The sequence below is a fragment of the Salmo salar genome, chromosome 07, assembly GCF_965601325.2.
Source record: "Salmo salar chromosome 07, fSalSal1, whole genome shotgun sequence".
NCBI lineage: Eukaryota > Metazoa > Chordata > Actinopteri > Salmoniformes > Salmonidae > Salmo > Salmo salar.
The window spans coordinates 26,234,660-26,362,350 of record NC_138297.1 but is presented as its reverse complement, the minus strand read 5'-3'; the positions used below and the strand labels follow the sequence as shown (position 1 = coordinate 26,362,350).

The following is a 127,691-nucleotide window of genomic DNA, read 5'->3' as shown; positions in this document are numbered from 1 at the left end:
GTCTGTAGTAACGGATATTGCCGTAGTAGCACAAGCAATTTGCAGTCTTCACATTGCATTGGTGGGCAAAACAATTAGCATTTCGTTTGATGATATAATCCTTATAGTTGCTGTCATATAGCCAGACGTTTTCCTCCTGTTTAGCCAATGTTTGCAATGATGATAAAAATAAAAAACATTAAATCGCTATTGACCAGGGGCATCATGCACCCCAAAAATCTGAGGGGGTACAAAGTATAGGAATGCCTGGGTGTGGTCCAGAGGGGAGGTAGGCCACCGGTCCAGAAGTTGGAGAATGTTGCATTTTTCTAACACCTGAAACAGCTTTTTCCTGCTGTATGAAGCCATAATCATTATTCTTAATTCAATGTAAACAATTATATATATACAGTACCAGTCAAAAGTTTGGACACACCTACTCATTCAAGGGTTTTTCTTTATTTGTACTATTTTCTACATTGTAGAATAATAGTGAAGACATCAAAACTATGAAATAACACATCATGTAGTAACCAAAAAAGTGTTAATCAAAATATATTTTATATTTGAGATTCTTCAAAGTAGCCATGCTTTGCCTTGATGACAGCTTTGCACACTCTTGGCATTCTCTCAACCAGCTTCACCTGGAATGCTTTTTCAACAGTCTTGAAGCAGTTCCCACATATGCTGAGGACTTGACGACTGCTTTTCCTTCACTCTGCGGTCCAACTCATCCCAAACCATCTCAATTGGCAAATGATAGTCCCACTAAGCGTAAACCAGATGGGATGGCGTATCGATGCTGTGGTACCCATGCTGGTTAAGCGTGCCTTGAATTAAAAATACATCACTGACACTGTTAGCAGCAAAGTACCCCAACACCATCACACCTCCATGCTTAACGGTGGGACCACACATGCAGAGATCATCCATTCACCTACTCTGCATACACAAAGACACAGCGGTTGGAACCAAAAATCTCAAATTTGGACTCATCAGACCAAAGGACAGATTTCCACTGGTCTATTGTCCATTGCTCTTGTTTCTTCGCCCAATCAAGTCTCTTCTTATTATTGGTGTTCTTTGTAGTGGTTTCTTTGAAGCAATTCGACCATGAAGGCCTGATTCACACAGTCTCCTCTGAACAGTTGATGTTGAGATGTGTCTGTTACTTGAACTCCATGAAGCATTTACTTGGGCTACAATCTGAGGTGCAGTTAACTCTAATGAACTTATCCTCTGCAGCAGAAGTAACTCTGGGTCTTCCTTTCCTGTGCCGGTCCTCATGAGACCCAGTTTCATCATAGCGCTTGATGGTTTTTGTGACTGCACTTGAAGAAACCTTAAAAGTTGTTGAATTTTTCCAGATTGACTAACATTTATGTCTTAAAGTAATGATGGACTGTCGTTTCTCTTTGCTTATTTGAACTGTTCTTGCCATAATATGGACTTGGTCTTTTACCAAAGAGGGCCATATTTTGTTACCACCCCTCCCTTGTCATAACACAACTGATTGGCTCAAACGCATTATGAAGAAAATTAATTTCACAAAGTAGCTTTTAACAAGCCACGCCTGTTCATTTAAATGCATTCCAGGTGGCTACCTCATGAAGCTGGTTGAGATAATGCCAAGAGTGAAGACTTTTTTGGTTACTACATGATTCCATATGTGTTATTTCATAGTTTTGATGTCTTCACTATTATTCTACAATGTAGAAAATAGTAAAAATAAAGAAAACCCTTGAATGAGTAGGTGATTCCAAACTTTTGACTGGTACTGTATATATACAGTTGAAGTTGGAAGTTTACGTACACTTTTTTTTCAACCACTCCACAAATTTCTTGTTAACAAATTTTAGCTTTTGGCAAGTCGGTTAGGACATCTACTGTGTGCATGACACAAGTAATTTTTCCAAAAATTGTTTACAGACAGATTATTTCACTTATAATTCACTGTTTCACAATTCCAGTGGGTCAGAAGTTTACATAAACTAAGTTGACTATGCCTTTATCTGCTTGGAAAATTCCAGAAAATGATGTCATGGCTTTAGAAGCTCCTGTTAGGCTAATTGACATCGAGTCAATTGGAGGTGTGCCTGTGGATGTATTTCAAGGCCTACCTTCAAACTCAGTGCCTCTTTGCTTTACATCATGAGAAAATCTAAAGAAATCAGCCAAGACCCCAGAAAAACAATTGTAGACCTCCACAAGTCTGGATCATCCTTGGGAGCAATTTCCAAATGCCTGAAGGTACCACATTCATCTGTACAAACAATAGGACACAAGTATAAACACCATGGGACCACGCAGTCGTCATACCGCTCAGGAAGGAGACGCGTTCTGTCTCCTAGAGATGAATGTACTTTGGTGCGAAAAGTGCAAATCAATCCCAGAACAACAGCAAAGGACCTTGTGAAGATGCTGGAGGAAACAGGTACAAAAGTATCTATATCCACAGTAAAACGAGTCCTATATCGACATTACCTGAAAGGCCGCTCAGCAAAGAAGAAGCCACTGCTCCAAAACCGCCATATAAAAGCCAGACTACGGTTTGCAACTGCACATGGGGACAAAAATCGTACTTTTTGGAGAAATGTCCTCTGGTCTGATGAAACAAAAATAGAACGGTTTGGCCATAATGACCATTGTTATGTTTGGAGGAAAAAGGGGGAGGCTTGCAAGCCGAAAAACACCATCCCAACCGTGAAGCACGGGGGTGGCAGCATCATGTTGTGGGGGTGCTTTTCTACAGGAGGGACGGGTGCACTTCACAAAATATACTGCTCAAAAAAATAAAGGGAACACTTAAACAACACAATGTAACTCCAAGTCAATCACACTTCTGTGAAATCAAACTGTCCACTTAGGAAGCAACACTGATTGACAATAAATTTCACATGCTGTTGTGCAAATGGAATAGACAACAGGTGGAAATTATAGGCAATTAGCAAGACACTCCCAATAAAGGAGTGGTTCTGCAGGTGGTGACCACAGACCACTTTTCAGTTCCTATGCTTCCTGGCTGATGTTTTGGTCACTTTTGAATGCTGGCGGTGCTTTCACTCTAGTGGTAGCATGAGACGGAGTCTACAACCCACACAAGTGGCTCAGGTAGTGCAGCTCATCCAGGATGGCACATCAATGCGAGCTGTGGCAAGAAGGTTTGCTGTGTCTGTCAGCGTAGTGTCCAGAGCATGGAGGCGCTACCAGGAGACAGGCCAGTACATCAGGAGACATGAAGGAGGCCGTAGGAGGGCAACAGCCCAGCAGCAGGACCGCTACCTCCGCCTTTGTGCAAGGAGGAGCAGGAGGAGCACTGCCAGAGCCTTGCAAAATGACCTCCAGCAGGCCACAAATGTGCATGTGTCTGCTCAAACGGTCAGAAACAGACTCCATGAGGGTGGTATGAGGGCCCGACGTCCACAGGTGGGGGTTGTGCTTACAGGCCAACACCGTGCAGGACATTTGGCGTTTGCCAGAGAACACCAAGATTGGCAAATTCGCCACTGGCGCCCTGTGCTCTTCACAGATGAAAGCAGGTTCACACTGAGCACATGTGACAGACGTGACAGAGTCTGGAGACGCCGTGGAGAACGTTCTGCTGCCTGCAACATCCTCCAGCATGACCGGTTTGGCGGTGGGTCAGTCATGGTGTGGGGTGGCATTTCTTTGGGGGGCCGCACAGCCCTCCATGTGCTCGCCAGAGGTAGCCTGACTGCCATTAGGTACCGAGATGAGATCCTCAGACCCCTTGTGAGACCATATGCTGGTGCGGTTGGCCCTGGGTTCCTCCTAATGCAAGACAATGCTAGACCTCATGTGGCTGGAGTGTGTCAGCAGTTCCTGCAAGAGGAAGGCATTGATGCTATGGACTGGCCCGCCCGTTCCCCAGATCTGAATCCAATTGAGCACATCTGGGACATCATGTCTCGCTCCATCCACCAACGCCACGTTGCACCACAGACTGTCCAGGAGTTGGCGGATGCTTTAGTCCAGGTCTGGGAGGAGATCCCTCAGGAGACCATCCGCCACCTCATCAGGAGCATGCCCAGGTGTTGTAGGGAGGTCGTACAGGTACGTGGAGGCCACACACACTACTGAGCCTCATTTTGACTTGTTTTAAGAACATTACATCAAAGTTGGATCAGCCTGTAGTGTGGTTTTCCACTTTAATTTTGAGTGTGACTCCAAATCCAGACCTCCATGGGTTGATAAATTGGATTTCCATTGATTATTTTTGTGTGATTTTGTTGTCAGCACATTCAACTATGTAAAGAAAAAAGTATTTAATAAGATTATTTCATTCATTCAGATCTAGGATGTGTTATTTTAGTGGTCCCTTTATTTTTTTGAGCAGTGTAGATGGCATCATGAGGTGGAAAAGTATGTGGATATATTGAAGCAACATCTCAAGACATCTGTGAGGAAGTTAAAGCTTGGTTGCAAATGGGTCTTCCAAATGGACAATAACCCCAAGCATACTTCCAAAGTTGTGGCAAAATGGCTTAAGGACAACAAAGTCAAGGTATTGGAGTGGTCATCACAAAGCCCTGACCTCAGTCCTATAGAAAATTTGTGGGCAGAACTGGAAAAGCATGTGCGAGCAAGGAGGCCTACAAACCTGACTCAGTTACACCAGCTCTGTCAGGAGGAATGGGCCAAAATTCACCCAATTTATTGTGGGAAGCTTGTGGAAGGCTACCCGAAACGTTTGACCTAAGTTAAACAATTTGAAAGCAATGCCACCAAATACTAATTGAGTGTATGTAAAAGTCTGACCCACTGGGAATGTGATGAAAGAAATAAAAGCTGAAATAAATAATTCTCTCTACTATTATTCTAACATTTCACATTCTTAAAATAAAGTGATCCTAACTGACCTAAAACAGGGAATTTTTACTTGGATTAAATGTCAGGAATTGTGAAAAACTGAGTTTAAATGTATTTGGCTTACGTGTATGTAAACTTCTGACTTCAACTGTATGCGTTGGTGCAGCTGTTATGCTGCATGTTTTATATATTGTGTATTACGGGTATCATCCTGTGTCATTCAACGAGGTTTACTCTCGCTCTTTTGTTTGGGTACAGCCCAGTGTTTTTTGTATACGTGTTTTTTTGGGGTGTATTAAAAAACCCTATTGTGTATTCCTGCGTCTGTCTCCAAATCCTTTATTCCAGCGTGACAGTGGGTGGTAGATACAAATAAACGTCGGATCTATCCCCAATTGGCCAGCCACCTGTGGAACCACATCTCCTGTGAAATGGGTGTCATTGTCTGCAGAAAAAACTTCCGAAATAACAAATCTAGGGATAATTTCCCTTACCAGAATTTTCGCTACTGTTTTGGCATCACAGTGCACGGTTGGAATTGCTTCGACCCACCTGGTAAAGCGGTCAGTTATTACCAGGCACTATCTCTTTCTGTCTTTTTGTTCAGCCATGTCTATGAAATCCATAGCTAAATGGGTGAACGGGCCGGCCGGTGCTGGAAATTTCCCTGGTTTCAGGGGGGTACCCTTACCAGTGTTGTATTGCATGCATGTAGTGTCACGCCCTGGCCATAGAGTGGGTTTTATTCTCTATTTTGGTTAGGCCAGGGTGTGACTAGGGTGGGCATTATATGTCCTTTTTTCTATGTTTGGTATTTCTTTGTTTTGGCCTGGTATGGCTCTCAATCAGGGACAGCTGTACATCGTTGTCGCTGATTGGGAGCCATACTTAGGTAGCCTGTTTTCCTTTGGGTTTTGTGGGTGGTTATTTTCTGTTTAGTTCATGTTAACATGACAGAACTGCTGGCTGTCGTTTTCTTTATAGTGTGTCAGTATAATAAATACAAATATGAGCACTCAACACGCTGCGCCTTGGTCTACTCCCTTCAACAGCCATTACATGTAGTACATTTAACATGTGTGTTTTGCAAATTTCAATCAGATTTGGACAAAACCAGGTGTCAGATATTAGTCTTACCATCTCCCCCCTTGGTGCGTGACCCACCCCGTGGGCCAGGCGACACACAGAGGAGACAAGAGATAGAGGCAGAACTGGTTTGCCAGAGAGGGATTGTCTCCACAGGTCATCAGGGCCCCTAGAGCAACTTCTAGACTCCCACAAGGGATGATTAAGTGCATCCGCAGCCTGGTGTTGGTCCAGATCAGTGATTTCAGACGTACATGGGGAGGCAAGCAGAACAGCATGAGTATGGCAGCGGGAAGCAGCATTCTTAACAGCAGCAGCTGCATTACCCAAACTAACGCTGTCAGTGTTACCTGTGTGGGCATGGACCCTAAGAATAGCCAACTCAGCTGGAAGCAACATGGCCTCCAGCAGGGCTTCAATCTGTAAACGGTGTTTAATAGGGGTACCAGATGCGTTAACAAAGTCCCTACCCTTCCAAACGCCAACCCAGGAGTGGCAAACACCAATGGCGTATGCAGACTCAGAATAAATGTTCATCTTCAAACCACTACCTAATATATTTGCTTCAGTAAGGGCCAGGAGCTCAGCTTGTTGTGCTGAGCAATGTTCACGCAAGGGCTGTTCAATCAACAATGTCCTATATAGTGAAACTATACCAAACCCTGCATGTTTCCTACCAGTCTCCCTATCAATAAAGGTAGAGCCATCAACAAAGAGAGTAACATCAGGGAGCTCAAGAGGTTCATCGTAAAGGTCAGTCACGTTGGTCCAGATCAGGACAGTTGTGTGGTTCTCCATCTTCCAGAGACACTTGCAGTTGTGCTGGGTTAACAACAGAGCATTGTTGAATCGTAAGGTGAGGCTGTAAGGATTGGTTCTTTGGTACCATCCGGAAATATGTACTAGTGACACTGGAGAAGGGGTTCATGGCATCCCTATTGTTGATTATTCTGCGGTGGGAACCACACCTGGTTTGTCGCAGGAGGCTGTTGGGGCCATCCATATTGTCGACCATTCATTGGTTGAGTCTGGGAAATGGCAGGCTGAGGCTGTCCAGTGTAGGCTGATCTTCCACCTCTACCACCTTGGAAGTTTCCCCTGCCAGTATTTCCTCTCCATTGACCTCTCCCTCTCTGCTGCCAGGGTGGCTGCTGCTGCTGTGGTTGGTGAGGACACATGTTTCTCATATGGCCTGCCACGCCGCAGTACCAGCACACCAGCGGTTGTCTCAGTGTGGGTAGGTATGGTTGTGGGTTCCCAGATGGTTGAGGAGGGAACTGAGTAGCAGGTGCTTGGGTAAACTGTGTAGCAGGCGGTGGAGCAGGCTGCTGCTACAGGGCAGCCACCATTAGATTGTTGGTTTTTCCTTTGTCCAGTTGGGCTTTCTTGAGTTGTGTGTCAAGGCCAGTCTTCTTTGCTTTTTCTTCAGTATTCATCTTTTTCCAGGCTCTGCAGTGATGTCTAATGTGGTCCTCTTTAGTAGGGCCTTCAAATCTGTCCCATTCCACAACATTCATCAGTTTATCTCTGACCCACTCAGGGACATTCCTGCAGAGTCTGTCATAGAAGAGGTTTTCAGTGGTATCAGAGGAGTCAAACCTCTGTGGTTTCTCCTTTACCACTCTGTCTTAAGGTTATCCATCCAGTCGAGGATATCATCATATCAGTGAAAGGAAGTTAACCCAGTCTGGCAACGTCCTTGGTGGTGGGAAACATTTCCCTCAACTGCCGGTAGAGAGCTTGTCTGAAATGGGTAAACGGCAGTTCGACATGGCCTTGAGTAAGTTGTAGTTGATTCCAAACGGTGTCACACTGTCCAGGGGTCAGAACCTTAGCCATGAGAGCTCGAGGTCACCCAGGCACAGCTGATGGTGTGAGGCTATAACAGTCTCAAAGGTGTGAATCCACCTGTCTGCTCCTTTAGATAGGCTTGGCAATTGTTTCGCTGCTGTGTTCAAGTCCCCAAAACTTCATGGTTTGTAATCATAGTACGGTTGTTCTGTACCAGAGGTTTTTATCACCAGAGGGTAAGTTACCCCAGGACGGTCATCTTCACCTGGCTGTGTCTTCATCCATTCAGTTTTAAATTCACCCTGTAACAGTGCTACCTCACTTTGCACCATGTTTGATAGGCGCCTCAATGTCTCCCTCGATTGATCCAGTTGCTGTTTTATGTTCTGTTGGCTGCCGGCATGCGCTCGGGAGTCCTTGTGACTCTCGCAAGACCCATCTTCTTCTTCATCTTCAGTTCCACTTTCGTGTTCTTTTAATTGTTCACGTTCTCTCTCCTCTCTCTTCTTTTCTTCCCACTGTCTTATGTATTGTTCACTTCTTGCGCTTTCTTCACTTTCCGCTCTCTCTCTCGTCTTAGCTCCTCTTCTCTTCTTTGCCTTTGTTAAGTTACTTCCACTTCCTTTTGTCGCTGTCTTCGTCATCGCAATGTCGTGTGATTTTGTCAACAGCTTTATCCATTTCTCTCTGCACCTTATTTTCTTGAGCTGCCATGAGGTTCTTTGCCGTGGTAACTCTAGGGTAGAGAGGCGTTGAGTGTGCCCTGGCATCATTCCATATATCTCCTAGTTCTTGATACATTCTACCCGGTGGCGGTGGTGGAGAAGAATTATCGCCTGGAGCTACTAGTTCGTTTGGGAGTAGTGGATACATTCCTTTAAACCTATCTCCGCAGTAGGGAGGGGGTGGTGGAGCATATGGTGGAGCGCTGCATTCTAGAGGAAACGTCTCTGTCTTGACGGAGGCAGGGTCTTTGATCTTTGTTAACTGTTTCTTTAAACAGGTAGCCTTCTGTTGAGTCCAAAATAGGTTAGCTTCAGTTTTCAACATTGCTAAAGCAGTCACAGAAAACAGGGTGGATTTTTTTTTTTTCTTGGTCTTATTTTCCTGTCTTCTTTTCACGATATTCTGTACATGTTGATACTTGGTTTTATTAAATGACCCATCTGTGGGCAATCTATATTCAGAGGTGTCTTTTGTCCAATCATGCCATTTCTTGAAACCCAGGTCATCTTTTTCCATAGTGGGGTATTTCCCAATTACAAACTGTAGAGGGGTGGCGGGTTTCATTGCGACCGGCCCCTCAGACAACTCTGACCTCCCGTCTGCCATATCTCAAAAATGTTATTTTATTATTATTGTTATTTTTTAATTAGGCTCTGCGTGTAATGTCAAGATAAATTAACTGCAAAATATCCCTATATGTGCGTATAATCTATCCCTTACGTCGTGTAAGTGTATTGAGAACAGGGTGATAAGTAAATGATAATTGAATACCATGTAATATATGGGTGGTGTAAAATAAACGTCCTCCATGGAGCAACCACGGAACAGTAAAAGGTTCAAGATGATTTATAACTAGTATAAGTTCCGGTATAACCCCCACTACGATTCTGGTATCCCTGTGATCATGTTCTCCTTCCAAAGGAGAAACTACTACTTCAAAACTAGTTCATTCATACACCAATTTTCTAATACAGTGGTGTATGCATTAAGGTGTATACCCCCACAGGCAACTCTTTGAGCATCTGATCCGAATGTCCACTCAGTTAATTCAAATACACGGGCATTATATTGTTTAGAACTAACTCCTGATTTAATGTTCCACCATCCAGTCATAACACACAGAAAACATCATAAACAGAACAATTACAAATTCAGTTATCAGAAAATATTTCAACAAATCAATTCTATCAACAATCTGCGATTTATACTTGGAATTTGTGCTCTAAGTTCTATCACCAAGTCTCATAATCATAAACATTTAACCCAGGAATTTAGAACCTATTTCCACCTAGGTGGTCTGTGTTTCCTCCCACGGGTTGTGCAACAATTTCACACTTTCAATTATTACACTATTACAGAGAAATGTAGGTTCGTATAAATTTAACAGCGAGGCGCCACTTACTTGCCAGAATGACTCATTAACCACAACGTGCTGTAGCAAATTACAGACTTTAGATATAACAGGCGTCTGCTTACCTTATAATTTCAAACATATATATTGGTGGTAGAAAGGGAACACAGACTCTTTGTTTAAGTATTAAAATTCTCCTTTAGTAATACAATTTGTAGGCAGAAGTTGGTACAGAGTACAGTATATGATGGTACAGTATATCCCCAGTCCTCCTTGTGTGACTTTCCCTGGCAACAACATTTTAATAAATCTAACTTCCCCCTGACAGCAGCAACCGTCTTGTCAGCAATTAAAAGCTCAGAAGTGGGTTTGACCGAAACTTGACCTTTCATTACAAGTATAGGGTCATAACAAGGTGAACGAGTCCAAGCATCTTCTGACAGGTGGCCGTTTTCATCAGGCCTGCGGCAGCCTTGTGTTCTCAGAAAACCAGTCGTATTCTCAGAACCTCAGATAGCCACAGTGGGGCCCAGACAGGAGGAGTCTGAGCGTAGGCGGTTTCCACCTTCTGATAGTGTATTTTTATTTATTTCACCTTTATTTAACCAGGTAGGCTACTTGAGAACAAGTTCTCATTTACAACTGCGACCTGGCCAAGATAAAGCAAAGCAGCTCGACACATACAACAACACAGAGTTAGACATGGAATAAACAAACATAAAGTCAATAATACAGTAGAAAAAGTCTATATACAGTGTGTGCAAATGAGGTAAGATAAGGGAGGTAAGGCAATAAATAGGCCATGGTGGCGAAGTAATTACAATATAGCAATTAAACACTGGAATGGTAGATGTGCAGAAGATGAATGGGGTGCAAAGGATCAAGATAAATAAATAAATACAGTATGGGGATGAGGTAGTTGGTTGGGCTATTTATAGATGGGCTATGTACAGGTGCAGTGATCTGTGAGCTGCTCTGACAGCTGGTGCTTTAAGCTAGTGAGGGAGATATGAGTCTCCAGCTTCAGTGATTTTTGCAGTTCGTTCCAGTCATTGGCAGCAGAGAACTGGAAGGAAAGGAGGCCAAAGTAAGAATTGGCTTTGGGGGTGACCAGTGAGATATACCTGCTGGAGCGCGTGCTACGGGTGGGTGCTGCTATGGTGACCAGTGAGTTGAGATAAGGTGGGGCTTTGCCTAGCAGAGACTTGAAGATAAGGCGGGGCTTTACCTAGCAGAGACTTGAAGGGCTGAAGGGCAAAACACTCAAAACAGGTGTTAACACACACAAAAGTCTCCTAAAGAGGAGACCTTAAAGTTTATCATAACACAATTTATTAACCCTTTTTAAGGTATGAGGCCTTGGTTTAACCCCTTCAGTTCCTGTGATCGTCCTCGAGGCACGTGTCATTGCGCTGCTGGTGCAGCGCGTCGGGGGGGGGGGGGGTACTGTCACAGATCCCTCTGGAACTTTCATCACGCACACCTGTCCCCTATTCCCAATGATTAGTATTTGTATATATGTGCCCTTTGGTTTCCATGGTCTTGTTGATTATTGCTACTATGTCCGTTGGTGCGTGTGAGTACAGGTGCTGTGTGTTGTGTGCTTTCGTGCCCTTGTGGATTGCGCAGATGATTACAGGTCTCGTCCTGTGTGTTAATCATTGTGCGCGTGTGTTATTTATTCAAGGTACTCCACGCTCTTTTGTTTGGGTTTCAACCCTGTGTTTTTGTTACGTGTTTGATTGGTCTTCGTCCCCGTGCACACCGTCATTTGGGTGAAATAAAAAAAACTATTACACATTCCTGCGTCTGTCTCCCGAATCATTCATACCAACGTGACATTTGGTCTTTAATCTGTTACTATAACCTAACAGCTTCATAATTTACTCGGATTGTTCCTATTTTCAACTATTTTGTCATTAAAATATTATTTATTGGCCTTCTGTATCAACCTGTTGACCTCATTTCTTAATTTCTTATCGTCTATAAATATATCATCTGCCCTGGATTTCCTAAACTCCAGAAAGCGTTAATTTCTACGCTTAATTGCCTTTAAAATGTTATAATTTATCCATGGTTCAGTTCTTTGCTTAATTCTAATCTTTTTTTTACTGGAGCCTGCTTATCTACAGTATGTAAAAACAATGATTTAAAATGGCCCCAGGCATTCTCCACCTCATTGCATTTCAATACCGCAGACCAGTCCAATTTGCTCAAACAATTAACCAAAATATCTCACCATAATTCTTCATAGCCCTAATTTTTATTAAGTTATGACAATTAAAAACTGTTTTCTGAACCTTCCTACTACAGAAAATGATGGAAGGACCACTGAGCCCATAGTTTACAATCCTACTGTTTGATATCCTTGATCTATCCGACACCAACACAAGGTTAATGATGGTTTGGGTAGAAGAACAGACCCTGGTGGGCTCATTAATAATCAGCTGGTATAAAGCAAATAGATTACAAAAATTCTTAAGAGCTTTAAAAGTAGCATGGCCCTTTTAGAGCATATCTGTATTAAAATCACCAGTAACAATAACCTCTGATTTACCAAAGTCTGTACAGTTGGAACAAGTCTCCTCCAACAATTCATAAAACTTGTACTGGTCTGGTGCTCTATAACAGGTTGACCTGGGCTAAACAGGGCAAATCTGAGGGGGTACGTGCACCTGTGCCCCATATGAGCATGACGCCCCTGCTATTGACTGCCTGTCTGTGTCTTGCTTTTTATATGCTGTGATTGCTACATATAGCTCGCCTAAATGGCTGCATGTAACTCCCCTCCTGAAAAAATAACATGAAATTGCTAGACAACCTTTTTGTGTCGTTCCTGCTTATGTTTGCAATAGCCTATTGTTACAACAGACAAATAACTAAGTTTGTTTTAACTGTCTTGTGTACAGGTGGCAGTAGAGTCACATAGTGGCTGAGCACTGAGCAGCAGCTGAATGGAGGTAGGCTAGTGGATCCTGCATGCGCAGAAATCTCAGTATTTTTGCAAAAGTAAGCCTGGTTCTAGAAAATCCGGAACCGCAGCCACTATGTTTGAAGAAATGGTCTGTGTAAGTTGGTGTTCCCGTGAGCATGCTTTCCCTCGTGAGACCAATGGCTCTGGTTTACTTATTGTCCCCTCCCCACTCAATTCAATTTCAATTTAAGGGCTTTATTGGAATGGGAAACATATGTTAACCTTGACAAAGCAAGTGAACTAGATAATAAACAAAAGTGAAATAAACAATACAAATTAACAGTAAACATTACACTCACAAAAGTTCCAAAAGAATAAAGACATTACAAATGTAATGATCTCCCCACCCGCCCAAACCAGAAATATTTTTTGCAAGTGATGTCTCCCTTCTGGGGCACCCGCTCTACGGGGCGGGGTAATAGATAGACCAGAGTGACCCTGCCCAATCCGAAAAAAATAGGGAGTGGGGTGTCTCGCTTTCTCTACTGTCTCTGTCATGAAGATACTATTCATGTACACGCATCCTGGCGCAAAGCAAAGCATAGCAACTTCTTGCTTTGCCATCTGCTTGCATGCAAACTACTCAGTTGGTTACCACATCTCTCTTTGCCTGGCCAACATGGCACAGACTCAACTCTGGGGTTGCGTACATTACCCCCAGAGTCTCCAGAATAAAATGCTAAAGGTGGAGCTGTAAACTTCGGTTTCTCCATCCTCAAAATCATTGCGCGTTTACCGCAAGAGGGTTGTATTCAATGATGTGTATAAACCCTGGATGTCTGACAGGAGGCGCTGTATTGAATCCATCGTGCAGTCATCTTGGTAATCCTCCATTTAACAAAATAAATATAAATGCACCTATTTATGTCTACATTCGTTTATGACACGTTTATTCTATTACAGACACCTGAGTGCATACTTTTAAATTGTATTATGTTAGCTAAACATACAAATAAAACAATGAAAAGTATATTTAAAGTATTTTTTTAGAGAGTACTAATGTTACTGTCCCCACTACAACGACAAAAATACTTAAATACATGTACTTTTTTTCTTGAAACATTTCACTGAAATATTGTGGAATTCCATTCATTCCTACGGAGGACTGCTCCGAATGGGAAGTGACAATATGGCCGACTGTTTGCTCCAAAGCCTCTCAATGGCCATTTGCAATCAAGGGTTTGTGTACATTATTGATCGTATCCAATTACGTAGTCCTTCTCAGTATGGAGAGAGAAAAGAAAAACCTCGTTGGCCACGAATTCCCTCTGCTGAAATAAGGGAATGCTCGATATCTTTATTTTTTGGAGATTTAAGGGTAGGTACGCTAGCTAACGAAACAATAAGTGAGTGTAATTTGAAGCCTGACTGAAGTTTGCTCGCTGCGAATGGATTTCATGCCCCCTTTTGTTTTGCCAGCTACTGTAGCTAGCAGCTAACGTTACTGTAGCAACCTAGCTAGCCTCCATCGATTTTACATACGTGGATAATGTTGGTCAAATTGTTAGCTAGCAAAATCTTGGATATGCATTATTTTTCGGTATATTTTCATTTGATCAGCGAGAGTGTAAGATACTTTGTAACTTTAAGGGGCTACTTAACGTCAGTTAAGAAATTATGATGTCATCAGTCATGTCTTTGCCATGGTCCATGATTTTTACTGGGTGATCCCAATGTCTGGCACTGATACAACCTCTGAGTAGATGCCTTTATGTCGTAAATTAAGTTTACTCAACTCCACGATATCATAGTACAGGTATCAAAATTAGAGCTAGAATGTGTGATCACAATATTGGATATGGTAAGAATACCACTGAAGTTACGAGTTGTTTATAGATAAAAGTGGTAGACATTGACACCAAATATTGTTTACAAAGTTACAGAGCATCAATAACTAATCATCATATTCCCCTGACTAGGATCCTTCTTCAGTGGTTATCAGGAGTGTGATCTAAAGATGGCATCACGATCCAGCCCAGTTGACTTTTCTAATCTTCTTGACAGTTACTGTCAACAACACTGAGCCAAGAAGGAGCAGTTCAATCATGCCCTCAACACAGAAGAACCCATTGGGCTTTGGCGAGCGACGAAAGCTGGACATCTCTCAACCTTTGCAGCCTTGAAGGAGGCTGGTGGTGTTGCCCTCGAACACAACTTGGATTGTGTGTTTGGACTCTGCAGCAGTCACCAGTTCACCTCTTGGATATAGATGGAGGACCATGTCTGCTTGTGAGTCTGTTTGACCCGACATCCTGACAGGAGCACTGTCTGAGGAAAAGCAAACATGTCCCTTTCAGTGAGTAGAAATCGTGTATGTGTGACGTTTGTGTGTGTGTGTGTGTGTGTGTGTGTGCACGCTTTTGTATGAAAGATGGTGGATAAAGCGGGCACAGATGGAAAGGCACCCAACTGGTGATATGGCACTATACTGCTGTTTCAATCCAGGGTACTGTTTGAATACTCAAAAAAACCGCATGATCCTTTCTTCTTTGGGAGAATCATCATGACGTAACTGGAGCGGGTGTGTTTAAGGACATTTGGCTGAAGTGAACCCTTCGTTTTTCCCATCATATACTGTCAAATCAGTGATTACATCATTCAGGGAAGGGAGGGAATGAATGGATGCGTTTTTAAGTAGTTGAACATTGTCCTGGCTTCCCTCCACTGGTGTTTGAGTAGAGCTCTCATCATTGGTCGGTGTGCAAACCCTTGCAATGTGTTTTGCAACCTAAAACAAAAATCTAATTGGACAATCAGACACTGTTTCACTTTGTTTGAAAACGTTTCCTTGAGACTGAACATGGCCCGGGGCTCAGGTTGTCTCTCTATAGCCAATCCCCAGGGGGTTAGGGCTTTGAAAAGGAGAAGATGATAGGAGGGCCAAGGGAAGGCAATTAAACCCCAAACTAGAGACAGATGTTGCCTGCCTCCCTCCCTTCCTTTTCTCATTAACATTTACTCCTCTTGTCTTTTAAATAATTGACCTCCCTCCTCTCACTGTCTCTATTCTATTCCCCCTATAAGTAAGTAATGTGTGCGGTGACTGAATATGCAGTGATTCCGCACTTATATCAGTATGTATTTATTCATTATGTGACTGTGCTCTGAATGAGTCTCTCTCTCTCTCACACCACACTGTTTTGTTTTGCTCCCCCCACCCCATCTTTCTCTTCTATTCACTAAGACTGTTATACAAATAGCTATTCTCAATCTCTTTCTTTGGCATCAAGTCAATGAATTTGTCTATGTCCAGTCAGTATGTAGATGTGTGCTACCCAGTGGGAAGTCAGGCCATCTCTCTGTCTCTGCATGCATTTCTATCTTCAGTGTGTATGTACCTCTATGAGTAGGGCCCAGAGTTTTTCCAGACCACGTGTTAACTAGGATAGTGATGATTGTTTGTGAATCTCTCTTTATTTCTGAGTAATTATTGTGTAATAAGTGATTATTTTTTGTTGTTGGTTATACCTTTTTCGCTCTCCTCAGACGGTGCTGGCGAAGGCCCTGTTTGACAATGCAGCAGAGAGCCCTGAGGAGCTGGCCTTCCGGAAGGGAGACATCCTGATGGTTCTAGAACAGGAGCAGGGAGGGGGTCCTGGCTGGTGGCTCTGCTCCCTCCACGGGCGCCAGGGTATCGCCCCCGCCAACCGCCTCCGCCTCCTCCACACCGCCCCGGGGGCCGACTCCCGACCCCCCAGCCGCGTCCCCAGCGAGGACTCTGTGTACCTCTCCCCAGGCCCCCTAGCCCGCACGGCAGTCGCCACGGAGGATGTGGATGGGGTCTACCGCACCCCACCTAGCCTGGGGGAGGCCCTGTACCAGAGCCCAGGGGCGGTGCCTGTCGCCTCGAGACCAGGGGTCCTCCGGCAGGCCGAGCTAGGGGGTCGCCCCCGCTCCCGCTCCAGCTCCGGCACACGCCCCTGTCCCGATTGGGACGTTGGGGTGACGGGCCGCCCCCGCTCGCCCTCCCTCCGGTCCAGAGGTACAGACTCCGCTGGGAGCCTCTACCAGACCCCCTCCACCCCCACAGCTCTCGGGCCCCAGCACCACAGGGGTCTGGCTGGAGACCCTGGACCAGAGAATGTCTACCTGGCCCCCGGTGGGATTCCTCGGGCGGTGGGTCTAGCTCCAGAGGGGCCAGAGGACAACACTTACCTGGTCCCCAGGGAGACTGTAGCGGCGGTAGGCCACTCTGACGGCTGTTACCTGGTCCCCAGAGGGACGGTCCTGCCCAGCGAGGAGGTCTACCAGACCCCCACAGGAGGGTTAGTCGGGGGGGCTGTGTCGACCCAGGTTACCCCCATCACTACTAGGGTCCTGGAGGCTCAGAGCCTCACTCCTTCACAGATAAACGGGGGCGGGGGAGCCCCCCTTAAGCCCCTCACCCCTCAATCCAAACTGGCACAGGACACCCCTCGGATGATGTACCAGACCCCCACCCCTGTGGGAGCAGGGATTCTCAGGACTCCACCCGTCCTCGCACGGGGATCCCCCAAACCTCAGCTGAAAGGGGCGACCCCCAAAACCCCAGGGACCCCCGGTGGTCATGGTGGAGTGCCCTCCACCCCTCCCATCACCAGGGGGAAGCTAGCTCCTGCTGCCCCCCTCAGGGGTTCCCCCTTGCTGGCCAGAGCAGGACAGGGACAAGGCCGGGTGCCTGGATCCCCAAACTTTGCTCGTAAGCCCCCTCCTCCAGCCCCTCCAGTGAGGGGGGTAACCAGAAAAGACTTGCCCCAATCTGTAACCCCTGTATCCACCTCTCAGCCTGCCCTCTCCACCCCCCAGTCGACTCCTGTACTCCAGCACCAAGAGAGCAAAGATGGAAGGATGGCGTCGGATGAAAAGAAGCAGAATGGGCAGAATAAGAAACGCGAGGACGGAAAGTGTGCAGATCCTGATGACGACAGCCTCGATGAACAGGTAAGAGAGAAAGGGAAGACCTTTCCAAGTTCAATATCCCTGCTCTCTTTCCTGCCCCTCTTCTTCCATCTCTTTCTCTCCACAATCTGTCATGATTAGGCCCAGAGTTTCTCCCTGTCATGTAGTCAGGGAAACGGCAATGCTAGTTCACCACTAACCACGTTTCCATCCACAGTTTTAGTGCGAGGAAAGTCATACCGTTTTAAGAAGAAACAAAATCAAAACAGCTGTGATGGAAACAGGACGTTTCGGTATTAACTTGATAAATGCAGACAGATAATTTGTTCGTTCGACAGGGTGGAATCTTTTTGTGTCGGTAAAATTAATTATATGAGAAATGGCGGTGGAAACTCCTTTTTTTTTTAATGCGCAAATATTGATATAAAAACCATCATATCGAAGTGAACTTGGAGTCACACGATGATATGGTGTGCGGATTTTTTGAATATTCGCATGAAAATGTGTCGCCAATTGGATGGAAACCTAGCTTATGTGAACTATATATCTGACATTGTGACCTTGTGCTTATAACAAGCGTATAACAGTCTTATAACATGCTGTCTTGTGGTCTGCCTGGTCTACTAGGTGTATGATACTCCTCCCAGCAGTAGGTGGCAGCGGCCAGCCCCAGCAGCGCTGTCTGACGATGACAGCATCTACAACACCCCCCGCTCCCTTCCCCCACACACTGACCTAGAGTCAGAGGTAAGTCACGATCCATCCTCTACAGTACAGAGACCATCGGTCTCCTCTCTCTCTCTCTCTCTCTCTCTCTCTCTCTCACTCTGTATTTCTCTCTCCCCCTCTATTTATTTGTCCCCCCCAGCTCTCAACTTTCCCTCACCTGTTCTTCCCTGCCTCGGCCTCTCCCTTTCCGCCTCACCCCCCCCACCCCTCCCTCCCGAACCCCCTCTTTCTCTCTCAGCTCTCAACTTTCCTCCACCTGTTCCTTCCTCCCACGGCCCCGCTCTCTGTGTCACACCTGTTTCGCTGACTGCTGCAATCCAGTCTGTCTGGTCTGAATACTGCTGCTGCTATTTTCTCCCTGTCACACCCAGCTGTTTATACTGCAGTGGGAATGTGTAAGCCAGGCTATACAATCTCCTCCTCTTTTCTCCCCCCTAGAATATACATCTATAACAAACAGTACTAATGACCTTAGAATGACTGATTTCGAATGACTTCAAGAACAATGACAGTAATGGTAGAGCTTTTTCTCTCTCTCCTTCCGTCTCTCAGGTCTATGATGTTCCCACCATCATACTTAGCACATCGTCAGAGCCCCAGCAGCAGACTGTCAACGTCCCAACGTCTGTTGTTACTGATGAATCGGAGGAGGACGTTTACAGCCTCCCAACCCTTCCTGGCCTACCCCTGGGCCTGGGGGACATGTCCACCATCGCCCCCCTGGAGGGGACGGAGCACGGCCAGGTCTACTCTGTCCCCGGCTCAGGGAAGAGGGCTCTGCTTGGGCTAGGCGAGGGCAGTGACCCGGGGTCCACCACCGAGCCGGACTGTGGCGTCTATGACATGCCGGCTCTCACCCTTGACGTCTTGCCCTCTTCGACGATGTCAACGTCTTCGTCCACGCGTCGGTTATCTGTATCCAGTAATGGGTCTGGTGACGTCCAATGGAGGAACTCGCTTTCGGGCCTTGTCCAATCGGTGCTTAGCTCTGCCTCGGGTGCCCCTGCGTCCTCGAGGGACCTGGCAACCTCACTGGCTGAGATCCTGTCCGTCTGGAAGTCGAGTCAACCCGACGAGGTCCCTCCCCCTCTCCAACAGGCTTGGGCCCGCCTCTCAGACCTACTTCCTGCTTTGTCCGCCGGTGGCCACGGCCCTCCGTCGGATACTCTTCTCTCTATGGTCCAACGAGCGCTGGAGGACTCCACCATCCTATTTCAGACCCAGGGGCGGCCCCGCCTCCCTTCCCAGGACTCCCTCTCCCGAAGACCCCTACCCGCCCTGCCCGTAGCCGAGGTGAAACCAGTAGGGAGCAGTATGGGACCACGCAAGGGTAGCTGGATCCAGGAGAGACCCTTACCCCCCACCCCCCAGCCGGCGTTCCCCCTGCCCCCCGCACAACCCTCCACTGTGACCATGTCCATCACTGTGGGGCAGAGCGACGGAGAGGAGGGGGTGGGGAATGAGTACGCAGGAATAGGTCTGACACCCGCCCCGGCACCACTTCCTCTTGGAGACAGTGTGGGATACGTGAAACTGCAGGTCAGTCTTGCTGGCACTTGTCTGCATTTTCCATTGCGTTTTACTCATTAAGCAGACACCTTTATTTAATAAGTGCGCTTGCTGGATTGTTTTATCCAGTTGTTTTAATAGACCGTATCTGATGTCGGGGCCCATAGCTGTGTGTGTAAAAGTGATGTATCTATCTCTTTTCCTCCCCAGGGAAAGCCAGAGCCTCCCTCAGATGCCCGGACAGAGAATAGGTCAAACCAGACCCTTCACACCACAGAGCCTAGGGTAAAACACACAATCGTTCTCACACCACACGTACTGTCCAATTGTCACACAAACGCTCACACAATCTCATTCTCTCACACACACTCCGTTTTAACACCAATCACCACACAACATTCTAATTTTCACACCACGTTCGCTCACTACGCTCTCAGATGAATCATTGATTCTGTTTGTGTGTTTACTGATGAGCTCCTACCAATGTTCCCTTATTTTTTGGGGCACTGAGATCAATTCTAGGTCTTGTGAGCGGAAACTTGAACGTTGTAAGAATTGCATTGTGTTGTATGATGCAAGAAACCACTTTATAAAATCAATTATTATTACCAAACAGAGAATTTGGCTTATTTGCATATTCAAGCCTGGCTTGAATATGCAAAAACACTGCCCCTTTTTTTAACATGCGCTTTTTACCTGACTGGCTTTTTGAAATGTAGCCTATACGTTTTGTGCTCTTGTAGGAAGCAGTAACTCCACAAAGCTGACCTATACTTCTCTGTAACTAGGCTAATAACTTGCTAACTAGCAAAGAATGTCAACAAATGTGTATACTACGCTCTGATCTGAAAAGCGCATTCACTCGCGGGTGATTCAAAGCTCTTCAAATCAAATTTTATTGGTCCCATGCACATGGTTAGCAGATGTTAATGCGAGTCTAGCGAAATGCTTGTGCTTCTAGTTCCGACCATGCAGTAATAGCTAACAAGTAATATAACCTAACAATTCCACAACAACTACCTTATATACACACAAGTGTAAAGTAATGAATAAGAATGTGTACATATAAATATATGGATGAGTGATGGCCGTGCTGCATAGGCAAGATGCAGTAGATGGTATAGAGTACTGTGTATATACATATGAGATGAGTCATGTAGGGTATGTAAACATTATATAAAGTGCCATTGATTAAAGTGACTAGTGATACATTTATTACATCCACTTTTTTTATTATTAAAGTGGCTACAGATTTGAGTCAGTATGTTGGCTGCAGCCACTCAGTGTTAGTGATGGCTGTTTAACAGTCTGATGGCATTGAGATAGAAGCTGTTTTTCAGTCTCTCGGTCCCAGCTTTGATGCACCTGTACTGACCTCGCTTTCTGGATGATAGCGGGGTGAACAGGCAGTGGCTCGGGTGGTTGTTGTCCTTGATGATCTTTTTGGCCTTCCTGTGACATCGGGTGGTGTAGGTGTCCTGGACGGCAGGTAGTTTGCCCCCGGTGATGCATTGTGCAGACCTCACTACCCTCTGGAGAGCCTTATGGTTGAGGGCGGTGCAGTTGCCATACCAGGCGGTGACACAGCCCGACAGGATGCTCTCGATTGTGCATCTGTAAAAGTTTGTGAGTGTTTTCGGTGACAAGCCAAATTTCTTCAGCCTCCTGAGGTTGAAGAGGTGCTGTTGCGCCTTCAACACCGCACTGTCTGTGTGGGTCGTCCATTTCAGTTTGTCCGTGATGTGTACGCCGAGGAACTTACAACTTTCCACCTTCTCCACTACTGTCCCGTCGATGTGGATAGGGGGTGCTGCCTAAGCTGTTTCCTGAAGTCCACGATCATCTCCTTTGTTTTGTTGACGTTGAATGTGAGGTTATTTACCTGACACCACACTCCGAGGCCCCTCTCCTCCTCCCTGTAGGCCACAGTCACCTTGCCATGATTAAAAGCAGTGGTTCGCGCTTTCAGTTTTGCGCGAATGCTGCCCTCAATCCACGGTTTCTGTTTTGGGGAAGGTTTTAATAGTCACAGTGGGTACAACATCACTGATGCATTTGCTAATAAACTCGCTCACCGAATCCGCGTATACATCAATGTTGTTGTCTGAGGCTATCCGGAACAAACCCCAGTCTACGTGATCGAAGTAATCTTGAAGCGTTGAATCAGATTGGTCAGACCAAAGTTGAACAGACCTGAGCACTGTCTATGGGCTGGGAGCAACAAAATGGAGTGGTGGTCAGATTTGCCGAAGGGAGGGAGAGGGAGGGCTTTGTATTACATTTACATTACATTTAAGTCATTTAGCAGACGCTCTTATCCAGAGCGACTTACAAAATGGTGCATTCACCTTATGATATCCAGTGGAACAACCACTTTACAATAGTGCATCTAAATCTTTTAAGGGGGGGGGGGTTAGAAGGATTACTTTATCCTATCCTAGGTATTCCTTAACCTGTTAGGGCTAGGGGGCAGTATTGACACGGCTGGATAAAAAACATACCCGATTTAATCTGGTTACCACTCCTACCCAGTAACTAGAATATGCATATACTTATTACATATGGATAGAAAACACCCTAAATTTTCTAAAACTGTTTGAATGGTGTCTGTGAGTATAACAGAACTCAAATGGCAGGTCAAAACCTGAGAGATTCCTTTACAGGAAGTGGCCTGTCTGACCATTTGTTGAACTTCTTTTCCATCTCTATCATTTACTAAGGATCTCTGCTCTAACGTGACACTTCCCACGTCGTCCATAGGCGCTCAGAGCCCGGGAAAAAACAGAATGTCGTCATTCCAGCCCCAGGCTGAAACACATTATCGCCTTTCTCAAGTGGCCGATCAAGGGACACTGGCTTATGCGCGTGACCCCGACCGCCCCCGCCTTTGGGATTTTTTCCTCTGTTTGCCGAAAAGGAGATTCCCTGTCGGAATATTATCGCTTTTCTACGAGAAAAATGTAGTAAAAATTGATTTTAAACAGCGGTTGACATGCTTCGAAGTACGGTAATGGAATACTTAGAATTTTGTCACGAATTGGGCCATGCGCGTGACACTTCTTTACTATTTCGGATAGTGTCTGGAACGCACGAACAAAACACCGCTATTCGGATATAACGATGGATTATTTTGGACCAAACCAACATTTGTTATTGAAGTAGCAGTCCTGGGTGTGTATTCTGACGAAGACAACAAAAGGTAATGAAACTTTTATAATAGTAAATATGATTATGGTGAGTGCTAAACTTGCCGGGTGTCTAAATAGCGAGCCCGTGATGCCTGGGCTATGTACTTAGAATATTGCAAAATGTGCTTTCACCAAAAAGCTATTTTATAATCGGACATATCGAGTGCATAGAGGAGGTCTGTATCTATAATTCTTAAAATAATTGTTATGCTTTTTGTGAACGTTTATCGTGAGTAATTTAGTAAAATGTTAGCGAATTCCCCGGAAGTTTGCGGGGGGTATGCTAGTTCTGAACGTCACATGCTAATGTAAAAAGCTGGTTTTTGATATAAATATGAACTTGATTGAACAAAACATGCATGTATTGTATAACATAATGTCCTAGGGTTGTCATCTGATGAAGATCATCAAAGGTGAGTGCTGCATTTAGCTGTCTTCTGGGTTTTGGTGACATTATATGCTGGCTTGAAAAATGGGTGTCTGATTATTTCTGGCTTGGTACTCTGCTGACATAATCTAATGTTTTGCTTTCGTTGTAAAGCCTTTTTGAAATCGGACAGTGTGGTTAGATTAACGAGAGTCTTGTCTTTAAATGGCTGTAAAATAGTCATATGTTTGAGAAATTGAAGTAATAGGATTTTTAACGTTTTGAAAATCGCGCCACAGGATAGCAGTGGCTGTTACGTAGGTGGGACGAATTCGTCCCGCCTAGCCTAGAGAGGTTAAAGAGGTGGGGTTTCAGGTGTCTCCGGAAGGTGGTGATTGACTCCGCTGTCCTGGCGTCGTGAGGGAGCTTGTTCCACCATTGGGGTGCCAGAGCAGCGAACAGTTTTGACTGGGCTGAGCGGGAACTGTGCTTCCTCAGAGGTAGGGGGGCCAGCAGGCCAGTGGTGGATGAACGCAGTGCCCTTGTTTGGGTGTAGGGCCTGATCAGAGCCTGAAGGTATGGAGGTGCCGTTCCCTTCACAGCTCCGTAGGCAATCACCATGGTCTTGTAGCGGATGCGAGCTTCAACTGGAAGCCAGTGGAGAGAGCGGAGGAGCGGGGTGACGTGAGAAAACTTGGGAAGGTTGAACACCAGACGGGCTGCGGCGTTCTGGATGAGTTGTAGGGGTTTAATGGCACAGGCAGGGAGCCCAGCCAACAGCGAGTTGCAGTAATCCAGACGGGAGATGACAAGTGCCTGGATTAGGACCTGCGCCGCTTCCTGTGTGAGGCAGGGTCGTACTCTGCGAATGTTGTAGAGCATGAACCTACAGGATCGGGTCACCGCCTTGATGTTAGTGGAGAACGACAGGGTGTTGTCCAGGATCACGCCAAGGTTCTTAGCACTCTGGGAGGAGGACACAAGGGAGTTGTCAACCGTGATGGCGAGATCATGGAACGGGCAGTCCTTCCCCGGGAGGAAGAGCAGCTCCGTCTTGCCGAGGTTCAGCTTGAGCTGGTGATCCGTCATCCACACTGATATGTCTGACAGACATGCAGAGATGCGATTCGCCGCCTGGTTATCAGAAGGGGGAAAGGAGAAGATTAATTGTGTGTCGTCTGCATAGCAATGATAGGAGAGACCATGTGAGGATATGACAGAGCCAAGTGACTTGGTGTATAGCGAGAATAGGAGAGGGCCTAGAACAGAGCCCTGGGGGACACCAGTGGTGAGAGCGCATGGTGCGGAGACAGATTCTCGCCACGCCACCTGGTAGGAGCGACCTGTCAGGTAGGACGCAATCCAAGCGTGGGCCGCGCCGGAGATGCCCAACTCGGAGAGGGTGGAGAGGAGGATCTGATGGTTCACAGTATCAAAGGCAGCAGATAGGTCTAGAAGGATGAGAGCAGAGGAGAGAGAGTTAGCTTTAGCAGTGCGGAGAGCCTCCGTGACACAGAGAAGAGCAGTCTCAGTTGAATGCCCAGTCTTGAAACCTGACTGATTAGGATCAAGAAGGTCATTCTGAGAGAGATAGCAGGAGAGCTGGCCAAGGACGGCACGTTCAAGAGTTTTGGAGAGAAAAGAAAGAAGGGATACTGGTCTGTAGTTGTTGACATCGGAGGGATCGAGTTTAGGTTTTTTCAGAAGGGGTGCAACTCTCGCTCTCTTGAAGACGGAAGGGACGTAGCCAGCGGTCAAGGATGAGTTGATGAGCGAGGTGAGGAAGGGGAGAAGGTCTCCGGAAATGGTCTGGAGAAGAGAGGAGGGGATAGGGTCAAGTGGGCAGGTTGTTGGGCGGCCGGCCGTCACAAGACGCGAGATTTCATCTGGAGAGAGAGGGGAGAAAGAGGTCAAAGCACAGGGTAGGGCAGTGTGAGCAGGACCAGCGGTGTCGTTTGACTTAGCAAACGAGGATCGGATATCGTCAACCTTCTTTTCAAAATGGTTGACGAAGTCATCCGCAGAGAGGGAGGAGGGGGGGGGGGGAGGGGGAGGAGGATTCAGGAGGGAGGAGAAGGTAGCAAAGAGCTTCCTAGGGTTAGAGGCAGATGCTTGGAATTTAGAGTGGTAGAAAGTGGCTTTAGCAGCAGAGACAGAAGAGGAGAATGTAGAGAGGAGTGAGTGAAAGGATGCCAGGTCCGCAGGGAGGCGAGTTTTCCTCCATTTCCGCTCGGCTGCCCGGAGCCTTGTTCTGTGAGCTCGTAGTGAGTCGTCGAGCCACGGAGCAGGAGGGGAGGACCGAGCCGGCCTGGAGGATAGGGGACAGAGAAAATCAAAGGATGCAGAAAGGGAGGAGAGGAGGGTTGAGGAGGCAGAATCAGGAGATAGGTTGGAGAAGGTTTGAGCAGAGGGAAGAGATGATAGGATGGAAGAGGAGAGAGTAGCGGGAGAGAGAGAGCGAAGGTTGGGACGGCGCAATACCATCCGAGTAGGGGCAGAGTGAGAAGTGTTGGATGAGAGCAAGAGGGAAAAGGATACAAGGTACTGGTCGGAGATTTGGAGGGGAGTTGCAATGAGATTAGTGGAAGAACAGCATCTAGTAAAGATGAGGTCAAGCGTATTGCCTGCCTTGTGAGTAGGGGGGGAAGGTGAGAGGGTGAGGTCAAAAGAGGAGAGGAGTGGAAAGAAGGAGGCAGAGAGGAATGAGTCAAAGGTAGACGTGGGGAGGTTAAAGTCACCCAGAACTGTGAGAGGTGAGCCATCCTCAGGAAAGGAACTTATCAAAGCGTCAAGCTCATTGATGAACTCTCCAAGGGAACCTGGAGGGCGATAAATGATAAGGATGTTAAGCTTGAAAGGGCTGGTAACTGTGACAGCATGGAATTCAAATGAGGAGATAGACAGATGGGTCAGGGGAGAAAGAGAGAATGTCCACTTGGGAGAGATGAGGATTCCAGTGCCACCACCCCGCTGGCTCGATGCTCTAGGGGTATGCGAGAACACGTGGGCAGACGAAGAGAGAGCAGTAGGAGTAGCAGTGTTATCTGTGGTAATCCATGTTTCCGTCAGCGCCAGGAAGTCTAGGGACTGGAGGGTAGCATAGGCTGAGATGAACTCAGCCTTGTTGGCCGCAGACCGGCAGTTCCAGAGGCTGCCGGTGACCTGGAACTCCACGTGGGTCGTGCACGCTGGGACCACCAGGTTAGAGTGGCAGCGGCCACGCGGTGTGAAGCGTTTGTATGGCCTGTGCAGAGAGGAGAGAACAGGGATAGACAGACACATAGTTGACAAGCTACAGAAGTGTTGTTTCTTGTATTATTGTCTCCTGTGTCTTTAGAGAACTGTTTCACTTTGATATCCTTTTTCTTCTGTCCTGATTTTCTCTTTCTTTTCTTCTGTTAACTAGATATTCTTTGTTGTTCTTCGTTAGCTAGCTAGCTTCTTCCAAAAGAGTCCCTAGCAACTGCTTAGCAACTGGTAAACAATTCAGCTTGCTAAGATAACTACAATTTTATGAAAAATAGTTATTTTTCAAAAGCCTATCTTCTTTGTTTGTTGCTTGTTTTTTCTCCTATTCAGTCTTGCAGTTTTCTTTTGCTTTTTTCCGATGTACTTCACTCTAAAAACCATGTAAATTTCAATATTTGTAGGAGCTCATTTTTCAGCTGCTGCTGCTCAAATTGGAGTTCCGGAACATACTGTATGCGTCGCGGAAGTTAGAGTAGCAATGATCCAGAATGCTGCCAGCCCGGGTCGCGCATTCGATATGCTAATAAAATGTAGGGATCCTTGTTTTCAGATTAGCTTTGTTAAAATCCCCGTCTACAATAAATGCAGCCTCAGGATATGTGGTTTCCAGTTTACGTAGAGTCGAATGAAGTTCTTTCAGGGCCGTCAAAGTGTTTGCTTGGGGGGGATATATACGGCTGTGACGATAATCGAAGAGAATTCTCTTGGTAGTTATTGTGGTCGGCATTTGATTGTAAGGAATTCTAGGTCAGGTGAACAAAAGGACTTGAGTTCCTGTATGTTGTTATGATCACACCACGACTCGTTAATCATAAAGCATACAACCCCGCCCTTCTTCTTATCAGAGAGATGTTTGTTTCTGTCGGCGCGATGCGTGACGAAACCGGGTGTCTGTACCGACTCTGATAACGTATGCCGAGTGAGCCATGTTTCCTCTTGGGCTACCCCCGCCAATAGAATTCTACCCTGTTGAGCTCTGGCTCTGCCTTCAACAAAATCAGACTACATTTTGCAAAGTTAGATTTGTTTTGGTTTGTTGCATTGAAAAGTGTCTGTAATAATGTTGATTCGATCACAGAAAAAACATTGATCTATATAATGTCAACTAATGGGGCGGATTCAGTGAAGTTCAATCTCTGCTCAGCCTCGCATTTCTTCTGCGCGGCAGTCCTGGAGGAGGTGCGCGCGACCACACATGCGCTCGGCTTAGAGGGAGCGTTGGCTTGGACTGTCCTTCAGTCCAGTGAGTCAACATTGATCTACCTAACTGTAGGTTACATTGACAGTAAACCTGCTCTCTCTCTGCCCCTTTATCCAGTTTCAACCTGCCTGGATCAACTCAACTTGTTTACCTTAACAGTATCTCTCCCTAAATCTCACCGTTTCTCTCCTCCTACTGTTTTTATTCTCACTAAATCTCTAGGCTTAGGTTGCATCCACTTGTGTCACAGGCACGCAACAAGAGGTCATCTGTGATTCTAAGAATTTGACATAATCGACAATTGGGGCCCATGACACAATAAATGGCAGTTCCATGAGTGACAATGTTCATTCTTTACCCTTACAATGATGGCTCTATCTCACTCTCTCTTGTCTGTCTTTCTCTTTCTCTCCATCCAGTTGAGCCCCTCCCCTCCTCTGCCCGTCTCCCTCTCTCTGGAGGACTCAGAGTTGCTCTCCTTCTATTCTTCCCAGTCTCTGTCCCACCTCTCCTGTCTGGCCGATTCCATTGACGTGCTCTTCCGCACCGTGCAGGGGAACCAACCTCCCCGCGTCTTCGTTTCCCGAGGGAAGAGTTTGATCGTGACGGCACACAAGCTGGTGTTCATCGGGGACACGCTCTCCCGCCTCCTGACCTCTCCTGACCTCAGGGCAAAGGTCAGCACACATTTTATGACAGGGTTGTTTTCATTAGGGCACACTGTAGCAAAATGTTTTGAAACTGGAAAATGAAAACGAGTTAAGGTAGTCCCTCCCAGTTTCATTCAGTTTTTCTTCTGTTTGGTGCCTAATGAGCACGACGTTGCATTTAATTCCAAATGTAGGGTTTGATATGACATACAAAGATAAAGAACAGCTTGCAACATAATTCATATGAGATTTAGGTCAAGGTTTAAGGCATTAGGGACAAGATCATGGACTTTTAGTTAAGATGAAAATGCATATTGTCCTATGATGAATCCATAATCAATCTCTTTTTGTCTTTCTCTCTCCGTAGGTCACAACCTCAGGTGGGCATCTGTGTCAGGCCCTGAAGGCTGTCGTTGTGGCAACGAAGGGAGCAGCCCAGAACTACCCATCAGTCGCTGCCACCCAGGAAATGGTGGACTGCGTGGCCGAGCTGTCCCAGCATGCCGCAGGCTTCTCCGGCCTGCTGCAGCGCCTCGCGGAAATATCTTGACAATATTTCTTCAACGTCTCTTCTTATAACGTGTTTACAATACATTTTCTCTCTACTTTGAAATGCCTTAGTTGTTGTTACAATGTGTTATCTTTCGAATTGAACAGTTTGATGTTTGAAGTGAGGTTGAAACATTGAATTTCAGTCCAGAAGAACTGATCTGTGGCTCAAATTGTCACCCAGTTAGATTTTATGTGTGTTCTTGTATGTGTGTTGGTTGGCTTTTGGTTCTTTTAATACCTAGTCACTTCTGTGCTTTTGGTGCCAGGCACACTTTTCATCTTGTGTGTCCTGATGATTGATGAACGCTGTTCTTGTTTGAACCCTGTTCGTGACATTCAGTGTCCGTTGTGGGCCACTTTATTATTGGAGTCGGACTATTTCTGTTCGGTTGCCATTATTTTCTCTTACATTGAAATAACCGTTTCTTTTATTTTATCTTTGCATCCTTATTTATTGTAGGTAACCCTCCATCCCCCTCTCCAAAAATATAAATTGAGCCTCACATCCTGCTGTTGTTTGTTTAGTGCTATGGAGAAGAGCAGGGATAACTTGATGAAGGTGCAGATGGTGGGTCTGTATGTAAACGCCGTGGCAGCTTTACTGTGTGTTTCCGCCTGGGCTTGGTGTTGCATTTGAGAATCAAATGTAATAAAACAACACTTATTTTTTTTTTTTACTATAGGATGTAAACTATGGGAGTTTAAAAGATGTCTAAATCAGATCTGGGACCAGACCACTCTTTTACCCCCTGCAGTTTCCTACCTTGCAGTCTGGAAGACCGGGAGTGAAAAGAGGAAAATATGAGTGTTTAAACAGGATTGAGATATGATAGATGGCACGATTGAAAGAGAACCTGAGGGGTGTACTACTCTTGTGAAAGGGATAATGGTGGAGCAGTAGAGCGCTTAGTTGGTCATGTTCGTTCCTACGGTTAGGCCACCAAGTGGAAAACCAGTCTGCAAACTTTTACTTGTCTCCACCTGTCTCGCTTTTCATTCACTCGCTTGTCCCCCCCTCTCTTCTTTTCTCTTGATTTCCCACACGCATTTCACCTTTCGTCACACACGCTGGCTTTCCCACACAGCTCTAGGTACTAGTTTGGCCATATTCGTTCTTGGGCTACTCCTATCCAATCCTCTCAGATCCTAATAAGTGCATAAGGGTGTAAGGGATAATGGTTCATTTGGGATTGGGGAGCAGGCTTCTAGGCTTTCGTGTTGTTGAAAGGCACTACTTGCCCCTTCAAACTCAATGCTACCACCCACACCCTCACTAGTATTACTGTCTCAAAGTCTATGCAGCAGTGGTATGTTGGTGATAGGAGGATAAAATGAACAAAGATGCACCAGTGCCAAAAAAAGTATGAAGAACTTTCGCCAAGCTCTAGTGTTTTGCCTTTGAGCTCTTCCTAGTGGAAGGTAGCAGTATTTCTACAGAATACCTGCCTGCACAGCGCACACCACATCCATGGCCTGACAATAGAAAATAATCATCATAATAATAATTGTATTTATTGATAATTTTGTATTTGCTTTATGATCTGCTTGGCTTTAAGTTGCTTTATTTGTTATATGCACGTATTTAACAGGGATGTTTTCACTTCACACAGTGAATTACATTTTACTACAATAATGGTTCAAAAGAACAAGTGCTATAATCGTTTTTTTAGCCTTTTTTTTTTACCAGAATATATTTTTGAAAGTTTTTACCCTAAAGTGAATTTGTTGGTATTGACTCCATGGCTAAAAAAGCCATATGGATCTATCCAGTCTACACTTCATGAAAGTTGAACACTACAATGATGCCTGACTATGTTCCCCTCAAAAATGCACAAATACATTTGTACAATTACATTGATTGTTGTGTCTTGCTGTGGATTATTTCTGGTGAAAATATGTCTATATGTATTTTTAAAAAGGTGTTTAAGTTCACTTTGTTGTTATGTTTTTTTTTGTCCATTTTTTTCTGTCACATGATATTGTGCACTGTCTGGTTCTGGAAAGGGCGTCACATGGATAAGTTACGTTTAAATAATGGGAAGTCATTTAAAATAGTGTTAACAAGGCTAGTGCAGTATTGGCTGATAACTACAGTAAGAAAGCGATCTCTCTCTCCACCCCCTCCGGAGATTGCCGAACCGTGACGTTGGCGGGGATTAGGAGGACGTAGCGACGCCTGTTGGAGCTCGAACGAGTCGACAGAGCGAGTGACAGGAAAGCAAAATGGCGGATGAAGATGTTACGCTGAATGGTAAACCTCTACAATCGCTCCGTGTGGCAGACTTGAAAGCCGCTTTGGAGCAACGATGCCTCCCTAAAAGCGGGGCGAAAAATACACTCATTAAGCGACTGAAAGGGGTAAGCTTGGCTCAGGTTTTTGCTTCTATCAACAAGCTGGTCAAGTTCAGCAGGAGGCTATAGAGTGGGGTTATAGGCCGAGTGTCGGTAGTTCGGCGAATGCATAATATTTGGCACTCATACGCGTGCGGAGGATTTCAAGTCTAGCGAATTATGCATCAGTGTGTTTAAAGATGTCGAAGCAAATTTAAAACTATGTCTAGTGTGGTACAACACTCTTCAAAGTTGAGATGTGTTGCACGGCCCGAACTGAAGGCCCAACTGGAGTGTGTGTTTATGCTAGCGAGCTAACTAGCGGTACTAGTCCGTCTACTGTATTTTTGAGCTGCTGTCCTCGGGCCCGCGCTCTGTGAGAGGAGGGGGCAGGGTGTTTGGGTACGCGCCTGCCCATATGCGCCGTTTATAGTAGCTCACTAGTTACATAGTTCGCTTAGGAAGACAAGCATGTTTAGGAGATAATTCACGTGAAATTGCTTTTCTTTTCCTCTTCAATTAACTATTTGTCCAAATAAAATTTTCCTAAACACTACCACAGCTGAAAAACAAATCGCTTTCCTACAAACTAGTGTTGCATATTAATGTACCCACCATCAGAATGAGACAATCCCCAATTGCATTATAATTGCCCCATAAGCAATGGCGTAATAACTTAATTGCACACAATGCTCAGCAATCACACAAATATAACGACAGGTTTTTTTAATCTGCCATGCAGTTTCCTTTGCTTGTGTTATTACAATTTCCTGTGTGTGAAAATGGGCTATTCTTCGAACTAAAGGTTCGCTGGCACTATAAATTCAATGACCCGAGTCGAATTGGATTTACGCATCGCGGTGCAGCTTTGCCCCTCCAATGTAACTGACATCGACCGATCCCTTTCGCTTCTACGTTGCCTATTTATATGGAATAAAAACGGGTTTGTTCATTAGAAGATAATATCCTTGCAGAGGACAGGACAGGACAGAGAGAACGAGTGTTTTGAGACCCTGCTTCCGACCACGATGATGACGTGTTGGGCATCACTTGCAGCTGCAGCAGCACAGAAACAACTCCAGCTGGAGTTGGCATAGGAACAACAGGTTGTTGTCCTGTCTGTGGTGCTACATTTATCTCCCTTATTTGTTGACTGATTTCATGTATGTGCTTGTAAGAATTTGGTTAGTTTTGCTACAATGTAAATGTTAAATGTTTAGTACTGTATTGCTACTCGCCGATGATGATCCCGCCATGCTAATACTGATGCACCAGACTGACGGTGTGTCTCTCTGGGTGCAAGTGAGTTAGCCTCACTTTCTCATACTGACTGGATCAGTGTGTGCTGAGGAGAATGAACAAATAGCTCTTACTCGCCTACATTTTTGTGGAAATACAACAGCATTGTGATGTGTGTTTCAACCAGTATTTTGCTCTTTGTTTTAGGCTCTAATGTTGGAGAATCTTCAGAGGACCTCCACTCCCCATATTGGCCTCCAGCCCAACTCCCAGGTAAGAGCCCAAGCAAAACACTACTTACTGATTGGAGAGTCAACACTAGGTGGAAGTTACCTGATTTTAATTTTCAGTCATCTGTGTGTTTGACCAGAGATGTATTTTTTATTTTTTTTTACCCTCAAATTGATTAGAACATACAGTATTTGTACCTGTATCATTACATTTAAGGTTGTGTCTGTCTTATGTTTTTAGATTGGGGTGAGTCCTGTATCATTAAATTACACAGATAGTCTTTCCCTTCCTGTTTTCTAATGTTGTGCCTATATCCCATGTGTGTTTAGATTGGGGAGGAGATGAGCCAAAACAGCTTCATAAAGCAGTACCTGGCTCAGCAGCAGGAGCTCCTACGCCAGAGGCTAGAGAGAGAGGCCAGGGAGGCAGCCGAGGCTGATGGTAGGACATCCGCAACAAGGCTCTAATATCCACACTAGCATACACTACTTAGCATGGAATGCTAGTGTGGAGTGGGCATTGGAACATAGTCCCAGTCTGTTCCAATATCCACACTAGCATACTACTTAGTGTGAAGCAATGTTTTGAGAATACATTCTAAGTGGTATGCTAGTGTGGACATCTCCTCTCTACCTGAACAATGGACGATGGCCCCAATGCTTTGTGCAGTTGGCACATGTATGTCTGGATAGATAGTGGCACAATAGTGTTGTTAACAATGGTATATTCCTGAATCGAGGGCAGTTAGATTAGTGCCATATACATCTGCATATGGATGTACCTGAGTGAACTTCTCATCAGCATATATGGATTGTGGGCCCATTTCAGGCCTCTCACACCATGTTATGTCCCCCAAGTCCTTATTGTCTCCGATGATGATCCCGCCATGCTAATACTGATGCATCAGATAGACACACGGTCAATCTGGGTGCAAATGAGTTAAACTCACCTTCTCATACTGACTGTCAGTGTGGGCTGAGGAGAACTACTAGGAATTAACCACGATTCCTACTCTAATATATTTTATTCAAAAGGCTACAAATAACTTCTGTCTGTTAGTTTATTATTGTATACCAGTTTATTTTGGTAAGTGAGTGAGCAGTCTTTGTTTACTCCATTCCCAATTGAGTTGTAGTGCAGAGTCTGGAGACATCCCAGTTTCATCCTTTGTAAATGGGCAAAAATCTTATTTTGTTGTCAAACAAATAGTGTGCTACATGGCCTTTTTTGGGTAAACTCTGACCCCTGACCTCTAACCTCTCTGACCCCTGACCTCTAACCTCTCTGTGAAACAGAAAGCCCAGCGGGCCCCGAGGAGGAGGAGCACACAGAGGATGGCAACGACAGCGATTCCTATAACCCTGACAAGGTCAGTAGCCTACACACAGACAGTAGCAGAAGACGCTAAAAAGCCAACCACATTTGAACGGTCCTCCAGATATATGTATTCTCCTATAAGTTATATTGTTCATATCAGCCTAGCTAACAGTCAAAATGTTTCTCTCTCCTTCCTCCAACCTCTCTTCTCCCACCCCAGCATCGCCCCATGCCCTCCCAGCCCCCACTGACCCGGGCTGAGGAAGAGGGAGGAGGTGGAGGAGGGCCAATGATGATGGGGCACCAGGGCCAAGGAATGATGATGGGGAAAGGTCAGGGGATGATGGGCCAAGGGATGATGTCTCGCAGACCAGACTTTGGCCCAAGCTCTGTGCCTCAGGAGTCTCCTGACGCCCCTGGAGGTCCTGGATCCTGGATGCAGCAGCGTCCCTCCCTCCAACATGGCCTCCACCACGAGGAGCCCACCACCCCCTCCCCGCCCCGAGCTGTGGCCTCACTGTCGGTGCGCGTCCTAGGGGACCCTGAGCGCCAGGGCCTGCCCCCGTCCATGCCCCCCCGCGCCCAGACCCAGGAGAAGGAAGGCACCGCCCCGGCGGATGACGACCGACCCGCCCACTCTGTGCTCCACCTCAGCCGCTCTGCCCGGGCAGCAGCTGGCAGTAACCGTGTCCAGGAAGACTGTGACGATGATGATGACAGCAGTGAGGAGGATGAAGATGAGTGGGGACCTGCGGCGAAGAGAGGTGGCGGAAGAGGGTTAGCCCCTCCCCCCCAGCCCCAGCAGCCTTCCCCCAGCGTCCCAGCGGCCCGAGAGAGATCCAGACGCAAGCTCCAGCCTCCGCAACACATCCCCCCTCAGCAGGTAGTACACCAGCCCCCCATGCAGCTCCGCCAGCCCACCCCGCCCCCCTCTCCACCACCAGAGCTCTCCTTCCCCCTCCCCGACACCCCCAAACAGAGCCCGCCTGACATGGATGAGGAGCCAGAAGGAGCAGGGGCTGGGGTGTCCGTCCGCCTCCCTCCAGGTGGCCTCCAGAGGCAGGACTCTGACTCCAGCTCCCGATCCAGCAGCCCAGAGCCCCGAGCCAAGCGCCGACCCGGACCCCTCTCCTTGCTGGCCCGCAAGATGGCGTCCGAGGGAGCTTACGGGAAGAGAGGCGAGGGTGCGCCGGCGGACGGCCAGACAGGTCCTCGAGGGGAGGCTTCCAGACCAGGAGATGGAGTTGGCAGCAGCCCAGGAGCTGGAGCAGGACCGGGGGCTGAGGTGGTCATGTTCCCTGGGGCTGCTATCACCCACACAGGAGGCAGCAGCACAGGGCACACGGGATTCGTCACTGTACCTGAGGTCCCTGCACCAGTCGTTATGTTTGAATCAGGAGCCCAGTCCCATCCTCTCCCTCTGCTGTCTGTGGCAGCTGTCCCCAGCATAAACCTCACCACCGAGCCCCAGGGTCCATCTGGAGAGACGGCACAGAAGAAGACAGAGAAAGAAACAAAGCAGGCGGAGGAAGAGGAGAGGAAGATGAAGCAGGTGGAGAAGGAGGAGGAGAGTCACCTGCCGCCACGGCAGCGTGGACGTGACTTGACGCTTCCATCTGCGTCTTCACAGTTTGGGTCTGGGGGGTCAGAGGAGCCTGTGACGGACCAGGGAGACACCCCGAAAAAGTCACCCTTCGGCAGGGACAAACCCCTCTCCTCCACTCCCGGCTCAGCCATGACGACCACCACCTCCCCGCCTGCCATCGCCCCCAAGAAGCCCCGCATGTTCTCCGACACCTCCTCCGGCTCCATGACCTCCCCTCCCAAACCTGTGCAGCAGGGGTCAGTGGTGGTGACCTCTCCAGGGGAACTCCCTGAACCCCAGGTAGTCCTTGTCTCAGGGGCCCAGCAGCACACAGACGACACCATGGAGGTCACCGCACTGAACAAGGCGTCTGTGGAGAAGCCTGGATGGAAAGCTGGAGGAGACGATGAGAAGATGAAGGAGCGTGCCAGCCTGGCGGAGAAGGAGCGTGCCAGCCTGGCGGAGAAGGAGCGTGCCAGCCTGGCGGAGAAGGAGCGTGCCAGCCAGGCGGAGAAGGAGCGTGCCAGCCAGGCGGAGAAGGAGCGTGCCAGCCAGGCGGAGAAGGAGCGTGCCAGCCAGGCGGAGAAGGAGCGTGCCAGCCAGGCGGAGAAGGAGCGTGCCAGCCAGGCGGAGAAGGAGCGTGCCAGCCAGGCGGAGAAGGAGCGTGCCAGCCAGGCGGAGAAGGAGCGTGCCAGCCAGGCGGAGAAGGAGCGTGCCAGCCTGGCGGAGAAGGAGCGTGCCAGCCAGGCGGAGAAGGAGCGTGCCAGCCAGGCGGAGAAGGAGCGTGCCAGCCAGGCGGAGAAGGAGCGTGCCAGCCAGGCGGAGAAGGAGCGTGCCAGCCAGGCGGAGAAGGGGACTCCTAAACCTGGGGAGACCAGGAGAAGGGGACCTGAAGAGACTGTTGAGGTTGAGCCCATGGGACCTGTTCTACCCCCTTCTTACCCAGGTAAGAGAGAAGATGAGAGGAAGGGGAAGGAAGATGAGAGGAAGGGGAAGGAAGATGAGAGGAAGGGGAAGGAAGATGAGAGGAGGAGGAAGGAAGATGAGAGGAAGAAGGAAGCAGAGCGAGGCAGGCGTGGGGAGAGGGCGAGGCACAGGAGGTCATCTCCCTCTAGTGGTGGCGACTCTTCATCCTCCGACTCGGACTCTGGGTCCTCTTCGTCACGTTCCTCTGGCTCCACCTCCTCCCGGGACAAAAAAAAGGTTAGTGATTGGCTAATCTGGATGTCAATCAAATCTTTCTCTCTGCAATGACAAGCTACCATCACAATCCAGTGCTAGAGCAGTGTACACATTAGTTCTTGCTTATGCTTCTCTCTGATGATGATCCCGCCATGCTAATACTGATGCGCCAGACTGACAGTGTCAGTGGGGGTGCAAGTGAGTTAAACTCACCTTCTCATACTGACTGGTTCAGCGTGGGCTGAGGAGAACTAGTGAAAGATGCTTCACGACCTGCATATGCCATGCTTATTTCTTAATATTATTTTCCACTAACAATTAACATAACCTCTCTTTCCTCATACGCCTTGCTCCTTAACAAATCCCCATCTTTCTTGTCTAACTTTTCTTTCTTGAATCACATTGACTTGATCTAAAAGTGGCTTCTTTTTGTATCTAACATAACACGTTGATATTTTGCTATATATTGCCAATTGTCTGTGATTTGCTCACTCTTTTGTTTGTTTATCAGAAGACTGGCACAGGAAAAGGAAGAGGGGATGAAAAGAGAAGACTGTACAAAGGAGGAGAGAAGAAACAATCTGCCAGGTCAGCCATAGTACCATTTTGAGTTGCTCTCGCACACACACTCCTTGCTGTTCTTTGCACGCACTGACACACACTTCACATAAACAATCCTTGGTGAGGTGCTCACATTTTCCCACCTGCACTTTCACATGCATTATCGATTGTAGATATTTCTGTATATGCACTCAGGCTCTGGTAAGGGGAAGCTTCTGCAAACCTTTCAAAACCAAGTGACATTGTGCTCACAGTGTTGCTGATAGAGGTCCACACAGATTCACAAAATCATACTCCCATCTCACACCTGTCTGTCACTTAATGAATTTCTTCCCACAAGAACTGAATACAATCCTGAATGCCAGTTTGTAGGTTTACACGCACAAGAAACATGATTGAGGTGCACGCACACACACTATTACCACCTGCAACAGTCCATATCATCTATTCCTCTACCAATGTCTCTTGTCTTTGCCGCCATTTTCTTTTGTCTGCAATGTGAATGTGTCTTTGGATGACTTGAACACATGCTGAACACCTCATTCTGGTCATTGAGCCGTGGAGGATTGGACTCCAGGAGTGGATGGACGTCGCAAGGTAGCAATTGGGAGTTTAATGATTTATAATAAAAGCAGGAAGCACCATCAGAAAACGTGTGTGGATGTGTGTGTGCGCAGATGTATACTGTATGTGTCTTGCCTCATCATGACGTTTGAATGTCTATCAATGACCATGAGTGAAGTATATGTTTCATGGGTTTTAATGTGTTTTGATGAATGACAGATGTTTTGGCTTGACTTCTGGTTTGGAGATTTGACAAGGATATATTGGGAAGAAAATGTGAGGTTTTTTTCCATATAGAGCTGATCGTGTAAGTTGACCAGAACGTCAACCAATGTTTTAGCTTTATACATTGTAGCTATTCTACTACTCCTTGCCTGGAAACCCAACGTTGAATTGCATTTAATTCTATGTCTGACAGAAATTAGCGTTTGAATCAGGAAAGTTTCCTCGCAAGACTTCTACGTGCCATAAAGTTGAATACAATTATATTTTAATGTACTACACCGGTCTGTCCTTTTGGCGGTGGGAATGTGAGAATATATGCACAGGAAAGAATAATTACATATAGTTTTGAAAGTGCGTTCAGATTTCTATCTCCTGAAGCATGTGCAGAACCATGTAAACACGAGCACGAGCTCGGAAAGTATACACGTCTCGTGCATGTATTTTTTTTTTTTCATCTTGTGTCAGTGCTTCAGGTGATAGAAATCTGAAGGCACTACCAGCGCCTTAACTCGTTTGTGTAGTTATACTTTCCTGTGGATATAGTCTCACATTCCTACTGCCAAAAGGACCAACGACTACATGGACAACCGGTAAATCACGTTAAAATATAATTTTATTCAACGTTCTGGCTTGAGGTCGTGAAATGAAACTTGACTGATTCAAGCGATCATTTCTGACCAATGTAGAATTCAATGCAATTCTACTCCCACCTGTAAAGTTGTTACAATATAGCGTTAGCTTCTCCAGCAGCGTTGTACAACAATCAAAACGCTTACTCACACGACTAGATATTATAGAAAAGGGCAACGGTCAGTGCTTGGCTACATCTTTGGGACGTCCCAACTCTTCACTTAACCCCTATCATTTTACATTTCAATTTCCAATTGGTTAACGTCAAATTATTTGTATACACTAGATGGCTGACAGGGGGCGCTGTTTTGAAGCCACCGCTCCTCCATCTTGGCACTCCCCCATCGTTGTAAAAAATATATTTTGAAATAATTTATTAATGTCTACATTTGTTTTTGCCACAATCTATTAGACACCTTCATGCATGTTTTTGTCCTGTTACTGTTCCCACTACAACAACAAATGCATGTAAATTTGTCCTTGAATCATTTTAATTTAAATACTGTACAATTCCTATGGAGGACTGCGCCAATATGGCCGACCGGTGGCTTCAAAGCCTCTAATTGACTAATGCATAGCATTCGCAATACAGGGTTTATATACATCATTGGTAAAGTCAGATTTGGGACAGCCAAGGCAGCGGAAAAGATTGCAGCGGTAGTCGTATTTCTTGTCAGGCGCCCAATGCGGCAGTCCCACAGCCGGTGTGGCCTTGGCCCATTATCTATTATTGACAAGATGGTCGAGTGACCACTAACAATGGAAGTGCTTGTCCTCAAAGATGGATGGCAGGCGAGATCAGGTGGGATCATATTAGCCAATAAGGGCAGATACGCGTGTGAACAAGAGGCACAACTCCGATAAAGTAGTTTTTTTGACGTTGTCAAACACTACACTCATTGACCTGTATACACACATTTCCAATTTCGTAGTAATATTTTCGTGGTCTGGTTTTGGGTGGAGTAAACCCTCTCGCTTCTTCCTCTCTGCCTTGGCTGAGAAGAGAGACGGGTCCTCGCTCTCTCACTCCTCTCACACTAATTTCCCCTCCCGGCTCGCTATCCAATATGGCCGTCGTGAGTGTATTGCTACTCTGATACCGTCGCAGTGCACAAACCCCGCAGCCGCATAAGGATTTCTCCTCGATTTTAATCCACGCTTGACTGGAATAATCAATTACGATAGAGCGTTGCCTGTCGGGGGTTCCAGCCCGGCAATATGCTGTCAGAAGGCAACAAAAACGGGTAAGATAGAGAGGGGTTAGGCATTACGTTGCTAGCTGCTAACGTTACCCTTGGTTTCATCGCTAACGCGCTGATAGCTTGTCACTTGTGTCATGTCTCAAATCCTCGTTCAACCTGCCCGTCTGGTGCCTTTTATATTCGGATTGTGGCTAAACTGTCGTACCATGCGTTGTCATGGTCAGCTATTGACGTGGTCGTTTGATTATTACATACGAAGTGTGTTACATGCGACGTGCACGTGAGTCTCGCTCTCCACGTCCACGGGGGGTGTGGAGCCGATGGCCTCGTGTTGGGGGGGAGGGGATGGGAGATACCGGAGTAACTCCGTGATCACTCATGTTTTAAATCTTGATTACCAAATAATCTATTACACGGATAAATAAGTAGTATAGCTGGTAGTGGTTTGATTAAAGGCGTATTGGTGAGAATCATGCAGTAGCAGCGTTTCATTTGATTAATTAAACATCGAATGACTTCCTCGTTACTCTTGACTGTCATAACATGTTTTTCTGGTGTGTACTAAAGCACACCTACACTCACTGTGAATCCAATGGATGTTTAGAGACCATTTTATATATCTCAATGATAGAATCACACACATCACTGGTATGACTCTATAGATAATATAATTCATGAATCCAGGGGGTATTCCTGATTTTAATTGTCCACTTCACATGTCGTTTTTTATGCTCCTTTGTCTTGAAATAGATGGTATCAGACAAAGCCATGTGTAAATATATGGCTCTGGTGTCAGATTGTTAAGCGAGATGAGTTGTGGTGATGTTAAATGAGCAAATGTCACCATGGGAGATCATTAATACACAAGACATCTGTTGGCCATCAAGTCGTTTTTGTGTACCCTTATGGTGTGACATACTTTTCCTTCTCCCAACTGGCAAGGCTTACTGTTGATGAGACTGTCTGTCTCATGTGGGTACCACATGTACAATCAATGCTGAATGTGTAGAGCAATGATTAAGGATAAAAGAGGAAATTGAAAAAATAGGGGCCTCTCTTCATGAAACACAGGAGCAGTTCCTTACTCCAACACACACTCTTAATGATCACTTATGGGACCAGCTGCTCCTGCACTGCTGCCCCACTGGGGTGGAGTTCTAGTAGACATCTGGTCCCTAGCCCCTTACAGGCCTCAGATTGCAGGTGTGTGTTTTTTGAGGGGGTAGGAGACACACACACACACAACAATTACTTTGTTTTGGTGTGGAGGAGGTGGAAGGCTTGAGGATGCAATATTGAAGATTTCCAATCAGTTGGCAGTCAGCGACGTTAGGACCCTGTAAATGATCACCTCAATGTGTGTTTTGAGGTGTATTTGTGACCCCGGCGCTGGGTGTAAGTTGGCTGCCTGATGGTGTGAGTAAGTTATTTATAGTACACTGTCCCAGATCACTGGCCTTAACCAACATTTCCCTTCTCTCTCTCCCTCCGTTTCCTGTGTCTTCTCTCGCTCTCTCTCTCGTCCTCCATCTGTCCTCTGTGTGTCTCCGGCTTTCTTCTCCGAGGTAGAGGTAGCCTCTAGCCTCCATCTTCTCTTCTCTGCTTTTTAACGAGGGACACATTTGAGTTACTTTGTACCTGATTGTCTCTTTAGTTTTCATGGGTAATGAGAGTTGGTAGGACAAGAGACCACAGATGTAATCTATGTTTAGATTTGATTACATTTTCCTTATTCAGATCTTTGTATGATAATCTCCTCTGCCCCATACTCTCTCCCTCCCTCTTTCTCCCCCAGGGAGGTAAAGCAGTCTTCCTTGTCAGAGCCATCTGGCCCTATGGAGGTGGAGAGGCCAGACCCAGTCCAGACCCAGCCCACCCCTGTCGGGGACCCACAGAACAGTGAGGGCTGCATGGAGGAGGTAAGGCCGCTGAGAGGGAGGGGTTGGGGACTGGGAGCGGGGGGGTCAGTGGATGTTTCAGGAACTAACCACCCTCATCTTATGGCTTAGTCTGGTACCTATGGGTCCCAAATGGCACCCTATTCCCTACATAGTGCACTACTTTTGACCAGGGCCCATAGGGCTCTGGTAAAAGGTAGTGCATTCGAGGTAATAGGGTGCCATTTGGGACACACACAGTTAAACGTCCATAGAGAGATACTTCTGTATGTGTCAGGATAACGTGAACGACCATACTAACGCCCTTGTAACTATGGCTTAGAGTTAAAATACCCATAGGTATGGGACTGAGTGATCTCACCTCTCCTCGTCCTTTGACAGAGTTCGATACAGCCATTCTTTGCAACATACACTTCCACACAGAGGTGCCATACACACACACACACACACACACACACACATTATTCTGTACTCATTATTTTCATAGAGCAGTTGCCTAAGCGACTGGACTGCAGGCGGTTCATCCCTAATGGGGTGTGAAATTAGATGTTAACTCCACACAGACTGCATGCATGCTCCTCATCACGATGTTTGGTCAGTGTGGGTGTCTGTGTCAGTGTGGGGTTGTGAGAGGGTGAGTTAAGTTAATCTACAGTCACATTCCTCCTTATCACAAGCTAATGTAGGACTCACTTTCAGATAAATATACATATATTTTCACTAATCCTATAATGGCCATACACCGTTTTGTAATAATAATTAGAGCCATCAAAGGGAAGCAGAGTTAAATGTATTTGGTTGTCCATTTTGGAATTAGCAAAAACCTTCACTACTTGAGTGCATTGCTGTAAACCAGCAATGCACCGTGGCTAATAGGACCCTCATTTTAATTGATCTACCATGAGATAACTTCAGAGAATATTCTGCTCTTTTACATATTGCAGATTATAAACTAATGTGATTTGGTATTCAGCTAAATAAACCCTTTTGAAATGGCTCACCCTCACCGTGTGTATGTGTGTTTGGGACCATGACCTCAGGGTTTGCATGAGTAATAGCCCCTGACAGCATCAAGGCTCTCTCCCTCCTTTCTCTCTTTACCTCCTTTTTGTCTCTCGCTCTCCTCCTTCTCTGACTCTGCTTTGTTTCTCTCTCTCCACAACTGACTCTTGCTCTCACTCTTTCTCACTCTGTTTCTCACTCTACTGATGATCTCTCGCTCTCGCGCTCTCTCTGGCCTGACTCTGTCCATCTTTATCTCTGTCATTCCCATGATCTCTTTATCTCTCTTGGTGTGACTGCTGTTTTAAAACCCCATTGATTGCTTTGTTACGAAGGTGCCCATGCCTCTTCCATTGTCCCTAATGGTACCTGCGTACTACTACTACTCCAACTTCTGCCCCGCTATGCCCAAGCGCCTCGGCTGTACCTGATCTAGGCCCCAGAGTGACAGCTACTACTACACCACATCTGACCGCACTGAGTTAGCCTCAGAGAGAGAACCAGAGAGCCAGAGCCTGCAAGGCCTCCCCTCTAAGCCTCCAGCCAAGACCAGCGCTGAGCCATAGAGACAGAAGCTGAACCACCAAGGCCTTCCCTAACCTCCAGCCCAGGCCAGTGCTGAGCCAACCACTGAACCAGAGGCTAAGCCTGCAAGTCCTCCCCGGGACCAAAGCCTCAACTCCAGCCCTAGGCCAACCACAGGGCCTGAGCCGGACCACCAATGTCCCGAGCTGAGCCAGCCAAAACCGGCAGAAACGCAACAAACCACGAAACCACAACCAGCACAAGAACCCTGGGGAGGGAAGCCTACTCACTGGACTGCCTGGTGGAGAGAGGGGGAGGGGGACGTTGTCTCCTGTTGTCACCTTCCCTTTCTTCCGCCATTTTGTGGAGGAGCTACAGCTACTCTCCACACCCGCACCGAAAGAAAGTGGACTGCGGACTCGTTGCAGACAAGATGAGTCCAGAGGGCCTGCTACTTCCTGCTGTTTATCCCCATGTCTTCCTGCCAGTCTGCCCCCTACTGGTTGAGAGGACTGTAAATAGGCAGATGATTTCTGCCTCATTGACTTGAATGAACTGGGACCACCTACACACTTATAAGGACCAAACCGATAATCGGAAACGACACCAAATGGACTTTTTCTGACACCTCTCCTAGCTATGTGTCTTCAATGTAGACACTCAAGTGGATTATTGAAATGGACTTAACATAATTTTGGACTACATCTTTTCTCATACAGACATTAACCTCTGGGTGCAAGAACTTATGGAACTGTTTTGTTACTGCGAGCCCTTTTGTTGGCTCATTCCCCTGTTCCGAATGCTCCTATTGGCTTGACCTGCCAGGCCAGCATCCAACCTGGGCCTTGATTGGCTGGTCAGCCTTTATCAGACTGCTGGATCTGATTTTGAACTTTTCACCTGCATCAAAGATTGGGGCAAATCTGGTTACAGTGCACATGTAGAATACGTCATCAGGTTGTGTGCTTACAGCCTACATTCTGAATTGACAACTGGGTGTTTGTCCAGACATCTGTAAGAGACTTTCAAAGCTATTTATAGAACATCTCCCCATCACTGAACTTTTTTATAAAACTACTCGAGGCATTATGGACGTGAACTTCAATCCGTGGTCTCATTGGACTATTGGTTATTACACCATCAGAGACTTTTCAGCTGCAACTTTGCAAGTCTATACGTCACACAAATTCTGTCATGACATCAGGGGATCCAATTTGTTTATATTGGGACCTCAAACGTTTTGACCCCTTCTAACCATATTTGTCGATAAACCAACCATTCAGGAATCCTTTGCCTCACAAGCGAAAGGCAAAATGACTCTTTATCAAGCAAAGCACCAGTCAGTTGAGAAAAGCCCTCTTCCCCCTCCCGTTCGAGGAAAAAAAACCAAAAACAAGTCCAAAGCTAAGATCACTTCCTGCCTGCCGGCTAATCACCATTCAGCACACTCAAATCGAGTCCTGCCCTCACTCCTCTGCCTTCTCTGATTGGACCCTTGTTGCCTAGATACAGTACACACTGCCGTGCGGTTGGGCCATAGCCAAGCCAGTGAGGAATCAGGTGTCGATGGTACCAGGAAATGACTTGTCATTTTTCTCTCTATTTGAGATGTATTTTACTTTTTTAAATAACTTAAGTAATGTCAGATAGTTTCTTCTCAGATCTGTTTGGTCATTTCAAGACAGGAGGATTGACTTCATTTTGCTATGTGTAACTCAATATAAACCTTTTTAAACTGTCATGATTACTGCAGTTTCAAGTTGATAAAATATCCTAATTTGATATGTAGCCTATCCTAAGTGTCTGCATGCATTTCCTGGCAGAACACCATTCTTTATTTCAATCATCCACTGAATTGGATCTGCAGCATCAGCCTAGACCTTCTCAGGGGTCTCTGGTCTGACATACGAGGTCTCCAGCGCCCACCCCTCCACCTCTGTGACATCGAACACTCCGTCACAACCCAAACACTGACTCACAACGTTGTATGTAGATGTTTAGGCACCAACACAGGCCCTTGTACATTTTAAGGGCAACAAAATGTAAGGTCCATAATGAAAGGGAAAGGGGGATAGCTAGACAGTTGTACAACTGAATGCCTTCAACTGAAATGTCTTCCGCATTTAACCCAACCCCTCTGAATCAAAGACTATACATACTGAACAAAATATTTAAACGCAAAATGTGAAGTGTTCGTCCCATGTTTCATGAGCTGAAATAAAAGATCCCATAAATGTTCCATACGCACAAAAAAACATTTTCTCTGAAATGTTGTGCACAAATTTGTTAACATCCCTGTTAGTGAGCATTTTATCATTTGTCAATATAATCCACCCACCTGACAGGTGTGGCATATCAAGAAGCTGATTTAAACACCATGATCATTACACAGATGCACATTTTGCTGGGGACAATAAAAGGCCGCTCTAAAATGTGCAGTTTTGTCACAACCCAATGCCACAGATGTCTCAAGTATGTCCAACCGGCCTCACAACCGTAGACCACATGTAACCACGCTTGGGGGGGTGTTGAGGAGTATTTCTGTCTGTAATAAAGCCCTTTTGTGAGGATAAACTCATTCTTATTAGCCGGGCATGGATACCCAGTGGGTGGACCTGGCTCCCAAGTGGGAGGGCCTATGCCTTCCCAGACCCACCCATGACTGCGCCCCTGCCTAGTCATGTGAAATCCATAGTTTAGGGCATAATTAATTTATTTCAATTGACTGATTTCCTTATATGAACTGTAAATCATCAATCTTAGAAATTATTGCGTTTTATTTTTGTTCCGTATATGATTTATAAAAGATATAGAGTTACAGTATAGTCAGTCTCTCTGCTTACCACACACAGGAAGAGCCAGACATCATTAACGATTAGCTCAAGGGTATCCTCCTGGTCTGAACGTTAACATCCCCGACCCAGATTCCATAAAGATGCATTAATACAGTTAATGTCAGTCTGTCTTATACTCAACCAGGTCTCTACAGTCTAGCAGAGGAAAACTTGCTGATGCCTTAAATTAGACCCTTTTATATAGCATATTCTATGCACTTGGTTTGTCCTCAGTCGGTACTACACCCACACCACAGCAACACTGCAGTAGGAGTATTGTCTGTGAATTACCACTGTGCCTACACCAACACACACCAGTAGGAGTGTACTTTAGATGTCTAGTGATTAAGTTGCAGTGCTACACTCACTCTTACACACGGTAGGAACATATTAATTCGTCTTAATCTTCCAGTGTCTTTGAACAAAGGTGGAGGCGAACGTGTCTGGAGTTTCCCTCTGTATCGACCAACCCCCCCCCCCCCCCATATCTTCTCCTTATGTGGTTTAATAGGAGCCTGTCAGACAGTTCTCTCCCTCTCTCTCTCTCTCTCTCTCTGTGTTTAGTATGTTGTTACAGTATCTGGGTCTCATCTCACCCCACGCCCCTGGGGTATCTGTTACATCCTCTCTCTCTTTCCAGAGCACCACTCCTAAAGCGTTCGCTGCACGCAAGATCTCCTTGACCAGTGAGTATTACCAGTTTGGCTTACTGTTACCTGTCCTGTACTGGATCCCCTCTAATCTAGACCGTAGAAAAGAATCACATCAGTCTAGATACATTCCAGGCCGCGGGTCCCGACAGATCATTGCGGCGCGTCAGCATTTTTCATGCTACGGGCGGTCATAAGACTACTTTTGGACAAACATTTCTTGGAAGTGGACGTCTTTCTGCTTCGTGTGCGTTTAAACCAGATCGACCTAAAAGCACATATTTGTTGCATTATTCACACACACACAGAAGTTCAGTAGCCTGCCGCTCCTAGTTGGGTGTGTGGGATCTAGTGCGCCTCATTGAAATGGAGTAAGCTGCCTAGTGACTGTGTATGGGCGGAGAATCACGTGGCAGTTATCGTTCCAAGGAAATTAACTTCAATATGATTAAACTGTAGTTTACTACAGTGTCTGTAAATAAATATTGTAAATGAAATTGGATTTGTCACATGCGCCGGATACAACAGGTGTAGTAGACCTTAGTGAAATGCTTACTTACAAGTCCTTAACCAACAGTGAAGTTTTAAGAAAAAATACGTGTTAAGTAAAAAATGCAAATAGTCTGGGTATCCATTTGAATAGCTGTTCAGGAATCTTATGGCTTAGAGGTAGAAGCTGTTAAGAAGCCTTTTGGACCTAGACTTGGCACTCCGGCACCATTTGTCATGCGGTAGCAGAGAGAACAGTGTATGACTAGGGTGGCTGGAGTCTTTGACAATTTTTAAGGTGTTCCTCTGACACTGCCTGGTATAGAGGTCATGGATAGCGGGAAGCTTGGCCCCAATGTTGCACTGGGCTGTACGCACTACCCTCTGTAGAGCCTTGCGGTCGGAGGCCGAGCAGTTGCCATACCAGGCAGTGATGCAACCAGTCAGAATGCTCTCGATGGTGCATCTGTAGAACTTTTTGAGGATCTGAGGACCCATGCCAAATCTTTTCAGTCTCCTGAGGGGGAATAGGCTTTGTTGTGCCCTCTTCACAACTGTCTTGGTGTGTTTGGACCATGATAGTTTGTTGATGTGGACACCAAGGAACGTGAAGCTCTCAACCTGCTCCACTACAGCCCGTTCATGAGAATGGGGGTGTGCTCGGTCCTCCTTTTCCTGTAGTCCACAATCATCTCCTTTGTCTTGATCAAGTTGAGGGAGAGGTTGTTGTCCTGGCACCACACGGCCAGGTCTCTGAGCTCGTCCCTATAGGCTGTCTCATCGTTGTCGGTGATCAGGCCTGCCACTGTTGTGTTGTCGGCAAACTTGGTGTTGGAGTCGTGCCTGGCCATGCAGTCATGAGTGAACAGGAAGTACAGGAGGGGACTGAGCACTCACCCCTGACAGGCCCCCATGTTGAGGATCAGTGTAGCGGATGTGTTGTTACCTACCCTTACCACCTGGGGGTGGCCCGTCAGGAAGTCCAGGATCCAGTTGCAGAGGGAGGTGTTTAGTCCCAGGGTCCTTAGCCTCTTAAGGATTGGTCCCTTTTTTTCCCCTCCAATTTTCGTCTAAAATGACGTACTCAAATCAGGACCTGAAGCAAGGATATGCATGTTCTTGATACCATTTGATAGGAAACACTTTGAAGTTTGTGGAAATGTGTAATTAATGTAGGAGAATATAACACATTAGATCTGGGAAAAGATCATTCAAAGCAAAAACCATACGTTTAAAAAAAAAAATCATTGAAATGCAAGAGAAAGACCATAATGTATTATTCCAGCCCAGCCGCAATTTAGATTTTGGCCACTAGATGGCAGCAGTGTATGTGCAACGTTTTAGAATGATACAATGAACCATTGCATTTCTGTTCAAAATGTTGTATCAAGACTGCCCAAATGTGCCTAATTGGTTTATTAATAACTTTTGAAGTTCATAACTGTGCACGCTCCTCAAACAATAGCATGGTATTATTTCATTATAATAGCTACTGTAATTTGGACAGTGCAGTTAGATTAGCAAAGATTTAAGCTTTCTGCCAATATCTGATTTGTATGTCCTGGGAAATTTTCTTGTTACTGACAACCTCATTCTAATCACATTAGCCTACGTTAGCTCAACCGTCCCGCGGTGGACCCACAGACCCTGTGGAGGTTTAACTTAGTGATGAGCTTTGATGACACTATGGTGTTGAACGCTGAGCTGTAGTCAATAAATAGCATTCTCATGTAAGTGTTCCTTTTGTCCAGGTGGGAGAGGGCAATAAGAGATTGCATCATCTGTGGATCGGTTGGGGTGGTATGCAAATTGGAGTGGGTCTAGGGTTTCTGGGATAATGATGCTGATGTAAGCCATGACCAGCCTTTCAAAGCACTTCATGGCTACAGATGTGAGTGCTACGGGTTGGTAGTCATTTAGGCAGGTTACGTTAATGTTCTTGGGCATAGGGACTATGGTGGTCTGCTTGAAACATGTTGGTATTACAGACTCCATCAGGGACAGGTTGAAAATGTCAGTGAAGACACTTGCCAGTTGGTCAGCGCATGCTCGGAGTACACGTCCTGGTAATCCGTCTGGCCCTGCGGCCTTGTGAATGTTGACCTGTTTAAAGGTCACATCGGCTACGGAGAGCATGATCACACAGTTGTCCGGAACAGCTGATGCTCTCATGCATGCTTCAGTGTTGCTTGCCTTGAAGTCAGCATGTAAGTCATTTGGCTCGTCTGGTAGGATAATAGAAAGAAGTGGAGGGAGCCCGACCAACGTGACTCGAGGTGCAATAAAACAAATTAGATTGAAAAGGAAAAGGAGCACATGCACCATGGTGAGCAAGCATTGCGCCTTCTCATTTTCGATAAATCGTGAGTACCCATTTATTTGTCTCTGCCTGCAAATCTTCCTCTTAAAAGGTAGGCTGTATCCTATAAGAAAAACCTAGCTTGAGCAAGTGTTCGCTGTCGTCGTTCTTGCTGCTGCTTCAAGTTCCGTAGCCATATGTGCGATCAGGTGCGCGTGTAATTAGCCTCTGCTCTCTTCAAACTGCGTGTGTAATACCGATAGCCATAATGGGCCAAGTGAAAAACTGGTAATTTAACATATTTCTTAAGTTATTTTTGTGCCTTTTGATATTGCCTATAGGGTGCCAAATTCTACAGACCATGGCTGGCAAGTGAGTTGTCACATATGCCTAAAATAACATTTTGGTACTGCAGTTGGGTTTGAGACCAGTTCTTGTAGCGGGTGAGAGTCGGACAGAAAGCCAGCGGTTGTGGGCAGGTGCGGTTTGAAAAGCTGCGGGCGCAGCAGGATGAATAAATCAGTCTCCCGCAGACCTTTGATTCCAAGCTCAGTCGAAAGAGAAGCCATAGATTAATCAATTTTGAGTAAATCATGGTTCCTCTGCCCAGATAAATGTTGGTGACACTGGTGTGTTCTCATAATGGAGTCTCTGTCAAATGTTCGTTTTCCTGATTCATTAGGAACTAGATTCTTACCTCAGACAATCCTAATTCTTACGTCTGTAATTCAGTATTCCCCCTGCTCCCTTTTGTAACTTTTATTCTTCCTTATTTTCCCCCTCATGTTGTGCAGACAATATCCTTACGAACATGCTAAATTACAGTACAACAGTACCAGAACTCCTTTTGTATATATTTTTGTATTTATATTGTTACTATTTCAAAGTAGATTTTTTTTTTTTTGATAATTTGTCTTACATTTTAAATTCTGCTTTGTTGAAAGGGCTCGTAAGTAAGCATTTCACTGTAAAACTCGACAACTGTTGTATTCGACGCAGGTGAAAAATATGAGTTTGATTCCTACTATATGGTGTATATATATGTTATTCATCCTCTCAGCAGGCAGTAAGTCGTCTCCAGAGGGAGGAGGAGGAGCAGCAGCAGGGGGGGAGGCAGAGTCCGGGACCGCCGCTGGGAGGAAGAGGAGATGGGGATCCAGCACGGCCGTCAACGCCAAGAAACCATCCATCAGCATCACCACAGACTCACTCAAGGTACTGTACATGGCAGCACACACACATACGCACACATACAAACAGACAGGCACACATTCTGAAGAAGAAAAGAACACCCTAAAAATCCCTGTTTCAATTCAGACAGAACATAGGTTCAAAGTTGTTACATTCAAACTCATTGTCCTCCTTTCTCCCCCTCTCCTACCAGTCTCTGATCCCAGACATCAAGCCCAGTCAGGATGCTGTGGTGGATCTCCACCCTGATGACATCCAGTTGTCTGGGGACGAGGACACCACCAGGGAGGACCAGGGTCTGGACAAGGGCCTCAAGATCAGACGCACTGTCACACAGGTGGGGAAAGGGACCTGAGGAGTTGATCAGACAAACTTTAATAGGCTACTGTACAATTAAAAATATTTAACCTTTATTTAACTAGTCAAGTCCGTTAAGAACAAATTGTTATTTACAATGATGGCCTACTGGGGAACAGTTGGTTAACTGCCTTGTTCAGGGGCAAAACGACAGATTTCTACCTTGTCAGCTCAGGGATTCGTTCCAGCAACCTTTCGGTTACTGGCCCAACGCTCTAACCACTAGGCTACCTGCCGCATATTATTCGCACCAAATACAAGTGAAAGACAAAACAGTACAGATAAAAAAGCTGGTGAAAGCAGAGTGCAGGTGAGGATAGAAGCCCAAAAGGGCTGATGTGAAAACCACACCACAAATAGAAGTTTAAAAAAAAAGTTTGTTCAATCATTTAAACTAAGCATATTAATTATAATTGTACATGATATACTCAGTATACAAGAAAAACGTTTTATGTGTGTGAGAATTAGGCTAGACGGAGGGGATTACTGGGTAGTTTGGTTCGTCAGGCTGACCCCCAGTCTTCACTTGAAGTTATTGAGGGATGATGAGGTTTTGGCAATATGAAGGTAAGAATTCCAGAGTATGGTACCTCTGTATCTGATAGAGAATTGACTATGTCAGGTGTGGCAGTGGGGAGGGTGAAGGTTATCACAGTGTCTTGTGTTTATATAGATGGATTTCCGAATGAACCTGGAAGAATCCATTGAAGGGTTTAGGTAAACTGTCTGTGAGGTATTTGTAGATGAAAGTACATAATTGGAGTACATTAATATCGTAAATAGACAAGATGTTGAGTTTCTTAAACAAAGGCGCAGATGAAGCCAGGTAATTAGAGGTGGCTAGTCTGGCAAATGTATTTTGTATGATGAGTAATTTGTGTAGGTAGGAGGTATATGTACTGGCTCAGACAATATTACAGTAAATTAGATATGTTTAAATGAAACTGTAGTATAGAGTTAGGATGTAAGCCTGATGAACCAAACCACTAATCTTTCTGATGATACCAAAATATATCATCACTTTGCTACAGACAAATTGAATATGATCTTTTCAAGGTAACTTTTCATCAATTAGACTCTGAGGAATCTAGTGGATGTGACTTGTTCCAGTTCATTCCCACCAATTGAGATTCTGGAGAATACAATAGTTAAATTATCTTTAGATAGAAATGTATTTTTTATTTTATTTTTTTATCTATCTGAAACATTCAGAAAAGTTGGCCATATCTGAGTTGGCTTCATTAATTAGTGAATCAAAATGATTGCTGATGATACCAATTTGATTTTAATCACACAAAGAGAATGGTTGAAAGCAGCAAGGTCATTGATATAGATTAGGAATAACAAAGGCCCGGTTATCGTATCTTGGCCCTGGTAGATGCACAGCTGTTTGCATAAACAAATTGTTCTCTATCATAAAGATAACTATATAAGCAATGATATGTATAATCATGAAAACCGTAGTAATGCAATTTAGAAAGTAATATTTCCTGATCAACCGTGTCAACGCTTTGGATAAATGTAAAAAGATGCCAAAGTGTATTTTCATTGTTAATGGCTGTATAGATCTTATCCACAAGTTGCAAAAGAGCCATATCTCTGGAGTAGTTTTTACAAAAACCATGTTGTTGCTCATATAGAAGTGTTAATTAAATGTTTCAACATTTTCTTATATACCAATTCTGAGGATTTTAGAAAAACATAGTACAGATGTTGGGGGATAATTTGCAAAAGATCTTGGATCCCCAGATTATATACAGGGGGATAACTTTAGAAAATTGTCAATCTTTAGGAACAATACCAGTTTGCGTAGATTTGGTGAAGATATACATTAGAGGCTGCTGCTGATATCTTTAAGTTACCAATTACATCAGGAGGATCAAACTGAAGCAGAGAAGGGAAATGTTCCTTAATGCAATCCACAGGATTTCCATCAGTTTTTTTCAATTTGGCCTTTTCTTTCGTTCTTCAATTAGTCCTGGCGGCAGTTCCTTTCTTTTGAGGCGTACCTTTTCAGAGAAGTCTTCATTGATGAAGATGTTGGTTTCCTTCAGGCACTTGGCTCTCCTGAGAATCTCCTTCTTGTCTTTGTACCTGAGCAGTTTCACCACAATAGATCTGGGCCGTCCATCAGGGAAGAAAGTGCCATTCCTATGCGCCATCTCCATGAGTTTAGGGTCCAGTTTGAGTTGATCTGCCAGGAGTTTCATGCCCTTGACTTCGGTGTCATGCCAAGTTTGTCTTAACGTCCTCAATTCCATCTTTAAAAAATATTAAAAAAAATAAAAAAATGTTATTGCGCCTCTGTTGGTTTTCGAGGTAGTCTCCTTTTGGAAGAGTGCTTGTCAAGTGTTTGGAAAATTGCTAAATCCTCAGACATGGTTTTGAATGCAGTCTGTTTTGTGACATTCAGGCTCTTTAGCTCCTCCACCTCTGACTGCGTAAACTCCAAACTGTTTAAATTCCATGACATCCTTAAACATATCATCAACCGTTTTGTTGGTAGAATCCATAAAGAGTTGCAGGACAGACTTTATTTTCTTTCCTTTTTTTGTTGTTGATCTTTATACAACAATTTTTGTTGATGGAGTTCATGGAGTAGCGTTTGATACGTATTCCTCTTCCACATTGAGCTTTGTTTTTTTTCTTCTGTCTAGCATAAGCCAGTGCTGTTGACACAAGGTGTATGCTGGGCAGTAAGCCTAAACACTGGTCAAAGATGCTTGGGAGAGACAGTGGTAGGAGCATTCGCTTACCCATGGAACGAGCAGCGTGAACGAGCATCGTGTGAGGACGGAGACCCGAGTTTTCTTTTTATCGACAAACCAACATGTATTCTTACACGCTTGAGCTATATAGTGATTAAGTTGTCTCTTCTCCATTCATAGGTGGTCCCAAGTGAAAACCAGGAGAATGGCCAGGGAGAAAGAGATGAGGAGGAGGAAGAGGAGGAGGAGGAGAAAAAACAGGAGCATGACAGAGAGAGGACACAGAAAGAGAAGAGGAAGGACAGCTACTCAGAAGACACCATGGAGTCTCAGTCCTCCGCTACACACGACACCGACGCTAAGAAAGGTAACGCACAACAGTTCTGAAGTGTAACACCGTCTCCCAAGTCTCTCCGGCTAATATGACCCTTCTTTCTAACCACTATCTTCCTGCCCCGTTCCCCTTGTTTTTCCCTTTCTCTTCAAATCAATCTCTCTCCTTCAGTCACTCCCAGTGATACGCTGGTGCGTCGCTCCATCAGCCAGCAGAAGTCAGGTGTGTCTGTCACCATCGACGACCCGGTTCGCACCGCCAAACAGCCCTCTCCGCCCAGAGGCAAAGTCTCCAACATCGTCCACGTCTGTAACCTGGTGAGTTCAGAGCATTGTCTTTAACACACTCATTTGAGTGTATTGCATATATAAAAGTAGATCTTGGGAAAAGGTTGCTCCTAGTCACTGATCAGTTTTAACATTTTCTTCCCTAATGGTTAAGGTTAGGATAAAATGATCCTAGATCTGTGCAAAAAGGCAACTTCTACCTTGAATCAACATCATAAACTGAGTGACCTGTGGCCCTAACTGACCTATGACCTATCTCCTGTCCATTAGGTGCGACCTTTCACCCTGGGTCAGCTGAAGGAGCTGCTGAACAGGACAGGCTCAGTGGTAGAGGATGGCTTCTGGATCGACAAGATCAAGTCTCACTGCTACGTCACTGTGAGTAACTGTCATTGTCTCGTTATCTCTCATACCAGTTTGTCTCTCACTATCATTTTAAGTGTCAAGTCTGTCAGATAATTAATTCCCAAATTACTTAATTGGGACTAGGGAAACTGATGGCTTTGAAAGTCCACACACATCACACTGTTGTTTTTCAAAGAACCGGTCATTGTTCTTTGACCTCGCTCTCTCTCTCTTTCCTCCCAGTACTCCAGCACAGAGGAAGCTGTGGCCACACGAGCTGCTCTCCACGGAGTGAAGTGGCCCCAAAGCAACCCTAAAGTCCTCAGTGTGGACTTCTGTGAGCAGAACGAGGTAATTCTGTCCAACCCTCTCACACCCAACAGGGAACAACTGGACTAGTACTAGTAAACACTAGGAACATAGGAATATTACCTCTGATGGACATCTACATAAACTAACTTGGGGGAAAATAGCTGGCGCTTGGTGTGTAGATCTATGCTCAATCTATGGTGTATAGATCTATGGTGTAAATTATATGATTTAACAAATTGAACCAAGCCCTTTCTTTCTTATCCATCCAAGGAACAAGTTTTTAAAGTGATAAAACACTGCCCATCTAAAAATCATTCACCCTCTTTTCCTGTCATTCATTCTTTATTCCCCTCGTTCTCTCCCTTCTCTAGCTGGACTTTCACAGAGGCCTACTGACCGTGGATCCCAGAGAGGAGCACCGCCCCCAGCCTGGTGTGGGTCCTGGAGGTCCCAAAGTCCGACCGGGCGTGCTGCCCCCTCTGATGGAAGGGCGCGGGGACCGCGGCGTGGTCGGAGGGGTGCGGGACCAGTGGGCGGAGAGAGAGAGGGAGATGGAACGCCGGGAGAGGACCAGAGCGGAACGTGAGTGGGACCGGGACAAGGTTCGAGACTTCGGAGGCAAACCAGGAGAGGAGAGGGAGAGAGGGAGGAGATCTCGCTCCCTGGATAGAGAGAGAAGGCGGAAGGAGAGGGACGGCAAGGAGAAGAAGACCGACAAAAAGGGTGAGAGGAGTTGGGAGTCCCTTGTCCTCCCTATGCATGTTTTAATATCTAAGCTGTTCGTAACCTATAGCTATTACGATATTACGATGTTAACTCACTATCTTTTTCTCTCCCTCTCCTCCATTTTCATCCATTCCAACAGATGAGCCTCCTGCCAAATTACTAGACGACCTCTTCAATAAGACCAAAGCAGCTCCCTGTATATACTGGCTCCCCCTCACTGAAGAACAGGTATGACACACACACACACACACACACACACACACACACACACACACACTCATAATGCAACAACTTGATAGGAGTGTTTTATTGTCATTAATGACTTTTGTTCGTATCCCTAGGCAAACCAGAGGGGAAAAGAACGGGAAGAGCGACAGAAAGAACGAGAGAGGAGGCGGAAAGAACAGCAGGAGGAGGAGGACAAGAAGCGAGAGGAGGAGAGAAAGGAGAGAATTAAAAGCAGAGAGAAGGAGGGCGGAGCTGCGGTAAGCACTGGAAGTGTGAGTGTCCGGGGATCTGAGGGAGACCGGGATAGAGAGAGGGAGCGAGGGAGGGAGAGAGAGGGGGAGAAGAGGAGGGACAGTGGTGGATTCAGACCCAGAGGTCCTGATACTAAACCCTCTGCTGGGTTCCGACGCTCCCGTAGCCGTAGCAACCCCCGAGACAAACGCCGTTGAGTGTTCAGTTTGACGGAGTGAGAGATGGGGAGGAGGAAAAAAGGATGGATGCAGTCCCTCATTCAACATACAATTGGAACACAGCAGAAAGAGATTTTTGGTCCCCTTCCTTTACATTAAAACCACTTCCATAGTCTTCAGGTTAACATGCTGTTCCTCTTCTGGCTATCCTGTCTTTGGGCCAGGGAGACTCCAATTTAGAAAACCCCAAATCCTCACTCAGTAATGCCGTCTGTCTCACATATTCATAAAAATCTACATGTATAGACTTTGGTCACATGTTGATAGTTTAGTGAACCAAAAAATGTCTGCCTCCAAAATGGCACCCCATTTCCTATATGAAGGCCCCCGTCAAAAGTAGTGTACTATATAGGGAATAGATATGGTGACATTTCGCTCTCCCTCTTCCTCATCTGTCTCAAGCTTCTCATACGAAGCAGTCCAGAGGCCTATTCTGAGCTCTGGAAATTCTCATGCGTTTTAACCAGAAATGGAAAGAAAGGGTGGCGGTTTGCCTCAAGGCTTGGAACAGAGTCTTGTTCCACCAATCTCTGCGGGCACACAGTAATAAGACTCTTCCCTGTAATAATCCATTTAAAAATAGCAGCCCAGCTTACCAACCCCCAAATGTGTTCTAGAATCAATTTTAGTATTTCAAAATCCAGTGAAGTTATTTTTTCTACGACCAGTACCAAGGCCCTTTGTTGGGTCATGTGAAGGTTATTTTTTCTGCTTTGACGTTTTATTATGATGAATCATGTAAATCTCAGCCTTGGATGGTTTTTGTGTTCTAGTGTGGTGTGGTGGTGCTCTGCTCTCCCTCTCTCCACACACTAAGGTTAAAGTTGGTAATGTGTCATTACACTGAAAGCAGCATATGTTTAACAAAATTAGGAAACTGTCTTTTTGCCTTGTCAGAGGGGTAGGGACATTTTTGTGTGGGGTGGGGAGGGGGACTGATTTCATTTACGCACACTTGGCATGTATACTGTTCTTTTTAGGTTGTTTGGGTGGGGGGGGGTCCAAACGCACTGAGAGAATCCGTGTGGCACGATGTGAAACTGTCCCAACATGTGAAACTATCCCCTTTCTTGCTCTCTTCCTTCTTATTCACTCAGTGTACCCTCGACTCTCCCAGTTCTTTTTGTAAATGAATCAGACATCGGATGAGTTTAACTTAGATTATTACTGTTTTAATATTGTTTTTAATTTGTTTGAAACTGATTCTTATTTGGCTCTTTGTTTTTTTGTTCTCCTGTAAGTGCTGAATGTACAAAGAATTCAAAATAAATGTAAAAGTTTAAATGTCATCGCATTCTTTAATATAGTATCTCAAGTCATATTTTGTAATGTTGTTCGTGTTCCCAGGAGACTGTTGATAATTAAACAATTGCTTATTCAGGAGATTAGTAAATTATATGAATACACTACATGGCCAAAAGTATGTGGACACCTGCTCATCGACCACCTCATTCCAAAATCACGGGCGTTTCACAAGAACAGCACTTAAGTTTTTTTTCTCTAAATTTCGTGGTATCCAATTGGTAGTTGATCTTGTCTCATCGCTGCAACTCCCTTATGGACTCGGGAGAGATTAAGGTCGAGACACAACCCAACCAAGCCGCATTGCTTCTTGACACACTGCTCGCTTAACCCGGAAGCCAGCCGCACCAATATGTCGGAGGAAACACCATACACCTGGCAACCGTGTCAGCGTGCACTGCGCCCGGCCCGCCACAGGAGTCGCTATTGCGCGATGGGACAAGGACATCCCTGACAGCCAAACCCTCCCCGAACCCGGACGACGCTGGGCCAATTGTGCGCCGCCCCATGGGTCTCCCGGTCGCGGCAGAGTCTGGACTCGAACTTGTGTGTATTATTATTTATATTATATATATATATATATTATATATTATATATATATATATATATATATATATATACACACACACCTGCATGGATATCCCAAATACAAGGTTTGATTTCCACCTTCTGGCAACAGATTGTAACTGCAATAAAGACTACCTCAAAAGTTGAACACACAAAGAAAAATATTTATTAATTACAACCGATACAGGAATGTCTTATTTTTTTACTTTTACAAGAAGAAACACTTACAAAATATCTTACGGGTAAACAAGTCAAATTAAGTGCAAATTGTTTGCTAGTGATGGTTAAATACAAAAACAGGTTAACCAGATCGATAAATCCCTTCTTCTATAGCACACGGTCGGGTGGTAAAAACAAAACCATAGTTTGGTGTAGTATTAGCCTGGTCCCAGATATGTCAAACAATGCCGTGACTATTACCATAACAGTTGGCAAGACCGCATAAACTGATCTTGAACCCGGCTATATTCTTCTCCCAGTCTGGTACAGTGATGGTCTGCGGAACGGCAGGACTCATTATGTCGCACCTGGGTGGTGTTCAGTAGGCACACAACTGAAGAACATGCTCAACTTGTCCAGAAAGAAATACTTATTTTCATCTTCCGCCAAACGTGTGTGCCTTAATGAACTTGCCCCGGTCATATACATACATACAGGGGTTTGATCTAAACCGGGTTGGGGTGTAACGGATTTCAAAAACGAATCCGTTAAATTACCAGCAAGCTTATTACTTCTAGTCTTTTAAATTCAGAAAGGCTGTTTGCAACAACAAAAAATATTTGACACCTTTTGTTTTCTCAATGACATTGAAATAAGGCGCAAGTTTAAGTTTGATCCGCCTAAACGAGTCTGACCACAAGTCAGAGGCCACCATGACGACGTAACAAATGTTTGATGGATCACGGGAAAAGAGAAGGAATAGGCTTTGTAGGCTACAGTCCAATGTTGCGACTGCTGTCAGCAGTCAAAGATTATTCAACTTTAATAAATGCTTGGAGGTAAGGACGACAGCAGTGGTTTAGCCTACGGGCGATACAAATATGACTTATTGATATCTATCTACATTATTGTGAATCACACTGCAGCTCTCTCATTTAGCTATTTGCGCCGTACGGATTGTGGTCGTTGTTGATGGCTTTTCAAATGTATGTGTATTTTAACACAATAATGGTTGAACTGAAAAAGTTGAAACTGCCTGTCAATCAGTTTTTGCGACCAGTGGATAGCCGGTGAAAAATGCGCTCTTGTAACTGTTGCATACTGCGGATCCCAGTTTATGGAATACAAGTTTGAGGGAGTTCTAAACTCCTCCGCGGTATTGTGCTCAATACTGTCAAAAACAAGTTTAATTTAAGACCACGAATAGGGCTTTTATTGCTCAATCTAATTAGTGTTCATAAAACAATTATCCATCGGCCTAACGGACTTGCACACTTTTGAAGGGTAAATCTGTAGTTGCTACCTCAATTTTTGGACTTATAAATGAATGATACTGTATATACCCATTGATTCTTTAAGAATATAACTTATAAATGGCTCATGAGTTAGTTCAACTATCACACCCATGATAACCCAAAATACTGTAAACTTGTTTTTCTCCAATGTTTGTAAACATGATTTACAAACACTATAGCCTCAAAACATGGGTATTTTTTTTCTTGTATACAAACATTGGAGAATGGTTAGTCCTTGCATCCATTGCTCTGTATATTAATCTTAGAGTGGTTCCATTTGGCGAGGGCCATCCCTCAGCGTTTTACCAAAACGGAGGCAGGGTGCCACTTGAGGGGAAGTAGTCTAAAAGTAACAAACTAATCAGATTACATTACTGAGTTTGGGTAATCCAAAAGTTGTTACTAACTACAATTTGACAGATAACTAATGGATTACATTTAGAAAGTAACCAACCCATCCCTGGATCTTAGACATTGGTGCTATCGTGTCAAACTCAGGACCAAAATGGAAAATAAAATGCATCTTATACCAGCATTTTCATGTGTGAGCTTGTCTCTTGAGTAGAAGGAAATTCGAACATCAGAGCAAACCCATATCTTGGTGTACAGTAGAGAGAAAGAAAGAGTTTGTATGAGTGTGAGAAATAAAAGGGAATGTGGAAAGAAAGGGAATGTTTTATGCATAGAGTTCCTTCCTCAGTTATGTTGTGAGGGGAAATGTTATGAGGCGCACACCCGGGTCATGTGACATGAATGGCAGAGGAGATGAGAGTCCAGAGGGAAGCACTGGGAGCCCTGCTGATCCGAGAGCTGCTTCCCACATTCCTGAGGAATGAAACAGACATGGAGAGAACATTACTTCTGATCTGAGTTCAGGTATAATTCTTCATAAAGTACATACAGTAACAGTACACTACTATGGTCAGTGTTTTTCAACCCTAGCCCCGGTGACTCGCAGGATGTTCTGGGTATTGTTGCAGTACAGTTATCACACCTGATTAAACTATCAAGCCCTAGACTAGTTGAATCAGGTGTGTTATTGCTGAGCTGGAACAAAAGCCTGCTCACTCTCAATGAACACTGGTACAGACTGACCACATGATGTAGTAGGTGTTGTTATTATTAGATGAAGGCCATACTAACCTCACAGTGGTAGCACTCAAAGTGATAATCGTTGTTCATAGACATCACCCGGAGTATCTCCTCGCTGCCCTGTAACAAAACAGCAGTGGTGAGATTAGTGCACCACAATCATGGCCAAAAGTATGTGGACACGTGCTAGTTGAACATCTCATTCCAAAATCATGGGCATTAATATGGAGTTGGTCCCCCCTTTGCCGCTATAACAACCTCCACTCTTCTGGGAAGGATTTCCACTAGATGTTGGAACTTTGCTGCAGGGACTTGATTCCATTCAGCCACCAGAGCATTAGAGAGGTTGTGCGACTAGGCCTGGCTCACAGTCGGTGCTCCAATTCATCCTCAAAGGTGTTTGGTGGTGTTGAGGTCAGCTCTGTGCAGGCCAGTCAAGTTCTTCCACACCGATCTCGACAAACCATTTTTGTGGATCTCGCTTTGTGCATGCGGGCATTGTCATGCTGAAACAGGAAAGGGCCTTCCCCAAACTGTTGCCACAAAGTTGGAAGCACAGAATCGTGTCATTGTATGCTGTAGCTTTAAGATTTCCCTTCACTGGAACTAAGGGGCCTAGCCCGAACCATGAAAAATAGCCCCTAGTCCATTATTCCTCCACCAAACTTTACAGTTGGCACTATGCATTGTGGCAGGTAGCGTTTTCCTGGCATCCGCCAAACCCAGATTCATCCAACGGACTGCCAGATAGTGAAGCGTGATTCATCACTCCAGAGAATGCGTTTCCACTGCTCCAGAGTCCAATGGCAGCGAGCTTTACACCACTCCAGCTGACGCTTGGCATTGCGCATGGTGAGCTTAGGCTTGTGTGCGGCTGCTCGGCCTCGTGTGGCCTACCACTTTGCGGCTGAGCCTTTGTTGCTCCTAGACGTTTCCACTTCACAATAACAGCACTTAAAGTTGACTGGGGCAGCTCTACTCCCAATGTTTGTCTATGGAGATTGCATGACTGTGTGCTAGATTTTATACACCCGTCAGCAAAGGGTGTGGCTGAAATAGCCGAATCCACAAATTTGAAGGGGGCGCCCACATATTTTTGCATAAATAGTGTAGTTGGACATTTGAGTGGCATGATACGCAACAAACAACAAAACACATTGAATGAAACGACAAGAGACACTCACCTCAGCAGGTAAGATGGGTTGTAAGCAGGCAGCACATTTAGGAGCAAACGTTCTGCGGGGCAACAAGAGTTCTAATTGCAGAATAGAACCACATGTAGACCTAGTAATGTAATGTACTACTAATGTTCAAACCTAACAGACTGTGTGATAAACAGAGTATTATCCTTTGACCTTAAACAACTTGACAATTGAATGAATCTCGACCCCCCCCCCCCCATCTGTATATCAATGCCTCAGTTTGACCTAGTGAAGACACCCAGCCTCACCTGTTGTAGTCGGAGACACAGTAGATGTTGCTGAGGTGGTCGACGGTGAAGGGAACTCCGTCCAGGGCTTTGGAACACACCACACAGCGGAAACAGCCGGGGTGGTACGGGTTCCCCATTGCCTGGAGGATCTGATGGACGAAACAGATGGGGGAATGTGAAGAAAGGATTTTTGAAAACAAGGTTAGAAAATGGGGTCATGGTCAGAAGCATTTTCCTTTTTTATGGTCATGATAAAAAAAATATACGGGCTTGAATGTTGAGGAGTCGCTGACACACACACACACACACACACACACCTGTTCCAGGATAAGGTGGCCACACACACTGCATTTCTCTGCTGCAGCCTGGAACCCTGAGAACTGACAAGTATGAAGGGAGAAGAGAGAACATTTGAGATATGATTTTCCATCATACCATAGAAAAGTACTATTTAAAACTTTAACGCAATTTACTGTAATGTCTAGGAGGCCATTGTTTAGAAATGTAATAAACTGATATCTAGGAATGGAACTGAAAGAGATAGAGAATCTTTGGCCTTGCCCTCTTACCATGTAATCCTCTTTACAGTACACAGAGCCATTGACGTTGTAAAAGTCCTTGTTTCTCAGGGTGCGACCTAACAGAGAGGGAAACATGAATGACCGCACAGGAACAGAGGGAGGCCAGGATTACCCAGATGTTTTCCTTGCTTTGACTATGTACCGTGTCCTCTGTGACATTACCGGTATTTAAAACGCTACTCAATCACATAAAAATACATCCGTGTGTCATTAAGTGCAAACACATTCATGGAGTGGCATGATTGTTCAAACTGAGTTTATCATATCACCAACAAACCCTAGACCCACTCTAATTTGCATACCGCCCCAACAGATCCACAGATGACACAATCTCAATGGCACTCCACACTGCCCTTTCCCACCTGGATAAAAGGAACACCTATGTGAGAATGCTGTTCATTGACTACAGCTCAGCGTTCAACACCATAGTGCCCACAAAGCTCATCACTAAGCTAAGGACCCTGGAACTAAACACCTCCCTCTGCAACTGGATCCTGGACTATCCTGACGGGCCGCCCCCAGGTGGTAAGGGTAGGTAACAACATCCGCCACACTGATCCTCAACACAGGGGCCCCTCAGGGGTGCGTTCTCAGTCCTCTCCTGTACTCCCTGTTCACCCACGACTGCGTGGCCAAACACGATTCCAACACCATCATTAAGTTTGACGACACAACAGTGGTAGTCCTGATCACCGACAACGATGAGACAGCCTATAGGGAGGTCAGAGACCTGGCCGTGTGGTGCCAGGACAACAACCTCTCCCTCAACGTGATCAAGACAAAGGAGATGATTGTGGACTACAGGAAAAGGGGGACCGAGCACGCCTCCATTCTCATCGACAGGGCTGTAGTGGAGCAGGTTGAGAGCTTCATGGTCCAAACACACCAAGACAGGCGTGAAGAGGGCACGACAAAACCTATTCCCCCTCAGGATTTGGCATGGGTCCTCAGATCCTCAAAAATGTCTACCAACTGCTTGGCCTCTGACCGCAAGGCACTACAGAGAGTAGTGTGAACGGCCCAGTACATCACTGGGGCCAAGCTTCCTTCCATCCATGACGTCTATACCAGGCGGTGTCAGAGGAAGGCCTTAAAAATGGTCAAAGACTCTAGCCACCGTAGTCATAGACTGTTCTCTCTGCTCCCGCACGGCAAGCGGTACCGGAGCGTCAAGTCTAGGTCTAAAAGGCTTCTTAACAGCTTCAAATCCGCTATGAGTTAAAGGGAACGTTCACCCAAATTACAAAATAACATTGGTTTTCTTACCCTGTATGCAGTCTATGGACAAGGTACGACAGCAATCCATGCTTTGGTTTAGTTTCCACATGCTATAATTTGAGCATTTGTTGCACCATTCCCATTCAAGTCATGGGGACCGATGTTAGCAATTTTCGCTCATCTTTAAGTGACTTTGTTGTGCTTCTCAATCAATTTGAGATACTTTTGGATGATCTGGACATGATTTGCGAAAAATGCTAATATCAGTCCTATGACTTGAATGGGATTTGTGCCACAAAAGCTAAAACGTTAGCATGTGGAAACAGTGCCCGGGAAACTAAACCAAAGCATGAATTGCTGTCATGCCTTGTCCATAGACTGCTTACAGGATCAGGAACCAATGTGTAATTTGCGTGAAATATCAGTTTTAACCGTTCAGCTGTTGTTCAATCAGCCAGTCAACTAGAGGTGTGTGTGTGTGTTCAACTCACCACAGGACACACAGGTGAAGCAGCGTGTGTGATAGAGGCTGTCCAGAGCCTGGCAAGCATTATCCGCTCCATACACACCTTTCCCACACTTCACACATGTACCTGCAACACAATCAACACAATAAATAACCCTTACTATACGTCACACATGTACCTGCAACACAATGAACAACCATTACTCATCAAGACATGGGACCACATTCTTTCCTGGTGAAGTCACCTCGTCAAGAAAACGTCTTGGCCTTAGTCAAACATCACTCGTTACACCCACACACACACACACACACACACACACACACACACTCAGTAAACATCACTGTATCCTGTACATATGACTAATAAAACTTGAAACCAACAAGATACTTCCAAGCCAGACACAAAAGTCAACGCTCAAAATTAGGACTCGTTTTTTTCTGGTCACCTGCCTAGGAAACAACTCCTGGCCCTTCTTAAAACACCCTCTTGTTCTGAGCTCCAGTTAGGGCCTCAGTAGTGTTAACAGCTCTGAGCCTAGCTGAGCTGCCACAGTGAGAGGAGGTGGTAGTACAGTACAGATCCCCTGAGGGCTCACATACGAGAGCAGAAAAACAGGCTGTAGCACACCTCCGCTGCGCACGCCAAGCCAGGGTAACACACCAGCACACGCATGACTCGCGTCCCCACACAATGCATATTATAATGGCCTGGAGTCACTCCGAACACACACACCCTGCCACACGACACACATACTGCCAGTCCAAAGCTGTAATCTTCTCTATGACTCATACTAATGGTCAGCGCTGTGTTTATCGCTACCATGTAATTTGTCTGAACATTGCAGCAGAACTAAGCTTTGCAGTTCAGTGTGTATGTATAAGCTACGCTTCCTCTGCCCTCTATGGGAGGGGTTCTCAAACATTTTGGGTGCCCCTTTTGTGATAGCCAATTCATCAGGGAAGCCCTCATAATCAGAACCACTCGAGGGAGATTAAAATAGCACGCAAGGAGTTTTACTATGGCTTTGGCAGTGTATGGCTGGATGTACCAAGTCTCAGGCCTGGCAAGGAGCATTTTAAAGGCCTGCCTCTTGGGATCTCAGAGAATTTTGCAGTTTTAAAGCTAATTTCCTGCAACTTTACACATTTTTGTAATGGGGCAGAGAGAAAACTTTGCAGTTTTAAAGCTTAAATTACAGTGCATTGGAAGTATGGATCATTTGTAGAGTACTGTGGATACAAATATCCCTGTGAGCCTCCCAGGCTCATGTTGCCCAGGGTTAAAAATATTACATTGTATTACACTAAACTTATTCCACGGATCCTTGACCAAATGTAGTTTAGTCTTTTGTTGTTAGTAACATTCATAAAAATAAATGTATATATTGTTTTATCTGGCGGACCCCACTTTGAGAACCCCTGCCGTATGGTACAATGTCTTTGCTTAACTCTACCTAACAACCGTGGTATACCTAGAGTCTCCCAATGTGATTTACTGCTTTACATTATGGCTGAGTGACTGTTGCACAGACAGTCTTTGATGTGTGTATTTTTGCATTTCAACTATGATAATTACTCCTCATCAATTGATCTCAGCGTCCCTCTCTTCTCCTTTCTGTCTGATGTGGATAGCCTAGCAACTCTACTTGTCTGAATAGGCCTCTGCCTTAGCTAGCCCACTGATGGCCAATGTGTTTCTTTCCCTTTGCTTGTGTGGGAGGTATGTAGGTAGGTAGGACATGCAAGTCCCTGCAGGTATCGAGGCACCATCCATCCATCCTTCTCTCTTTCATCTATCCAATCTGTCTATCCATCCATCCATTCATCTATCCAATCCTTTCATTAAAAAATAAATACATGTGGTTGATGATCTCACCAAAGAACTCCTGGCGATTCTCAGACAACGCCTCCCTCCCCGTTCCTGGCTCCTCCTGGGCTTTGATTGGTCCGGCAGCCGTAGCTGTGTTGACGAGCGTCGCCGGCTTGCTGAGGGCCTTGGCATGTTCTTTGAGCATCAGCCCACCCAGGTGTAGCCCCTCCCCCTCCAGTGCTGCATCTCTTAGCAACAGGCGCGTCAGTTCCTCTTGGTAGCGGGTCCCCGGGAGGTCCGAGTAGCGCGCACGTTCCCCGCCAGCGCCCACGCCAGTCTCCTCCCCTCGGGCTGCTCCTGCTCCCCTCTCATCCCACCACTCGGGCCCAGCCCGGTAACAGGCTGCTGCCGGGCTACCCACCGCAGGCGGGTACGAATGCCGGCTGTCCTGAACCCCTGTTCCTCCAGGTGAGGAGACCCCGTCCAGGGAGTCCTGCCAGCCTCCTGACCCAGACTGTGCCCCGGCCCTGCCTGAGACTGTGTATCCCTGTCCACTGGTGGAGCCCCCTGCGTGCAGGGAGGAGAACTGCAGCTGCGGTGCCATGGCGGCGGAGGCGGAGTAGCGGGTGTCGTAGCCCAGGCTGATTCCGCTGGTGCGGTTGCTGCTACAGCGGCTGCCCATGGGGCTTCCACCGCTGGCAGTACTGGAGGCAAAGCTGGACCTGGGACTGACCAGCACCGACTCTTGGAGACTGAAGGATGAGCAGGGGCTCAGTGCCGGGCCTGGGGGGAAGATGAAACCTCCACCCACCCCTCCTCCTCCACTCATCTCAGAGGGCCGGTGTGGGGGGTGAGAGAGTGAGGCCGGCCTGGTGCTCTCCCAGAGTTCCCCTCCGGTGCTCAGCCGCTTGTAGAACAGCGCCTCCTGGAGGGAGAGGCGTTTGTGGCGCTCTGGCTCGGGGAGGTAGTGCAGCTCGGCCATTGCGCCGCCACGGGGAGCAGAGCCGTAACCCGAGGAGGTGGAGGAGGTGGGGTACGCCGGAGGGGGGCCAGAGGAGTGGGACAGAGGAGGCTGGGAGAGGAGCTGCTGGCGTCGGACCAGCTGCTGGAGCTCCAGAGAGTAGCGGCGCTGGTTCAGAGAGGCCCTGGACCCAGCTGGGTCACAGTCCCCCAGGCCTGACTCACGCCTCATCTGGATGTCAACGCCCTCCCCCAGGTAGCAGGAGGCACGCTGCTGGGGCGACCGCCGCCGGAGGGGGGCGAGAGTCGAGAGGGAGTAGGGTTGATGTTCGCAGTCAGCAGTTTGGGCGGCGATGGAGGTTGTAGAGGGGGAGAGGTGCTGGGTAGCGGAGACTCTCTCTCCCAGTCCATTCCCACCTCTGCCACTGGCAGGTCTGCATGCCTCCGTTGAGGTTGGAGAGGTGAGAGAGAACTGGCCAGGTGTTGATGGTGAGGAGGTTGCAGTGCTCAGGGTTGGTGGTAGTCCACTACTGGTGTTCCCATTGCTGTTATTGTTGGTGTTGTTGACCAACTCGTTTTTCTTTTTAGAACTGGCGAATTTCACACTCCCTGAGTCAGTCAGTTTTAACTTCTCCAATAACTTACTTCCAAGTCGGTCCATTGTAATGTCTAACCTGGTCGTCCAAAACTCTGAATAATCTAATTAAATTAAATGCTGTTAACAAACCACTATGTTATATAAGTTAATGTACTCAATAAATACAGTGTGTGAGTTGGAAATACATTAATACTCAAGCATGTCTACAGTACAGTTGAACTACAGTAGTTGAAATGACAGAGACCCTTTGCAATCTATATGCTAAACAAATCCCCCCCAAATTAGAACAACCAATGGACAGACCTATGTAGGCTATATGTACATATACAATAAATAAACAAAAACAGACGTTAAATAAGACGATTAAGACATTTTTGGAGGATCACATGACGATATAATCATGTTTGGACAACAGTGTTGAGAGTCATCGTGTCTTGGCTGTGGAGACTACAGGCAGACAGGTAGAAGGTAACGCATGTGAATCCATCGAGTTAGTAGTGGACTACTTCTATTGTTCTGGCAATGTTGGAGATAAAGACTGATAAAAAAATGTCTTTTTAGGTCACTTTCATGAAGCTGAAGTTGTTGTTGTCGGTCTCGTTTGAGACTAGGTAGCCCCACACCTGCATGTCTTCTGTGTGACGAAACGGTCCATTATATTAGGTTAGACTTGTTGCCTACTGGTCACGTAAAGATGAGTTTTTTCTGCTATTCGTTGTTTCCCACGCAACTGGCACCAATATAAACTTAAATGCTCTTATTTGGGTCCTTTTAATGAAGAAGCATTCCCCTTTGAACTTGTTTTTTTTTAAAGCCAAATGTAGTCCAGTGAAGTTCCTTTCCGCACGATTTTCCACGGCAAAGCTTTTTGGAAGAATAACTCGTCGGGCTAGTGGGGACCAGTGGAAGGAGGAAAATAAGTCAGTTTCTGTATAAAATGTTGCGTGTCCAAACTCTTCTATTCACTTTGACAGAAACATGATATTGAAAATGCATATAAAAACGCGAGGAAAAAAAAAACGGATCAAACGAAAACATAAAGCATTCGATGTTTCGAGAATGTATTAATTGCTCACATTCCGTTTAAAAATAATTTTACTACAAGAATATGCGGATAAGTTTGAGAACGGAACTCATGCTGCCTTAATAAACTCTACTGACCGTTGCCAAACCAAATGTACTGTAAAAGTAGGCTAGCGTTAATCCATTCCGCAAATGTGTCACTGCCTACAACTACTTCGTTTCTTTCTTTCTTTCTTTCCCCCAAATAACTTACCTCCCCCTCTTTTTCCTTTATCAGCCACTGGCTTGTTTTTTCCCTTCGGGCCGGAACACCTTTCAGCCAGCAATCGCGAATGGATAACGTGCCAAAAATATTTCGTCGTTCATACGCAAACTTCCCAGTGGGTGAACAACGCCATTGCAGAGTCCACTAAATTTGGGTGACAGACGCATCAAAAAACATAATGTTGTTTTTCCTAATTATTCAAAAGATATAATCTTGTTTTTCCTAGTTATTCGGTATAAACCAAATAAGAGGGTATGCCTTATATTCAGTGGGGGCTTAAATAGGAATTAATGTGGAATTGTGGATAAAACCTTTCAAGAGCACAATTTATACTCAATTACAATCATAAGTCATTGCGTTCGGATTTTTCACATGGGTGGGTTAATGACTTATTACACAATTATGACCTCTCAAATACCTGTCTCAGGTATGTTGTTTGCCCCAGGCCTTATCAACCACACACAAATATGTCGTGCCTGAGGCAGAAAGCAATATATTGCTTGTTGTCAAGACCTGACACAGTTGAAATATGACTTTGGTATAGGCCTACGTGACTAGAATATGTGTAATCGGCCATGATGATCCAAACCTATTTGGGTACTACTTTATTGTGCTCCCATTCTGCGGAATGTGCGGAAGGACATTCGCTAGAGACACGGCGCTATGATTTTTTTCCGGCATGTACGTGTTCTCCAAGGACGATACAAAGTAAACAAGTGTCATACATTTCAACGCGATCTGAGTCGTTTTGGTGACATTAACCCATAACATGAATCATATCTTTGTGAAACAATTTTGTTTAAATAGGGCCTACTTGGGCAGGCTGATTTTGCCTACCCCGAAGCCCCGTCTTTTCTCCCTTAGACGCTTTCATTGGCTTTGCAGTAGCTTAAACTGAAACGCACTGGCTGCGGCGTGTGCCTGGTTCCCGCTCGCTTGAGTTGACGAGAGCAATCATTGTCGGCGAGTGGGGACTTGTCTGTAAAGTTCACAGAAAAATACTTAATGGCTTACTCAGTGTAAAGAGCAGCTGGAGCACGGGAAAATATGATTCAAAATTATGACATCAACTTTGGTTGGACAAAACATTTTATATGATGACAAATTGTGCGTGTAATTATACTTTTTAAATATTGACGTATAATTAAGGTGTAAATGCAATATTATAATTTGGTGTTTTGGCATAATAGTAAAATCTAATAAAAGTGTGTAATTTTATGATTATAAAATACGACTTCACCACAACCAATTCAGACCTCACATTTGATTTTGTAAGTGTATGATCATCATCACCACCACCACCACCTGAAGTCCACATCATCATTGTCTAATAGAGCGTGATCAACGTTATTATAATGTAACACATGTAACATCGCACGTTGCTGCCTGTTACTACTTTCTTTCCTACTCCACCACCTGTTTGCCGTATCTTGAGCACTGCTAGTGGTCAAAACAATCCTCACATGAAAATTCAACATGGCGGCGCCCTTTAGGACATTGTGTAGTACAGGTGAGGTTATTTACAATTACTTGTCATTTTCATTCAACCTAATGGTAATTTCCTTCTGAAATGTAAATAGTATCCGGCTTCCAGTTTACAAGACTGCGTTTGATCTTTAGATAGATAGATAGATAGATAGATAGATAGATAGATAGATAGATAGATAGATAGATAGATAGATAGATAGATAGATAGATAGATAGATAGATGGCTACCCTAGATTTAAAAAAATGGCAAGCTAGCTAGACAGCTTTATTGGTCAGTGGACCTGACTGATTCTACATGTCTGTCAAATTGTATTGTGTAACACATGTTAGTCTTTGATAGCCCTGTCATCAGATATTTCTAACAAATGCATTGTTCTCTTAAATTATGTTTTTTGTTGTTGTACGTGAGCTGCTCAATCAATGTCAGATTCAGAAACACAAGGTAGACAGCCTAGCTAAATTAACTGAATTCCTGGTCTGTTTTCAGCTTTGAGGCATTCCAGTCGTTGTTTTACTACGACTTGTGGGGCACAGGCTGGAATCAAGTGGAGGACAGAGTAAGCTCTAAAAGACAGAAACTGTTAAGACAAAATGAAACACCCACAATTGTAGATATTACGGCTGTGTTGACTGTTGATATACTTTTTTACACTTCCTAATTGGCTTTGTCCACAGAAATGGTCTTGCCCGCAGTGGAACAGAGTATGGCCCCCTGACAGATTTCCCTGACTGGTCCTTTGCAGGCAAGTTCACGATTGGAGCATTCATTTTAATGTATTGCAGGAACATAATGTATGGTCGGCCAATGGAGCTGGTGGATGCTGTGTGTGTCGTTTGTGTGTTTTGTTTGTACACGTTATGTTCATGTGGTTTTTGGGGTTATGATTTGTGTGTGTGTTTTTTACACACAGATGGCCGGTCGGCACCCCCACTGAAAGGACAGCTGAGGAGAAAACAGGAGAGAGAGACGTTAGCAGTCAGTACCTTCTATTATGTTGTCCTTCACCCTTTTCCCCCCTTCATATTACCCCCCAAAAAGTTTGTATGTAAACTCAGCAAAAAAAGAAACGTCCTCTCACTGTCAACAGCATTTATTTTCAGCAAACTTAACATGTGTAAATATTTGTATGAACATAAGATTCAATAACTGAGACATAAACTGAACAAGTTCTATAGACATGTGACTAACATAACAGAAATTGAGTAATGTGTCCCTGAACAAAGGGGGGGTAAAAAGTAACAGTCAGTATCTGGTGTGGCCACCAGCTGCATTAAGTACTGCAGTGCATCTCCTCGTCATGGACTGCACCAGATTTGCCAGTTCTTGCTGTGAGATGTTACCCCACTCTTCCACCAAGGCACCTGCAAGTTCCCGGACATTTCTGGGGGGAATGACCCTAGCCCTCACCCTCCGATCCAACAGGTCCCAGACGTGCTCAATGGGATTGAGATCCGGGCTCTTCTCTGGCCATGGCAGAACATTGACATTCCTGTCTTGCAGGAAATCACGCACAGAACGAGCAGTATGGCTGGTGGCATTGTCTTGCTGGAGGGTCATGTCAGGATGAGCCTGCAGGAAGGGTACCACATGAGGAAGGAGGATGTGTTCCCTGTAACGCACAGCGTTGAGATTGCCTGCAATGACAACAATCTCAGTCCGATGATGCTGTGACACACCGCCCCAGACCATGACGGACCCTCCACCTCCAAATCGATCCCGCTCCAGAGTACAGGCCTCGGTGTAGCGCTCATTCCTTTGACGATAAACGCGAATCCGACCATTACCCCTGGTGAGACAAAACCGCGACTCGTCAGTGAAGAGCACTTTTTCCCAGTCCTGTCTGGTCCAGCGATGGTGGGTTTGTGCCCATAGGTGACGTTGTTGCCGGTGTTGTCTGGTGAGGACCTGCCTTACAACAGGCATACAAGCCCTCAGTCCAGTCTCTCAGCCTATTGCGGACAGTCTGAGCACTGATGGAGGGATTGTGCGTTCCTGGTGTAACTCGGGCAGTTGTTGTTGCCATCCTGTACCTGTCCCGCAGGTGTGATGTTCGGATGTACCGATCCTGTGCAGGTGTTGTTACACGTGGTCTGCCACTGCGTAGACGATCAGCTGTCCGTCCTGTCTCCCTGTAGTGCTGTCTTAGGCATCTCACAGTACGGATATTGCAATTTATTGCCCTGGCCACATCTGCAGTGCTCATGCCTCCTTGCAGCACGCCTAAGGCACATTCATGCAGATGAGCAGGGACCCTAGGCATCTTTCTTTTGGTGTTTTTCAGAGTCAGTAGAAAGGCCTCTTTAGTGTCCTAAGTTTTCATAACTGTGACCTTAATTGCCTACCGTCTGTAAGCTGTTAGTGTCTTAACGACCGTTCCACAGGTGCATGTTCATTAATTGTTTATGGTTCATTGAACAAACATGGGAAACAGTGTTTAAACCCTTTACAATGAAGATCTGTGAAGTTATTTGGATATTTACGAATTATCTTTGAAAGACAGGTTCCTGAAAAAGGGACGTTTCTTTTTTTGCTGGGTTTAGTTGTGTCAGCACTATATTGTATGCTCTTGAACATCCTCTCCTTTTGATGCAACTCTACTCCTCCATCTGTTTCTTCTATTTATCCCTTTCCTTCATTTTATTTTCTCTCTCCAGAGACGTGTAGTGAGTCTAAGCTCTGAGGTGGATAAAGGGATGGAAGTGTGGAGGGAGAAACGGGAAGAAGCTAAAAGGATGGAGGAACGCAATAATTCTCTTCTGCTAAAACCCAAAGGGAACCTTTTATTGAGGAAAAATAAATAAGAAATCTTATTTTCCATTCTAGCTTACATTACTTATTAACAAAATGGTGGAGTTGGTGTATGGCTTTGTCTTGCTGTTATTGTTTGTATTACTTATTTTGCCCTTTTCAATGTTTTCCAAAAATAAACTTTAATGTATATCCACAACTTACTGTTAATCTACTTTCCTATTTGTTCTTGAACTTATGTATGAACAAATATTAGGAACATGGTTGGTAAAGGTTTTAACAGTGGAGTAATATACAGTTGAAGTCAGAAGTTTACATACACCTTAGCCAAATACATTTAAACTCAGTGTTTCACAATTCCTGACATTTAATCCTAGTAAAAATTCCCTGTCTTAGGTCAGTTAGTATCACCACTTTATTTTAAGAATGTGAAATGGCAGAATAATAGTACAGAGAATAATTTATATCAGCTTTTATTTCTTTCATCACATTCCCAGTGGGTCAGAAGTTTACATACACTCAATTAGTATTTGGTAGCATTGCCTTTAAATTGTTTAACTTGGGTCAAACATTTCGTGTAGCCTTCCACAAGCTTCCCAGAATAAGTTGGGTGAATTTTGGCCCATTCCTCCTGACAGAGCTGGTGTAACGGAGTCAGGTTTGTAGGCCTCCTTGCCCACACACGCTTTTTCAGTTTACCCACATATTTTCTATAGGATTGAGGTCAGGGCTTTGTGATGGCCACTCCAATACCTTGACTTTGTTGTCCTTAAGCCATTTTGCCACAACTTTGGAAGTATGCTTGGGGTCATTGTCCATTTGGATGACCCATTTGCAACCAAGTTTTAACTTCCTGACTGATGTCTTGAGATGTTGCTTCAATATATCCACATAATTTTCCTACCTCATGATGCCATCTATTTTGTGAAGTACACCAGTCCCTCCTGCAGCAAAGCACCCCCACAACATGTTGCTGCCACCCCTGTGCTTCACGGTTGGGATGGTGTTCTTCGGCTTGCAAGCATCCCCCTTTTTCCTCCAAACGTAACGATGGTCATTATGGCCAAACAGTTCTATTTTTGTTTCATCAGACCAGAGGACATTTCTCCAAAAAGTACGATCTTTGTCCCCATGTGCAGTTGCAAACCATAGTCTGGCTTTTTTATGGCGGTTTTGGAGCAGTGGCTTCTTCCTCGCTGAGCGGCCTTTCAGGTTATGCCGATATAGGACTTGTTTTACTGTGGATATAGATACTTTTGTACCTTTTTCCTCCAGCATCTTCACAAGGTCCTTTGCTGTTTTTCTGGGATTGATTTGCACTTTTCTCACCAAAGTATGTTCATCTCTAGGAGACAGAACGCGTCTCCTTCCTGAGCGGTATGACGGCAGCGGGGTCCCATGGTGTTTACACTTGCGTACTATTGTTTGTACAGATGAACGTGGTACCTTCAGACTTGTGGAGGTCTACAATTTTATTTTCTGAAGTCTTGGCTGATTTCTTTTGATTTTCCCATGATGTCAAACGAAGAGGCACTGAGTTTGAAGTTAGGCCTTGAAATACATCCACAGGTACACCTCCAATTGACTCAAATTATGTAAATTACCCTATCAGAAGCTTCTAAAGCCATGACATCATTTTGGGGAATTTTCCAAGCTGTTTAAAGGCACAGTCAACTTAGTTTATGTAAACTTCTGACCCACTGGAATTGTGATACAGTGAATTATAAGTCAAATAATCTGTCTGTAAACAATTGTTGGAAAAATTACTTGTGTCATGCACAAAGTAGATGTCCTAACCGACTTGCCAAAACTATAGTTTGTTAACAAGAAATTTGTGGAGTGGTTGAAAAACGAGTTTTAATGACTCCAACCTAAGTGAATGTAAACTTCCGACTTCAACTGTATTTCAGTCCCTCAATGTCATCCTTCCCCCACTAGAATGCAGTATTTCACCAGTTTAGGTCAATAGCCAGGTTTCGCCGCCATTTTGTCTCCAGTATGGCTCTAGAGGGAGTGCTGTGTGGTCTGGTGAAGAGTGGGAGGGTTTGTCAAACAGAAAAGTTAAATTGTGTGTGTGTGTTATCTGCACACATATAGGCTATGAGCAGAAGCTCTGCTTAAGTAGATGCAATGTTTTAGGGACACCTTTGTCTTATAAGCCAATCTGTTGCAATGTGCTTAAGCTATATGTATATGTGGTATTACTGCTGCAGGTAACTTTACACTGCCCCCTTGTGACTTCACTGTGTTATATAAACGTTCCATTGTGTATGTGGGTGTGAATCAGTCTGCTAATGAAGTGCTGTGTAAGGCTGCAATTAAAGAACTTTGCATTCCTGTGTGTTACACACACACACACACGCACACACACACACACACACACACACACACACACACACACACACACACACACACACACACACACACACACACACACACACACACACACGTAGACACAGGAGAAAGTGTGTTATGGGACAGAGTGTGTGTCCCACGCTGCTGACTGCCTGTTGTCTGGAAAGATGATTAACTAAGAGACTGTTCCTATAGGAACGGCAGATTTACCATCTCTGAAGTGATCCCACAGGCATCTCACTGTGTCAGCTACTCTCCTGTGTGTGTGTGTGTGTGTGTGTGTGTGTGTGTGTGTGTGTGTGTGTGTGTGTGTGTGTGTGTGGTGTGTGTGTGTGTGTGTGTGTGTGTGTGTGTGTGTGTGTGTGTGTGTGTGTGTGTGTGTGTGTGTGTGTGTCAGCCACTCTGTTGCAAAAGTTTCCCATTTAATGTCCGACCAATGCCCCTCTTATACAGGAGACTAGAAACTAGGCTAAGTGATGCGCGGTCAAATGTTTTCTTGCTCTTTCTGCTTATGGGCGTGTGTGTGTGTGTGTGTGTGTGTGTGTGTGTGTGTGTGTGTGTGTGTGTGTGTGTGTGTGTGTGTGTGTGTGTGTGTGTGTGTGTGTGTGTGTGTGTGTGTGTGTGTGTGTGTGTGTGTGTGTGTGTGTTCTAAAGGGATAAAGTATTAGACTGCCCACGTTATATTTAAGCATACTTTGTATTTGTAACATCGGCTGTAATTTTAGAGCGACCTTGACTAACCAACAGTATGTGTTTAGAAAGTGAGGTAAGGTTACCAAGTGTTCAGTGTCTCTCAACCTTTCTCTCTACCTCTCCTCTCTCATTCTTTCCTCTCTCCCATTCTCTCCCTCTCTCCTGCCTTCTCTCTTGCTCAGGCTCTCCCTCTCTTGCCCTCTCTTGCCCTCTCTTGCCCTCTCTTGCACTCTCTTGCTCGCTCTTTCTCTCTCTCAGGCGCTCTTTCCCTTTCTTTCTTTCTTTCTTTCTTTCTTTCTTTCTTTCTTTCTCTCCCTCTCTCTCTCTTAGGCGCTCTCTCCCTTGCCCTGTCTCTCTCTCTCTCTCTCTCAGGTCTTCTTGCCGATCTCAGCAAAGTACCACTGTAATTAAGGCATACTAGCCGCTGAGTTGCAGATTCTTTTCTATGGAGATTAAGCTTTATTTTCCCCTCCTTTCTTTTCCATGGGGCTGGACCAAGGACTGCTCAGCTCCACTTGAGTGTTGACTGTTAGGTGTGGCTATTTGTTGTGTCACTGGATGAACCATAGAATTATAATCAAGCCATTCTAATTCTATACCATGAACAATGAGCATTTTTAACGGAGGACATCTAATGTGTAAGAAGAACAAAGTATTTTGAACCTGAATACAAAGTCTCTCAGACTGATTCTCTCACTTTTCTCTCCCAAGTGAGAATTGTAAAGCATTTGAACAATGGCTTGGAAGGAACGTTTTACTTCTCACACCCAATTTCAGTGTTCCACACATTTCACCCAATTTAACGTCTCCTTTGGAAAAACTGAGAATTATGTGTGAAACAGCCAGGATCTCTCTCTCCTCTCTTCTCCACTCATCTCTCTCCTTTCTCTTGCTCCCCCTCCTCTTCCACCCGCCCCCTCATGTTGTTTTGGTTTTTAGAAATGAGAACCAGATGTTGCTTATTGTGCAGAAGTCACCGAGGGGGGGAGTGGAGGGGGGACAGTGGGTGAGGTCAGTCTGCTGTAGCAAACAGCAGCACACACAGAGGTAGAGACGAAACGATAGATAAAGCGAAAGAAGCAAGAAGGATAAGAAGGTCAGAAGGGTTCTCATCCCTCTGATGTGGTGGGGTAGTGTTTTAGATTCAGCCAAAAGGTTACTTGCAGCCCTAGGCCCACAGGCCCGAGACGAAGCAGGGAGATTTCCTGGCAGATATGACTGGGCCTGGGCAGAGTTTGGGAGGGTGTTGGGGTTTTGTGGGGGAACTGATTCAGCAAGTCCTGCTTAGGGTGTCACATCCTAACCAGTGTCTAACTGCTGTGTTAGGTCTGATTTCATGTAACTCAACATAAGTTCAAACCTCAAGCAATCTCAGTCTTTCAGTGTTGTACTTGTAGGCCAACTTGATAGGGCTGTTTGTTATACTGGAAAGGTTGGGTTTCCATGGAATAAACATACACTCTGGTACTTGACTCAGATTGCAAAGGAATTTTATTGTCGCTCTTTCTTTCTGTAACACAAACTTCTACGGCAGTGTTTGTGTGTGTGTGCTTGTGTTCGTCCAAACTTGTGTCTGTATGTGTGTGAGTCGGTGAGTGAGACCGATAGTTTCGAGTGCGCCTCAATGTAGGTTACCCAAACACGCTCAGGTTAAATTTCAAGCTGCTGGCCAGCCCACTACCTGGCTGGCTGGCTAGTTTAGGAGAGCTGAACCTTGAACATTGTGAGCCTGGATGGCCATCTAGACTGACTGGGCCCAAACACGCTCACTAACATGGCTGCCTGCTCTATTTCTCTGTAACACAAGTTTATGTCACCATGTGGGCATGCTTTCGTGCCTGCGCGTGTGTGTGTATGTGTGTACGCATGCGTGTGTGATCTCCCATTTCTAGATATTCCTAATTTGGTCTCCCACCTTTCTTAGCCCTATTTCTATCTGTCTATGGTCCATCTGTTTATCATACTTTCTCCCCCTTCTCCCATCCATCCATCCTCTGTGAATGTTAAGGATGTAGATGGAGTGTCGGAAGGGAAATGAGTCCGAGAAGATAAATGGTTGTAATACTGCATGCTGGGAGAGATTATTTGGAGCCTGAGACAAATGGAAATACCAGGCGACGTGGAGAGGGGACAGAGAACGTGGGCGAGGAAAGGAACAGATGTGGCACGAAAGAGGGAGAGAGAGAGACAGAATGGACTGAAAGAAGATCCACAAATTAAAGCTTGAGAAAGTTATGAACAAGTGTTTAATGGAGACTCCAATCCACAAGATGGAAAATAAACAGTTGAAGGATGTGAGGAGAGGAGATGGGGGAATGAGAGAAGAGGGAATGAGGGAATGAGAGAAGAGAGGATGGGGAATGAGAGAAGAGGTGAGGGGATGGGTGAATGGGAGAAGAGGGGATGGGGGAATCGGAGGAGCTGGGATGGGGGAATGGGAGGAGAGGAGAGGGGGGATGAGAGGAGAGGTGAGTGGAGGGGGAAATGGGAGGAGAGGGGATGGGGAATGGGAGGAGAGGGGATAGGGGAATGGGAGGAGAGGGGATGGGGAATGGGAGGAGAAGGGATGGAGGGGAATGGGAGGAGAGGGATGGGGGAATGGGAGGAGAGGAGAGGGGATGGGGAATGGGAGGAGAGGAGAGGGGGAATGAGAGGAGAGGTGAGGGGATGGGGAATGAGAGGAGAGGTGAGTGGAGGGGGAAATGGGAGGAGAGGGGATGGGGGAATGGGAGGAGAGGGGATAGGGGAATGGGAGGAGAGGGGATAGGGGAATGGGAGGAGAGGGGATGGGGGAATGGGAGGAGAGGGGATAGGGGAATTGGAGAAGAGAGGATGGGGGAATGAGAGAAGAGGGGATGAGGGAATGGGAGGAGGGGATGGGTGAATGGGAGAAGGGGGGATAGGGGAATGGGAGGAGGGGATGGGGGAATGGGAGGCGAGGCGATGAGGGGATGGGAGGAGAGGGGATGGAGGGGAATGGGAGGAGAGGGATGGGGGAATGGGAGGAGAGGGGATAGGGGAATGGGAGGAGAGGAGATGGGGAATGAGAGGAGAGGTGAGTGGATGGTGAAATGGGAGGAGAGGGGATGGGGGAATGGGAGGAGAGGAGAGGAGATGGGGAATGGGAATAGGAGGAGATGGGATGGGGAATGAGAGGAGAGGTGAGTGGATGGGGAAATGGGAGGAGAGGGGATGGGGAAATGGGAGGAGAGGGGATGGGGGAATGGGAGGAGAGGGGATAGGGGAATGGGAGGAGAGGAGATGGGGAATGAGAGGAGAGGTGAGTGGATGGTGAAATGGGAGGAGAGGGGATGGGGGAATGGGAGGAGAGGAGAGGAGATGGGGAATGGGAATAGGAGGAGATGGGATGGGGAATGAGAGGAGAGGTGAGTGGATGGGGAAATGGGAGGAGAGGGGATGGGGAAATGGGAGGAGAGGGGATGGGGGAATGGGAGGAGAGGGGATGGGGAAATGGGAGGAGAAGGGATGGAGGGCAATGGGAGGAGAGGGATGGGGGAATGGGAGGAGAGGGGATGGGGAATGGGAGGAGAAGGGATGGAGGGCAATGGGAGGAGAGGGATGGGGGAATGGGAGGAGAGGAGAGGGGATGGGGAATGGGAGGAGAGGAGAGGGGGAATGAGAGGAGAGGTGAGTGGATGGGGAAATGGGAGGAGAGGGGATGGGGAAATGGGAGGAGAGGGGATGGGGAAATGGGAGGAGAGGGGATGGGGGAATGGGAGAAGAGAGGATAAGGGGAATGAGAGGAGAGGTGAGTGGAGGGGGAAATGGGAGGAGAGGGGATGGGGAATGGGAGGAGAGGGGATAGGGGAATGGGAGGAGAGGGGATGGGGAATGGGAGGAGAAGGGATGGAGGGCAATGGGAGGAGAGGGATGGGGGAATGGGAGGAGAGGAGAGGGGATGGGGAATGGGAGGAGAGGAGAGGAGAGGGGGAATGAGAGGAGAGGTGAGGGGATGGGGAATGAGAGGAGAGGTGAGTGGAGGGGGAAATGGGAGGAGAGGGGATGGGGGAATGGGAGGAGAGGGGATAGGGGAATGGGAGGAGAGGGGATAGGGGAATGGGAGGAGAGGGGATAGGGGAATGGGAGGAGAGGGGATAGGGGAATGGGAGGAGAGGGGATAGGGGAATTGGAGAAGAGAGGATGGGGGAATGAGAGAAGGGGGGATAGGGGAATGGGAGGAGGGGATGGGGGAATGGGAGGCGAGGCGATGAGGGGATGGGAGGAGAGGGGATGGAGGGGAATGGGAGGAGAGGGATGGGGGAATGGGAGGAGAGGGGATAGGGGAATGGGAGGAGAGGAGATGGGGAATGAGAGGAGAGGTGAGTGGATGGTGAAATGGGAGGAGAGGGGATGGGGGAATGGGAGGAGAGGGGATGGAGGGCAATGGGAGGAGAGGGATGGGGGAATGGGAGGAGAGGAGAGGGGATGGGGAATGGGAGGAGAGGAGAGGGGGAATGAGAGGAGAGGAGAGGAGATGGGGAATGGGAATAGGAGGAGATGGGATGGGGAAATGGGAGGAGAGGGGATGGGGAAATGGGAGAAGAGAGGATAAGGGGAATGAGAGAAGAGGGGATGAGGGAATGGGAGGGGGGGATGGGGGAATGGGAGGAGAGGGGATGGAGGGGAATGGGAGGAGAGGAGAGGGGATGGGGAATGGGAGGAGAGGAGAGGGGATGGGGAATGGGAGGAGAGGAGAGGGGATGGGGAATGGGATGAGAGGGGATGGGGAATGGGAGGAGAGGGATGGGGGAATGGGAGGAGAGGGAATGGGAGGAGAGGGGATGGGGGATTGAGAGAAGAGGGAATGTGGGAATGGGAGGAGAGGAGATGGGGAATGGGAGTAGAGAGAAGAGGGGATGTGAGGAGAGGGGATGTGAGGAGAGGAGAAGAGATGTGACGAGAGGAGATGTGAGGAGAGGGGATATGAGGAGTAGGGATGTGAGGAGAGGGGATGTGAGGAGAAGAGATGTGAGGGGTAGGGATGTGAGGAGAGGAGATGTAAGGAGAGGGGATGTGACGAGAGGAGATGTGAGGGGTAGGGATGTGAGGAGAGGAGATGTAAGGAGAGGGGATGTGACGAGAGGAGATGTGAGGGGTAGGGATGTAAGGAGAGGGGATGTGAGGAGAAGAGATGTGAGGGGTAGGGATGTGAGGAGAGGCGATGTAAGGAGAGGGGATGTGGCGAGAGGAGATGTGAGGGGTAGGGATGTGAGGAGAAGAGATGTAAGGAGAGGGGATGTAACGAGAGGAGATGTGAGGTGTAGGGATGTGAGGAGAGGAGATGTAAGGAGAGGGGATGTGACGAGAGGAGATGTGAGGGGTAGGGATGTGAGGAGAGGAGATGTAAGGAGAGGGGATGTGGCGAGAGGAGATGTGAGGGGTAGGGATGTGAGGAGAAGAGATGTAAGGAGAGGGGATGTGGCGAGAGGAGATGTGAGGGGTAGGGATGTGAGGAGAGGAGATGTAAGGAGAGGGGATGTGGCGAGAGGAGATGTGAGGGGTAGGGATGTGAGGAGAGGAGATGTAAGGAGAGGGGATGTGGCGAGAGGAGATGTGAGGGGTAGGGATGTGAGGAGAGGAGATGTAAGGAGAGGGGATGTGGCGAGAGGAGATGTGAGGGGTAGGGATGTGACGAGAGGGAAAACAGAGCAGAGATTCTTGTGGTGAGTGGGGCAGTGGTTTCTGTTAGAAACCTCATAAATAGAACAGCGGGTGAGAGAGAGGGGGGAGTGAATTAGAAATCGGGGTGAGATAGAGGGGGAAGGAGGAGGAGTGGCAGTAAGTTAAGGCTGTTTCTTAGGATTTTTTTTCTGAAACCTATAAAATAATTTCAGCTTTACTGGACACCTCACTCTTAATTTAACACACTCTTTCTTTCTTTCTTTCTTTCTTTCTTTCTTTCTTTCTTTCTTTCTTTCTCTCTCTCTCTCTCTCTCTTTCTCTTGGTTGGGGCTGGAGGCGCTGATGTTTTAAGAATTCCAGATGTAGTTAACAGAACTCAGTTGGAACACTGCACTCAGAAAAACGTGATCATTCCATCACTTTTTCCATTTCTCATTTCCCTGGGCTCATGGCTCTCTGGCCAAGTCCAAAACAACCTCCCAGCTTCAACTAGGCTGTCCTCTCCTCCACTCCACCCATGACCCCTGGTGAGCTGTAAACAATAGCTGGTTAACAACAAGTTGGAATGCACAGAACCAGAGAAGCCGCTCTTCATTCTGTTGTTTGCTCAGCATTCCTAGTCCTGTTTGAATAGTGGTGAGGCCAGGCTGCTATTTGTTAGTCAGTCCGAAGACCATTCTCTTCCCCGGTGTGTGTGTTTGTGTGTTACAATAACAGAAAATCGCTACCAAAAAGTAAGGCATGACTCATTTTAGAAAATATTTTTTCTTTAATTTTAACTCATGAAATGCAAAAAGGTGAAACAGGCAAAACAATCTAATTCCCTTTTTTATTGATATCATTATCATTATCAATATCATTACCGTTATCATTGTTATTACTAAAACAATTCTACTTCATTTTTCAATTTGTGTAATACTTAAAAACATTAAGCATCATCAGAATTGCTTATAAATAGTTTTGTTTGATTGTTCTTATATGCCAACCAAGCAATGGGAAAAGTAGTGTGTCAAAAAAAGGAAACGCTTTCAAAGTCGCCCAAGTCCACCACTCAAATGTGAAATTTGGGAGCCATTTTAATGATCTTTGTCACGTTATTGTCTCTGTCCAGCAGGACTCGAAATGACAATGTACAAAAACAACAAACACCATTTACTGTACGACTACACCTGGAGAACAACAACAATAATAATAATAACCATAGTCATAATAATAACAACAACATTTATAACAATGATAGTAACAAAAACATAACAAACACGATAATACATTAGTATTTGGAATGGGTGACATGTAATGAAACTTCACTGCCTTTCCATGGAGTAATATTGAAACTGGCTTTATTGTTGAGCCACTGGCTTTATTGTTGAGCCAAAATGGCTACTTTAATTCCATCCAACTTTGACTGCTTACTGAGACCAGGCTCTGTACCAAGGGCCTGTGCGATTTCAGATACATTTGTAAACTGGGTGGGGAAGCTCCTTTTTTTTAGGATACAAACAGTCTTTGACCCTCTATGACAAGACCTTAGCCTTTCTCACTATGACTCAAGGCAGGAGGGGTGTACAATATACAACACCTTCACATCTACCCTTCTATCATCTCATTAGCGGCGAGGGCAGTGCCCATAGCATGCTCCTCGCTATACAACCACAACTATAAGACCATGGTGCTAGCTTGAGCACAGTGAGAGACTGGGGTAAGTATCTTCTCTCACGTGGTAGGAGAAAAGGGTGAGAGAGCTGTTCGTTTGTTTGTGTTCGGCCCTGGATTTCATCATTAGAGCGAACCCAAAAATGAAAGCGCAAAGTAGCTGTGTAAAGGTTTCAAATGTCATTCAGACAGCAGTTCAGCTGGAGTCGTCAACTAGATGGGATGGAGATTTTAGGAGAGGAAGAATGAGAAAAGATAGAATGGAGGGAGGGACACATGGAGACGTGATAGTAGATTTATTGCAGATGGGGTGTCGACCACACGGAGCGTTGATCACGATCATCATCTAATAATTCCCTTCCTCTGTGTTTTGTGTAGGGGTCTGTTCCTAATTTCAAACTCGCAGAGCTGTACATGTAAATAGATAACATACATTTGTCTTTCCTGATTGACTCTCTCTCCTCCCTCCTCCCTGTCCCCCTCCCTCTTTCTCGTCTTCTGGGGCGTATACAAACCAACCAACCAACCAACCCCCATGTCCAACAGCCCTTCCATTACCCCTTCTCTTTTAAAACCCCAACTCCTTTCAGCCTACTTTACTCACCCTCATCCTCACCCTTACCCTCCCAAACCCCTATTTCTTTCAATCTTTCAATTCATTCAGTCGCTCTCTCTCTTTCTGTCCCTCTGCCTTCTTCATTCGTTCAGTTCGTCTCTACACCTTGTCCAGTAGAGATCTCTGGCAGTAGAGAAGACGTCGTGGCGTCCCGTACTTCCTGAAGAACAGCAGGGCTCCCAGAGTGAGGACCACGCAGACCAATAGGAGGAGAGGGATCGCCACGGCCGCTGCCGTGGCTCCGCCTTCTCCCTCCTCCACCTCGATGATGGTCACTTCCTCCTCGCCGTCCCGCTTCTTCGGCTCCTCCCCCGCGCAGCCCATCCATTCGCTGAGCACCGACTTGGGGTAGCCCGACTCCACCCTCATGTGCTGGTTGTTGAACTTCCAGTACTTGTTGGCTTTGTAGAAGTAGGTGTAGGCTGGGGAGAATGTTCGAAAAGAGAGAGGGAGGACGAAAGGTCCGATATAAATCTAATTAGAAACGGGGTGGTTTGAGCCCTGAATGCTGATTGGCTGACAGCCGTGGCATATCATACTGTATACCATGGGTACGAAAAAAAAAACCTGTAATTACGTGGGTAACCAGTTTATAATAGCAATAAGGCACCTCGGGGGCTTGTGATTATTGGCCAATATACCACGGCAATATACCACGGCTGTGTCCAGACACTCCGCGTTGCGTTGTGCATAAGAACAGCCCTTAGCCGTGGTATATTGGCCATATACCACACCCCCTCGGGCCGTTATTGCTTAATTATGATTGCCTTCAGAAATTGCAGTGTGTTGCTGTGGTCTATGATAGCCTCCTCTAATATCACAAAAGAACTGTCATTTTTATCCTTTTCGATTTATATAATGCTCAATGGCACTCTAAAGCACATCCTCTTTAACATGCCCGCCTTGACACACTTACATCCTTCTTCGCTCATGATGGCAGCCTTAATGTTGTCGGGGACACCCTGCCATGTGTTGATGGGTTTGGGGTAGTCTCTGTCCACAGTCTGGGACTCTTCATTGAAACGGTAATACCTGACAGACAGAGAGAGGCAGGTTACGGAGAGGGAAGGGAGAGAGAAAAACAACCAAAAGAGAGGAAGAAAGAAGACGAGAGGGACGGACAGCGGATGAATCTGCTTTTTCAGATAGAAAGGTACACGGGGGGGGAAAAAATGAAATTAAGAAAGGAATGAAGGATGAAAGACAAGACTCACTTGGTCCCTCTGAAGTAGTATGTCTGTCCTGTGGGGGTGTAGAAGAGGGCAGCGTCCAGCTTATCTTTGGGCAGCCCTGTGCCCAGCTCCTTCAGAGTCTTAGGGTAACCCTGCTCCATACTGGACTCTGTGAACACCCAGTACTTTTCACCTGGAGGGAGGAAGAGGGAGAGGGAGGGAAGGAGGAGGGGAGAGAAAATCTATAAGCACACAGATCTGAAAAGGATATACAAACAAAACAATGAGCGACTACCAGTAACTAGAATGGGCTTATCAATGACAACGCAAAACCATCATGCGAAAAACTGAAAAAGACATTGCCAATTGAAGTGAACCTACCCTTGAAAAATACAAATTTGCCATCGTTCCTCTCGTAGGCGGCGTTGATGTTTGGTGGCAGTCCCTTCCAGAAGTGACCGATGGGCATGGGGTAACCCTGGAGCACCTTGTTGTTCCGAACACGCCACAGCCACTTATCCTTCACCAGAAAGACAGAGTGTTTACATAGTACAGTACACACACACATAGGTTCGGTAGTTGAGTGACTTGATGTGCCATTCAGTCCTTCTCAGTGGGTGTAAGTGCATTTACAGTGCATTCGTAAAGTATTCCGACCCCTTGACTTTTCCCACATTTTGTTACGTTACAGCCTTATTCTAAAATGGATGAAATATTTTTTTCGCCCCATCAATCTACACACAATACCCCATAATGACAAAGCGAAAAAAGGTTCTTCGAAATGTTAGCATAAAAACAGAAATACCTTATTTACATAAGTATTCAGACCCTTTGCTATGAGACTCGAAATTGAGCTCAGGTGCATCCTGTTTCCATTGACCATCCTTGAGATGTTTCTATAACTTGATTGGAGTCCACCTGTGGTAAATTCAATTGATTGGACATGATTTGGAAAGGCACACACCTGTCTATATAAGGTCCCACAGTTGACAGTGCATGTCAGACCAAAAACCAAGCCATGAGGTCGAAGGAATTGTCCGCAGAGCTCCGAGACAGGATTGTGTCGAGACACAGAAATGGTGAAGGGTACCAAAACATTTCTGCAGTATTGAAGGTCCATAAGAACAGAGTTGCCTCCATCATTCTTAAATGGAAGAAGTTTGGAGCCACCAAGACACTTCCTAGAGCTGGCCGCCCAACCAAACTGAGCAATTGGGGGAGAAGGTCCTTGGTCAGGGAGATGACCAAGAACCCAATGGTCACTCTGACAGAGCTCCAAAGTTCCTCTGTGGAGATGGGAGAACCTTCCAGAAGGACAACCATCTCTGCAGCACTCCACCAATCAGGCCTTTATGGTAGAGTGGCCAGACGGAAGCAACTCCTCAGTAAAAGGTACATGACAGCCCACTTGGAGTTTGCCATAAGGCACCTAAAGACTCTCAGACCATGAGAAACAAGATTCTCTGGTCTGATGAAACCAAGATTGAACTCTTTGGCCTGAATGCCAAGCGTCACGTCTGGAGGAAACCTGGCATCATCCCTACGGTGAAGCATGGTGGTGGCAGCATCATGCTGTGGGATGTTTTTCAGCGGCAGGGACTGGGAGACTAGTCAGGATCGAGGGAAAAATGAACGGCGCAAAGTACAGAGAGATCGTTAATGAAAATCTGCTCTAGAGCGCTCAGGACCTCAGCCTGGGGCGAAGGTTCACCTTGCAACAGGACTACGACCCTAAGCACACAGCCAAGACAACGCAGGAGTGGCTTCGGGACAAGTCTCTGAATGTCCTTGAGTGGCCCAGCCAGAACCTGGACTTCAGATCTCTGGAGAGACCTGAAAATAGCTATGCAGCAATGCTCCCCATCCAACCTGACAGAGAGAATCTGCAGAGAAGAAACTCCCCAAATACAGGTGTGCGAAGCTTGTAACGTCATACCCAAGAAGACTTGAGGCTGTAATCGCTGCCAAAGGTGGTTCAACAAAGTAAAGGGTCTGAATACTTATGTCAATGTGATATTTCAGTTTTCGCTTTGTCGTTATCGGCTGTTGTGTTTGATTGATTAGGAAAAAAATGAACAAAAAACGTAAGAAAATATGGAAAATTCAAGAGGTCTGAATACTTTCCGAATACACTATATGCCAATATGTGTGTATTTCTGTGCCATGTGTTTCAGTGTGGTTATGTGTTAGTCTATGTAGTAGTTTATGTGTTCCATATTTACCTTAAAGACAAACATCTCCCCCCTGAGGATGGCGATGGTGTCGAAGTGTCCCTCACAGACATCTGGTCCGTGTCCGGGGTGGTCTGGTTTGGAGGGTCTGGTGGGGCGGGGGGGAGGGGGGGGAGCTCCGGACGACCCTGGGGTCGGACACATTCAAGACAAAATGAGGAAAGACGATAACCAGAGGTGGACTTGAGAGAGAATGAGTGAGAACTGAGTTGACAAAATGAATGTGAAGTCCTTTCTGTGAACTAGATAAGAACTTCCTGCCCTTTTAGCATTCCTGAATAATTATAGAGAGACAGTTTGTATTAAACATTGCTGTAACATTCCAGGAACATTGCTATAACATTCCAGGAACATTGCTAGAACTTTCTAAGAACATTGCTAGAACTTTCTAAGAACATTGCTACCACATTCCATGAAACTACACTCTTAGAAATAAAGGTGCTATCTAGAACCTAAAAGGGTTCTTCGGCTGTTCCCCTGGGTGAACCCTTTGACCCTTTTTGGTTCCAGTTAGAACCCTTTTGTTCCAGGTAGAACCCTTTTGAGTTCCATGTAGAACACTTTCCACAGAGGGTTCTACATGGAACCCAAAATAGTTATACTAGGAACCAAAAAGGATTCTACCTGGAATAAAAAAGGGTTCTCATATGGGGACAGCTGAAGAACCCTTTCGGAACCCTCTTTCTAAGAGTGTAGGAGTTTACCATAGATTGCCTGGATGCCGTGGCGATCGTCATCAGGCAGCTGGAAGTTCTCTGTGTCCATCCACTGATAGAATGGAGCCATGATGGCAGACGGGTCGTTGGAGTGTTCTAGACCCAGGGCATGACCCAACTCATGGACCGCCACCAGGAACACATCATTACCTACAGAGGTAGAGAGAGAGAGTAGAGAGAGAGAGTAAGAGAGAGAGAGTAGAGAGAGAGAGTAGAGAGAGAGAGTAGAGAGAGAGGAGGAAGAAGCAGGTGGGAAGAGGGAAAAGACAGTTTGAAAAGAGAGTAAAAGTAGCACGTTTACCAAACAAAGTACAGACGCGCCCTAACAGTACTGTGTAATTCAGACTGACTGAATTCCGACTTCCAGACAACCCAGTGAAAAACACTCAGGCGTCTATTTTCACTCGCTCCCACTCCCTGTACCTCCTGTATAAGTCTACGCCTCTTCTCTTCCCCCCCCCCTTTCGCTTCTCATCTCCTCTCTCCACTGGTCTCGCCCCTCTTCCAGCTCTCACTCCTCTTTCTGGTAATCTCTCACCTTCAGAGGAGGCTGGTGGGAGGCGCTATAGGAGGACGGGCTCATGGTAATGGCTGGAATGGGATAAATGGAACGCAGTCAAACGTGGTTTTCATGTGTTTGACACGTTCCATCTGTTCAGTTCCAGCCGTTACAATGAGCCCATCCTCCTATAGCTCCTCCCACCAGCCTCCCCTGCTCACCTTCTCCCTCTTCCTCCCCCTCACTTTCCTCTTCCTCCCCCTCACTTTCCTCTTCCTCCCCCTCACTTTCCTCTTCCCCCCCTCCTCTCCATTTCCTTTGTCTCTTACCCCCTTGGTCGACGTAGCCGGTAGTCCAGGGTTCGGCATTGTCAAAGTGCGTGTCGCCCCCTATCCCGTTCCCGGGGAAGTACGCGTGGGCCAGGAAGCCGCCCTCGCCATCGAACGGCGTGCTGTCGCCGTGGAAACCCTCGGAGAACGAGAGCATGATGTCAGCGTACTTGTCGACCTTGTCCCTGATGTGGCTGTAAGGGATCTCACGGAAACGGAGAGGGATGGCGGCCTCCCACACCTTAAACGCCCGGCGGATAGCCTCGTATGTGGCGTGTTCCCCAATCTTAGGGGTGTAGTTCTGTATGCTAGGTGAGGGAAAGGAAGGAAATAGCAGATTTGACGTTTTAAAGATAAAATATATAATAATATCTTCTCAAATGTGTATTGGTTGTGTTCGTGCAACCTTTGCTCGATGCAATCTCAATATGATTCCGTTTTGACTGATTAATATTCCTTAAGAATTCTAGGAGATCTAACAAGTTACTTGAGATAAATATTTTATTTATACTGTATGTGTAATTCTTATATGTGAAAAGTGAACTTTAAAGACTTAAGAGGATGTAAAGCTCACTGCGAATATATTAGCGGTGTTGTAGTAGTAAAGCTGTAGTCTTACCTGAAAGTGACATCTTGTTTGTCCCACTTCAGCCCCTGTACGGCGTATCGCTTCCTCCTCAGGTTGCTCTTCAGCTCAGATCCAAACTTGTCTGGTACGCCACAACGCGGCCGCTTCATCGCCCTGGCAACAGCAAGACACACCTGTTTGCTACCTTTACCATGTTACAAACTGTACAATGTCTATATCTTGGGGCGGCAGGGTAGCCTAGTGGTTAGAGTGTTGGGCTAGTAACTGAAAGGTTGCAAGTTCGAATCCCCGAGCTGACAAGGTGCAAATCTGTCGTTCTGCCCCTGAACAAGGCAGTTAACCCACTGTTCCTAGGCCATCATTGAAAATAAGAATTTGTTCTTAACTGACTTGCCTAGTTAAATAAAGGTAAAACAAACAAACAAATATCTGAGTAAATCATTAGAGCTTATAAATGGGTTTAGTACCACATTTGGGGTAATGACATCACTTAAAGTGTTCTGTATACAATTCTCACGGGTACTTTAAAAACAGCCAACAGCATGAATCTTTATCAATAAGTTATGCGCATAATGCTTAAATATTTGCATTCTTTGACTTTGTCTTGGTCACTCAGGACTCACTGTAGGGTGTTGGTGTCCATAGATCCGGTGACGGTGAGGCCGTAGAACTTCTGCATGGCTGTGATGGCCGTATTGATGGACTTGGGGGAGCGGATAGCCTGGGCTCGGACGTCCCCTGGGGGCAGGTAGCCATACTGCTGAAGCCACACCTGGGATGGAGAGAGGAGAGAGGGGAGGGTAGAGACAGTTAGACTCTGGACAATACAATGTCTTTGAAGATAATGGTAGGAAAGGACACACACACACACACAGATACACACACACATCTCTCTCTCTCCCCTCATTCCTCTCTCTCTTTCTCTGGATTTTCCCACCATTTCCATCAGCCAGAAACAACACAGAAACCGACCCAGGATGTCATTGTAAAGAATGTTTTGTGTGTACATGTGTGTCAATATCTGTGGGTGTGCCTGTTTGCCTACTTACAGTGCTTGTCTGAACGTGCGTGTGTGAGGGTGACAGAGGGAGATTGAAAAAGAAAGAACGAGAGAGAGAGAGAGAGAGAGAGAGAGAGAGAGAGAGATACTCAGACAAACATCAACCTAATGGTGATGATTCATTCTAGTCCGATGTCATGTTATCAAACATCATGGACAAGTTTGTTTATGTGTGTTTGTGTGCGCTGCACAGACAGGCAGTCAGTGAGTGTCTCAATCTTTTCCACAAATTCAGTCAGTGAAATTACAGAGAATTCTTCTGTAATCCCAGAAAAAACCCAACCTTCTCTCTAACTCATTCCATCTCTCTCTCTATCTCCTTTTCTCTTCAAACCCCCAACCATGTGTGTCTATGTAATAGCATACATTTTATAGTTAGTTGGGTGAATATAGTCAGCCTTCCTTTTTCCTAGAATGTCTCTCATGTCGTTTTAGATGAGAGGCCTTTTTTAATATAGAGAAGAGTTGAATTTAAATGAGGGAGGAAAAAGAGAGGAGTGTAAGAGAGTAAGAGTGAGGAAATGGCTGGCTTGTACCTGGGCAGAGATATTACCACACACAGCCTCAGCAGACAGGGTGAAAAACAAGGTTCAATTATAGGCTGCAGAGTGAGGTAAACTCTCCCTTCGCTCACGTCAGTACTGCAACCAGCCCCCTCTTTCAGCAAGACCTACACACTGTATCAATCCATCTGGTCCCCACCTCCAACAACCTCTCTTCATGTCTGTATATCTAACTCCCTCCAAGCTCCCTCTCTCTCTCTCCATCTTTCTCCCCCCCCCCCCCCCTCTCTCTCTCCATCTCTCTATCTGACTGCTCCTAGTGTGTGCTGTGGCTCCACTGCGGTGACGCGTCTGGCTCTGTGAAAACACTCTCAGCTCAGTCAGGATGAAAAGTTTCCCCCACACCGAGAAGACTCTCTCTCCTCTCGCTCCCCTTCTCTCTCAGTCTACCTCTCCTTCTCTCGCTCCTCGCGCTCCTCTATCTTGGTCTCCTCTCTCCCCCACTTGTCCCCCACCCTCTGCTCTCTCCTCTTTCTGCTCTTGCCCCCTCTCCTCTCTCTGCTCTCTCTTTCTATCTCCCAAAGCCTCACATCCCCTCTGACAACGTCAGCTATCCCATCATGCAACTCTCCTCTGGAACGCCCAGCAGTAGTTCCAGTCAAAGGTTCTATTTAGTAGGACTTCTACGTCGCTTTTTGCCAGTTTCGGGGTAACTACAAACCCATGTGTGTGTGGTCATAGCCTAGGGTCATGTAACTGCGATTTTAGTAAACAGACGCAAGCCCCTATAAGTTACGCGATTTGCAGCGATTCATACATTCTAACGAAATGCATTTCAACAAAGACAGGCTGTGTAACCTGCAAAATAAAATAATGAGTAGATTGATGACAAATATAGATCCGTTCCAACATTAGTAACATCTGTCATTCATTTAAACCAGCAGATAGTGATTCCAGCTGTGACTAATAATGTCATCACATCATATGATATGACAGTCAGATCAGGTGCCACTATTGGTCAGACACTCATGAAAGTATTAGACACCCTGAGGATAAAGTAGCCTGATAATGTACTAGTACCTACTGTATACTACGTACTGTATACTACCAGGGATGTGAAACTTTTTTGTTGTTGCAGTTTTTCTGCTAATTTCCTGCAATTCTACAAAACCTTCCATAAGGTGGAGGCAAATGTTTGCCGTTTTTAATATGATAACTGATGTTCAATGGGCCCAAGCCCAGTTGGTAATTTGACCATGCTTACTGCAAGTTTAAATAGCTGGCCTTTAGACTAACTTACCAATATATACCATAACGTATTTAGCAAGAAGCAATTCTGCCAAGCGTAAAGATACTGCAGATATTTGGGTTTCAAGCAAACTGAAAAGAGCTGTCTTCAGCCCTCTCAGTCAGCCCTCTCAGTCCACATGTCTTTTATAGTGGATCTGGTTTTCTTTAGGCAGTGGAATTAGTGGTATCTTTTCCCCGACTCTCTTTTTTAATAGTTCACTGATGCTGAGAGAGAGAGAGAGAGAGAGAGAGAGAGAGAGAGAAGAAAAAAACGGAGAAAAGGAAAATAAAACGTTAATTGGGATTGACGTATGGAACGACAATGAAGGAAAGTGAGAAAGAAATGGGGGATAAAGATGTTTAAAAAAATATAATAATTAAATAAGAAAAGGGTCAGAAAATAGGGGACAGGAGTATTAAAGTTTAATTTTATATTGAGGGAGACGGAGTAGACTGAGTCAGTTGTTCCCCTTCAGACGGTGCCAACGGAAAAAACAGACACCAGAGTTTGGTCGTAAGCGGCTCAGTCTGAGAGACACATTAGCCTCCCTGGCCTCCTAGTGTGGCGTCCCACATCTCTGACCCATTTCAACCTGAACCAGCGCTACACGCTAATGCTAACTAACTAATGCTAACTAAAGTACTTTTACTGTATATACACGCGTAATACAATGTAGAATACCTGTGTTCTAGGCTAAAGGAGCGTCCATTTACAACATAATTATACACTTGGCTACTCTTAGGCCTATCCCTCAAGTGGCCACAATGGCCGAGTCAACACTGGACGCTAGCTTGCACATGGCTCCAGTCTACACAATTACACCCAACCAAACCGTAGGTGTCCTATGCATATTGTTTCAAAGCCTATGAGTTCAGTTTATGAGCCTCAATTTCCTAACCTGGGTTCATATAGGGATGTAACGATTCACCGATACACATCGGTCCCTGATGAAATAGTTTAAGATATGAGTGCATAAATCCGGGGGGCCCCAATCCGATCATGCATCGGTAAGAAAATCCATTCAAACATTACAAATCGTCGGTTTACAATTCTTTCTACCTTCCGAAAATACCTCTCATCTTTTGTGACAACTGCGTCCTCTCCTTCAGGGTTGAACTAAGCACGTAATTATGTTGACAGTCATTGATCTACAAGTCACTTTGCATACCAAACGAACGCAGGCAATATCAGTAGTCTAGTCAAACTGCTTGATGTGCGCAGTTTGCTACATGCTGATCGGGGCTTACATTAGATTTGATTTTGATTGTTCAGGTTCACCATCGGCAATAGTTTTGGTAGTTTTGCTTGAAACAATCAGTATATGTGGTCATTTTTAGACATACAGGGTAAAGTTGATCATTTCATTACGAGGACTGAAAATCACTTTTAGTACCTGCACTGCATAGTCGAACATCTTCTACCTGCACTGCATGGTCGAACTTTTGCTAACTGCACTGCATGGTCAAACTTTTTCTACGTGCACTGCATGGTCGAACATTATCTACCTGCACTGCATGCTACCTGCACTGCATGGTCAAACTTTTTCTACCTGCAATGCATAGTCGACCACTTCTACCTGCACTGCATGGTCGAACTTTTTCTACCTGCACTGCATAGTCGAACTTTTGCTACCTGCACTGCATAGTCGAACTTTTCTACCTGCACTGCATGGTCGAACTTTTTATACTTGCACTGCATGGTCAAACTTTTTCTACCTGCACTGCATGGTCGAACTTTTTCTACCTGCACTGCATGGTCGAACTTTTCTACCTGCACTGCATGGTCAAACTTTTTCTACCTGCACTGCATGGTCAAACTTTTTATACCTGCACTGCATGGTCAAACTTTTTCTACCTGCACTGCATGGTCAAACTTTTTCTACCTGCACTGCATGGTCAAACTTTTTCTACCTGCACTGCATGGTCAAACTTTTTCTACCTGCACTGCATGGTCAAACTTTTTCTACCTGCACTGCATGGTCAAACTTTTCTACCTGCACTGTATGGTCGAACTTTTTATACCTGCACTGCATGGTCGAACTTTTTATACCTGCACTGCATGGTCAAACTTTTTATACCTGCACTGCATGGTCAAACTTTTCTACCTGCACTGTATGGTCGAACTTTTTATACCTGCACTGCATGGTCGAACTTTTTATACCTGCACTGCATGGTCAAACTTTTTATACCTGCACTGCATGGTCGAACTTTTTATACCTGCACTGCATGGTCGAACTTTTTATACCTGCACTGCATGGTCAAACTTTTTCTACCTGCACTGCATGGTCGAACTTTCTACCTGCACTGCATGGTCGAACTTTTGCTACCCGCACTGCATAGTCGAACAACTACTACCTGCACTGCATTCTACCTGCACTGCATGGTCGAACTTTTGTACCTGCACTGCATGGTCAAACTTTTCTACCTGCACTGCATGGTCAAACTTTTCTACCTGCACTGCATGGTCAAACTTTTTCTACCTGCACTGCATGGTCAAACTTTTTCTACCTGCACTGCATGGTCAAACTTTTTCTACCTGCACTGCATAGTCGAACTTTTCTACCTGCACTGCATGCTACCTGCACTGCATGGTCAAACTTTTTCTACCTGCACTGCATGGTCGAACTTTTACTACCTGCACTGCATGCTACCTGCACTGCATGGTCGAACTTTTTCTACCTACACTGCATGGTCAAACTTTTCTACCTGCACTGCATGGTCAAACTTTTCTACCTGCACCGCATGATCGAAGCAGGATAGTCCATCAACTTCCAAACAGTCTAAACCTGTGGTTCCCAAACTTCTTATTGTCCCATACCCCTTCAAACATTCAACCTCCAGCTGTGTACCCCCTCTAGCACCAGGGTCAGCGCACTCTCAAATGTTGTTTTTTGCCATCATTGTAAGCCTGCCACACACACTATACAATACATTTATTAAACATAAGAATGAGTGTGAGTTTTTGTCACAACCCGGCTCGTGGAAACTGACAAAGAGCTCTTATAGGCCCAGGGCACAAATAATAATATAATATAATAATATAATTATTTAGCCATCTTACATATAAAACCTTATCTGTTCATCAAAAATTGTGAATAACTCACCACAGGTTAATGAGAAGGGTGTGCTTGAAAAGATGCACATAACTCTGCAATGTTGGGTTGTATTGGAGAGAGTCTCAGTCTTTTTCCCCACACAGTCTGTGCCTGTATTTAGTTTTCATGCTAGTGAGGGCCGAGAGTCCACTCTCACATAGGTACGTGGTTGCAAAGGGCATCAGTGTCTTAACAGCGCGATTTGCCAAGGCAGGATACTCTGAGCACAGCCCAATCCAGAAATCTGGCAGTGGATTCTGATTAAATTCAATTTTCACATAAGCGCTTGCTGCAATTTCGATGAGGCTCTCTTGTTCAGATATCGGTAAGTGGACTGGAGGCAGGGCATGAAAGGGATAACGAATCCAGTTGTTTGTGTCATCCGTTTCGGGAAAGTACCTGCGTAACTGCACACCAAACTCACTTAGCTGCTTCTCTATATCACATTTGACATTGTCTGTAAACTTGAGTTAATTTGCACACAAAAACAATACAATGATGGAAAAACCTGTGTGTTGTCCTTGTTCATTCAGGCGAGAAAAAACATCACCCAGATAGGCCAGTCGTGTGAGAAACTCGTCATCTTGCAAGCGGTCAGACAAGTGAAAATTATGGTCAGTAAAGAAAACTTCAAGCTCGTCTCTCAATTCAAAGAAATGTGCCAATACTTTGCCCCTTGATAACCAGCCTTCTGTATGTTGTAAAAGCGTTACATGGTCGCTGCCCATATCATTGCATAATGCAGAAAATACACGAGAGTTCAGGGGCCTTGCTTTAACAAAGTTAACTATTTTCACTGTAGTATCCAAAACGTCTTTCAAGCTGTCAGGAATTCCCTTGGCAGCAAGAGCCTCTCGGTGGATGCTGCAGTGTACCCAAGTGGCATCGGGAGCAACTGCTTGCACGTGCGTTGTCTCCCTGTCATGGCTTTTGCGCCATCAGTACAGATACCAACACATCTTGACCACCAAAGTCCATTTGGTGTCACAAAGCAGTCCAGTACTTTAAAAATATCCTTTCCTGTTGTCCTGGTTTCCAGTGGATTGCAGAAGAGGATGTCTTCCTTAATTGACCCCACATAAACGTTAACAGACATATACCAGGAGCTGTGCCAGGCCCGCCACATCTGTTGACTCATCCAGCTGTAACACATAGAATTCACTGGCTTGTATGCGAAGCAGTAATTGTTTCAAAACATCTCCTGCCATGTCACTGATGAGTCGTGAAACAGTGTTTGATGAAAAACTCCTGTGGCTTATTTTTCAAATTGGCATGTTTCATTTCTAAATGTCTGCGCAAGAGTGAAGGTTTCATTGAGTTGTGAGATAGTACTTTTGCACATATAACACACTGTGGCTGAGGAAAGGCACTACTCCCAACATAAGTGAACACCAAATCAATGTAGTTCTCATCATATTTGCGCCTCTTCGATGGTCCAACGTCTCTGTCTGTCGTTCGGTGCTTTCCTGAGTAAGGGGGCAGTAGCTCTTCGGCTGCATCAGATTCACAACTGTCAGTGTCCATGCTAGCTGGGCTAACAGCAAATGTAGAATGACTGATGCTAGCATTGGATGTGCTCGTGGAGGCAGAACAACTTGTCGTCTACAGGTGCAGGTGTAGTAATGCTGGTAGTAGCAGTACTACCAGTAGAGCTGGTATGTGTCTCTATGGACGCGGGCCTTACTTTACTGAACCATTTATCAATTTTCGAGCAAACAGAATGAGCAGCAGCTACGTTTGGCTACATATGGACCGTTAGTGGAATTCCTGCGAGAGAGTAACGGTTAATGTGATTGGATGTTAATTATTTGTCTACGCTACCTGTATTTGGCATTGTGTTGTTATTTTGTTGAACACTAGACGGTTTCATTTTCTTTTTGGCAGTGAAACGAGGCTACTCAGGCGAGAAAAAAAACTCAACTAAATGTATAGTCCCATTGGAAAATATAAATGGACTGTTTGAAAATGTGAAGATTTTTTTTTTAATAATAATAATTTTTTTAACATAAAAATAAATGATTTGCCGTACCCCCGACGGCATTGCAGGTACCCCTGGGGGGGTACCAGGTACTCCCAAACACCATTTGATTATGAGACGGGGGTTACACAAAGTTGTGCTATATATTCATTGGCTATGTCATAGCTATTTTTTTAAGATAAATATTGATACATTAATTGCTCTAACGCTTTTAATCTGCACAAATTAATTAGTGGGTGATGGGGGGGTGGTAGATTCCCAGTTTACGTTATGGCTCGGCTCAGGTGCCTATACACACACACACACACACACATACAAGTCAGCTCAGACAGATCCAGCTCAGAGAGGCCCTGCTCAGAGAGGCCCTGCTCAGAGAGGCCCTGCTCAGAGAGGCCCTGCTCATGAGCTCCATCAGCAGCAGATTATAATTTAGAATGGAAAATGACTGAGTTTATGCATCGCATCGCATCGATTCATACCGAATCGCTTCAAACTAAAACATATTGTTCCTGTATCATACTGGAGCCCGTGTATATAGATACATATCGAATCGTCTTGAAAGGGAAAGTTGCAAATCCTTTAATCATCTGGAAGGCTAAATTCTATGTCTACTGTTATACAAATAATGGGTTCTAGGATGAAAACTGCCGGGAGAGCACTTGAGGGGAATGGATAAACACACCATCTCTCCATAGACATCCATTGGTTGGTTTGTTTTCCCTGTGGCAGATAGATTAACTGAATATTTTCCTGCCTGAAAATGTTTAAGTGACAGTGAGCACTTGTAGAACAGCATGCGCCAGCACTTTTCCAACAGGGTGCTTCAACCATACAAAAACAACCCAGGCTAACCATAGAAATATAATCAATAGAGCAGACATTCCCATTCAAGTGAATGCTCTGTGATGGGTGGATCGGCAACAATATTGAGTATACCGATCATAGAAATAGAACTATTCATTCTATTTCTATGGTACCCACACTGTCCATAAAAAAAATAAATGTATTTAACCTTTATTTAACTAGGCAAGTCTGTTAAGAACAAATTCTTATTTACTATGACTGTCTAGGAACAGTGGGTTAACTGCCTTGTTCAGGGGCAGAATTTTTACCTTGTCAGCTCGGGGATTCAATCTAGCAACCTTTTGGTTACTGGCTCAACACTCTAACCACTAGGCTACCTTCCGCCCCAAATTACTGTGGTCTGAGAATGTATCCCGTTCTAGTATTTATATTTATATGGGCCCAACCCATTTGGGAATGGACCCCTGGCACGATCTGTTCCCTGTGATCCCGAGACATGCTAGTCACCTTGCCTCCAGATGTCTGCTGTTATCGTGTTTGTAAAAAACTTCAAGGACTTGCAGATTCAGACATATGTTGCGGAGATCTGTGAAATGGATCGTCTCATTTTCATTCCTTTCCACTTCCATTGGCTAAGATAAAGTCCAACCAGCAATTTGATAAAAGTGAGACAAGGTGTTTTTGTTAATAAAAGTGAATCAAATTAAATAAAAGGAGGGTTTTTTCTTGGATTTATAGTATGTGCACAAAGTAATGTACATATATAGAGTAAAGAGATATTTTGTGATGTATAGCTCTTTTTGTTACAATCCCATTTCAAAAAGCGCAGCTCGATCTTAAGAGAGGCCCATGACTGTGAATATTTGCTAAGACATTCTCCTCACTCATCACAGCTTTAAGTTAAATTGTAGGCTTAGCCTCCCTGGCCTATCAAGTTGGACTCCGTGGGCAGTGAATTAATACTAAATCACTAAAAGGAATGTCCGAAAATTCTACTCCTACTTAGTTCTGTGCTTTCATACCGTAAATCAGAATTTGTCAGCATAAAATCAACATCCCATCCTCTCATCTCAACCCTATGCATGATTTAGCCTATGCATCACACTCGTGCTCTGTTCTCTTATCCCTCCCACACAACAGACATCGTATTCATCATAGATTGCCGTTACATACACTGTACTACACACAGGTGATGTAAACCAGAAACCGTTAATTAGTGATAATCCCATCTTCCATCATTGGCTGCTATGGGCAGAGTAGGTAGAAGTTTCCCTCAACTGCTGTTCCGGGGTCAGATTTTTCCATCTTGTTTATGGCATTCCTTGGGATTTGGGGTTGGGTAATCTGCCTACTCCTGTAGGAGCATGGGCAAATTTGATATGCCTTCGGGTGGCATTATGGATAGGATTTGGAATGGGTAAACTGAGCCTAGATCTGTCATGGACCCAGCATCAACATCTGCAGTCTTATTGTGACAGTGTGCATGCGTTATTACTGTCTCAGTGTTGTGTGTGCAGTTATTACACTATTATCACAGGGTTATAGATGTTGTATTGATTGGTCCACTAAACTGTGGCCTGATAAATGGACAGTCTCCCAGGCATTTCTGACTGACGGTGCAACCAGTGGTTGACCATGTCTGGCTGACTGCATAAAGAATAGGGTGCCATTTCGGACGTCCACCATGTCTGGCTGACTGCATAAAGAATAGGGTGCCATTTCGGACGTCCACCATGTCTGGCTGACTGCATAAAGAATAGGGTGCCATTTCGGACGTCCACCATGTCTGGCTGGCTCAGACACCAGCTGTTTGTGGTCACTGAGTCAGGACCTGAGTTCTTCCAAGCATCCTGTCTTTCTTAATAAGAACAACCTCTATGTGTAGACCAGGGAGGGCCAGCACTGAAAAGACTAGGAGAAATGCATGAGCACCTTTGGATACCTTTGACTTGGCCATTGGCTATTGCAGTCATGGCTAATGTTGGTTATTCTTGATGGTTTGGGATGTATCTAAAAGCACACTGGGATGGGTAGATAGAGAGATCTGGAATTCCTGAAGAACAGATCTAGAATTAACCCAACTCAGAGGCATCATGTCACCTAATAATTTTGAAGGGACACCATGACACAATATAGTGTTTGTGTAGGCTATACTTTAGTAGTGTCCCACCAGTTCCAATGGGTATGATGCCTCTGTTGCGCCAGACAGTCTTCGTGTACAGTTTGCTAAAAGAGAGAACAGCTTCCTCTCCATTTACATTTTAGTCATTCAGCAGACGCTCTTGTCCAGAGCGACTTACAGTAGTGAATGCATACATTTCATTTCATGCATTTTTTAAATATTTTTTTGATATATTTTTTTTGTACTGGTCCCCCGTGGGAATCGAACCCACAACCCTGGCGTTGCACACACCATGCTGGCGTTGCAAACACCATGCTCTACCAACTGAGCCACAGGGAAGACAGTCTCCAGTCTCTCTCTACCATAACTCAGTACAGATGAAAACCATTACCCCCCCTCCGCCCACACACATACACACACACACACACACACACACACACACACACAACCACAGCCCCCAGTTTCTTAGAACAAAGCAGCTGACTTGAATTTTCACAACTCTGTACTCCCCCAACTCTTTTACCCCTCCTCACTTCTTTCTCTTTTAAACCACAAAATCAGAGTCATGTTATTTTTCTGGCTATTATTTGCATTTTCATCTCTTTTTCAGATTCTACCGAAATGTTCACTGGTTTTAACCTTGCCTTTCAATTGCCCTCAATTTAAAGATCATGCCACCCCATCATGAAAGACCAAGAGAAAGAAAATAGTGCCAATTATGAAGACTGGTACAGAAACTAGACACTATTGGCAATAACACATAGTAGTTGATATATACTCCCACCCTTCCAGTATAAACCTTAAGCATTGTCTGTCTTATTATACTTTTAAATAGTTCTTAAATAGTTTTTGAGTTTCTGCATGTTGTCTTAATGATTTACCTCTGCTTTTACTTCGTTTTCCGTTGAAACAACTCCAAAGAACAGTCCGCACGTCAGCGTCAAGAGCTGGATCACCTTCTCAAGCCGGGGTAACATTCCTCTATATGTGCGAGTTACCCAAAAAAAAGAGGAGATATAGAGAACCTCACAACGGGATTGCTTCTAACGGTTTTCCACGTTATCAATTATAATCCGTCGGGATGATCTTTAAAAACCAAAATAATATGCCACTAATATGCCCTCATGGATACTTTCTTGCCACACTTCAAGTTCTACACAACAAATCCTTTGTGGTAGCAAAAATCATTAAATACATGTAAAATATATTTATATAATCTTACAAATCTGTTCAAAAACTCAAATCCAGATGTTGGTGGAAAAAATCGCTGCAATCTCAGCGCTTCATAGTTCCTCTCTCTTTTGTCCCCCCAAATTATTTTCTTTATTTCCCTCTATTTTGACATCGCTCTCTGACGTGTGGACGTGGTTGTGCTAGCTAGTCGGAACTAGGAAACTCGGGAATGTCCGACTTGCTGATTCGTTGAACGCGGCACGTGTATAACTACAACCAGTTAGCAAATCTGACATTTACGAGTTTCCTAGTTCCAACAAGTTGTAGAAACGCGACAAGAGTCCTTCAACAGACAAGATAGATAGATAGAGAGAGAGAGACTTTAGCTATTTGCACATAGTTACAACACTGCATATAGCCATAACATGACATTTGAAATATCTCTATTCCTTTGGAACTTTTGTGAGTGTAATGTTTACTGTATATTTTTGATTGTTTCTTTCAGTTTTATTATTATTATTATTATATATTTTTTTTTTACCTTTATTTAACTAGGCAAGTCAGTTAAGAACAAATTCTTATTTACAATGACGGCCTACACGCTGGGCCATTTGTGCGCCTCCCAGGTTGTGATACAGCCTGGATTGTGATTCTAGGGTTGTGATACTTGCTTTGGCAATGAAAACATATGTTTCCCATGCCAATAAGGTCATTTAATTGAATTGAGAGAGAGAGTTCCTCCATCTCCACCCAATCCATCCAATCCATCCAATCCACCTTTCCAGAAACAAGTCTCTCACCGTTTCCGCTTGTTAAAGACCACCTTCTGCCCCCAGCTGTGCCCGGATGCCATATGTGAATTGATTGCCCCCCATCTATCTTCAGAGCTCGTACTGTTAGGTGACCTAAACTGGGACATGCTTAACACCCCGGCCGTCCTACAATGTAAGATAGATGCCCTCAATCTCACACAAATTATCAATGAACCTATCAGGTACAACCCCAAATCCGTGAACATGGGCACCCTCATAGATATCATCCTGTCACGTCCTGACCAGTAAAGGGGTTATTTGTTATTGTAGTTTGGTCAGGACGTGGCAGGGGGTGTTTGTTTTATGTGGTTCGGTGTTTGTTTTATGTGTTCCGGGGTTTTTGGGTATTGTTCTATGTTTTGTATTTCTATGGTTTTTCTATGTTGTGTATTTCTTTGTTGGCCTGGTATGGCTCTCAATCAGGAACAGCTGTACATCGTTGTTGCTGATTGGGAGTCATACTTAGGTAGCCCTTTTTTTTCCCCTGTCTTTTGTGGGAAGTTGTTTTTGCACTGCTGTGTTTAGCCTGCAAGACTGCTTGTCATTCTTTTGTTTTCTTGTTGTTGTCTTGTTATTAAGTGTCTCAATAAAAGTAAATATGAGCACTCAACCCGCTGCACCTTGGTCTACTCCATACGACGACCGTTACACATCCTGACCAACCTACCCTCTAAATACACCTCTGCTGTCTTCAACCAGGATCTCAGTGATCACTGCCTCATTGTCTGCATCCGTAATGGGTCTGCGGTCAAACGACCACCCCTCATCAGTGTCAAACACTCCCTAAAACACTTCAGCGAGCAGGCCTTTTTAATCGACCTGGCCCGGGTATCCTGGAAGGATATTGACCTCATCCCGTCAGTAGAGGATGCTTGGTTATTCTTTAAAAGTGCTTTCCTCACCATCTTAAATAAGCATGCCCCATTCAAAAAATCTAGAACCAAGAACAGATATAGCCCTTGGTTCACTCCAGACCTGACTGCCCTTGACCAGCACAAAAACATCCTGTGGCGTGCTGCATTCGCATCCAATAGCCCCCACGATATGCAACTTTTCAGGGAAGTTAGAAACCACTATACACAAGCAGTTAGGAAAGCAAAGGCTAGCTTTTTCAAACAGAAATGTGCATCCTGTAGCACAAACTCCAAAACGTTCTGGGATAAGAGCACCTCCTCCCAGCTGCCCACTGCACTGAGGCTAGGAAACACTGTCACCACCGATAAATCCACGATAATTGAGAATTTCAATAAGCATTTTTCTATGGCTGGACATGCTTTCCACCTGGCTACCCCTACCCCGGTCAACAGCCCTGCACCCCCCACAGCAACTTTCCCAAGCCTCCTCCATTTCTCCTTCACCCAAATCCAGATAGTTGATGTTCTGAAAGAGTTGCAAAATCTGGACCCCTACAAATCAGCTGGGCTAGACAATCTGGACACTCTCTTTGTAAAATTATCCGCTGAAATTGTTGCAACCCCTATTACTAGCCTGTTCAACCTCTCTTTCGTATCGTCTGAGATCCCCAAAGATTGGAAAGCTGCCGCGGTCATCCCCCTCTTCAAAGGGGGAGACACTCTAGACCCAAACTGGTACAAACCTATATCTATCCTACCCTGCCTTTCTAAGGTCTTTGAAAGCCAAGGTAACAAACAGATCACCGACCATTTTGAATCCCACCGTACCTTCTCCACTATGCAGTCTGGTTTCCGAGCTGGTCATGGGTGCACCTCAGCCACGCTCAAGGTCTTAAACGATATCATAACCGCCATCGATAAAAGACAATACTGTGCAGCCGTATTCATCGACCTGGCCAAGGCTTTCGAGTCTGTCAATCACCACATTCTTATCGGCAGACTCAACCGCCTTGGTTTTTCAAATGACTGCCTCACCTGGTTCAACAACTACTTCTCAGACAGAGTTCAGTGTGTCAAATCGGAGGGCCTGTTGTCCGGACCTCTGGCAGTCTCTATGGGGGTGCACAGGGTTCAATTCTCGGGCCGACTCTTTTCTCTGTTTACATCAATGATGTCGCTCTTGCTGCTGGTGATTCTCTGATCCACCTCTACGCAGACAACAACATTCTGTATATTTCTGGCCCTTCTTTGGACACTATGTTAACTAACCTCCAGACAAGCTTCAATGCCATACAACTCTCCTTCCGTGGCCTCCAACTGCTCTTAAATGCAAGTGAAACTAAATGCATGCTCTTCAACCGATTGCTGCCCGCACCTGCCCACCCGTCCAGCATCACTACTCTGGACGGTTCTGACTTAGAATATGTGGACAACTACAAATACCTAGGTGTCTGGTTAGACTGTAAACTCTCCTTCCAGACTCACATTAAGCATCTCCAATCCAAAATTAAATCTAGAATCGGCTTCCTAAGAAAAAGCATCCTTCACTCATGCTGCCAAACATACCCTTGTAAAACTGACTATCCTACAGATCCTTGACTTTGGCAATGTAATTTACAAAATAGCCTCCAACACTCTACTCAGCAAATTGGATGTAGTCTATCCCAGTGCCATCCGTTTTGTCACCAAAGCCCCATATACTACCCACCACTGTGACCTGTATGTTCTCGTTGGCTGGCCCTCGCTTCATATTCGTCGCCAAACCCACTGGCTCCAGGTCATCTATTAGTCTTTGCTAGGTAAAGCCCCGCCTTATCTCAGCTTACTGGTCACCATAGCAGCACCCACCCGTAGCAGCACGCGCTCCAGCAGGTATATTTCATTGGTCACCCCCAAAGCCAATTCCTCCTTTGGCCACCTTTCCTTCCAGTTCTCTGCTGCCAATGACTGGAACTAATTGCAAAAATCACTGAAGCTGGACACTCATATCTCCCTCACTAACATTAAGCATCAGCTGTCAGAGCAGCTCACAGATCATTGCACCTGTACATAGCCCATCTGTAAATAGCCCATCCAACTACCTCATCACCTCATCTCCATATTGTTATTTATTTTTTTGCTCCTTTGCACCACAGTATCCCTACTTACACATTCATCTTCTGCACATCTATCACTCCAGTGTTTAAATGCTGAATTGTAATTACTTCGCCAATACGGCCTATTTATTGCCTTACCTCCCTAATCTTACCTCATTTGCACACAGTGTATATAGATGTTTTTTATATTGTATTATTTATTAACTGTATGTTTGTTTATTCCATGTGTAACTCTGTGTTGTTGTTTGGGACGCACTGCTTTGCTTTATCTTGGCCAGGTCGCAGTTGTAAATGAGAACTTGTTCTCAACTGGCCTATCTGGTTAAATAAAGGTGAAATTAAACAATAAAAAAAAATATATATATTTTTTATTATGAACAAAAAAAATACTAAAATAGAAATATACAAACAAGAGTGCATAAACCTAACAGACAGGGTATTACATATCGAGATACATTTTCAATTTGTCAAAAAGTTTTATGGTGTGTATTTCTTTTTTGTTTTTACATTTACTTATAATTTCAAAATAATATTTCAATAATATCTTGAATAATGTGAAGAGGGGTTTGTTCTCAGCCCACTTCATTTCCATCTTACAGATGTGTGAAGCCTATCTCAGAGAGGTAAAGAAACAGTTGTAGACGCTGTGTCCGTATAAATATGAACATTAATTTATCATAATATATTAAAAAAAACACCCCAGGATAGTGTAAATTATCAAAAAGAACTACAAGAACAAGTTAGGCAGACAATTCAGTAGTCATTTGATTTCAATCCACGTTGTCTCAGTCCATTGACGAAATGCATCAAATGCACGTTACCTTGCAGATTACAAAACGTACTAATGCAAAGAATGTTACATTGTATTCTCGGATGAAAGGCCGTCTGCTATAATACAATTCCACTGTGGTATACCCAATCTGAGGGATCGCCTCACTAGCCTAATCAATTCTGACACCTGGTGGTGAAACATGATAACAAAAATTCATCCAAAACTGTCGATATTAACACCATTGAAACGAATTCGTGAACAGAGGAACAAGTTACATTTCATGTTAAATCTGAGAAAATGATTTGTATACTGGTTTGGTTCTTTAACATTGGAGTTTGTTTGGGGCGTTGTGACAGCCGAAGCCTGTCTGAGCTTCTAGCCCCACCCCCTCTCCTGTTCCAAGTAAACAATACGGAAGTTGCCCAGAACTCTGCCTATCAACAAGAAAGACGACAGAAAGGGTAAGGTTGTTAACTTCGTTGTTACAGGCATTTATATACAGAATTTATCGCCGTTTTTAATTAATCTGTACATCAGAGTGTTTGTATGTATATACTCATGCTTTTATATCGCGTGGCACGTTTAGGAAAACGTAACGAAAGGAAGAGGGAAGTTAGTCAGAGCTATCGTTAGCATTAGCCACAACAAGGCGAGAGAGTGAAGCAGGGGTGTATTCATTACGTTCTATAATGTAAAACGTTTACAGTTTAAGAACCAAACTGAGCAAACGAAACGGGGCGGGACCTAGTTGAATTTGTCCAATAGAATCTCTCGTAAACTGTGTCTGTACAAAACGTTTTGCAACAGAATTGGTGTGATGAATCCCTTCCTCGTCAAGGAAGTTTGCGGGGGCAGGCATTCAGAAGGTCTAGAAGGAATGTACATGATTTCACATAATCTAGAATTAAATTGACACAGAAAAACGTGATATTGAAAAGCATTTTTATGTTTAGGATTAGCTTGCTGGTAAATCATACAGCATAAGGTTAGCTAGCTGCGTCATTTAGTTAGCCAACGTTACTGGCAAGGCAGGACATGGCTGTGTATAATACTTAAGAGTCACGATCTGTGTCGTTTAAGATGAACATGGCGTTATTTATTTATATTACAGAATATTGGATGACTGTCATTCATATTCCATTCACCCAGCTCAATGTAACATCGATAGGTTAAGGCTACTAAGTCACATGATACTCAAAATGTCCCAGTACCTTTTCCCGTCATGAGGTTGCTACAACCTAGCCTAAGAATGAAAGTTTACAACGTAGTCGAGAGAATTGAGTAATCACGGTGACAGACCATGAAAGTAATCAAGAGAGAGTTTACAACAGGTCGAGAGAATTGAGTAATCAAGGTGACAGACCATGACGCATGAAATATCGATTTACACAATCTTGCCTGCATCTAGATGATCTAGGGCGGCTATACCCAAACTGGGGTACGCCAAATAAAAATATGATTCACATTTTCAAACAGTCCATTTAGATTTGCCAACTGGGCTATACATTTGGGTGATGTTTATTTTTCAATTTTTTTTAACCTTTACTTAACTAGGCAAGTCAGTTACGAACAATGTATTATTTACAATGACGGCCAAACCCGGACGACGCTGGGCCAATTGTGCGCCGCGATATGAGATTCCCAATCACGGCCGGATGTTATTCAGCCTGATTTCGAACCAGGGACTGACTCTTGCGCTGAGATGCAGTGCCTTAGACTGCTGCGCCACTCGGGAGCCCTAATACAGGTAGCCTAGTCAAATAATCAACATCCAATCACATTAACCGTTAATCTCTCGCGGGAATTCCGCTAATGGTCCGTATGTAGCCAAAGGTAGCTGCTGGTCATTCCGTCTGCTCGAAAATTGATAAATGGTTAAAGAAATGTAAAGTAATATGCGCAAATATGATGAGAACTACATTGATTTGGGGTTCACTTATATTGGGAGTTGTGTCTTTCCTCAGCTACAGTGAGTACTTTTGCACATATAACAATCTCACAACTCAATGAAACCTTCACTCTTGCACAGACATTTAGAAATGAAACATGCCCATTTGAAAAATAAGCCACAGGAGTTTTTGGAGCGAGAAAAACTATGCCTTTCGACTAGTTAGACAGGTATAAAAGCAACAGATACCCAGTTTTGAATCAGTTACTGCTTCACATACAAGCCAGTGAATTCTATGTGTTACAGCTGGATGAGTCAACAGATGTGGCGGGCCTGGCACAGCTCCTGGTATATGTCAGTTACGTTTATGGGGGGTCAATTAAGGAAGACATCCTCTTCTGCAATCCACTGGAAAACAGGAGAGGATATTTTTAAAGTAGTGGACTGCTTTGTGACACCAAATGGACTTTGGTGGTCAAGATGTGTTGGTATCTGTACTGATGGTGCAAAAGCCATGACAGGGAGACAACGCACGTGCAAGCAGTTGCTCCCGACGCCACTTGGGTACACTGCAGCATCCACCGAGAGGCTCTTGCTGCCAAGAGAATGCCTGACCGCTTGAAAGACGTTTTGGATACTACAGTGAAAATGGTTAACTTTGTTAAAGCAAGGCCCCTGAACTCTCGTGTATTTTCTGCATTATGCAATGATATGGGCAGCGACCATGTAACACTTTTACAACATACAGAAGGCTGGTTATCAAGGGGCAAAGTATTGGCACATTTCTTTGAATTGAGAGATGAGATTAAAGTTTTCTTTACTGACCATAATTTTCACTTGTCTGACCGCTTGCATGATGACGAGTTTCTCACATGACTGGCCTATCTGGGTGATGTTTTTCTCGCCTGAATGATCTGAATCTAGGATTACAGGGACTCTCCGCAACACGTCTTTCCATCATTGTATGATTTTTTTTTGTGTACAAATGAACTTAAGCTTACCTACATTGTCAAATGTGATATTGTGAAGCAGCTGAGTGACCTGGGTGCGCAATTACGCAGGTATTTTCCCAAAACAGATGACTCAAACAACTGGATTCGTAATCCTTTTCATGCCCTGCCTCCAGTCAACTTACTGAATTCTGAACAAGAGCCTCATCAAAATTGCAGCAAGTGCTTATGTGAAAATTGAATTTAATCAGAATCCACTGCCAGATTTCTGGATAGGGCTGCGCTCAGAGTATCCTGCCTTGGCAAATTGTGCTGTTAAGACACTGATGCCCTTTGCAACCACGTACCTATGTGAGGGTGGATTCTCAGCCCTCACTAGCATGAAAAACTAAATGCAGGCACAGACTGTGTAGGGAAAATGATTTTAACACTGAGACTCTCCAATACAACCCAACATTGCAGAGTTATGTGTATCCTTTCAAGCACACCCTTCTCATTAACCTGTGGTGATTTATTCACAAAGGTTTTATATGTAAGATGGCTAAATAAAGAGCAAAATTATTGATTATTAATATAATATTATTTGTGCCCTGGTCCTAATAAAAGCTCTTTGTGACTTCCCACAAGCTGGGTTGTGACACAAACCCACATTAATTCTTACATTTATTAAACATATCGTGTGTGTGTGGCAAAAATACAACATTTGAGTGACCTGACCCTGGTGCTAGAGGGGGTACACAGCTGGAGGTTGAATGTTTGAAGGGGTACGGGACTATAAAAAGTTTGTGTACCACTGATCTAGGGTGTAATTATTAATCCAACAGTTGCAAATGAGAGTTTCTATTGGACAATTTCAGGTATGTTTATCACCGTTCCATTTTAAGACATATTTTAACAGAATCGGCGCAATTAATTCACCCCTGATCACATGCAAACACAGTTCACTTTCATAGCAGCCACTTACAAACAACTCGTTGTGTATATATATATATATATATATATATATATATATATATATATATATATATATATAATTTCTTCTCGCATCTATCTATGCACTCTCCTCTCACCGTTTCACTTCGCTTGTGGAGTTCAGTGCACAACACATCAGCTGTCTGTGACAAGGCAAAAAACCTATCCAAGCTATATCATAACCGCTACACACAGCCTACATCATTGTCACGTCATAGTCAAGATGGCTACTAGAACTAATGCGTTAGTAAACCTGTTACAATCATGCAGTACAGTGAGCAGCAAGCAGTTTAGCAGTTACACCGGTGGGCCCCGGTGGCAAAAATTAATACAAATAAAAGCTTACCTTGCCTTGGAAGAGTGCCAGTGTTAGATAGCCAGCTAGCTAACATAGCATCCCTCTCTGTTTAAGCCGGGTGTTTGAGTAGGCTAAACTAGCTAGCTGCATTCAACGCTAACAAAGTGAAAAAATGTATACTACGAAATTTACAGTTGAAGTCGGAAGTTTACATACACCTTAGCCAAATACATTTAAACTCAGTTTTTCACAGTTCCTGACATTTAATCCTAGTAAAAATTCCCACTCTTAGGTCAGTTAGGATCACCACTTTTTATTTTAAGAATGTGAAATGTCAGAATAATAGTAGAGAATGATTTATTTCAGCTTTTATTTCTTTCATCAAATCCCAGTGGGTCAGAAGTTTACGTACACTCAATTAGTATTTGGTAGCATTGCCTTTAAATTGTTTAACTTGGGTCAAACGTTTTGGGTTGCCTTCCACAAGCTTCCCACAATAAGTTGGGTGAATTTTGTCCCATTCCTCCTGACAGAGCTGGTGTAACTGAGTCAGGTTTGTAGGCCTCCTTGTTCGCACACACTTTTTCACTTCTGCCCACAGATTTTCTATAGGATTGAGGTCAGGGCTTTATGATGGCCACTCTAATACCTTGACTTTGTTGTCCTTAAGCCATTTTGCCACAACTTTGGAAGTATGCTTGGGTCATTGTCCATTTGGAAGACCCATTTGCGACCAAGCTTTAACTTCCTGACTGATACCTTGATGTTGCTTCAGTATATCCACACAATTTTCCTACCTCATGATGCCATCTATTTTGTGAAGTGCACCAGTCCCTCCTGCAGCAAAGCACCCCCACAACACGATGCTGCCACCCCCGTGCTTCACGGTTGCATGGTGTTCTTCAGCTTGCAAGCTTCCCCCTTTTTCCTCCAAACATAACGATGGTGATTATGGCCAAATGGTTATATTTTTGTTTCATTTCTCCAAATAGTACTTTCTTTGTCCCCATGTGCAGTTGCAAACCATAGTCAGGCTTTTTTATGGCGGTTTTGGAGCAGTGGCTTCTTCCTTGCTGAGCGGCCTTTCAGGTTATGTCGCTATAGGACTCGTTTTACTGTGGATATAGATACTTTTGTATGGATACTTTTGTATCTGTTTCCTCCAGCATCTTCACAAGGTCCTTTGCTGCTGTTCTGGGATTGATTTGCACTTTTCACACCAAAGTAGGTTCATATCTAGGAGACAGAACGTGTCTCCTTCCTGAGCGGTATGACGGCTGCGTGGTCCCACGGTGTTTATACTTGCGTACTATTGTACAGATGAACATGGTACCTTCAGGCGTTTGGAAATTGCTCCCAAGGATGAACCAGGCTTGTGGAGGTCTACAATTTCTTTTCTGAGGTTTTGGCTGATTTCTTTAGATTTTCTCATGATGTCAAGAAAAGAGGCACTGAGTTTGAAGGTAGGCCTTGAAATACAGGTACACCTCCAATAGACTAATTGACATAATTTGAGTCAATCAGAAGCTTCTAAAGCCATGACATAATTTTCTGGAATTTTCCAAGCTGTTTAAAGGCACAGTCAACTTAGTGTATGTAAACTTCCAACTTCCAGCTAGCTCCCTCTCTTGCTTCTCCTTCATTTTGAAAAAAATTTCTTCATAACTTTTCAAGTATTGTCTTCTCTCTGAGTCACCTACTCACCACATTTTATGCACTGCAGTGCTAGCTAGTTGTAGCTAATGCTTTCAGTACTAGTCATTCTCTGATCCTTTGTTTGGGTGGACAACCTGTTAGTTCTTGCTGCAAGAGCTCTGATAGGTTGGAGGATGTCCTCCATAAGTTGGTCATAATTACTGTGTAAGTCTATGGAAGGGGGTAAGAACCATGAGCCTCCTAGGTTTTGTATTGAAGTCCATGTACCCAGAGGACAGATGCTAGCTGTCCTCCAGCAATACCATGGCGCTACCCTACAGAGTGCTGCTGAGTCTAGTGTAGACCTTCATTACAAAACAGGGTGTTTTAAATAATGTTCAATGTTATGGTTTTCTATTTTTTATCAAGAACCCAATGTTTACATCAGTGGAGGCTCCTCAGAGGAGCAAAGGCAGGACCATCCTCAAAGAATTTCAGAAAAATAAAAACATTAAACTTTAGATAAAACTATACTAAATATATTCATATGTCACCAAATAATTGATTAAGCGTTCAACTTCAGATGTCTGGCTGTCATAAGTAAAGGCTTAAGCAAGTTCTGTAGCAATGTTTCTGTCATTCCCTGTTCCTCTAAAAATATACCCTGGTCCCAGATATTTTTGTGCTGTCTTGCCATTTTTTGGTGTATCAATGGCCATAGGACTTGGCAAGACAGCACAAACAGATCTGCGACCGGGGAAGTCAAAATAGCAATTTTTGCTGACTAGGTTTGGCCTTTTTATTTTCTCAGGTGAAGTCTTCCTGAACGAGACATTAGCGATGATGGGGCCACTCAGCAAGGCGGACTGAGGGGGATCTGCCTAGATGTTTTTCCCGTTCTAGTTTCCTTTCTTTTCACCATTTTTGCTCTTTCATGAGCACCCGCATTTCAGAGGAGCACCATCATTTCAGAGGAGCACCATCGTCAGAATGACTGTCTCTTTCAACCTTTGTGTCATCAACATTTTGTTTGTAACTGGTGGGTTTTACTTTAAATGTGACCTATCTATCTGCCTGTTTGTCTGTCGGTCGATATGTCAGGTGGTAAAGAACAATACTTAAGGCCAGGGCTCTCCAACCCTGTTCCTGGAGAGCTACCGTACTGTAAGTTTTCGCTCCAACCCTGATCTAGCACCCCTGATTGTAATAATTAGCTGGTTGATAAGCTGAATCAGGTTAGTTACATCTGGGGTTGAAACAAAAACCTACAGGAGGGTAGCTCTCCAGGAACAGGGGTGGCGAGCCCTGCTTTAGGCCAACAAGTATTGTAAACATTGTATTTTGTAAGCAGTATCTAGTGTCAAATGTACCGTGTGCAAATACTAGTCAGATCTTTAGTAATTCCCGATTCAGACCTCTAACTCTGTTTTTTGCCTGTTGATTCACAGCCTACAGCAGCCTGGAGCTGGTCTCCAGTACTGGTAAGAGCGCTACCCCTCCCCCCTCCCTCTCTCTTGCTAATGTCTCTATTCATGTTATCAAAGGGACCCATCTGCCTCTCACCAGTTTTACACAATACTCATAGTTCTGTGATCAACATGGGTAGGCGTGGGAGTCTCAGCTGTAATTGACAATCAGCGGTGGCACCTCCGGTTCTTTTACATGATTTTGCACTCCAATGTTTCAGGCTGTATATATCAATTAATAGTGTATTACAGCCTGATTTTAATCAGACCAGGAATACCGTAGCAAAATGTTTTGCGACAGGAAAACGAATATATGTGTTCTTAGGTCGCCCCTCCCAGTCTAATATACTGTAGGTTTCTTCTCTCTCCCAGCTCATTGTGGACGATCTCCCCAAGTCCTAGAGGCTGCGAGAGGAGAGATCAGAAGCTTTGTGCACCACAGCTCGTCCTACCGCCTTCGGCCCTTCTACTGTAGTTGGATTATCAAGGCACATGTAGGAGAGCCTGTTATTCTCAGGTAATGTCTCCCCACTCGCTGTCTTTACCGCTCTCTTAGGGCCTTATTTGGTGGGTCAGGGTGCATCAACGTTTGTCCCCAAACAACTTCTAGTCTTTAACCCTCTTGGCACTAGTGCACATCTGAAGGATTTAGGTAGGTGTAAGCAATTGGAGGAAGAGTCTGTCCAGCCTATCAGTGGACAAGGTGGAGCTACTACCATGTTCTTTAAATATACTTATCCAATACTTCCAGATCTACATGAAGTGCCCGGGGGGTACGGTGTAGGGGTTGCGTCCGGACTGGACTTTAGAAATGTCACATCGTGTAAAGGAAAATGGCTTCATAGCCAAATAATGTCGTTTTTGATTGTTTGCTTACTTCTTTGTTATATCTCTTTTTCCCGTCGCTCTTTCAGTTTCTCCCAGTTTTCCACACGGTGTAAGAAGGAATGGGTCTCGGTGACATCATCGGCTGGCAAGCCCATTACCCTCTGTGGTTCCGACCTGCCAAAACCCATGGAGTTGATGGGGGGAAACATTACAGTGACGCACCACTTCCTGCCACACTTATTGCCTGTGTCTGCGTTCCGCCTGGGCTATGTCAGAGGTATGGTGCTGTGATGTTAGGCTATATCACTTGTTAATCATGACCTAGTAGACTCGTTATAACTCTCTTTGAGTACCAGGAAACTCAATATAGCTAATAGAAATATCAGCTCTTCTCCCTCTCTCCCCCTTTCCCTGCCACTCCTCTCTCTCTAGACTCCGGTGACTGTACGGGTGTGGACTTTGAGTGTTTGGGCGGGCGCTGCCTGCCCCTGTCGTGGCGTTGTAACGGCCGGGTGGAGTGCCTGGGTGAAGGGGTGGGCCTGGGCATAGACGAGCAAGACTGTGATGGAGCGATGAAGATCCTGAACCTGGATCCTGAGCATGGCAAAACAGTGGTGGCCATCGCCACGCCAGAGTCCTACAGGGCGCGGGAGACAGGAAGAGAGAAGAACAGGGGGAGTAACAGCAGAGGGAGGGATTGGGAAACAGTAGGGAAGGCACCGGGCGAGCTGGAGAAAGAGGAGGAGGAGACAGAGAAGCAAGTAGACGAGGATGGGGACCACACCAAGGAAAAGGAGCCAGCCAATCCTATATATGACTTCTGGCAGTTCCAGCCTCGTGGACTCCCCAGCCACCAGCCTCACAGAGCCCACCCCAGTGTGACCCGGGCCCCCATTGAGTGGCCCTGCGGGGGCCTGCTCCAGACCTTCTATGGGACGTTCGCCCCTCCTTCCATCAGGGGCCCCCCTCTGTACTGTGTGTGGACCCTGGACCCCCAGGGCTCTAGGCCTCTGAAGCTGGACCTGCGGCTGCTGGAGCTGGGGCCTGGAGACACGGTCACCATCACTGACAGACAGCAGGGCACCGGGGAACTCCTCAAAGCTGTGAGTGTGCCTGGGGTGTGTTTGTGTCTTAGAGTTAGGTAAAGTGGCCCCATATAAACTGATACGGGGTCAGATATTATTGAATTACTCTCGGATTGGAAGTAGGCTAGTCTTATTGTTGATCTGTGGTGAAAGCCAACTTCTACCTCTAGAGTTTGTCACAAGACTGTTCAGTTCAATTACCCAAGTTAATTTACTCATTCTAATCATTTCACCGTCTTCCCTTTCCCTTTGTGACAGATCACCAGCGCGTCCAATTACAAGGCCCTCCGGGTCGAGTCCCTGACCGGCCTCCTCTCCCTGACCTATCGTACGCTCCCCGGCTCTGAGGGGCTGGGCTTCAACGCCACCTACCGTGTCGGGGGCTACTGCCCCCCCTGGGAAGGTAAATGTGGGGGTGCCGCGGGAGGCTGCTACACCCAGGAACAGAAGTGTGACGGGCACTGGGACTGTCCCGAGACGGGACGTGACGAAGCAGGGTGCAGGGGATGTCCCCGGGACCAGTTTGCCTGTGGAGTGGCTGGGCAGAGGGCGCTGCTGGCGGGGCATAGCTTCCTAGGGCGTCCGGTGTGTTTCCCTGCCAAGGAGAGGTGTAATTACCAGCTGTACTGTTCTGATGGGAGCGATGAGAGGGACTGTTCTATATGTCAACCTGGGACCTTCCACTGCGACAGTGACAGGTAGAGGAGTGTGTGTGTTTTTGGGGGGGGGGGGGGGGGGGGGGGTCATTTTTCTGCCAATGAAATCCATATATTTGAGATTCTTCAAAGCATCAGATGACCTGGCCTCCACAATCACCTGACCTCACCCAAGTTGAGATGGTTTGGGATGAGTTGGACCGCAGAGTGAAGGAAAAGCAGCCAACAAGTGCTCAGCATATGTGGGAACTCCTTCAAGACTGTTGGAAAAGCATTCCAGGTGAAGCTGGTTGAGAGAATGCCAAGAGTGTGCAAAGCTGTCATCAAGGAGAAAGGGTGGCTACTTTGAAGAATCTCAAATGTAAAATAGATTTTGATTTGTTAAACACTTTTTTTGGTTACTACATGATTCTATATATATATATATATTATATATATATATATATATATACAAAAAATACTTTTTATATATATATATATATATCTTTGAGAACTAACAATCATCAAAATAAAATAGACAGTGAAAGAGAATTGAAAGTTCTAAAAGCAAGAATTTAGCAGTATTGATTTGATTTGGTTTGAGCAAAATAACACTGTGTTGGCCATGGCAAATTTCTCTTAACTCCATGGATAAATGTGTAGAATTGCAGGACGTTGGCTTAAAAATGTCTACACTGCCAAGATGGGGGGTCTAAAAAAAATTATCTCAAATTCACAGGAACAACCGCGCCCATTGTCACGCCCACTACCATGCCCACTACCACCTAAGCCCCCTTTTGATCCAGAAAAAAACTTAGTGTGTGTGTGCATGCGTTTAATGTTTGTTTGTGAGCTTTGATATGTGTGTTAGTGTAGTTTCGATGTGACATGCGTGTGGTGTGTTTCGGTGTGTGTGTGTATACGTCACCTGAACTGTTTCTCTGCCCCAGGTGTGTGTTTGAGAGCTGGCGCTGTGACGGCCAGCTGGACTGTAAGGACGGGACAGACGAGCTGAACTGCACCGTGACCCTGCCTCCCAAGGTCATCACCTGCGGGGGCCTCCTCCAGACCTTCTATGGGACGTTCGCCCCTCCTTCCATCAGGGGCCCCCCTCTGTTCTGTGTGTGGACCCTGGACCCCCAGGACTCTAGGCCTCTGAAGCTGGACCTGCGGCTGCTGGAGCTGGGGCCTGGAGACACGGTCACCATCACTGACAGACAGCAGGGCACCGGGGAACTTATCAAAACTGTGAGTGTGGGGGGGAGGGGGGTGTGTAATAGGGTTTTGTAGACGTTGCCCCTAATAAACTGAAACGAAGTCAGATATTTATAATTTCTTTCAGAGAGTAGAGTGGTCTGATCCTAGATCTGTGGTTAAAGCCAACTTTTGTACCTCGGAAATCACTGGGAAAGTTAAGTTACCCTTTCCCTCCCTTTCCCTCTGTGACAGATCACTAATGCGTCCAATTACAAGGCCATCCAGGTCGAGTCCCGCACCGGCCTCCTCTCCCTGACCTATCGTACGCTCCCCGGCTCTGAGGGGCTGGGCTTCAACGCCACCTACCGTGTCGGGGGCTACTGCCCCCCCTGGGAAGGTAAATGTGGGGGTGCCGCGGGAGGCTGCTACACCCAGGAACAGAAGTGTGACGGGCACTGGGACTGTCCCGAGACGGGACGTGACGAAGCAGGGTGCAGGGGATGTCCCCGGGACCAGTTTGCCTGTGGAGTGGCTGGGCAGAGGGCGCTGCTGGCGGGGCATAGCTTCCTAGGGCGTCCGGTGTGTTTCCCTGCCAAGGAGAGGTGTAATTACCAGCTGTACTGTTCTGATGGGAGCGATGAGAGGGACTGTTCTATATGTCAACCTGGGACCTTCCACTGCGACAGTGACAGGTAGAGGAGGATGTGTGAGGGTGCGTGCGTGGTGTGTTTTTGATGTGTGTAAGTGTATACGCCATCTTGACCGTTTTGTCTCTTCCCCAGGTGTGTGTTTGAGAGCTGGCGCTGTGACGGCCAGGTGGACTGTAAGGACGGGACAGACGAGCTGAACTGCACCGTGACCCTGCCTCGGAAGGTCATCACCGCGGCAACCGTTGGCAGCCTGGTCTGCGGGCTGTTGCTGGTCATCGCTATGGGTTGCACCTGCAAGCTCTACTCACTGCGCACTCGAGAATACAGGTATCCCTCATGCACCTCACACGTCAGGTTTACTACATGTTGATACTTCATCACCCACAAACGCCTCCCTTGATCTGTGTCCAAATTGTCTTATTGGACCAGACCCCCATATGTTTCTGTCTGTCTTCCTCCTGCAGTATGTTTGCTCCAATCAGCCGCCAAGAGGCGGCGCTGATCCAGCAGCAGGCTCCTCCCTCCTACGGTCAGCTGATTGCCCAGGGCGTCATCCCTCCAGTGGAGGACTTCCCCACAGAGAACCCCAACGAGGTGAGAGCCTAGTAACAGGTCTAGGATCAGCTAACAGTGTCCCCCGATCCTAACCCTAAGTGACCTTAGATCAGGAACTAACGGCAACTTTGTCCCACTGTGCTCTGATTGGAGCACAATTAATTGAAGGCCTCAAATAACAGATTACTTGAGATTTCCTTTCTCTGGTTTCCTTCCTTTACAACGGGAATCCTTCACTAACCTCGTTTATTTGAAATCTCCTCAGTAGGACCGTCGGTCCTCTGACTCCTCATGACTAGCCTTGTATATCTGACCTGTCAGGGGCACTGAGGGTTCAGCTTCACTGGTTGACTCATTATCATCAGCCTGCGTTATGAGAGTAGCAGCAGGAGCACGGTCTCATAGATGGAGTTATACCAGGGCCTGTAGGAGTGCTGATCTAGGATCGGTTTAGCTTTTTAGATCGTAATGAGTAATATTATACGGACAGGGGAGACCTGATCCTAGAGTTGTCTGATTAGCTGCTGCAGACAGCTGGAGGAGGTAAAGAGGACTAACTAAAACAATGTGTTTCACTGTGTTGTAGCTTAATTTAATGGGGATCTTACGCAAATCCTAAACTTAAATGATAATGTTAAACCTGTTAGGGACAGACGTTCCGCTAGCGGAACGCCTCACCAATATCCAATGGTAGAGCGTGGCGCGAAATACAAATACCTTAAAAATGCTATAACTTCAATTTCTCAAACATATGACTATTCTACACCATTTTAAAGACAAGACTCTCGTTAATCTAACCACATTGTCCGATTTCAAAAAGGCTTTACAGCGAAAGCAAAACATTAGATTATGTCAGGAGAGTACCCTGCAAAAAATAAATCACACAGCCATTTTCAAAGCAAGCATATATGTCACAAAAACCAAAACCACAGCTAAATGCAGCACTAACCTTTGATCTTCATCAGATGACACTCCTAGGACATGATGTTATACAATACATGCATGTTTTGTTCAATCAAGTTCAGAATTAAATCAAAAAACAGCTTTTTACATTAGCATGTGATGTTCAGAACTAGCATACCCACCGCAGACTTACGGTGAATTTACTAAATTACTCACGATAAACGTTTACAAAAAACATGACAATTATTTTAAGAATTATAGATACAGAATTCCTTTATGCAATCGCGGTGTCAGATTTTAAAATAGCTTTTCGGCGAAAGCACATTTTGCAATATTCTGAGAAGATAGCTCGGCCATCACAAGCTAGCTAATTTGACACCCACCAAGTTTGGTGCTCACCAAACTCAGATTTACTATAAGAAAAATTGGATTACCTTTGCTGTTCTTCGTCAGAATGCACTCCCAGGACTTCTACTTCAACAACAAATGTTGTTTTGGTTCGAAATAATCCATAGTTATATCCAAATAGCTCCGTTTTGTTCGTGCATTCATGTCAGTATCCGAAGGGTGACGCGCGGGCGCATTTCGTGACAAAGAATTTCAAAATATTCCATTACCGTACTTCGAAGCATGTCAAACGCTGTTTAAAATCAATTTTTATGCGATTTTTCTCGTAAAATAGCGATAATATTCCAACCGGGCGACGTTATATTCATTCATAGACTGAAAGAAAAACATGGAGTCGTCTCATGCACTCCACTGTCATTGTTCCCTGCCTGACCACTCACAAAAACTCCTGCTTTTTTTCGCCCAGAGACCGCAGAGACGTCATTCCGCTTTCTGGCGCCTTCTGAGAGCCAATGGAAGCCTTAGAAAATGTTACGTTACAGCAGAGATGCTGTATTTTTGATAGAGATGCCCTAGAAGGACAACAAATTGTCAGACAGGGCACTTCCTGTATGGAATCTTCTCAGGTCTTGGCCTGCCATATGAGTTCTGTTATACTCACAGACACCATTCAAACAGTTTTAGAAACTTTAGAGTGTTTTCTATCCAAATCTACTAATTATATGCATATTCTAGTTTCTGGGCAGGAGTAGTAACCAGATTAAATCGGGTACGTTTTTTATCCGGCCGTGAAAATACTGCCCCCTATCCCAAACAGGTTAAGAAATAAGCGTATTTGTATAGCACGTTTTCAAATTCAACAAATGAAATCTCAAGGTTTTAATATTTTTCTTGTTCTGTGTCTGTCTCTCTGTCTCTGTGTTTCTCTTTCTCTCTCTCCCCCATCAGTCTTCCTCTCTTACTCTGAGAGGTATCCTCCAGCTCCTCAGACAGGACACCGCCAACACTCAACGTCGCCGTCGCCGGCCCCGATTCGTCCGCCGGGCTGTCCGTCGCATGCGGAGGTGGGGCTTAATCCCTAGACCCGCCTCCAGGCCCTCCCAGCCTTCCAGTTCTGCCCCCCAGCAGACAGATCCCACCTCTACTGGTGTAGAGCCCAGTCAATCAACTCCCGCAACTTCCTCATTGGCTGTGGAAGCCGTCAATCTGCCATTGCCACAGAAACTAGGCTTGCTCCCTCAGACGGTGCAGCACCCACCAATACCGCCGCCTCCCGCCTCCCTCCCTCCACCCCTCGTCTCTATCCCAGCCACCCCCCAGAGCTTCCCTGTGGCTGCCCCTCCCACCTCCAGTAGCCCCTCCCTAGCCTCGCTCTTCCACTCTCTGGGGCGCGGTATCTCTCGCTTCCGCGCCTCCCCGTTCTCCTCCCCCCCCACCAACTCCCTGCCCCTCTCCACATCCCCCTCTTTCTCCTCCTCTTCGGAGGATGAGGTGCTGCTTATCCCCCTCTCGGAGGACATGACCTCGGAGGATGACGTCCCCCTGCTAACCCTTGACCCCTGACCTTATCCAAACCCCACTGCCACCCCCCCCCCCCCCCCTCCCTAAATTATGTGCACAGTGCTCGCGCACAGGAGCACCTCAAGGCTCTCCCCCTCTCTGTGCTGATGTAGTGCCTTTTGAATTACATTGGGTTGGTTTTGACTGACTGTAGAAATCTAGTATTCAATGCTTTTATGTTATTGAGCGTGGGACCTCCTTGAGAAAGTGTGTACGTGTGCCTGCCTCCGCGTGCGTGTAGTCATGAATGTGTGTAGTCTGAAAGTGGTGAACTTTGCACAGAGAATCTTCCTCCCGAATCCTCATGCTCTAATATATCAGCTACTGTCAAATGAGTGGTTTTGTTTTTAACACATGAACGAGCTTGTCTTTGTGACTTGTGTGTGTGACTACGTCATGTGTGTTTTAGTATTTATGAGGGTGAGTATAGGGCGGCAGTGTAAGGCTATGGAAGATGTTCTAATATTAAGTGCCTTGTTTAGAAGCTTCTTGAATATGATGAATTTGAATGATTACACACACTTACTGCATGCATATTGTCACAAATAGGCTATATATATATATAATATATATATATATATATATATATATATATATATATATATACACACAAAAGTATGTGGACACCCCTTCAAATTAGTGGACTCTGCTGTTTCAGCCACACCCATTGCTTACCGGTGTATAAAATCGAGCACACAGCCATGCAGTCTCCAGTAGAATGGCCTTACTGAAGAGCTCAGTGACTTTCAACGTGGCACCGTCATAGGATGCCACCTTTCCAACGAGTCAGTTTGTCAAATTTCTGCCCTGCTAGAGCTGCCGCGGTCAACTGTAAGTGCTGTTATTGTGAAGTGGAAACGTCCAGGAGCGTCAGCTGCGAAGTGGTAGGCCATACCGAGTGCTGAAGCGCGTAGCGCTTGATAATCGGTTGCAACACTCACTACCGAGTTCCAAACTGCCTCTGGAAGCAACGTCAGTCAGCACAATAACTGTTCTTCGGGAGCTTCATGAAATGGGTTTCCATGGCAGAGCAGACGAGTTGGCTGGACTGATGTAAAGCTCGCCACCATTGGACTCTGGAGCAGTGGAAACGCGTTTTCTGGAGTGATGAATCACGCTTCACCATCAGGTAGTCCGACGGGAAAGATGCCAGGAGAACGCTACCTGCCCCAATGCATAGTGTCAACTGTAAAGTTTGGTGGAGGAATAATGGCCTGGGGCAGCTTTTCATGGTTCGGGCTTGGCTCCTTAGTTTCAGTGAAGGTAAATCTTAATGCTACAGCATACAATGACATTGTAGACAATTTTGTTCTCCCAACTTTGTGGCAACAGTTTGGGAAAGGCCCTTTCCAGTTTCAGCATGACAATGCCCCCGTGCACAAAGGGAGGTCCGTACTGAAATTGTTTGTCGAGATCGGTGTGGAAGAACTTGACTGGCCTGCACAGTCCTGACCTCAACCCCATCGAACACCTTTGGGATGAATTGGAACGCAGACTGTGAGCCAGGCCTAATCGCCCAACATCAGTGCCCGACCTCATTAATGCTCTCGTGGCTGAATGGAAGCAAGTCCCCTCAGCAATGTTCCAACATCTAGTGTAAAGCCTTCCCAGAAGAGTGGAGGCTGTTATAGCAGCAAAGGGGGGGGACCAACTCCATGTTAATGTCCATAATTATGGAATGAGATGTTCAACGATCAGGTGTCCACATACTTTTGGTCATGTTGTGTGTGTGTGTGTGTGTGTGTGTGTATACACAAAAAGACACACCTACCTTCTCACAGACAGACTGTTTTATATTGCTTTTATAATTGATAAATTCCATGCAGTTCTGCAAACTGGCAATAATTTTGGGGACCCTCCTTGTTAGTGTATATATGGCATAACTTGTGTGTGTAATGTATGCACTTAAATGTGATGTATGAATGTTTATAATGTAATTCTCTAGTACACATTGTGTCTAGACTCACAAGACAATCTCTCTCAGTGCCTGAGGTTGGGTTAGACTTGTGCAGTGCACGCAGAACGACGAGGCCCCCAGGGGCAACAGGCACAACAGCCTTGACTTGAAGTCTCACCCCTTTGTGAATCGAACCCACTCTACCACACTTTGACACGATGAACAAATAGCGAATTAAGCGACTTTTCAGTGTGCCATTTTGTATATCATATTATTTTGTTTTTTCGCTTTTGTCCTCCAGAAATGTACTTTCAATTTTATTTTCTTATTGTTCTGTTTACCTGGTTGTACTGAATGTATTCAGTTATACATGGAGTGGCTGGATGATTGCAATCTAATAATAAGATTGTAGAGTGATTTAAAAAATAATAATAGGGTCTATTTCACTGTACATAGGCAAAGATATGAACGAATCCACAGAGATTAAACAATTTGCACTTTTATTTGGACTCTTAACTCTTTTGTGTGTGTGGGTGGAAGAAGTGAAAGTGCAATGTTAGGAAAAGTAAAGAAGTGGTACGTTTTTAGATAAGGAGGTGGTCTATAAGCCATTGTCCTCTGTCTTCTGGGAATGTATCAAAGACATGTCACATCAGTCTCTCCAGGGCGCCATGACGACAAAGTACATTTAAATACCTGGGTGTCAATGGTGCAGAGCTGTTTGGTCGCTTGCAACGTGCACCGTTAGGAGAAGAGTGAAGGTGAGTCGGGAGGAAAAGCCGTTCAATTTACAGAAGAATACTGACGAGTATGTTGAGGAATTCCATTTAATTTAGAAAATTCTGCACTCGATTTTTGATGGCGTCGTCGCGAGGCTGGACATTGCGTTCCCAGGTAATTATAACCGATTCATGAAACACCCGATTCAGTGGGGAATTCAAATTGGCTAGATGTTGATTTAAAAAATAGTGACGACTAGAGCGGAGGCTAAAGTGGTCCACTATACAGCACTTTTTGACTAATAGCAAAGGGGAATTGAAAAACGCTGATTTAGTCTTACCCTTTTTCAGGAAGTTGTGTAGAAAAGTTATGGAGACTAATTACGCAGTCTGAAACGGGTTCCTCTAGTGAAAAACAGGTCAGACTCTTGATTAATTCAAGTGTCATTATCTACATCAGTCGATACTTCAGTTGTATATTGGCTCACCATTTATACATGTTTGAGTGAATACAGTAAATGTTACTAAGGCAACTACAGCATTATTGCGCAATAGTGTCCAAGTGGACTGCTGAAATGCGGTAGTTTTCCTAAAATATATTTGGATTTCCCTCTAAAATCACCTCTAATCCCACACTTATTTAAACAATTAATTTAGGATTATCTGGTAGCATGTTAGCTTTGTCCTGCAACTAGCCATTTAAATTACCATTTATATTAACAATTTAGACTTGTACTTTTGTTACAAATAGAAATCTGTAACATTAAAAGTAATTTTTTTTCATATACAGTGGGGGAAAAAAGTATTCGACCCCCTGCTGATTTTGAACGTTTGCCCACTGACAAAGAAAGAATCAGTCTATCATTTTAATGGTAGGTTTATTTGAACAGTGAGAGACAGAATAACAAAAATATCCAGAAAAACACATGTCAGAAATGTTATAAATTGATTTGCAATTTATGAGGGAAATAAGTATTTGACCCCCTCTCAATCAGAAAGATTTCTGTCTCCCAGGTATCTTTTATACAGGTAACGAGCTGAGATTAGGAGCACACTCTTAAAGGGAGTGCTCCTAACCGCAGCTTGTTACCTGTAAAAAAAGACACCTGTCCACAGAAGCAATCAATCAATCAGATTCCAAACTCTCCACCATGGCCAAGACCAAAGAGCTCTCCAAGGATGTCAGGGACAAGATTGTAGACCTACACAAGGCTGGAATGGGCTACAAGACCATCGCCAAGCAGCTTGGTGAGAAGTTGACAACAGTTGGTGCAATTATTCGCAAATGGAAGAAACACAAAATAACTGTCAATCTCCCTCGGCCTGGGGCTCCATGCAAGATCTCACCTCGTGGAGTTGCAATGATCATGAGAACGGTGAGGTATTAGCCCAGAACTACACGGGAGGATCTTGTCAATGATCTCAAGGCAGCTGGGACCATAGTCACCTAGAAAACAATTGGTAACACACTACGCCGTGAAAGACTGAAATCCTGCAGCGCCCGCAAGGTCCCCCTGCTCAAGAATACATATACATGCCCGTCTGAAGTTTGCCAATGAACATCTGAATGACTCAGAGGACAACTGGTGAACGTGTTGTGGTAAGATGAGACCAAAATGGAGCTCTTTGACATCAACTCAACTCGCCGTGTTTGGAGGAGGAGGAATGCTGCCTATGACCACAAGAACACCATCTCCACCGTCAAACATGGAGGTGGAAACATTATGCTTTGGGGGTGTTTTTCTGCTAAGGGGACAGGACAACTTCACCGCATCAAAGGGACGATGGACAGGGCCATGTACCGTCAAATCTTGGGTGAGAACCTCCTTCCCTCAGCCAGGGCATTGAAAATGGGTCGTGGATGGGTATTCCAGCATGACAATGACCCAAAACACACGGCCAAGGCAACAAAGGAGTGGCTCAAGAAGAAGCACATTAAGGTCCTGGAGTGGCCTAGCCAGTTTCCAGACCTTAATCCCATAGAAAATCTGTGGAGGGAGCTGAAGGTTCGAGTTGCCAAATGTCAGCCTCAAAACCATAATGACTTGGAGAAGATCTGCAAAGAGGAGTGGGACAAAATCCGTCCTGAGATGTGTGCAAACCTGGTGGCCAACTACAAGAAACGTCTGACCTCTGTGATTGCCAACAAATGTTTTGCCACCAAGTACTAAGTCATGTTTTGCAGAGGGGTCAAATACTTATTTCCCTCATTAAAATGCTAATCATTTTATAACATTTTTGACGTGTTTTTCTGGATTTTTTTGTTGTTATTCTGTCTCTCACTGTTCAAATAAACCTACTATTAAAATTATAGACTGATCATTTCTTTGTCAGTGGGCAAACGTACAAAATCAGCAGGGGATCAAATCCTTTTTTCCCCCACTGTAGATGGTCATTTAAATGGCTAGTTGCGGGATGAAGCTAGTAGCTGTTAGATCTACTGCTGATGTCATGTCAGTCCAACAGATCCATCTCTGTGATCTCTTCCCCGAGATGAGGCTTCTGTGGAGGGGCGGCTCCTGTGGAAAGGCTATGATTATGCCTTCGCTCCCCTCCCTCAGCTGGCCGTGGGTTTGGATGGTGGTGGTGGTCATATGGCTCCCTGGCGCTCTGGAGAAGTGTATCTTTGACGAGGTTCAGCAGTCGGTCACAGTGGTCACCACACCCACTGATCCAGACGGACTTCACCCTAAGACGACGGCCAGTAGCAACGTTGGGCAACAGACTCCACTTACTGCTTCAGAGGACACAGCTAATTCTTTTCAAATTCCTTCATTTGCGCTTCAACTTTCTTCATCCCAGAGACACCACAGGAAGCGCGTGAGAGAGCTGGCTCCACCCACAAACCAACCACAGCCAATCAGGATCCACACCTGGGTTCCGAGGGATAGCCCCGCCCTGTTTCAGGTGGAAAGCGAGAGACTGGAGCCAGCAGTCAGGGAGGCTGTGGGCATCGTGTCCAACTTGCTGTCAGGTAGGAGAGGAGAGTGTCTGTCTCTGTGTGTTTGAGTGGATCTGTACTGAACAAAAATATAAACGCAACATGGAACAATTTCAAAGATGTATAGTTCATATAAGGAAATCAGTCAATTGAAATAATTAAATTAGGCCCTAATCTATGGATTTCACATGACTGGGAATACAGATATGCATCTGTTGGTCACAGATACCAACAACAACAAAAAGGTAGGGGCGTGGATCAGAAAACCATTCAGTATCTGGTGTTACCACCATTTGCCTCATGCAGCGTGACACATCTCCTT

The 127,691-nt window shown here is 45.4% G+C and overlaps 6 protein-coding genes and 3 non-coding genes across 14 annotated transcripts; 7 read left to right on the top strand and 2 right to left on the bottom strand.

Moving 5' to 3' along the window:
* The first annotated feature begins 13,917 nt into the window (after window positions 1-13,917).
* Window positions 13,918-30,918, top strand: efs (embryonal Fyn-associated substrate). 3 transcript variants are annotated; one of them, XM_014207029.3, is made up of 8 exons: window positions 13,918-14,055; window positions 14,657-15,033; window positions 16,224-17,657; window positions 18,243-18,362; window positions 18,897-19,883; window positions 20,064-20,138; window positions 28,413-28,535; window positions 28,876-30,918. In XM_014207029.3, exons 2-8 carry the CDS (start codon window positions 15,022-15,024, stop codon window positions 29,056-29,058), a joined length of 2,934 nt encoding a protein of 977 aa, XP_014062504.3. In that variant the 5' UTR covers window positions 13,918-14,055; window positions 14,657-15,021; the 3' UTR covers window positions 29,059-30,918. The 3 variants fall into 3 exon arrangements, with proteins under 3 accessions (XP_014062504.3, XP_014062501.3, XP_014062502.3); XM_014207026.3 differs by having other exon boundaries at window positions 28,278-28,535; XM_014207027.3 differs by having other exon boundaries at window positions 13,923-14,055; window positions 14,742-15,033; window positions 28,278-28,535.
* Window positions 30,919-31,219: 301 nt separating this feature from the next.
* Window positions 31,220-58,071, top strand: LOC106608850 (uncharacterized). 3 transcript variants are annotated; one of them, XM_014207024.3, is made up of 17 exons: window positions 31,220-31,418; window positions 32,838-32,903; window positions 33,191-33,302; window positions 34,157-34,230; window positions 34,399-36,966; window positions 37,460-37,533; window positions 41,923-42,046; window positions 47,027-47,072; window positions 50,885-51,039; window positions 51,209-51,352; window positions 54,261-54,447; window positions 54,586-54,731; window positions 54,972-55,079; window positions 55,290-55,397; window positions 55,730-56,081; window positions 56,224-56,312; window positions 56,426-58,071. In XM_014207024.3, the coding sequence occupies exons 1-17, from the start codon at window positions 31,284-31,286 to the stop codon at window positions 56,759-56,761; spliced, it is 4,824 nt and encodes a 1,607-aa protein (XP_014062499.3). In that variant the 5' UTR covers window positions 31,220-31,283; the 3' UTR covers window positions 56,762-58,071. The 3 variants fall into 3 exon arrangements, with proteins under 3 accessions (XP_014062499.3, XP_014062500.3, XP_014062498.3); XM_014207025.3 differs by having other exon boundaries at window positions 37,457-37,533; window positions 50,888-51,039; XM_014207023.3 differs by having other exon boundaries at window positions 37,457-37,533.
* Window positions 32,627-32,745, top strand: LOC123743886 (small nucleolar RNA U6-53/MBII-28). Its single transcript, XR_006770738.2, has one exon. It is a non-coding gene; the product is annotated as a small nucleolar RNA U6-53/MBII-28 (small nucleolar RNA).
* On the top strand, window positions 33,729-33,845 carry LOC123743884 (small nucleolar RNA U6-53/MBII-28). Its single transcript, XR_006770736.2, has one exon. It is a non-coding gene; the product is annotated as a small nucleolar RNA U6-53/MBII-28 (small nucleolar RNA).
* On the top strand, window positions 37,079-37,183 carry LOC123743885 (small nucleolar RNA U6-53/MBII-28). The gene has a single exon (XR_006770737.1). It is a non-coding gene; the product is annotated as a small nucleolar RNA U6-53/MBII-28 (small nucleolar RNA).
* Window positions 58,072-58,794: 723 nt separating the features above from the next.
* On the bottom strand, window positions 58,795-69,532 carry LOC106608849 (LIM domain-containing protein ajuba). The gene is made up of 8 exons (XM_014207022.3): window positions 66,771-69,532; window positions 64,920-65,021; window positions 63,199-63,266; window positions 62,947-63,009; window positions 62,648-62,778; window positions 62,382-62,433; window positions 61,249-61,317; window positions 58,795-60,930 (listed from the first exon to the last, which is right to left on the bottom strand). Exons 1-8 carry the CDS (start codon window positions 68,323-68,325, stop codon window positions 60,826-60,828), a joined length of 2,145 nt encoding a protein of 714 aa, XP_014062497.2. The 5' UTR covers window positions 68,326-69,532; the 3' UTR covers window positions 58,795-60,825.
* A 1,063-nt stretch (window positions 69,533-70,595) lies between these two features.
* On the top strand, window positions 70,596-73,986 carry LOC106608896 (large ribosomal subunit protein mL52). The gene is made up of 5 exons (XM_014207100.3): window positions 70,596-71,060; window positions 71,526-71,595; window positions 71,714-71,781; window positions 71,950-72,014; window positions 73,694-73,986. The coding sequence occupies exons 1-5, from the start codon at window positions 71,027-71,029 to the stop codon at window positions 73,838-73,840; spliced, it is 384 nt and encodes a 127-aa protein (XP_014062575.1). The 5' UTR covers window positions 70,596-71,026; the 3' UTR covers window positions 73,841-73,986.
* A 9,241-nt stretch (window positions 73,987-83,227) lies between these two features.
* On the bottom strand, window positions 83,228-102,515 carry mmp14a (matrix metallopeptidase 14a (membrane-inserted)). The gene is made up of 11 exons (XM_014207021.3): window positions 102,358-102,515; window positions 102,017-102,116; window positions 90,907-91,055; window positions 90,314-90,436; window positions 89,695-90,002; window positions 88,855-89,016; window positions 88,142-88,278; window positions 86,301-86,439; window positions 85,962-86,112; window positions 85,664-85,779; window positions 83,228-85,169 (listed from the first exon to the last, which is right to left on the bottom strand). The coding sequence occupies exons 2-11, from the start codon at window positions 102,110-102,112 to the stop codon at window positions 84,847-84,849; spliced, it is 1,704 nt and encodes a 567-aa protein (XP_014062496.1). The 5' UTR covers window positions 102,113-102,116; window positions 102,358-102,515; the 3' UTR covers window positions 83,228-84,846.
* A 4,566-nt stretch (window positions 102,516-107,081) lies between these two features.
* Window positions 107,082-124,212, top strand: LOC106608847 (uncharacterized). Of its 2 annotated transcripts, none has more exons than XM_014207020.3 (12): window positions 107,082-107,303; window positions 113,397-113,624; window positions 114,034-114,066; window positions 114,424-114,568; window positions 114,966-115,156; window positions 115,312-115,982; window positions 116,223-116,662; window positions 117,550-117,847; window positions 118,049-118,488; window positions 118,579-118,773; window positions 118,911-119,040; window positions 121,201-124,212. In XM_014207020.3, the coding sequence occupies exons 2-12, from the start codon at window positions 113,576-113,578 to the stop codon at window positions 121,813-121,815; spliced, it is 3,207 nt and encodes a 1,068-aa protein (XP_014062495.3). In that variant the 5' UTR covers window positions 107,082-107,303; window positions 113,397-113,575; the 3' UTR covers window positions 121,816-124,212. The 2 variants fall into 2 exon arrangements, with proteins under 2 accessions (XP_014062495.3, XP_014062494.3); XM_014207019.3 differs by having other exon boundaries at window positions 114,406-114,568.
* Window positions 124,213-127,691: the final 3,479 nt, after the last annotated feature.

Bases quoted from the DNA above. Each gene is read 5' to 3' on its own strand.
- LOC106608849 (XM_014207022.3), bottom strand. From the start codon at position 68,325: ATGGACCGACTTGGAAGTAAGTTATTGGAGAAGTTAAAACTGACTGAC. The intron at 65,022-66,770 runs GTGAGATCATCA...ATTGTGTTGCAG, and splicing joins GAATCGCCAGGAGTTCTTTG to GTACATGTGTGAAGTGTGGG. The intron at 60,931-61,248 runs GTTAGTATGGCC...TTCATTCCTCAG, and splicing joins TTGAGTGCTACCACTGTGAG to GAATGTGGGAAGCAGCTCTC.
- LOC106608896 (XM_014207100.3), top strand. From the start codon at position 71,027: ATGGCGGCGCCCTTTAGGACATTGTGTAGTACAG. The intron at 71,061-71,525 runs GTGAGGTTATTT...GTCTGTTTTCAG, and splicing joins TAGGACATTGTGTAGTACAG to CTTTGAGGCATTCCAGTCGT. The intron at 72,015-73,693 runs GTCAGTACCTTC...TTCTCTCTCCAG, and splicing joins AGGAGAGAGAGACGTTAGCA to AGACGTGTAGTGAGTCTAAG.
- efs (XM_014207026.3), top strand. The intron at 20,139-28,277 runs GTAAAACACACA...CTCTCCATCCAG, and splicing joins TTCACACCACAGAGCCTAGG to TTGAGCCCCTCCCCTCCTCT. The intron at 28,536-28,875 runs GTCAGCACACAT...CTCTCTCCGTAG, and splicing joins CTCCTGACCTCAGGGCAAAG to GTCACAACCTCAGGTGGGCA.
- LOC106608847 (XM_014207019.3), top strand. From the start codon at position 113,576: ATGACTGTCTCTTTCAACCTTTGTGTCATCAACATTTTGTTTGTAACT. The intron at 114,569-114,965 runs GTAATGTCTCCC...TCGCTCTTTCAG, and splicing joins GGAGAGCCTGTTATTCTCAG to TTTCTCCCAGTTTTCCACAC. The intron at 117,848-118,048 runs GTGAGTGTGGGG...CCTCTGTGACAG, and splicing joins CCGGGGAACTTATCAAAACT to ATCACTAATGCGTCCAATTA.
- LOC106608850 (XM_014207023.3), top strand. From the start codon at position 31,284: ATGGCGGATGAAGATGTTACGCTGAATGGTAAACCTCTACAATCGCTC. The intron at 32,904-33,190 runs GTAAGAGCCCAA...ATGTGTGTTTAG, and splicing joins GCCTCCAGCCCAACTCCCAG to ATTGGGGAGGAGATGAGCCA. The intron at 55,398-55,729 runs GTAATTCTGTCC...TCCCTTCTCTAG, and splicing joins ACTTCTGTGAGCAGAACGAG to CTGGACTTTCACAGAGGCCT.
- mmp14a (XM_014207021.3), bottom strand. From the start codon at position 102,112: ATGTTACCCCGGCTTGAGAAGGTGATCCAGCTCTTGACGCTGACGTGC. The intron at 90,003-90,313 runs GTAAGACTACAG...TCCCTCACCTAG, and splicing joins AAACAAGATGTCACTTTCAG to CATACAGAACTACACCCCTA. The intron at 88,279-88,854 runs GTAAACTCCTAC...GTCCGACCCCAG, and splicing joins CGGCATCCAGGCAATCTATG to GGTCGTCCGGAGCTCCCCCC.